The following is a 120,522-nucleotide window of genomic DNA, read 5'->3' as shown; positions in this document are numbered from 1 at the left end:
TGTTCTCTTTTCAAACCTACTGCCTTATTCCTAAGGCTTTAAAATGAGAGATTAAATGGGGAATAAGAGCAGTTAAAAAGGGAAAAATTATGGTGTGGAGAGAATAGAAACTGGGGGGAAATCTGAAAAAAGTAAAAGTGTGTGTGTGTGTGTGTATAGTCTCAACTTTTGGTCTAAGATCAAAATAGTTCAGAATACTGTTTGAATCTTTAAAAGAAAGTGGAAAATTGAGCAATGGTTCTCAGCTTGTTGTTCTAGAGGTTTGGGACTGCAATTCCAAGAATTCCTAATTGTTGGCCATATTAGTAGAAATTCCTCAGACTTAAAGTCTAAAAATCAGTAGGACCAAATACTCAGAAGCATTGGGAAAGATCAATAAAAACCATTTACCTTCCAAAATATCTGCATTGTCTGAAAGAGCCCAGCGGAAGCTAAGGTATATGGCCTGTTTTTAGCAGAAACTCATTTTTTATTTTATGTATATATTACAAATTTATGACTGTTCTTCAATAGATATCCTTGATACCCCTTCCCTATTAATAAAATAGGAAAGTAACAAATACATGCTTATTAGGATAATATGCCAAACCAGATGTCTTTAACTCTGAGGGAAAAAACAAGAGGAAACAACCTTCATTCATTTATTTTTATTTTGCAGGGTTGTGAATGATAAAAGATACATATTTGAGTCTGGACTTTCCTATTGTTCCAACACAAGGTAAGGTTTTTTTAAGCTTTCTTTGTAGGACAAAGCGTAAAGAACACCGTGGCACACATGTAGCTAAACCTACACACGAACACTCTTCAATGAACAGCTTTCATCCTCAGCCTTAACTAGACAGAATTCAATTTCTTCTCAATAGAGAGAAGGGAATGTAGCTGTTGGTGAGAAAGAAAGAAAGAAAAAAATGACTACGATAAGTCGGTATCATTTTTAGAGAGTGCAAGACTTTATAGCATTGTTTACACAAAACATATGAAACTGACTTATAAAGCTGGAATGTACAAAACAAAAACAAAATCCAAAGACTGGAAGAGTACGACATATGAAACAATTCAGTTTCTAGCACAGAGATATTACAATACACGATGCACATTATGGAACATTCTCATGTCATAAAGCAGGGACCGGGGGGAAGCAAACCATTGGGGTTAAGGCTGTGTTGCGCACGGACATCCATGTAAAGTGTTGTACATTCATCAGAAACTATCACCACTCTGGCATCATCCTACACTACACCACAAACATCTTCCATACATTCTTCAAAACACAGACCCTTAGATTCACTGCTCACAGTTGATCATCAACACCGTTTTCAGCAGACATTAACACTTTTGTTCCATGCTGTCAGCCATATTATTATTATTTTTAAAAAAGAATTATTTCCTCACACAACAAGCATAACTTAATGGGCACTTGTTTTTCATTATGGCAACACTAGATCCTTAGTCATCAAAGAAAAACTAGCTGTAAAGTTGAAAGCCCTGTAATGTTTACAAAGGTCAACAACAATAGACAATATTTTCTCATTACATTGCTGAAACTTTAAATTAGTGTAAAAACTCCATTAGTATTTAACATTTTTTTCTTTTTTTACAGTTAAAAAAACCTTTCAATATACAGTTTGAGTTTATCCAAAAATGAATTGACAGTATTTTTTACTTTCCTTCAAATAAACACAGGTGTACTCGCACTGCTCAGAACATGTTACGGCTCATTACTGTTCATTTAAGCACCACTTGACATCGAAGGAGAGCTATACCACAACCCTAGACCAGAATTGCCAAGGAAGTTTGGGCCAAGCTAGGAGTCTTGATCCAGTTTATAACTGCAGTGTAGATAAATCCCAAATTGCAATTGTTGAGCTAGTACAACAACAAGCTTGGGGGTCTAACCTCCATATGCCTTTAGATCAGAGGTGAGCAAAGTATGTCTTTCCAGATGTTGCTGCACTACAACTTCCAGTTGTCGTTGGGCTCAGCTTTAGCCAGCATAACCAATCATGATGTATGAGAGCTACAGCCCAACATTTAAAGATTCATACTTTGCTTATTCCTACCTCAGACATTAATTCTGGTAAATATTTATCCGATTTAAAAATTATATTTTCTTTTGAACATCACACTTCTGCAATTGTGGTTGTTTCTGAGAGCTTCAAACATTAACTGCGTGTGCGGCAAAACTAGCTGTCTTTAGGAGAGAAGATCTGAAAACCTGGAAGCAAAATTATTGCTAGCTGATTTTCAAATGATTACTACTGCAGCAAACTATTTTTGCTCGGTGTCTAGCTGATGAATAATAGTGTGCATTGCCAATGTATTCTACAAAATCCTAACAATTCATCAAGGGAGAACCAGGATCTAAGAAGGTACAGAGGCCACCCTTAATATGTGTTCGCTTTGTTGGAAAGGAAAGAAGCAGAAATTCAAATCTTCGGGAAAGGTAGCATTACATACAGCAATTCTTAGGTATTATTTACTAGAAGAATTAAGAAATGATTACATTGTAAGAAATGCATGGACATGTCTGCATGCATGAAATGATCTCCACGTTTAACTTTTGGTGCTACCCTTATAAAATTCCATAATTCCTTCTTCTGCAAAAGATCCATTAAAAGGAGCAGGGGCACAACAGAGCACCATTTTTCACTAAAAGTGAGAAACGTTTGTAGTGCCACTGTTTAAGATAATTTGGCTCAGTATCCCCAGCCCCTCTTTTAAATCAAGTTAACATTTCTTTTTGTTACCAGAACTTCTTTACAAAAGTGTCAAACCTTTAAGCCAAATTGGTGTGACAGTGAGCCTTGAATCAAGTCTATCGTAATAACACACTTAACAAGTTTGTGAGTTCCTTTACAGTAGAAGCTCAATAAAAATGACAAGACAGCTTAAGGTTTCTTTTTTGTTTTTGTTTTGTTTACATGGTTAATAAATACACATTAAATCATAAATAGGATATCCCTTTTCCCAGATAATTTAAATAGCTTTCAAAAAGGCTCAGTACCCAAGACTAATAGTATCTGGTATCTTTTGCCAAAAGACACTTCTTTGTTTATCCAAGAACCATAAAACTTGATTCTTGGCATTACCGATTGTAAAAGGATTATTTTATAGCAACAAGTGGAATTATTCTATTATCCTTAAAGAGAAGGGAGTAAAGCCTTAAACACTGATCATCTATATGTCTCGGCTGAATGTGACATCCCAGTTTTCTAGCTAGTGTTGTTAAGGACTAGCTAGGTAAATGGTATGTATGTGTTTTTGTACATATTTTCACCGGACTCATTACTGAAACATTTTAAGCAAGATAATGGTCTCTACCAACCCTAAAAGTGTAGGATGGCAGCTATTAAAATATCAGTCAGAAAAAAAGATTAGTTTGGATACAGAAGCCACACTATTCACTGACAACTTGTATAAGGCTGGAGATAATAGTACGTGGCCTCCAACTGCTTGCTATCAGAAGTCACTTAATCTAAAAAGAAATTTAAAAATATGATAAATGTTGCAAATAAGTTAAAACAAAAAAGTAAACATGTTGGGTGAGCACAGATGTGACTCTAATAATTTACAAGGCTTGTATATGGGAAGGTGGTGGGGGAAAGATACTTTTTCAAAATGCCCTTCAATACAAATGGGTTATGAATGTTCTTGGTTGTTCCAATCACCTACATTTTCATTCCTTATTCATTGTACTCAAACACATACATGTGTTAAGACAAATTATAATTTTTTGTTGCAAATGATGATTTTTAAGACTTGTTCTCCAATGTATTAATTTTGTTATGCTCAATAGATTTTTTTAAAAGACCTGCTTTGCTAACCCTCAGATTACTATTTTCCATCCCAGATTAGATATGTCAACTGCGAAATTTCCTTTGGTTATGTAAAGTAGATCCTCTACCTGGCTTACATATTGTATGAAAATGTATAACTGAAGTAAAGGGGGTTGTTTTCAGAATCACAGCAAGAGCAGATGTGAAGCATGAATGTTAGCTGTGAAGTTTGCTAAGCTGATGTAAGACACGTAATTCTCTAACCAGTGATGTCAATAGGGATTTGGTTCTATAAGGTATCAACAGTAACCCATCTATATAGAGAGTGTACTTCCATATTTTTACAAGTTTGGGGCTCTGGAAAATCCTAACACAATGTGAGCAACAGGGAGGTTGATAACCATGTACATCAAATCTCACATAGGACAGGGAGTTTGCATTGATTCTTGTAGTGTTCGAAATCGAGCTGTGTTAGATCTAACAGCTAGTACAAGAAGAGTTAACCATATCTCCTTATTATTAAAAGAAACTATTTATTACATTAACTAAGACTGAAGAATCTTACAAGTGTAATACTTAGCTATAACAATGTGATCTAAAAGGTTCCCAGACTTCCTGCTGGGCAAATAGTCCTTAACACGAGCGACTTCCAAACATGGATGCTTTAAACCAGCACTTCCATTCACATATTGTATACACCTTTTAATAACAAGTAACTTTTTATGTTCTTCCCCTCCTTCACAAAAATTAGTCAATTTTAGAAATGCCTGATCTACAAGCCACAGTTCATATGTCTAGTGTCTTTGTGAATTTGGGGAAGGGGAGGGAGAAAAAACAGGGTCTTATGTATTAATCCCCTAGGACACGTTCAGTGCAGAACATATGAGGTGCAAATCCTATGTAAACAATGTAGGTTTAGGGGAACATTTGAAGCCTCCTTCAGCATTAAAATTGAAGTATTTAAGGACATCCGACACAAAGGGATCTATCTTGGATTTCTGAAGCTATAAACATCTTGAGTGAGATCCTGTTCCAGTTGTTACTGTAAATATCGATAGACTTTGAAGCAGTGATTGCCGGAGTCTGCAACTACCACATGACCATCTGATGTCAAGGCCAAACCTTGAGGACCATAAAGTGGATCAGCAGATGTATTTATATAGGATAAAAAGGATCCACTTCCATCAAAAACCTGGGGAAAAAAGAGTGAAGAAAACTTTCATCAATTAAAGAAAGCAGACTATAACACTGGCCAACACACATTTTGGTCCCTCAAATGTTAGAACTGTTTCTGGGTATATTTGACATGCTGATTCCAAAAATGGCATTAGTTTTCCCCTACCTGCTCTAGATTTTGAGATACAGAACATATGCAACATACCAGTCGCCATCTGCTTGTGCAAAGAAGACCACGATAACCATATTTAAGAAACTAGGGATGATGTGGTCCATCCAATGCAATTCTCTGAATCAGCACCCCAAATAAACCCCCCAAACAGGCCTAAAACCCAAAACAACAAGTTTTTTTTTGGTTGGGCTGTGTAGTAACACCAAAATATATGCACATTCTTGTCTGAATTGAAATGCACCATAAAAAAAATCCATGCTGCTACATCAAACCAAATCTCAAGCAATCCTCTGTACTTTAACAACTGTATACTAGAAACATCTGTTAAATTGTCTGAGGTTTTCACGGCTGAAATCACTGGGTTCTGTGAGTTTTTCAGGCTGCACGGCTATGTTCCAGTAGCATTCTCTCCTAACATTTTGCCTGCATCTGTGGCTGGCATCTTCAGAGGTTCAGTTGAATCTCTGAAGATGCCAGCCACAGATGCAGGCAAAATGTTAGGAGAGAATGCTACTGGAACATGGCCATATATCTTTTAAGATTTAATGATTAGCTCCTAAATGTTTTGTGTTTCTTATTGTTGAGCTAAGAAGCATGTATCTTTTTAAAAATATTGAGCTAGAAGTCACAATGGGCAGTTCTGAAGTGGCATCTTCCACCTTGTTTTGAGTTACATACATTTAGTAACAATGTACATTAAAGCAATTACAGATGAAAGTATATAACACAATTTTTGTTCCTGTGTTATAATTGCCATTTCCCAATTGGTTCTATCATAAAAACATGGGAAAAGTTGATTGAACTGCAAAAACTTTGGTTTTGCGGAACATTGTGCAGCACATTTTACTATAATTCTTCTAAGAATTTTGAGCCTTGGAAGTTTTCCTTCCCCAAAGATCCTGGAATATTTTGTTCTTGCCAAATTCTTCCTCTCCATTACCCTTAATATTTTAAGCATTTCCCAACCTGGATTGAGAACAACTATGAACAATGCAATTTTAAGTTTTGCTTTGCTTAATTTGCCGTTGTGATGGTTTCACAAATATAATAATGTTTTTGTGTAATTGTTGACAGTTCAAAAAGGGTACAGAATGATAAAAAGCAATTAGGAAGGCTCTACAAAGCAACCCATTATTTATTAAAAATAATGGTTGGCACCATATATTGTAATTATGGATATGTAACCCAGAATTGCAAATTCGAGGATGAGGGGTTGCTTTCTTGTTCTGTCTCAAGTAACAAAATGTACTTCATTAGCCCTAGGAGGAATCCCTATCTAAACAGCATACCTATGCCATTGACCTGAAAAAGAAAGCTTTGCCTACCTGTATTCTGCTGTTTCCCCAGTCTGCTACAATAATATTTCCATTAGAATCCACAGCTACTCCTGTTGGAGCATTGAACTGCCCATTTCCTTCTCCATTAGATCCAAACTTCAACATGAATTCACCTTCCTGGTTAAACACCTGCACAAAATATTTCAAAAATATATATGCTGTAAATTATATAACACCAAGTGATGGGAGCCAAAAGACAAGACAATTATTATCCTCAGACATATAAATCAAATATTGAGAAAAGACAAATGTTTGTATTCTCAAAGTAAAAGAGGCTATGTAGGTGAGGCTCAACTGTTTGTGGATGTAAATTATAACAAACTGTACAAGAACAAACTGGCAAAATATATTTTTAAAGAAATGATAAAAAATCATAGCCATGTGTCATAGTTCCTAACACACACATACTATAGACTTTTACATTCCCTCCTTCAATGTTTGGCGAGAAAGATGTCTATTTTTCCAGTTTGAACTGTTTGGTGCTTTTACCAGTGGGTTTCAAACTATAGATCCTGGGCTTCCATGGGAACTTATCATGTTTCTTTTTGTTTTGTAGTGAGATCAGTGTTGATGGACAAGATCATATCATTTGCATGGCACAACACAAAAAGTGGCTAGATGTGTTGTCTGTTCAAGCAGGAAAACAGGAAGGCTCTCAAGTTCTAGGCATTTTTTTTCAGATCTCTCTATCCCAAATAATTCCTCAGCAACAAGAATTTAGCAGAAAGGCAAATTAACCTTCAAATTATTCTCAAAAATTAAAATATAGATTTTTGAGGTTTTGTAGTGGAAGCTGGAACTATGACATTAGTCCTAGGCCCTTATACACTGCCATATAATCCAGTTCAAAGTAGATAATCTGGATTTTATATGGCAGTGTAGAAGGGGCCCTAGAAAAGTAGCAGACCCATTACTTGTGACAAAACCGTCCCATTAATTGGGAGATGGGCAATGGGGAAATGGGCTTTTCTGTTGTTATGTGCCTTCTAGTCATTTCTGACTTATGGCAACCCTTAGGCCAGTGGTTCTCAACCTGGGGTACCCAGATGTTTTTGGCTGACAACTCCCAGCTAGTTTACCAGCTGTTTGAATTTCTAGGAGTTGAAGGCCAAAACATCTTGAGAACCACTGTCTTAGGTGAACCTATCATGGGGTTTTCTTGTTAAGATTAAGAAGGGATTCACCACTGGCTTCCTCTGAGGTTAAGAGAGTGTGATATGTCCAAGGTCACCCAGAGGATTTCCATCGCTGAATGGCGATTCAAACCATATCCCAGCCTTCAAATCATGATATCATGCTTGTCCCAGGCTTTTCTACTTGCACATTTATCCTGCTGAAAATTATTATTTTTTCCTCCATTGTGTTTTAACTAATGTTTCATATTGGTTATTGTTAACTTATCTATTTTGCTTTATTTGTTGTCTTTTTTATACTGACTTGCCATGTTATTATCTGCCTTATTTATTTTGCACATAGTATTCATTGGAGCCCCAAGTGGCGCAGCAGATTAAACTACTGAACTGCTGAACTTGCTGACCGAAAGGCTGGCAGTTCAAATCCGGGCAGCAAAGTGAGCTCCTGCTGTAAGGTCCAGCTTCTGCCAACCTAGCAGTTCGAAAACATGCAAATGTGAGTAGCTCAATAGGTACCGCTCCAGTGAGAAGGTAACGGCGCTCCATGCAGTCATGCCAGTCACATAACCTTGGAAGTGTCTACGAACAATGCCAGCTCTTCAGCTTAGAAATGGAGATGAGCACCACCCCCAGAGTCAGACACGACTAGACTTAATGTCAGGGGAAAACCTTTACCTATTCATTGTATTTATGTATGTTATAAGCTGCCCTGAGTCCTTCCAAGGAGATGAGGTGGGATATAAATAAAGATGATGATTATTATTATTATTCAACTGCTTTTATTTCTGATACTATTACTCAACTCAGTTGGTATTATTTCTGTGTAAATATGCAGTCCATGTGTGGCTTTAATCAGGGTTTTGGTATGCTCGTTTTTGATTAGTTTTATTTATAACTTTTATTCTTGCAAGCTGCTCCAAGAATGTTAGGGGACTATTGTTAAATATAAGTTTTTAGATTAAAAATAAACTTAAAACATTCATTTAATATATAGCCACTGGGTAAGGCCCTCAGCCCAGTTCATTGGTACATCTTCCCACATGGGAGCGTCTTGCTCCGTTACTATAAGCAGCTCTGATTGGGAGGCAAGGGAATTGCCCTAGAAAATCTTAAATTAAATTGGTTTCTTCAAACATTTAAGTTTGGCTTCATGACAACTTTATAATTTATGCTTTTCATTAAAATTATAATTGAAATGTAGTGGGGTGTTTTATTTAATGCATGCCTCTACTATCCAATGTACTGGATATGATATATAGCAGACGTGTCTTCTGTTAGTGAAATGTGCTGACATATTTGTCAGCTTTAGTTCATGCTTAAGGCTATTTTAATTTATACCACGAGTCAATGCAGAAAATATTCCCTTGATCTAATAAGTCTGGGTCACTGATGTCACAGAAGAAAATGTATGCCATAAACATAACAAGGAAGATTAATGTTTAGTTGCCCTCTTTTGTTCTAATTCTGGAGAGGAAAGAGGGACGAAAGGACAATATTCACAACTGCAGCCTGGAAAAGTTACTGTTTTGAATTGGCGGGGCTCACAATCCATGTCAAAGCAAAAATGGCAGTGCATTCTTTTCAAATGTTTAATCAGGTTCTGAACATCTTTATTTCTTGTTTGTTGGAGCTCGGCCATAGCCCTAGCAATTGATGTCATTATTAGGAAATCCTGCATTGCTGTACAATTGTTACACTGATCAAAACAGCAGCCCCCTGCTGATAAACTATGCCAACAATCTGTTTTATGGACTCTCCAGTGGTCTTGCTTTTTCATTGCACATCAAACCACAGAAGCAATCATTTCCTGTCTATGGTATTTGAGAGTTTGAGAGTTACACCACTCAATTGCAATGTAGCTTTATGGTGGCATGAAGATCATGTGGGATTGCCTTTGCCTGATGCTCAACTCTGGATGCCATGTTGGGCACCACCTGAAAAGCCTTCCGTTTGGCTTGTGTAGTGAAGTCCTGCTTATCTGGTAGGATCTCCAGATGCATACTTGGCATTGAATGGAGTCACACTTATATATACACAAGTAAATATCCAACTCATCTTACTCACACATCTACTAGCACACTGCTTAAAATGTGAGTCCCAACCTCAAATGGGATCCCCATAATTCAGTGATCGGGTTCACAAAAAGTTTTCTGAACATAACCTAGTGGATGTTTTAGACATTTACATGAATCTGTGGTGCAGTGTTTGGAGTGGATTTTGAAGAAGAGGAAGAAGAGGAAGAGGAAGAGGAAGAGGAAGAAGAAGAAGAAGAAGAAGAAGAAGAAGAAGAAGATTTGATACACAACAAGTTTAGTACACAGCAAACAACATCACTATGCTGGCTGTTGTATTGGATCGCATGTCAAACACTTCCCAATTGTCTAGGACTGTGTGATGTATCAGCGAATAATGTGTGCAAATCCGAGTAGGGTGGCCTTTTGCAGTTAACAGATGGTAATTTTGTCAATGCCAATTGTGTTTAAGTGCAGGCCAAGGTCTTTAGGCACTGCACCTAGTGTGCCAATCACCTCTGGGACCATCTTCACTGGCTTGTGCCAGAGTCTTTGCAATTCGATCTTTAGATCCTCATATTGTGTCAGCTTTTTCCAGTTGCTTGTCTTCAATTCTGCTGTCATCTGGGATTATTATTATTATTATTATTATTATTATTATTATTATTATTATTATTATTATTATGTCTATATAATATCCTGCTTTATTATTATTATTATTATTATTTAATATTATGTTTATATTCCGCTTTTTCTCTCCATACAGACTCAAACCAACTACAGTAGAGTCTCACTTATCCAACATTCTCTTATCCAATGTTCTGGATTATCCAACGCATTTTTGTAGTCAATGTTTTCAATACATCATGATATTTTGGTGCTAAATTCGTAAATACAGTAATTACTACATAGCATTACTCCGTATTGAACTACTTTTTCTGTCAAATGTGTTGTATAACATGATGTTTTGGTGCTTAATTTGTGAAATCATTACCTAATTTGATGTTTAATAGGCTTTTCCTTAATCCCTCCTTATTATCCAACATATTCACTTATCCAACGTTCTGCCGGCCCGTTTATGTTGGATAAGTGAGACTCTACTGTAAAAGCATGACAATACAACTTAAAATATACAAATATACAAATATTAAAACAATTTTAAATATCACTAATATTAAAAACAATTCAAGTTAAAACTACAAAAGCATATAAAACTACAGCACCCCCTGACGAGATCTTAAGTACCTTCATATGCTTCAGCTATACTTCATAAGAAGGAAAATCAGCCTGTTTAGGAAGCCTTGAAAATGATGATATGTCATCAGTAAATGTTTGATGTTTATACCTATTTAATATACCTATATACCTGGGGTCGCGTAAAAATTTATCGGGCCTAAAGGGATCCCGAGTGGAAAAGTTTAAGCAGCCCTGCACTAGCACACCAAGCATGTTAATTCTGTTTGCTATGGTTACAATGTTTTCGATTTCCACATTTGTGAACATGGTAAAGAGATAAGGACATTTATTTCCTATAGTGATGGTTTGGCATTTAAAGAAGATGGGAAGCATTTATATTTCATTATCACTATTTACTGTAAGTGAGCCCAACTGGTAACTGGTAAATTTGACACATGAAATCACTAGCATATAGTTTGGGTTCTTTCTTTTGATCACAAGCAAGTGTGCAATCCTTTAACTGCAACAGGAGTACAATTAGTGGGACAAAAAAAAACCCTCAGTACTTTTCCCTCCTGATACAACATCTCCTCTGACATATCAGCCTCATAGTTAACAATAATTAAGCCTCTCCCATTGGCACCAACAAGTCAATTAAAAAACTTTAGATAACATACAAGGGAGCACTTTGGTGGTAGAGGTGAAGAGGAAAGTATTCAATTTCATCACACAGCATCTCCTACTCCTGATCCAGTTTGGGGAATCTACTCTTTTGAGTAATTAGAGCTACATCTGATGTATTTAATGTAAAACCCTTTGTTTAAAACCTACTTGGCAAAACAGATATATTTGTTCAGTGGATTAACCCAGTAACAGTTTACAGCTATCATGTCAATGGGATAATGAATCCACACTATGTTTTAATCCAAGATTTAAAGGAGCTATCCAAGGTGCTTGGTCTATTTGGGGAGTGTAGTCAAGCACTCTGAATAGAACCCTTAAAGCCTGGAATAAAACTTGATCACTACAGTAGTGGATTCACTGGATTAACAACGTTTGACACATTGTCTACAAGGACATTATAGAATAAAATCTTTGTTTAAGGCTTAGAGAATCACACATTATATATATAAATCCAAATTAAAGAAAGGCATTTCATTGGAGATAAAAGGCATCTGACCATAGGTTATAGATATATACTTGAATCTACTTGTCAGATTTCTTTAAGGTTGCTGATGTTTTGTTACTGGCCTCTTAACTACTGGAGTGGAAGTTAAAAATCAAATCAATTTATTACATATTTTATTTTGTGAAAGAACCACTTAGAAATACTACTGATATTGTAGTAATTCTCCAGCCTACCTTCGCAAAGAAGAACATAAGAACAAAGAAAACCTATTATAAAATGAACTACTCAGGCAATAATGTAATTTAAGGCATTGCCTGGTGATAGCAAACACTTGTCAACCAGTACCACTCAACAAGTCACAGAGTTCCTGTATATGATACTTGAACATTGCACATGAAAATATTTTCATGAATTACTGGTTGAATACATGATTTGCAGGCCACAAGTTTGATCTCTGGCTTTACCAGCCAGGGTTGCAATAACCCCAAGGAATGTTTTATAGAGAACAACGTTGGGCTTGGAGCAGCTAAAAGACAATGTACAACTTTATTTAAACAGGCAAAGAAAAAGTATTCAATATAATTCCTCCCCCTTTATAATTAAACAATCATCTCTTGTTGGCCAAGGCAACGAGGTCAGTTAGCCCATTCTCTTAATGGAACCGGTAAATTTTCTTAAACACTGTGAAGCTTTCTGTGCATTGGCAGGATTTTATGTTCCTTGAAAAACAGTACCGTACCTTGACAGAATGATTGTGGAAATCAGTAATAATAATTTCATTATTGTGGTTGACAGCTGCAAAATGGGGACCTGTAACAAATAGGAAAAAATACATAAAGGACAGTTCAAAGGAGAAAAAATAGTTACATTATTACATTTGTTCACATTTAACATGAATGTTTGATAACAGTTACTTCAGAAAAAAGGTACTATTCCATTATCTGGGTGGGGGCCACTAGGGGGCACTAGAGAGAGAAGGATAGTTGAAGGAGGAAAACCATTTTCCCTGTTTTTGCTGGTTATTCCACCTCCCCACTTCCCATTTCATAAACAAGGGTTGTTTCCATGATGGAGACTCAGGTGGGGGGAACAACAGGAATACAGGGGAAAATGGTTTTTCTCCTTCAACCCACCCTCCACCCCCGTATAATGGACTTTCCTTCTCTCTCTAACACCCCCTAGTGGCCTCTGCCTGGATAATGGAACAGGGCCAAAAAAATCTTATATAAAGTAAGAATTTATTTTTATTCAATGAAATTAAGTATTTGGTTTTTGCCATATATCACTTAATTTGATTGAGAGGGAGAGTTATCTATTTTTTTCATATGCTTACTATGGTATTTTATTACAAGATAAAGCCCTTGATCCAAAGAAATGAATTTTTAGAATTTCTGGAATCAAACTTCTTTTCTAGGAGCCCCACAAGTGCATGGGCAACCATTTCTGAAACAAAGAGAAGTTTACAAAAATATAAACTATAATTTGCCACAGGGGTTTTTGTTTAAATGACAAGGATACAAAAAAAATCATATATAATGCATATACTTGAGTATAAGCCAACCCGAATATAAGCCAAGGCACCTAATTTTACCACAAAAAACTGGAAAAACTTATTGATTTGAGTATAAGGATGGGAAATGCAGCAGCTACTGGTAAATTTCAAAAATAAAAACAGATACCAATAAAATTACATTAATTAATGCATCAGTAGGTTAAATGTTTTTGAATATTTACATAAAACTGTAATTTAAAATAAGACTGTCCAACTCTGATTACCTATATACTTGAGTATAAGCCAAACCAAATATAAACCAGCCAGGACCCTCAGTCAAGTATAAGATGGGGGGGGGAGGGTCAGCCCTTAAAAAGGGCTGAAAAACTTGGCTTATACTCGAGTATATACAGTATATGAGTTACTGAAAGCAGGAAGATTAGCTACTTATTTTTTAAATTTTTATCAGAGTTCTGATCAAAACCGGTAATATAATTCACGATGTTTCAATGTCTTAATACAAATAAATTTAGCCAACTGCCCCATAATTCACAACTTCTCTATGAAAACATTTTAGATCTTCATATATGTTTATAGACAGATATCCATGTGCCACATCAAAGTATGAAAAACAACAATGAATAACAGAAATCAAATCTGTAAATGAAGACATAGGGTACTATAGACTTGTAAATACTATGGATTCAAACTATGTGTACGTGCCTTCAAGTCACCTGTTGAATTATGCCATACATTACATAGAGTTTTCTTAATTAGATCTGTGTTCCCCTCAACTCTGTACCAATTTAAAGGCAGCATTATTCAGCTGAGACCATTTGACCTTTCTATCACATTATTTTGTGGGAATTTTGGGAAATGTGGCATTTATTTACAAATTTTATTATAAGTAGTCTTTTTTTTTTTAAATGAATTGTGAATTGGAATGAGCCATCAGCAACTTGGTAATTGGGAAGGAATGTGTTTCTAAAACAAACAGGATTCGAGCTATGATCCTGCACTATCATCTATAATAGAGAATGTAGAGGTTCACCTCAAAGACAATATACAAGCCATGTGATTGAAAAATCAGCACCCTCAAAGAGTGGCTGGCAACTGAAACCTGACACCAACTTTCTTGCTCTTTCCTTTTCTTTCCAAGCCTCAATCCTGCCTCCCAACACAAACAATATGGGTGCCATAGGGAAAATGACCCCATCCCAGTAAAAGAAACAACTGTCACAAAAATCACCCGAAACTACAATGAAGTACAAAACCCAAATATTTGCACACAGTGAACTGCAATCTGAGGCTCAAAGGGCATGTACTGTATTATGCAGTTCTATAATAATAAATAATAACACACTTTATTTATATCCCGCCATCATTTCCCCGAAGGGACTCAGGGCGGCTTACAAGGCACTGCAGGGTACACATATACAACAGGTAAAAACTGTACAAAAGTATAAAACAAGTCACATAAAATTATAACAGCCCCTGTCAATACATATAGCATAGCATAAAAATAATACAATTTTAAAATGGTAGATTAAACTAACTGCCATCAGTTCATAAAGTGCCAAGTGTCAGCTTCATATGGGCCCATTCAGTCTACTCAAGGCCTGTTTGAACGTTCATGTTTTCAGGTTGGAACAGAAGGATGGAAGGGTGAGGGCTAATCTAATCTCTTTTAGGGGGGTATTCTAGAGTCAAGGGGCCACCACAGAGAAGGCCCCCTCTCTCATCCCCACCAACCGCACTTGAGATGGTGGTGGGACCAAGAGAAGGGCCTCCCCTGTCGATCTCAGTGCCTGGACTAGTTCATAGAAAGAGATGCAGTCATGAAGATAGGCTGGACTCAAAGCATATAGGGCTTTATAGGTAATAACCTGCACCTTGAATTGAGCCCGGAAACTTGTTGGAAACCAGTGGAGCTGTTTCAGCAGGGGTGTAGTAGGTTCCCTGTAGGTATGTCCTTCCATCACTGGATTCTGGTTGATTTTAGCCCAGGATCTCTTTTTGCAGTTCCTTACATTTTGTTTTAATATTTTTTAAAATTTTTGCTAAGCTCTCCTCCCACTAAAACATCTCAAAATGGTATACAACAAAGACACGTAACTGCCTAAAATATGTAAAACTGAAAGAAAGGGCTTAAAATGAAAAGAAAATGCAACCATGATCTATGGAAAATTAAATATCAACTATTATAATTAGATATCTGCAAAGAGCTGCTTCTATAAATTCTATAAATTCATTTTCAAGAGGAAAGAAAACATAGATGATGTCAGTGCCTGTCCTGAGTTCAGGGGTGAAACCTTTCAATTAGAAGGTACTCCGCAACAAAGTCTCATTTTCTATATACCACTAGCTGTGCCCGGCCACGCGTTGCTGTGGAGAAGTCTGGTGGTATGGGAAATAAAGTATTGAGGAATTGGTGGTAGTTAAGGTCAAGGGTAAAGGTTTTCCCCAGAGATTAAGTCCAGTCGTGTCTTACTCTGGAGGTTGGTGCTCATCTCCATTTCTAAGCCGAAGAGCCGGCGTTGTCCGTAGACTCCTCCAAGGTCATGTGGGATGACTACATGGAGTGGCGTTACCTTCTCGCCGGAACAGTAACTATTGATGCACTCACACAGGGCCGGCCCAAGGTAATTTTCAAGTGTAAGCGAACAGAATTTTGGCGCCCCCCCAAAACAATCGGATATCGAATTGTTGGCAGTTGTGAGGCTACCCTGAGTCCTCTTCAGGGTGAGAAGGGCGGGACACAAGTATGGGAAATAAATAAATAAATAAATAAATAAATAAAACCAGGACAGTAAAAAAAGAACACTCAAAAACAGGGGAATTCCAGACATGAAACAATCAGGGCCAGCTAACACCACCCAACAAAGATTCCCTCAGGCAGGAAGCAGCCAGCTATGAATATGTGAGGGACATTCAATGCTAATCAAGGTGGCCAACTGCAACATTCACACTTGCCTCAACCTCACAACCTCTGAGGATGCCTGCCATAGATGTGGGTGAAATGTCAGGAGAGAATGCTTCTGGAGCATGGCCAGACAGCCCAGAAAATGCACAGCAACTCAATAATGATAATGATAATTTTATTTCTTACCCGCTCAAGACGGTTGACAACATTGCTAGAACACATAATAATTTAAAAACACTCCGTAAAATATACATATGGAAACATATTTCCATAAAATACACAAAATAAAAAGGAGCCCCGGTAGCGAAGTGTGTTAAAGCACTGAGCTGCTGAACTTGCAGACCGAAAGGTCCCAGGTTCAAATCCCGGGAGCGAAATGAGCGCCCGCTGTTAGCTCCAGCTTTTGCCAACCTAGTAGTTCGAAAAAATGCCAATGTGAGTAGATCAATAGGTACCACTTCCGGCGGGAAGGTAACGGTGCTCCATGCAGTCATGCTGGCCACATGACCTTGGAGGTGTCTACGGACAACACTGGCTCTTTGGCTTAGAAATGGAGATGAGCACCAACCCCCAGAGTCAGACATGACTGGACTTAACGTCAGGGGAAACCTTTACCTTTACCTTACACAAAACAAAAATTAGACATAGAGTGGAAGTTTAAACAATATCATGAAAAGGGCGAGAAATCTGCCCCTCTCCATATGGTATGAATCAGGGGTCCCCAAACTAAGGCCCGGGGGCCGGATGCGGCCCATCGAAGCCATTTATCCAGCCCCACGGCACAAGGGCAGAAGGGGGTTGGGCTAAGTAACCCAAGGGGTCTCTTCTTCTCTTACAACCATTATTATTATTATTATTATTATTATTATTATTATTATTATTATTATTATTAATATTGAGGCTGGGTGGCCATCTATCAGGGATGCTTTGCTTGTGCTTTTGGTGCACAGAGACAGAAGGTAGTTGGACTAAATGGCCCAAGGGGTCTCTTCCAATCCTATTATTATTATTATTATTATTATTATTATTATTATTATTATTATTATTAAGGCTGGGTGGCCATCTATCAGGGATGCTTTGCTTGTGCTTTTGGTGCACACAGGCAGAAGGGGGTTGAACTAAATGGCCCAAGGGGTCTCTTCCAATCCTATTATTATTATTATTATTATTATTATTATTATTATTATTATTAAGGCTGGGTGGCCATCTATCAGGGATGCTTTGCTTGTGCTTTTGGTGCACACAGGCAGAAGGGGGTTGGACTAAATGGCCCAAGGGGTCTCTTCCAAACCTCTTTCTTCTTCTTCTTCTTCTTCTTCACATTGACGCTGGGTGGTCATCTGTCAGGGGTGCTTTGTTTGTGCTTTCGATGCACAAAGCAGAAGGGGATTGGACTCAATGGCCCAAAGGGTGTCTTCCAACCCTCTTTTTTATTGTTATTGTTATTATTTATTTATTTAGATATTTATTTATTATTGCTCGGTGGCCAACTATAGTCTGGCCCTCCAACGGTCCGAAGGATCGTGAACTGGCCCCCTGTTTAAAAAGTTTGGGGACCCCTGGTATGAATAAAGAAATCCACTGGACTTAACTGGCACTTGTATCTTTATTTCTCCATTGGAAGAAGTGAGGCACCGTGGAATTAACATAGTTTGACTCCACTTTCACTGCCACGGCTCAATGCTATGGAATCCTGGGAGTTATAGTTCGGTGAGGCATCTAAACTATTTGGCAGAGAAGGTTTAAAGACCTTATAAAACTACAATTCCCAGGGTTTCATAGCATTGAGCCATGGCAATGAAATTGGAGTCAAACTGCATTAATTCCAAAGTGCAGCTGCCCTTTGGTGAGATATATGCATCCCTCTGAAGTACACCACTACAATATACACTACAATATACCCTTAGGCCCTTTCTGTATTGCCATATAAAATGCAGGTTATCTGCTTTGAACTGGATTATATGGGAGTGTAGACTCAGATAACCCAGTTCAAGGCAGATAATGTGGATTATCTGCGTTGATAATCTGAATTATATGGTTATGTAGAAGAACCCATACCCTGCCATATAAGATCCAGACTATCTGCTCTGAACTGGATTATATGGCTGTGTAGATGCATATAATCCGGTTCAGTACATATGACCTGGATTATCTGCCTTCATAATCTCAATTATATGGTTATGTAGAAGAACCCATACCCTGCCATATAAAATCCAGACTATCTGCTCTGAACTGGATTATATGGCTGTATGGATGCATGTAATCCGGTTCAGTGCATATGACCTGGATTATCTGCCTTCATAATCTCAATTATATGGTTATGTAGAAGAACCCATATCCTGCCATATAAAATCCAGACTATCTGCTCTGAACTGGATTATATGGCTGTGTGGATGCATATAATCTGGTTCAAAGCAGAAAATGTGGATTATCTGCCTTGATAATCTGTCTTCTATGGCTGTGAAGAAGGGGCCTTAGGAAACTATAAATCCTAGGAGTAGGCCCACATGTTCCAGCTTCTGGAACATGGCCAGGCAGCTGAAAAACCTGCAGCAACCCAGCCTCAGGCCCCTCCATTTCCCCCCTCAGTTGCCAAGTTGGCCCAGGCCTGCCCTGGAGACATGCCTGGCGAAATGCTGGGAACAGGGACGGGTTCCTACCTGCCCCGTCTTCATGGCTGAGAGGGTCCCCAAGGAGGTGCATGGCCAGGGGCACAGGCCTGCTCGACCTGCCAGAGCTCCTTCCAGCCACGGAGGGCTGCCGGGCGTTGCGGGAGGAATCCAGGAAGGGTGCAGGTGGAGCAGCAGGCCCAGAGGCCTGGCCTCAGGTCTTGTTCAGGGGCAAGAGGGCTGCAAGGGCGAGAGGGCCGAGTGCGAGAGAGGCGTGAGTGGGCCGAGTGCGAGAGGGGCGTGAGTGGGCCGAGTGCGAGAGAGGCGTGAGTGGGCCGAGTGCGAGAGGGGCGTGAGTGGGCAGAGTGAGAGAGATGCGTGAGTGGGCCGAGTGCGAGAGGGGCGTGAGTGGGCCGAGTGAGAGAGGGGCATGAGTGGGACGAGTGAGAGAGAGGCGTGAGTGGGCCGAGTAAGAGAGAGGCGCGAGTGGGCCGAGTGAGAGAGAGGTGCGAGTGGGCCGAGTGCGAGAGAGGCGTGAGTGGGCCGAGTGCGAGAGGGGCGTAAGTGGGCCGAGTGAGAGAGAGGCGCGAGTGGGCCGAGTGAGAGAGAGGCGCGAGTGGGCCGAGTGCGAGAGGGGCGTGAGTGGGCCGAGTGAGAGAGATGCGTGAGTGGGCCGAGTGCGAGAGGGGCGTGAGTGGGCCGAGTGCGAGAGAGGCGTGAGTGGGCCGAGTGCGAGAGGGGCATGAGTGGGCCGAGTGAGAGAGATGCGTGAGTGGGCCGAGTGCGAGAGGGGAGTGAGTGGGCCGAGTGAGAGAGAGGCGCGAGTGGGCCGAGTGCGAGAGAGGCGTGAGTGGGCCGAGTGCGAGAGGGGCATGAGTGGGACGAGTGAGAGAGAGGCGTGAGTGGGCCGAGTGCAAGAGGGGTGTGAGTGGGCCGAGTGAGAGAGAAGCGCGAGTGGGCTGAGTGAGAGAGAGGTGCAAGTGGGCCGAGTGCGAGAGAGGCGTGAGTGGGCCAAGTGCGAGAGGGGCGTGAGTGGGCCAAGTGAGAGAGATGCGTGAGTGGGCCGAGTGCGAGAGGGGCGCGAGTGGGCCGAGTGAGAGAGATGCGTGAGTGGGCCGAGTGTGAGAGGGGCGCGATTGAGCAGAGTGCGAGAGGGCCGCAAGTGGGACGAGTGCGAGAGATGCGCGAGTGGGCCGAGGAGTGCGAGAGGGAGCCTCAACAGCGCCCCCCTTGACGTGCGCCCGAAGCGGCCGCTTAAACGGCCTCCATTGTTCGACCGGCCCTGCACTCACATTTGCATGTTTTCGAACTTCTGGGTTGGCAGAAGCTGGGGCTAACAGTGGGGGCTCTCTCCGCTCCCCCAATTCAAACCTGTGGCCTTTCGGTCCAGAAGTTCAGCAGCTCAGCGCTTTAACACGCTGCGCCATCAGGGGATATTATTTCCTAAAGGTTGTGAATATACAATATTTCTGATTGGTTTTGTTTGTTTGTTGGAGGCAAGTATGAATGCTGCAATTAGGAAAAATGATTAGGATGTAATGGCCTTGCAGCTTTAAAGTCTATCTGTTTCCTCCCTGAGTGAATTTTTTGTTGGGAGGTGTTAGCTGGCCCTGATTGTTTCCTGTCTGGAATTCCCTTGTTTTCAGAGTGGTGTTGTTTGCGATATTTTATGTGCTTCTGCTGTCTGTGGCCCTGAGGAAACAGAGGATTTTCCAGACTTTGATGATGGGAATACTTTGTTGGGAGGTGTTAGCTGGCCCTGATTCTTTCCTGTTTGGAATTCCCTTGTTTTCAGAGTGGTGTTGTTTGTGATATTTTATGTGCTTCTACTGTCTGTGGCCCTGAGAAAACAGGATTTGCCAGACTTTGATGATGGGAATACTTTGTTGGGAGGTGTTAGCTGGCCCTGATTGTTTCCTGTGTGGAATTCCCCTGTTTATTTACTGTCCTGGTTTTAGAGATTATATTGTTCTGCATTATTCTATCCCAGTAATTATTTCATATTAAAGAAGAATCTCACTTATCCAACATTCGCTTATACAATGTTCTGGATTATCCAACGCAGTCTGCCTTTTCATAATCAATGTTTTTGTAGTCAGTGTTTTAAATTCATTGTGATATTTTAGTGGTAAATTTGTAAATACAGTACAGTAGAGTCTCACTTATCCAACATAAACGGGCCGGCAGAACGTTGGATAAGCGAATATGTTGGATAATAAGGAGGGATTAAGGATAACCCTATTAAACATCAAAGTAAGTTATGATTTTACAAATGAAGCACCAAAACATCATGTTAGACAACAAATTTGTCAGAAAAAGTAGTTCAGTACACAGTAATGCTATATAGTAATTACTGTATTTATGAATTTAGCACCAAAATATCACGATATATTGAAAGCATTGACTACAAAAATGCGTTGGATAATCCAGAACGTTGGATAAGCGAGTGTTGGATAAGTGAGACTCTACTGTAAATACTACATAGCATTACTGCGCATGGAACTACTTTTTCTGTCAAATTTGTTGTATAATATGTTTTGGTGCTTAATTTGTATAACGATTACCTAATTTGATGTTTACTTGGCTTTTCCTGAATCCCTTCTTATTATCCAACATATTCACTTATCCTGCCAGCCTGTTTACGTTGGATAAGTGAGACTACTGTATATTTCTAATCTTATATTATCTGCTCAGAACTGGATTATATGAGGCTCCTTCTTCACAGCTGTATAAAATGCACACTGAAGTGGATTATATGGCAGTGTGGAGTCAAGATAACCCAGTGCAAAGCAGATAATATAAGATTATAAATGGGTTATATAGCTGTGCGGAAGGGCCTTGAGTCTATACTGCCATATAATCCAGTGCAAATTAGATAATCTGTGGAAGAAGCCTAAGTGAGGCCTAAATCTGCCTGTCCCCTAACTGAAACCTGGCTGTCCCTTGGTTGCTAGGCAACCAAGTGTGGCAGAGATTAGCCCTCTAAACTGGCAGCAATTGGATAAAAAAAATTATTGCTCTCCCTCTAATTAAGACTTTATTTTTCTTTTCTTTTTGTTGTATCAACCTTGAGGCGTGGATGATGGGTTGTGTTGTCAAATTTTGAGGTTGGGGGGCCTGTAGTTTTGTTGTTTTGTGAATTGCCGTGATGCCATCACTCTTTTATATATATAGATTGGTTGCACCTTTCCAGACTGTATCACAAGCAGGAAAGCCTGGCTTGCCAATTGGACTGTACTCCAGACAGAAATCTGGCCTTCATTACAATTGGTGGTCCAACAGAACAGACCCACTGGATCAATGAAATTTTCCTAAATATTAAATTATCAAGTTTCCAGTAATTTGGTGTGTTTAATTCTGGTTGGGGCTAGCAGCTGGATGTAAGCAATAGACCCTTGTGCTTTTCTAGTGTCTTTTCATTTTCAAATGAATAGGCATTGTGAGTATGGTAATTCTAAAATAAAAATGTGGCAGATGCATTAAGACAAATGGTGCATGATATTTTTTTTTCTTGCTAACTATCCGTTTTTCGTAACAATTACTTATGCAACTATATACCCAATTTTGCAAAGCAATTACATTATATTGTCTGTAGACTACCTCTCTTATGCGCACAAAGAAACCTTCTCACCTTCAGAAGTCTATTAAGTGCCGATTAGCATCTCTGCTGTCTCCAAGGATAAAATTAAGTCTGGGACATTAATGGGCAGTTACCTAAAGCATTTTAAAGCACACTTTGGTATCTAAACAAAGACCTGTGCAAGTTCTGGCACAGAACCTAAGCTGTAATTTTTCCTGTTGAGTAAATACTAACTGCAATATGAGCATGAAGGCTGTGATTATTACACAGTAAAAGACTGTTTAGGAACATTACATCATATTAATTTCCATCTTGAAAAATACTTTATGAAAAGTAATATCCACTAAGTATATACAATCTAACATTATCAAAGATATTCCTTATTTCCTGAACTGACTTTGATATTTATATGTATCCAATTTCAACACATAACCAGCAATTCAACACATCAAAGAGATTGTGGCTGTAATGAACAGTGGTTGTTCCCAGTTTTAAACCTACAGAGATGAGAAGTTTCAGATATGATTTTTTTTTTTCAAATTGCTAAAAATGTGACTGAAATGCATGTTAAAAACAAAAGGAATTGGCATATTATTCAATGACAAATACCTGCAAACTGTTTGTCTCCGTTGCCTCGGCTTCCAAACCTGGTTACTATTTTTCCATTAGGCTGGAAGATGAACACACAACATGCTTTGTTGTCCACAACAATGATGTGCCCATTTCGATCCACAGAAACACCTTTTGGTCCCATAAGTTTTCCGGACCCAATTTTTGTCTACAGGAAGAAGAAGGAAAGGATATAAAGCAAAATGCATAAGGTTGTGGGTGTACTACAACTCATATCATGCCAGATTAACTATTGCCAGTGACTGGAAAGGTGAAAAAACATTAAGTATTAATAATTGGAAGGATAAATTGAGGGATTATGCACAGATGGCCAAGATTTCTAGCAATCTGAAACATGAAAGTCATGAAGTGTTTGACAGAAATTGGAAGCTGGCCTTAGCATACCCAACGGGGGAAATCTAAGTAATAAAAACAAGGGGAATTTATGGATCCAGAAGCACAGAGGGTTAAACAAAATTATGCATAAACTCTATGTTGTTCAGTGTTGGGAGTCAAGGCGGTGGGTCGCGCTGGGAGTGGGTTGAGGGGTAATTGTATGGTGCGTGGTGGGTTGTCTATGTATGTGTATATGTTTGTATTGCGTATTGTGAGTGTTTTACAATTTTAAAAATAAAAATAAAATATTATTTTTTTTAAAAAAAAAGAGTAGGAAAGGGTTAAGGGAGAGGCAGTGGGCGGGATCATGCAAATTTCACACCAATGACGAGAGTAAGAAACACCGGTGGAGGAAACACATAACATCTAGGATGAAATTGTCCCCAAATGAAAGCATTCCTTCAGTGGTGGGATGTAGTGTTTGGAGAGGACATCAGCAGGGTTTGGACTACATGTTCATGGTGTTTGCTACAACCTGAAATGTCATTGGAGGGAGTGCTTTTAGTAGTTCCTCAGCACTGTGGGTTATAGCTGTTTGTGGAAGCAGGAGCCTGTCTGTGGAAGTGGGCATCCCAGCCACGTACACACAAACATATTTTCACTTTTATTATGTGTATAGATATTGAATTTAATGGTTATCCATATTATAAAATAATGACTTATTTGTACTTAATATTTGTATTTTAAACTTACCTTAAATTTTCCATCAGAGGAGAATATGCTAACCCATTTATTATCATAGTCGGCAATAATGATGTCCCCACAAGGATGCACAGCCACTCCTGTAGGCCGCTGCAACTGACCGGGAGACCTTCCCCGAATACCAAAACGGCTCTTGAACTGGCCATCAGTGGAAAACACCTATGATGGTATTTTAAAAAGTATCACTTTCACAAAATGTGGTCATGGTCATAATTTAGACAGGAAAAAATGAACACAATGTCAATAGCTCAATATGCCAAAAAGGATATGAAAGACATGATTTAGCCTCATGCATTTCAGATATAAATAAACACCTCCAAACCAAACCACATTTGATAGCACATCCATTAAAAGTACTTTCAGCTCTTAACTTGATTTAGAAGGTAGAACCCAGATGTTAAATAAATTCATTACTAAACAGGAAAGCATGAAATAGTATTTGAGACAATCTTGCATAATAACAAAGATGTTTCATTTGCTATGATTTCTCGAGTTTCTTCTATGCATGCTCTTCCATACATTTGGTCAATCCCACATCCTTCCATAAAGATCAACACATTCATAAGTAGCAACAAAAAGGTAATTGTACCTGTACACACTGATTATTGCTATCTGCTATTAATATTTTTCCATTTGTAGATGCAGCTACTCCCTGAAGATTTGTAAACTCTCCTTTGTTTCTCCCTTTGGTACCTAAAAAAGGTGGAAGCAACCAAATTAGGGGAGAGCTTAGAAACATCATCCCAAACCTTTAGGCCACAAAAGTTCTGAAAGAACTTATTTTTCTTAGCAACCTAATTTTATATGTACATAAATATTTGTTCTGTTAAACCGGCTGAAGGCAGAGAGATGAACTCCTTGGTGTGTCCTTTGTTTAGTCACTTAGGTAACCAAACTAGTCATCCACCTCTGATTTTCCAGTCTGCTCACTCTGATGAATTTCATACATTTACCTGCACGGAATTCCTTGTCAGCTATAATGACAATTGTTAAATACGTGCATATACCTTCAAGATACGTTTCGACTTAGGTCAATCCCATTAATTTCATAGGATTTTCTTAGGCAAGGAATACTCAAGAGTTGGCTTGCCAGTTCCTTCCTCTGAAATATGTACAAGGCAATAAATCTAAGGCAGTGGTTCTCAACCTATAGGGTCCCCAGGTGTTTTGGCCTACAACTCCCAGGAATCCCAGCCAGTTTACCAGCTGTTAGGATTTCTGGGAGTTGAAGGCCAAAACATCTGGGGACCCACGGGTTGAGAACCACTGATCTAAGAGAAGGAGCTCTCTTACTTGATGAGAAAGAGAAACAGCATCAGCAATGGAAATAAGAACCAGGAATTTATCTTAGAAAGATTTGACTTCAAAGAGTGAGCATAAAACCGAAAAGAATTCCTAGGAGACATGAAAACTATTTAAGATCACCCACTTTAGTTCAGTGTCTTTGTAGAAGGGCCTATGACATTTACTGGCAGCTACTACCTCATTATTCACTAAGCTTGTAGTTCAGGAGGGATATTGGTTCTTTCTCCCTTTGTTTGCACTATAGGCCTCAATGTTATGCAAGTGAACTCACCAAGCTCAGTGGAGCATACTCTCAAGTAAGCAGTGGGTTACATAAGCACAAACTTGCAGTCTCGGTTCAGTGCAAAAAAACAGATGAATCCCATGGCCATTAACTACAATCTATAAACCATGCTTTACTCGATCTAGCTCACCAAAGGAGCTACATGTCCATACATATCTACGCACCAAAAGGTAAAACGAAAATAGCTATTTTGGAGAGATTTTTTTAAATATATAACATTACAATCCATTTTGTTTTTCCCTTCCTGTTGGAAATGGAAAAAGGATTCAGCTTGACTACAGGATGCAAGTGTAGAATAATTTTGTGAAAACAATAACTGAACTTTAATGCTGATATTTCAACGTTCAGGGCAGATATGATAGTGCCTTTTGTTATATATATTCTGAAAATTAAAAAAAAGTTTTGAAAATTGGAAGTTGGATGATCAAACTAGAATTTGTCCTTGGCAAGTATACTTCCATTGCAATGCCTTGGTGTGAGCATTGCAGCACACCAAAATACCTGGGAGTTACCCTGGACTGTGCTGACTTATAAGAAGCACTGCTTCAATATCAAGCAAAAACTGAGTGCTAGAAATAACATCATATGAAAGCTGACTGTCACAATCTGGGGATCACAACCATACACAGTGAAGACACCTGCCCTTGTGTTTTGCTACTCTGCTGAATACGCATGTTCAGTGTGGAATACAGCTCACCACATTAAAACAGTGGATGTGGCCCTTATGAGACATGCCGCATTCTCATAGGATCACGCTCAACACCACTGGAGAAATTATACTGTTTAGCTGGTAATACACCACCTGACATCTGTTGGGAAGTAGCAACTTCTAATGAAAGGATCAAGGCATTGATATCTTCAGCCCATCCTCTGTTCGGATATCAGCCAGCCAGCATGTCAACGGCTTAAGATCTTCAGAGATATTTGTAGGAACACCTCAGCAAGCGAGAGTCCAAAAGTGGCAGGCTAAAACCCGGAATCTCAATCCATGGCTGAGATCGAATGAGCAACTCTGTGCTGGGCACACAGAGGACTGGGTGACTTGGAAGGCACTGAACATGCTGCGCTCTGGCACCACGAGATGCAGAGCCAATCTTAGGAAATGGGGCTACAAAGTGGAGTCCACGACATGCGGGGGCAGAGAAGAGCAAACCACAGACTACTTACTACAATGCTGTCTGAACCCTGCCACATGCACAATGGAGGACCTTCTCACATTGACACCAGAGGCACTCAAAGTAGCCAGCTTCTGGTCAAAGGAAATCTAGTATAATGCCAAGTGTTTTAAACTTTCTTTGTGTTTTTAAATAAATTATAACTGTATTCTCAATTCGCTTCTGACATGATAGATAAATAAGTATGTGCCTTGGTGTTCTAGGAAAAAAGTGGTAGCTTGCATTTTCTTCCTCGTTTTGGAAATAAGATTACTTACTGAATTATTTACTGAAATGTGGACAAAGGTAAATTTTCTTCTTTTTACAGTCAGCCACTGACTCAACAGGACTCCAATTACTTCTGGGCAATCCTATTATACACCCCTCATGAGTATGAATTTTTATCTATATATCTAGACAAGCTTATTCAATCAGCATATTTTATTAACACATTAAAATGACCCATTCTCAAAACAAACTGTTTCTTCCAAATGTAAGAATACATTATTAACTCTTGTTTGGTGTAATTGTTGCCAAGAGGACTAATGCATTCTGGCACAATATTATGTCTTCACGTGAGCCTCTGATGCCAACTATTATACCTTTTCCCACTAAATGGCCCCACACTATCTCTACATTAGTCTGAGAAACAGATAAAAGTTTGATAGGTGATCGAATAAATGAATCTTCATTCTTCCTCCAAGTCCTAAATCAAACTGAAATTATGTCTCCTACTGCTTGGTAATAAACAGCCCTGAGGCTTCAAAGGGCTTTTTAAAAAGCGCTTTAAGTTCTACATAAAGCCTAGAGACATTTCTTTGAATAAGATCATACCTTTGTCTTTGGTAGCTGGAAACTGCCACTCCATAAGTCTATGCAGTCAAAAGCGATAACTAGCCACCCTCTTCTCCCTTACCCCCTTAGACCTAGCATGGCTTTTTATATTTAACCTGCCACATTGCCTATAAATCTTCATTTCTAAAAAATATCAGGTCTGATATCCTTACTTACAAATTGTGCACACTGTGCTCCTTTGCATCTGAAAAATATGGATTTCAGGGCAATGTCTTCAGGACAGGTAGCAATGCATGTTCTGAATAATATAGCCAGAATCATAGTGGAAAATTGTTCCCTGGGCAGAGCTGAACTCTATTCTCCAGTCAGTTTGTTCTAGATGGGTTTAGTCACTGAACATGGAGAAATTATCAGGAAATATCTACACAAATCCCACGCATACATTATGACATTTTATTTGCCCTTTACTGATTTATCTTTACAGCTTGATGAAAATAATGTTCTCTTTTCTTTCTCAGCCAGAAATCTTTGATTTTTACAACCACGGATGGCATAAAAAGTGCTTGGATATAGAACTTCCTTTTAGAGATGTAATGATTCCAGATCACTGCTTTGAAAACTATTGCATCTGTTAAAGGTATTGCCAAAGGCTTTTTATTACATCTGTTGTTTGCTTTATAGCACACAGAAACATTTGCACTGAATACATACAGAGCGATTTAATACTCAAAACTTTGCCCTCCAGTGCAGTTCTCAGAAATGTTGTCTCATATACTCCATAAATGTAGAATTAAAGGTTCATAGTCACCTATCCCAATAACTTGGCATATGAGAACAATATAATTAAAGTGTGCCTGAGATCCATTAATATGGCTCATTTACAATACATTAATGTATTTAAAAAAATCTATACACTATACACTAACAGAAGGAGCCTCTGGTGGGACAACGGGTTAAACTGCTGAGCTGCTGAACTTGCTGACCAAAAGGTCAGTGGTTCGAATGTGAGGAGTGGGGTGAGCTCTCGCTGATAGCCCCAGCTTCTGCCAACCTAGCAGTTCGAAAACATGCAAATGTGAGTAGATCAATTTTGCTGGCCACATGACCTAGGAGGTGTCTACACTCACTGTGCTTGGCTATTGGTCAGTTGTATCTTTTTATTGTATTTTATATGTGTTTTGATTTTTTATGTTTTTATGCTTTAAATGCATTTTGCTGTTGTATTTTATGTTATTTTCTGGGCTTGATCCCCATGTAAGCTGCCCCAAGTCCTTCGGGGAGATGGGCAGGATATAAGAATGAAGTTGTTGTTGTTGTTGTTGTTGTTGTTGTTGTTGACAATGCCGGCTCTTCGGCTTAGAAATGGAGATAAGAACCAACCCCACAGAGTCAGACATGACTAGACTTAATGCCAGGGGAAAACCTTTACCTTTATCTTGCACTAACAGATGTCTCTGGCATTGTAACTTGAACAACTTCATGTTTATTCTAAAATATGACAGTTGGACACTGCAGTCCTGAACAAGGGAACACATTCCTTACCTACTCTGAAGATCAAATCATCTTCAATGGGGTTCTCTTTCCTTTTGCCAGTGCTGTACATACTAGCCGGTCTTTTTACCGCCTTCTGCTTTACATGGCCACTACCAGGAGACTTCACACGCCTTTTAACTCCTTCAGTGGTCGGGGACACATCCGCTGATCTGATTAACTTGAGTTTGAATGGGCTGCCCCTAATATGCTGATCATAGAGTCTCAGTGAAAGAGTAAAATCCCCTTCTTTCTGGACAGTATACAGAAATTCGTAAGTGCCATTTTTGTTGTCAAGTATTTCTCCATCGGCTACACTCCCATCAGGGGTACTCAGCTCAGCAGTCAGGTAAGCGTTCCCAGATTTGCAGAGCTCACCATCCTTGTCCTTAGTAGTGATGGTGACTGACATAGGCTGTCCTATCACCGTCTGCTTCAGCCCTTCGCCTGTGGCCACTGTTTCAGAAGCAACAGCATTTGTGGTTAAAATAGTGCCAAGGTTATGAATGGACTTCTTCAGCCCATCTGTTTCCACTATGAAGTCCAGCTGATCATTTTCGCGGGGCTGCAGTGGGAAATCTCTGTCAGCCAGATCGTTCAGCTTGTCGCTCATTTGCTTCTTGACAAGCAAGACTTCTGTTTCTGTTCCATGATTGAGTGCTTGGGCTGTAAAGTTGCTACAACTCTTAATGTTTTCCTGTCCTTCCAAGAGGGTATCAAGTTGATTCTGCAAAACCTGACAGAAGATAACATCACAATCAAACTATTCTATATTCTACCAAACTCAGATATTCCTCATCATAAGTGAGGAATAGGTACTGTCTCATGCATGATTCCACCTAAGCATTTGGAAGAACTTCCTGATGGTAGGAGCTGTTTGACAGTGGAATACTTTCTCTCAGAGTTTGATAGAGTCTCCTTTTAAACAGAGGCTATTTAGCCATCTATCAGAAATCAACGCCCAACAAAATATTCTTTGTGTCTTAGTTTTTATGCCTGATAATAATAATAATAATAATAATAATAATAATAATAATAATAATAATACTTTATTTTTGTATCCCACCACCATCTCCCCGGAGGGACTCGGGGCGGCTAACATTGGGCCAAGCCCAAAGCCAAAATGTAGACAAGATTAAAAGCATATATAAACAATCTCAACAACAAATAAAATAAAGCAGATTAAAACACAATAAAACAATATAACTCAGTCATAGTAAAAATAATATGGTAAAATGAAGTACTACAACACCACCGCTAATTGCTAAAATGGGGATGGAGCGGTCAAGACAAAGTGCCACTATGTATAGTTATGGGACCCTTATAAAAAGTGCATAGACGAAGTGCTAAAGTGTTCTCTGCGAGAGTTTGGGGTGGGGTATGAGGTCAGGTTTTTCTCCAATACAGGAGCAGAATAAAGTGCAGAATTAGATCAGTATTCCTTATTTCTGTTCCTGGGGTTATTTGGGGCAATGATTCAGAAAATTGCATCAGCTCTAGTTTATCAAAAACTAGAGTCGATAGGGGGAAACTGTTGCCATTTTTGGAATCATCATGTCAAATATACCCAGAAACAGATCTAACATTTGAGGCACCAAAATTTGTGTTAGCCAGTGTCATCTATTCCTGCATGGCAGATGTTTGGACTGGAGAACTGGATTCTGTGATTCAATGTTTATGTAGGGCTTATAAGCAATTTAATTAATTTTATATTATATTATTGTATTTTGTAATGTTATTGATTTTATTGAGTTATGTTATAATCTATAGTTGGTTTTAATCATTGTTGGATTGGGCTTGCTCCCCATGTAAGCCGCCCCGAGTCCCTTTGGGGAGGTGGAGATAGGATATAAAAATAAAGTTGTTGTTGTTGTTGTTGTTGTTATTATTATTATTATTATTATTATTATTATTATTATTTATACATAGGGTGGAAATGAAATGAAACTAAATAATAACTGGTAAGTGAAGCAAAATAAGACAACAAGCAACATTTAAAATGTGTTATTGAAGGTTTTCATGGCCAGAATCACTGGGTTGCTGTGAGTATTCCGGGCTGTATAGCCATGTTCCAGAACCATTCTCTCCTGATGTTTCGCCCACATTTATGGCAAGCATTCTCAGAGGTTGCAAGGGTGGGAGAAAGGTCATTCAATGCTAATCAAGGTGGCCAGTTGCTACATTCACATTTGCCTTGGGCAGACAAGAGCTCTTTCTCCCACCCTGAACATTCCACAGATATATAAACCCCACTTGCCTAGTTTCCAGCAGACCCCACAACCTCAGAGGATGTCTGCCATAGATGTGGGCAAAACGTCAGGAGAGAATGCTTCTGGAACATGGCCATACAGCCTGGAAAATTCACAGCAACCCAACATTTAAAATGTATGCCTGATAATGTTTTGTGACATTTGCATTTTTGCAAGGCCAATCTGTTGGATACAATACATAAAGGAAATCATTTTTTTTCTACTGGGTGTCAGTTTAGGGACAAGCTGAATTAAGCAGATACATATCTAACTAAAATCTAAATCTGAACATAAGCACTGTATGTGGGTGAAATGACCTACATTCCAAGGGGGAGTTGGAATATATCAGTAAGAAAGAATTATTTTTCAGTGGTACAGATACATTTGCATATTTCCAAACAAGTTATTTCTTTCTTTACAGAAAGGGGAACTGCTCTCCAAGATGCTCTACTATGCTTATAATATGTCTGTTTACACAAGTGCTTGTATTTTAAATTCATAGTATCACAGAATAATAGAGTTGGAAGAGACCACATGAGCCATCTAGACCAACCCCCCTGCCATGCAGGAAAGCACAATTAAAGTATCTCTGATAGATGGTCATACAGATTCGGTTTAAAAGTTTCCAAGGAAGGAGCTTCCATCACACTCTGAAGCAGAGAGTTCCACTGTTGAACAGCTCATTTTAATACCACACATCACTTGCTTAATATATTGACAGCAACTCTATATACATATATTTGCAATTGGTTTATTGTCATCAACTTCATCTAGTAGCATGAGAGCATTATGAACAGCCACGTTTACTTTGGATTTCCATGTCTAATAAAAGTAGACCATAAAAAATTACCAAGAGCTGTGGCAATAATTTAATTTCCAGTATGCAAAACTGTCAGTGACATGAATGTTACAAGGAATCCAAACAGGAGTTCTTTTAATGTCATTCCCAATCAATGTTCCTTTCAAAGAAATTTTATGGTAATGCTTCTAAAGCCAAAACTGTACAAGATGCCAGTTTCCAAATAATTAAAGTTAATTAGAAAATGCACAGCTATATTAGGATTTGAAATTAACCTCATAGGGAACACGGACCACTTTCCAACCTTTCTTTGCTAAAAAAACAAAAAACTCGCCAATCTTTTAGACATTATTACTCCCTGTGGCATCAGACACCAATTACTTAACACCCCGAACAATTTTACTGAGAAGATCAAAAACTCTTACTTTATGTTTAAGGCCATAATTGACTTCCAGTTCCATAAGTAGTACACTCTTGCGAACATTTAAAGTTTTCTGGAGTTCATCAAAAGTGGAATGAATTTCATCAACGATGTTGGTCTTTTGGTTGGTCAGCTGATGTATAATTTCAGATATGAAATGAAGTGCAGTATCTATCTCTGGAAGTCTGTTGGAAAACACAGTACAGTGGATGATGTTCCAAATATGATTCCCTATAAATCATGTGACAAAGAAACGTTACTTTAGAATTCACTTCCAGCTTATTTTTGGCCGAATGTAATGTGGCACAACTTACCACAAGGCCAAAACTTGGACTCTACGTCCACCATAGTTTCCCATATGTGATTTACAGAATCGGTGACTATTTCATCAAAGGAACAAAAAGAGAGGTGCTAAAACTTATAATTTTTCTTCATTCATACCATGTGGAGACACACAGAGCCAGAAAGCCAGGAGCACTGATAGTTTCCATGCCTTCACCTTACACTGCCACCAGACACCGATAAATTTCAATATTACCTCTTTCAAAAGATAATAAATTACTGACATTTGTCTTGGTTCTCAACCTGATAACCTAGAATACATTTTTATAATGTGCAATACAGATAGTACGTTTCCATACCTTTTATTGACAGCATCTAATTGTGCTTGAAGAGAACCCTTGTGTTGTTCAACAACATCCTTGAGAGGCACTGTGGGATGCTCCGCATGCTCTCCTTCTGTACATTCCCGGCACATGGCTGTCTCACAAGACTGACAGTAAAATTCCATCAACTAATTACGCACACAGAGAAAAAGAAAGATAATGAATGTTGTTAAAATTCAGTCTTTGGCTATCCCTTGTCTAGCATCTCAAAAACCTATGCAAAACAACGTGCTTCTAACTTTGAAGTGTGATCCATGAAATGCCTATGCTCTCTCAAGCCTCTTTGTTTTGCTGATGCTGCACATCCCAGAGGTTTTTTAAAAACTAGAATATGGTTTGCTGCCAAAAATTCAACAGCAAACTGCTGAAGTGCAAAAAATTCATTTGGCGGCCAATATCATAGCCAATTTTGTTCCTTTCAGTTCAGTGTTCACAGCCAATTTCATATTAAATTCAAATGAAGTATTTTAAGGTTCATTTAAACATAAATATACATAATGAATGCAGAGATTTCAATGAATTTAATAATACCAAATATTACTTGATGAACGGAACCCCTGGGTTAAACCCTTGTGCCAGTAGGACTGTTGACCGAAAGGTTGGTGGTTTGAATCCCGGGCGTGGGGTGAGCTCCTGTCTGTCAGCTCCAGCTCTCCATGCAGGGACATGAGAGAAGCCTCCCACAGGATGGTAAAACAGCAAACATTTGGGTGTCCCCGGGCAACATCCTTGTACATGGCCAATTCTCTCACACCAAAAGCGACTTGCAATTTCTCAAGTTGCTTCTGACACGAAAAAAAACGATGATTTTTTAAAAATAATAATAATAATAATTTTATGTCATTTAAAATTTATTTTATAGATCTGTAGTTAATTTTTATATATGCCATGTAAAATATTTATTTATTTCCATCATTTCTATCCCGCCCTTCTCACCCGAAGGGACTCAGGGCGGCTTACAAAACTGGTAGAATTCAATGCCAATGCACAATACAAAAGAATAAAAACATAAGCAGTTAAATACAGATGTTCAAGTATTACTTATAGTATAATCCTATGTGTGTCTGCTCAGATATAAAGTCCCTTTGAGTTCAGTTGGGCTTACATTCAATTGAGTAAATGTTGAAATGCAGTTTTTGGCTAAAACCTTGTGTAAATCTACATGGAGCTTACTTCTGAGTAGATATGCAAGAATTGCTCTATTTATTTACAACATTTGCTTTTATTTAATGAAAAACACATTCAGTTCTAGTACTCATAATTAATACCAGGGCTCAGATTTTTTGTTAATGCCAGATTGATAGATTTGGGGATTTTAATTTTTTTTTTTTTAAAAAAAACACGAACAAAACAAAACACCGAAGTATATCCTGGCAGCTTGAATTTTACCCACCACTCTCCTACACAACTTAGGCTACTGGAAATGCCACAAATGCACTTCCCACTATTCAGCTTTACATAAAACTAACATTTCTTGTGTTTGACTATTTTGTGCCGCTTCACAAATGCCTAAACTAAAGCATTAGTGACTCATTCTGGAATAACAGCAGAATGGCACTGGGTTTTACATATAATAAGGCCCATGTTTTTAGCACTTACAAGTTTTAAGGAGCGGTAATGTGTGCTGCTTAAACTGACATTTACAAGTTTACTTGAGGGAGAACACTGGTTATTTTTAAAATCTGGACAGCATACATTAAAAGAGATTGCATAGAAAGAGTCAGCGGGCTCCAAAAACTGATTCATTAGAAGCTTTTCATCTGACAGAGGATGCAATATTTTTTCTGGAATAACACTGTGCATATGACAAGGCTATAACCTTAACTAAACATTAACTAAAGAGGCTTTAAAGACCTCACTAAAGACAAGTCTAACATGATGTCTCTCTGTTGAGGATTTTCTTTAACATCCACATTATCTGTAGCTGCCAGATAATGTGCCACAGACTCTTTGTTCAAGGCCCCTCTCTCATTTTTACACACATTCTTGTACACAGGTGCTAAAATGAGAACATCTACTTAGATTGGTTTTAGTGGACCTATAATATTTCAGAGAGAAAGGTGTTCATTTTTAAGGTCCTGAGAGACAATTTGGACAACCCTTCAAAATAAAAGACAGTTCTTTAAAAAGGAAAAAAAAACCCCAATTCCATTGAAAGGAGATTGCAAATGTCAGCAAACTGCCTAGATCATGTTTCCAAAATGAAGATGGTGTGGCCAAAATCAACAAAAACAGACTTTAAGAATAGATGTAGATGAAGGTTAAATCTTCAGATCATATGAAGAAGACAAACTTCTATTTAATGTGTTTACAATAAATGCTGGGGCAGAAATGTTGGCTCACAATTCTGAATTATTTTCAAGACGTGTTAAGTGTTGCATAAACGGAAGCAATCCGTTCCAATGGATGAAAAAGCATAAGGAACTTGTTACAGGGCGCAGTGTACAGCACTGTGCACTACATCTTGGAGGCAAAATACTAATATGAAATAGGACCTTTTGGAAGACACTCAGGCAATTCAAACAGCAAAAAGAAATTAGAAAATGTGTTGTTAAAGGCTTTCATGGCCAGAATCACTGGGTTGCTGTGAGTTGTCTGGGCTGTATGGCCATGTTCCAGAAGCATTATCTCCTGACGTTTTGCCCACATCTATGGCATGCATCCTCAGAGGTTGTGAGGTACATTAGAAACTGTTGTTGTGTGCCTTTAAGTAATTTCCAACCTATGGTGAACCTAAGAGAAACCTATTATCAGTTGTGATCTCACAACCTCTGAGGATGCTTGCCATAGATGTGGGTGAAACGTCAGGGGAGAATGCTTCTGGAACATGGCCATATAACCTGGAAAACTCACAGCAACCCAATCAGAAAATGTTCTTTCAAGATGGGTCTACCCCCGATACTACAAAACTTCTCAGTTTCATGTTGCCCACAAGCTGCATTACTTTCTTGTGCCTGAGAATCTTTGTATGCCGAATACTTGATTTTATAAAAAGCTTCCTAATCATGTCAGGGAATCGTTCTAATCTTCATCTTACTCTGGTGCTTCCTGAATCCAAGAGAGTCTTCATTGATGTATTAAACAACAAAGCCAACGTGCCAGCTCAAGTGAATAATGCAATAATTCAGCCCATATGCTCCATTTATTCCCAAGGCCCTTTGTTAGCATATGTGTTTTATCCGGTTTTTTCACTCCCAGTTGTCATAACTGGAGAACAATGTATTTGAGACCCATTTCACCCAAACGTGGTTTATACCATAATATCTAATCTGTTGTCTGAAAGGAACATTGTAATAGATCAGACAAGCTTCACTCAACCTGCTGTGAAAATAGGTGTTTTCATTTGCAGATTTTTTTGGAAATCTGATTCCTCAATCTGGAGATATTTTGCTTTGCAGGCACCTTCTGCACTACACCTGCTCCCTCTCTCAAACACATTATATAACAATCTGCATTGCTAAGACTGATGATATAAATGGACTCCCAACTGTGGCAGTGGAAAAGAAAGTAATGTTTTCCCCTTTTCACGGAACTTAATCATGCATATCCAGTATATGGCAGAAAAAAGCAAAAGAGACATTATTCTTTCAGATCATGATCATTTGTTTTCTCTTAAGCAAAATGATTTCATTTACCATATTAAACTGTAGAACATTAATATTTTAGCTTAGTAACAGTGAAGACACATTACTAATCATCTCGATTAATTCTGCATTCTTAGGTAAAAAATGAAAATACAACCAAACGATTCAATACTATGCTCACAAAGAGTGAATCTGATAATTCACACAAATTTGACTTGTTTACACAGTCAAGCATTAAAACAAAACCATATAATCTACCAGGCTGATGATATGATGTTTACAGGAGTACAAATCTTTATCCCAGTGGTCCCTAATTTTAATCCTAGAATCTACTTGAACCCATGTAACCTGCTGTTTTCAATAATCCATTTCATAAGAGGTTACTCCACTTACATTTCCTTCATGATTGGGGCAGGAAAGTGGTTTCCCTGCAGCAACAGCTGTGACAGTCTCCAAGATGGAAGACTCCTCAATGCTATTTTCTGGAGTTCGCTGCAGGACATCCATCAGGTTGGTAATGAAGAAATTGTTCTGAAGTGCAGAAACCCCTTTCTCTGGTAGAATGGATGTCTGGCGGCACACTGGGCAAGAAAGGGTTAAGCTGTGGGCTGGAATGTAATTCTGTAGGCACCTAATGAGAACGGTAAAAAGATAAGCAGATATCAGAACAGAACAGAAATCTCCTACAACATTATTTATTCATAGGAGAAAAAGGGAGGAATCCATTAGCACTCTTGGCCATATTCACATTTTGCAAACTCACAGCAGAGCGGAGAATACCGTATTGCCAAACCATTCAAACATTTACGTTCTGCAAGAAACATCCTCCAGCAGTCATGCAAAATATAATAGTAACAGAACAATGAGACAGATAAGGTTCCCCCTCACCCCATTCCTTGCTTTAATTCCTTTCAGTGTATGAAATGCCTTTCAAAAACCTTGCAATCACGAGAAACAAATACCGTAGTGTACATTATGGACCACAATGACATTGCTGAACATTTGAAACCCACTGCCTCATACTAAGCCAGACTACTGGTTCATCTAGCCTAGCTTTGTCTATTTTACAATCAAGGGTTTGGGGTAGTGGCAGCTCATGGTTTCCACCTCAATGGGGTGACAAAAGCTTTAAGGCAGTGGTTCTCAATGTGTGGGTCCCCAGGTGTTTTGGCCTTCAACTCCCAGAAATCCTAACACCTGGTAAAACTGGCTGGGATTTCTGGGAGTTGTAGGCCAAAACACCTGGGGACCCACAGGTTGAGAACCACTGCTTTAAGGTAATAGCATAAAGGAACTCTCCAAGGTGCTGAACCCAGTACAGGCCCAGCAACCAAGATAGGTGCAGTTTGATCAATAGTTTCCTTAATGCTAGCAAAAACGTGGAATTGATTCCTTGTACAAATACTATGAGAAGCACCAACTATTTTAACCCATTTTCTTTTAATTATCAAGAACACAGATTAAACCCATATGTCAAATCATGTGCTCTACCACACCATTCATAAAGTCAGAATGGAGAATGGGAAAGGTTCTGGTGCTTATTCAAATGCAACCCTTTGGTTCTGGCTTATATCTGTAGCAGTTGTATCATCATCAGGTAAATTAACAGTAAATTAACATTTCTTGATAGGTCTCTCAAACTCCATGTGCATTAAAATTAAAACCAACATACTGAAGACACACACACTAACAACATTTGAGCACCTGCAAAGCTTGAAAAATTAGGATAATCTCTAACAGAGCACAAAGCATTATTATTCATGAATTTAACATGGCTCATGAGTAGCTGACAATACATAAGGGTCCAACTTTTGTTTCCAATTTCCAACTATTTCTGCCTGTAATAAAGCAACTGGGTGTATTTGTTTAGCCTTGATCTGGATGTTGGCCACTGGTACATATGTTGAGCATTTTCATCAACATGCCAAAAGTTGAAGCCAGACTAAACTCAGCTAATTGCTTCAGATGCATATGACTCCTTCAGGCTGAGATGGCTTCTAAAATTATATAGGGATGATGAGGGGAAGGCACTGAATTTATAGGCAAAAATACAGTGAGTTGTACTTTGGTATCCAATTTAAAATTCAGAGAAAAGGGTAGTAATGGTAAAGGTTTCCCCTTGACAATAAGTCTAGCTGTGTCTGACTCTTGGGGTTGGTGCTTATCTCTATTTCCCGGGCTGTTCCTTCTATTAGGCATAATGAGGCAACTAGCTTATTCCTTTCACAAGTGCTGGAGGACCCTATATCATTCCCGGTAAGATTCAACAAAGCCTCTCTATGTACAATTGAAAGTATTGCAATCCTGTCAATTGCCTCATAAAGCTAAATGTCTTGGGCTGAACCCGATATGTCATCTAACAGTAGAAAATATGGTCTGACTCCCCCTTGTATCAACAAACTAACCAATAGCAAGTGATGAAGTGCAGGAAAGGTAAAGGCTTTCCCCTGAAATTAAGTTTAGTCGTGTCCGACTCTGGGGGTTGGTGCTCATCTCCATTTCTAAGCTGAAGAGCCGGCGTTGTCCGTAGATGCCTCCAAGGTCATGTGGCAAGCATGACTGCATGAACCATCATTACCTTACCGCTGGAGCGGTACCTATTGATCTACTCACATTTGCATGTTTTCGATCCACTAGATTGGCAGAAGCTGGGGCTAACAGCGGGAACTCACCCCACTCCTCGGATTTGAACCGCCGACCTTTCGGTCAGCAAGTTCAGCAGCTCAGTGGTTTAACCCACTGTGCCACTGGGAGCTGAGAAAAAGGATAGCAAGAGATAAAAAGAAGGTGCATTAAAAGGAAAATTGAAAACCAACAAGCTCTTTTGCAAGCAATGTAAAAAAAAAAAACAAGAGCCTATAGCAACAGAGACACAGAAGGTGAAATACTCCTCAATTTTTTTTTAAAAAGAAGAAAACACCAGAAGAAGGCAACAGGATATAAACAGTGGAAAGATCATTTGCACTTTAGTGTAGCAATGCAGTTCTCTTTTTATGGGATGACTTTTATGCAATGTTCCTGGCCTGGAAATGCACAGAAATGCAGTACAAGAAAAAGGAACCGGCTCAATGCCTGCATACTTTATACCCGTTCAAGGTAAAAACTGCCCCAAAAAAGTATTATTTGCAGACAACTATAGTACAACAACATTGAACAGATTAACCATTTCTCTGACATCTAATCTTGTATTTACTATTGTGCAGATTTACTCAGATTCTTTATGCCGGCATAGGGTGCAGCACTGTGTATACAAATCACTGGACTCATCTTCTATATCCTTGGATGCTCTGATTCTGGCATCTGTTCCTTCACTTTTGCAAGCTCAACAGGAAAAACTTTTAAGTGGGCTTTAATGAAAGTGGCAACTTTGCATGATCAGGAAGGCACCCCAATAGAGCAGGTTTTTTTGTCATGTTCTAAATACTATGTTTGGACTACAATTCTCAGAATCCCCCTCCCCAACCATCATCTTGATCCATGTAGATCCAAAATGTAGCTTTTGTAGTCCAAGGAAGGTCATTTCAATAATCTCAGGTTGTATGGATGCTTCTACTTTAAACAAATATAACCAACTCCCCTGGAACCCTCCCTGCTCAGTGTAGGAAGATGAGGCATTGAAAAGTTGAAGCTTAAGAGTGCAAGGGATGATGGTTGGTCTCATGTCTAAGTTAGTTGGGAACCAAATCCTACTCATTTTCATAAAATTTGTTTCCAAGCTAAAATGTGCTTAGATGTGTAACTTAAAGTCAGTTCAATGGGTCTGCCAAAAATTATTGTGCCTTAAAGTAAAGGTAAAGATTTCCCCTTGACATTAAGCCTAGTCATGTCCACTCTGGGGGTTGGTGCTCATCTCCATTTCTAAGCCGAAGAGCCGGTGTTGTCCGTAGACGCCTCCAAGGTCATGTGGCCGCCACAACAGCATAGAGCGCTGTTACCTTCCCAACGGAGCAGTACCTATTGATCTACTAAAACTTGCATGTTTTCAAACTGCTGGTTGGCAGAAGCTGAGGCTAACAGTGGGAGCTCACCCCATTGCCTGTATTTGAAACTCTGAACTTTTGGTCAGCAGGTTCAGCAGCTCACTGTGCCACCAGGGACTCCATACTGTGTCTTATCTCATGTGAATGTACTGATAAGCACAAAGGTCACATTTTTTTAGGGAGTTGGTCACAATAAAAAGAAAGCTTACTGAAACAGAACTGCCAAATCCTTGATCACTTTTGAAGTTTTCTCAACAAATCTCAATTTTTCATCTTTTGCATTAATGAAACACAAAGGTATTTTATCCATTGATCCATGAAACAGTCCCATTTGTTGTCCCTTAATTCATATTTTCATGGTTCCATTGGACTGAAGGCTCATTGTTAACCAAACATAAGCACAGATATCTGAAAACTGATAATTATGAATTCCGAACAAACTTATCCAATGTAAGGGTCAGGGGAATTGAAACACTTCTTACCTCTCACAGAAAGTGTGCAGACAGGGGAGTACTTTGGGGTTCTTGTAGCGGTCCAGGCATATGCTGCAGATCAGAAACTGTTTGTCAATCTGACGCACCACAGGACTTGGGATGTTGGAGCCTTCACTGGCCATCCTAGACCACTGACATGTGGGTCCTGTTCCTTTTTACCCTGCACGCTGCTGCAATGTTTTAAAGAAATAACAACAAAGCTTCAGGAATTGATAAAATATGTTCCTATTAACAATAAATCTCAAAGCTAGATGCCTCAAGGCCATCTGGGCTGGGGCTGATGAAGCTGGAGCCCAACATCATTGGGAATACCAGAGAAACCTCACAATTTCTATAAATCTTGGTTTATCAAAATCTAGTAGGATGAGAAATACTGTCTTATTTTATATTCATTCATTATACATATTAATATTGCATCAAAAAACACTGTCACCAAGCTTCTAGACAAATTTCCATCAGGAAGTCATTGGGTTGAAAGCTGCTTAGCTAGGAGTAAAAAAAAGCCTATCAAAATACTCTGCTTACATAACAAGCAGACAGATGTTCATTTATGGTGCTCAAAAATGCTATCCGGCTCTTGACATGCAGGCTCTTCCTCCCTGGGCAGGTTCTTCGATTGGGAAAAGACAGGAAATGGCAAACTATACATCAAAGTCTATTAACTGTCTACCAAGAGACTTGTAGCCCCTTGTGACATCCTGAAGAATAGGCCTAGTAGTATCACTGATTCCCATGTGGATCAAAACGAAATGGTAAGATCAGTGGGCTTGACAGGTGTTGTCAATCTCTATTATATCACATTTATTCACCCCAGAGAGACAGTACACTTCATGAGACATCTTGTCAGGTCTGCAAACCACAGCTTCTATTCCCCTTGGTTCGAAGTCCCCTACCACCCCATGCGACTCCTCTGGGGATCAAGGTCCAAAGCCGTTCAGAGCTTTGCATATCATCACCTACTGGAAGTTCAGCTTCTTTAAAAGTGATCCTATCTGTTGCCTATGAAACTTCAAACAATGGTCTAATAATAATAATTTTGGTTTTCAGGTTCCCAGACCATACAATATGCAGCATCCTAAATCACTCCCAGATTGTATTCAGAGAGGAAGACAGGCAGCTGATCTTAAGCTCTTTCTAGTTTGCTAACCATGGAACTCATAGGTTTCCATATTGCTTAGTTCTGCCGCTCCATCTTATATAGTATATACTAGAACATGTGCTACTGCACATATAACAAAGAAAAACAAGTCAGAGAGAATTTTGAACTCTGGGAAGTTGACTTTTGATAAGTAGATTTATTGTTTTCGCATATCAGTACTAACTGACCACTGTACAGACCTGTAGGGCCTATATGGCATTATATATTTCCTTGAAAATTTAGGACAGGGTTCACAATTTGCATCTTTCTGGATTCCATTCCATTTCATCTCACTCCCACAACTGTGTAAATATATTTTGTCAAAGGCTTTCATGGCCGAAATCACCGGGTTGCTGTGAGTCTTCCAGGCTGTATGGCCATGTTCCAGAAGCATTCTTTCCTGATGTTTTGCCCACATCTGTGGCAGGTATCCTAAGAGGTTGTGAAGTATATCGGAAACTAGAAACTATATAAACCTCACTAGCCTAGTTTCCAATATACCTCACAACCTCTGAGGATGCATACCACAGATGTGGGTGAAACATCAGGAGAGAATGCTTCTGGAAAATGGCCATACAGCCCTGAAGACTCAGAGCAACCCTGTGTAAATATACTTTATACCTTAGCATTTATCATCACTCTACATCATACAAAGAAGTGGGTTTATATTTATGAAAACTCATGCAAAAATAAAAACCAGTTAGTCTTAAAGATGCTGTCATGTTTCTTTTTATTTTCTTTGTTTCTTCTTCCTTTTTACGCTCTAAGAAACTAGAACACCTACTTCTTTGAAAACAATCCAAATAAATGTGAGGAATATTGCAACTGAGTTCTTGAGGCCACACTCATACAATTCCCTCAATCACGTTTTGGAGGAGCATGCCATGATCTATGTATTATGCACTTCCCTTATATGTTTAGCTTTTTAGGTTGCTTTCTGGACTAATCAAACCACTATTTGCTTTTTACTCCAGCTGTACAATTTATGGAAGCCCCAGCCTGGAGGTTTGTTCAAATCCATATAGGTTGCTACCATGAGAATTCATTTCTCCCAAGATATTCTATTGTTTATACTACTATATTGGGTCCTCATTGAAAGTTCTATTTCATAGAATCACTTGAAATGTACATATATAATTTAATGAGCCATCAAGACATAGTAAATCCAAAAAAGGACAATGGACTAAGGAAAGGTTAAACCAAGCAGGTAACATTTTCAATTCAAACCTATATGGAAGCTATTATCCCACAGCAGGAAAGCAAGCTCCTTTCACTCATTTTTAAGAATGGTCAGGAAGGGTGACACATTTACAATTAGAATGAACAGATATGTATATACAGTTGCCTCCAGGCAAATCCTCTTAGTAAAACTAAGGGCTTTTTAATATCTAGGAGCCTTTGATAAGAGATCAATACTTGCATTAGAAAGCCCTCCAGAAAATGACATCATCTTTATTCCTTCTAGTGTGCTTTCTATATAAAGCTACAGAAAACATTTACAGATTTTTAAAATAATCAATATGGACGTTATGATGAGGAAAATAACTGCATTGTGGGTTTATGCATGTAACACCAAAAAACCCTCAAACCATGAGTAGATGTCTATCCATAAAGAAAGAAATCTCTAGTGTGTGCAGCCACACCCATCTGAACTGAACTCATAAAGGAGGACATCAAGAGGTCTTCTACACAATGGTAGTAGTCAATTTTATCAATGCTTCTACAGAGTGGACCAAAAAAATATAAATATGATTGATGGTGACTTGTTCAAATGTATAGGGTTTTGAAATAAAGGCTGTGTGCTCCACCAAAGCCAAGCTGTGACTAGACTCCAAAAAGCCAGGCTGAGCAGCCTTCCACTTATCAATGATTCACAGAACCTTGAGGGTCTAACACATACATTATGAATGAATTTGTTTCCAGTAGCAACGTTTGCAGTGCCTCACATCTATAGACAAGAATGGAGACCCCTACTATATAAATGTTGCTCCAAAATGGGAATTTTGAAGCCGTAAAACCAGTAGAATTCCACAAGCACAGCACTCTGGAGAACAGCCCTTGCTGTTGAAAAGAGGCTAGGACCACAGTCCCCTTTTTTTGCCAGAATCAGCACTAAACCATTTCTAAAAACACACAAGCAAATTATTTCTTTAAAAATCAATTAGGAAAAGCTCTCCACCTCCCTCCTTGCTCATACACACAGAGAGCACAAAAAAAACCCATCTGCACTTTCCCATATTATTTTAGCCAGCTTGGTTCCCTTATTGTTCAAAGCACTTACCTAACCCCCAATGCATACAGCATTATTAATCAAATAAGAAAACACAGCGGGGGAGCTACGACAGGAGCAAAAAGACATTCCCCCCTACCAGCTACCAGACAGACGCAACACTGAACAAACACAAATGTTCAAGACGTACCCATCTTCCCGGAAAAGAGCTTTAATCAACACAGCGGCAAGTAAAAAAAATCCTTTCCGGGACAGAACCGTGTCCCGCAGGAGCCAACCATAATGACAGGATATTACAGCAAGACTGAAAAAGCCTCATATGTGAAATTGCAAGAGGAGAGTCACTGCTGCATAGTTGCTATGATAGATCCAGCATATCCCTGGCTTTAGGTAACAATGCTCTTACTCCATGCAGAGAATCATGGAAGAAATGGAAGGAGGCCCAGGCAAGCTGTCATTCATTCCTACACACGCACACCCTCCAGGTCACTGGCAAGTGGGAGACCACCGAAAGGATTCCAGCCAATCAATGGGTATTGAGTACATCTTTTTCACTCAAGCCTGTGCTGAAAAGACTGCAGCAAAGCGTGCAAGGGATTGTGGGATAGGGATGCAGCAGAGAGCTGCAATGAGATTTGCTGGGTGGATTTCTTTCCCTTCCCCTTTCCTAGCCAGCAATCAGCTGTTTCAAGGCAGAGTGATGGCCCGCTGCATTTCATCACTGGAATGTTTTTATAGGATTAGCAAGCAGCCTGCTCTGATGCCAGAAGACACACGTAAGTATGGATTCAATATTAGCAGTCTGATTCTACATGCATTTACCTGAAAGGAGGCAGAGTTTGGAAAAGTCACATTTCTTTTTGGACTATCATCATTTCCAAAGCACCACAGGCTCTGGCTATAAAGATTCTCAGACCTGCAGTCCAAAAAAGAAACTTTCCAGCTCAGGAATCAACTCTGATTGCTAAGAGAACTGGTTAAATGAAAACGAGAGGAGAAAAAAATCTACCTGTCATCTCCAAAGGAACATCTACACTGTGAAATTAATGCATTTTGACACCACTTTAACTGCCATGGCTCAATGCTGTGGATTCATGGAAATGAGACCAGATGAGATACTCCCTCTGGCACCACGATATACAAAGGCAATCTTAGGAAATGGGGCTACAAAGCGGAGTCCACAGCATGCAAGTGCGAAGAAGAACAAACCACAGACCACTTACGACAATGCAACCTGAGCCCTGCCACATGCACAATGGAGGACCTTATTACATCGACACCAGAGGCACTCCAAGTGGCCAGCTACTGGTCAAAGGAAATCTAGTATAATGCTACGTTTTTAACTTTGTGTGTTTATAAAAAAATATACATTATAACTGTATTTATATCAATTCGCTTCTGACACGATATATAAATACCAGGTCCTTATCCTTCTCTGCCAAAGAGTGCTGATGCCTCACCAAACTACGACTTCCAGGATTGCATAGCATTGAAACATGGCAGTTAAAGTGGCATTGAACTGCATTAATTCTATAGTGCAGAATTAATTCCTCATCTGGAAAAGAATTAATTCCTTCATTCCTCAAATTTCTAGCATTGTAGACATTGAAAAATAACGTACACATTGAATTCTTTACATTTGCTGTGTTTGCATTCTCCTAAGAATTTTGCCTGCCTCATTTTCTTTGAAGCCTTAACACTTAACTTACATTTTAAGTTACTATAATGCTAAAAGTTTGGGGACTGAAGGAAATTTTCATGGGGGGACGACTCAATTTTTTTATTTGGGAGTTAATATTCTCACCCTGCCCTCCCCATGAACTCCACATCATCCTGCCCTGAAATCAACGAATGTTTCATAATTTGTGGAGTCTATGTAGAAGAATGGAAGACTTAAAGCTGTTCAGTTTTATGAGAGATGTTAAGCCATGGCCTTTGATACATTCCATGACCTCAAATTTAAGTAGACTAATTTGAATATTATACAGTATATGGATTTTGTAATTAACTATGCCTTGACTCTACATTTACCTTTGCTCCTCTTATCTCCGCAGTCATCCCATAAGAGACATGCTTACTCTTATTCTGAGATAAATTTTATATGGACACGTTTGGCTTGGTCAGATGGTAAGAACTGAAAGAGTACAAGAACTTCAATAGCTGCCACAGAATAAGATGATGCAGTGAAAAGGTATCTGGCCCTTGTTGTATTGAAGACTTGTTAAGATCTATGGTCATCAATTTTATTTTGGTTAAATATTTCAAGTGGACCTTCACATCATATTGCTAGCCAATGGATTGAACTATTTTATAGTGATGCAATGGGTTAAACCTTTGTGCCAGCAGGACTGTTGACTGAAAGGTTGGCGGTTCGAATCCGGGGAGTGGGGTAAGCTTCCGTCTGTCAGCTCTAACTTCCCATGGGAGGGAAGCCTCCCACAGGATGGTAAAACAACAAAAATCGGGGTGTCCCCTGGGCAATATTCTTGCAGACGTCCAGTTCTCTCACACCAGAAGCGACTTGCAATTTCTCAAGTTGCTCCTGACACGAAAAATATATATATAAGGATTATTGATTGTATTATCATTGTTTCCTAAGACTTATATTATATACATACTGTACATACATTTCCAGGCTCCGCTTGTTTCCTTTTGATTGGTTCAGTGACTCCCAAGGCCCATTTCTTGCAAACACTTCAATTGGAATGCACAAATAGGGCTTTCACTGAATGTGGTTTGCATTCGAAACAACTCTGATGGAGACACTAGAAACATATGCTTCTAGTGAAGGCTAATCCCCACTAAGGTTACACATCATTACTTTTACTGATGAGCTGAGTACTGAGATAAGAAAAGAAAGTTGTTGTGTCTGGGTTTAACTGACCTTTCACAAGCAATATTTCTGCTTCCAAGGAAGGAAAGAATATTAGCGGAAAAATAAGACAAGTATGCCTTATGGGCAAATGTGTTTCCTGTCTTATCTCTCCCATGCACACATGCATGCACACACCAAATTTCATGTCCTCCTGACTTTTACAGGCATTTTAAAATTGGAACAAATTTGCTCAGCAGAAAATTCATAATTATAATGTACATTTTACTTTGAGACTAATGTTTGAACAATTTCCAAAACTTCGTATCTCAGCTTTGTGGCAGGAGCCATGTGGCTTTTGGAAACTTGCTATTTTATTTCATCTAATAATATATGCTGTCTCCCAAAATACCCAAGATGTTGCATCATGCAGACATTTGATAATCTCAAAATATAAAGCACATGTTGCTTACATAGCATATTAGGAAGCAGAAATGAGGATTATAAAGTAAGATTATTCAAATTTGGACCTATGAGTAGGACTCATGAATGCTGAGTACATGATACACCTACAACAAACTCTTCCGTTTAGACTGCCAGAGTGAAAACTAGAGACACCTCCTGTATTTTCAGTGGTTGTATAGGAGATGAAATTTCAACAGGTTTTGCTTGCTTTCAAAGTACTCAAAGGTGCAAACACACAAAATACAAAAACTGCAGAAACAATAACAGTTGATATCCCTTTACCCCAAGGATTTGAACCAAAGACTCCCCAACACTCTACTCACTACATCGTCAGTAATATCTAACATGAGCTAATCTTGGTAATTTTAGGGAGAAAGAAGATTCTGTTATAACAATTGAAAGACTAAACAAGACTGTTTGACTGCCAATGATGTGATGCAATGCAACAACTGTGTCTTTTTATCGGTTTCTTTAGATTTTTCAAAGCATGGGAAAAGAAAGAGAGAAAACATAGATGTGCAGTAATTGGTTCAAAATGATCTCTTTGTTCTAACCTGGAGAAAAAGGAGTCTCAGATGCTTGCAAACATTTATGGTTACTAAGCATTAGAGCGGCCTTTATATCAGAGTGACCTCTGATAGTCTTCATATGTTTTCCTAGTTTGACCGGGTCATACAATGAAACTTTGCTATCAGCTGCTCTTTCTGTGACAGTGAATGATCAAAGCAAGATTTCAAGCTTGTTTATATGTAAACCAATCCTGACACAGAGCCAGCTAGGACAGGAAGTTCCAGAATACTCTCTGTATGTTTTATATGTCCGAGATTAGCCCTTGTCTTAATTTATCTGTCCTGGATTTAATAGCTTGTGTATTGTGAGACAGAGATGTGGAAAACTCATGTGTGGAGTGGTGAGTCAATCTCTGCCACACTTCAGGAAGCTGTAGGCTATTGTTTTCCTAACTCTAGAAGAGGGAAGGGGGATCATGCCTCCTCATTTGTTGGACCTCAACTCTTATCTGCTCCAGAAAATATAACCAGTAGTGAAGAATGCTTGGACTTGCAATCCAACAGCATCTGGAGGCTTTTATGACTACTCCCACTTGTAGCCTCCAGTGGCACAATAGGTTAAACCCTTGTGCTGGCAGACTGCTAACTTGAAGTTTGGGTTGCTGATCTGAAGGTTGCCATGGAGAGCGCGGATGAGCTCCCTCTGTTATCTCCAGCTCCATGCGGGGACATGAGAGAAGCCTCCCACAAGGATGGCAAAACATTTGGGCGTCCCCTGGGCAACGTCCCTGCAGATAGCCAATTCTCTCACACCAGAAGCAACTTGCAGTTTCTCAAGTCGCTCCTAATGTGAAAAAAAAAACTTGCAGAATTGCCGTTAGTCCGATTGAACACAGTCAATTGTGAAGGATGATTCGAGTTTTACGCCAATGATATTTATAAAGCTACAGGCCACAACATCCTGTCTTAATTATTTGGATTATGATATTTGTGTTGCTGTCTTTACTTGCCTTCGTTGATTACTCATTGCAACTACCTTAGAATTCCCATCACTGTTAATTTAGTTTACCTTCTCTGTATGGATGAGACAGAATTGAGAACCAATTGTTCCCAAGGTGTTGCCAACAGAGATCTAGAGAACACTGTATGCAAAAGAAGGACAAATTCACTGACACTGGCAGATGTCTACTACATTTTACGCAACTTGCTGACAGATCCAAAAACTCTAGCATCAAATCCTTCCCACAAAATTGAAGACAACCCCCCTCCCCCCCCCCAAAAAAAACTTCCCAATCGAAATGGACAGAGAAACAGCAATTTCTATGCCACTGTCTGAAGTATTCAAATGTCTTCAGGTTGCAGCATTCAAACCCTTCCTCTGCTCTCCTTTTCTGAGTAAAGGAACATGTTGGCTTGGGAGTTTTTGCTTGAAGGTGGCCTTAAATACGTCCGGCCAGTGGTGTTCCCACCACCAAATTTCCTGCTACGCTAAGAGATACCTGGGGTAGTTGAGTGATCGATATGATCAAAAAAAGTTAAGATGTCACCCTGTCTTGGCCATAAAGTTGACAAACAAACTCAGATATTCTCTCAATATTAAATAATGGGAATTGTCCCACCACTGTTAGCACACTCTTACATCTTCTCTTGTTCTGGTTATGCATCTGACTCAACCCAGAATAATGCCAGATCCAGTACACTGATGAGAAGTATTTGGATTTTAGACTCAAACAAGACAGCAATTTTGTACTAGTGACTGGTAACCTTGCAATATTGCCAGTGGGAACAGAGGAGTGACTTATGTCAGCTGTAAACAACACATAGGTGGAGCTTCAAAAGTTATAAAGTGTGCATAGTCCTGCAAACCTCCTACAACCTTTTACCTAAAACAAGAAGTGTTCTCCTACAGGAAGTACAAGCAAATCAGGCTTGTTATATCTTTACTGCATTTAATACGCTCTCAGTAATAGGCAGTGATTTGACATAATGAGAGCCCTTCCACACAGCCATCTAACCCAGAATTTAAAGGCAAAAAATCCCATAATATCTGCTTTGAACTGGGTTATCTGAGTTCACACTGTCATATATCCCAGTTCAAAGTAGATAATGTGGGATTTTCTTCAGCTGTGTGGAAGGGGCCTAGGAGACAACAATCCTGCAATAAGTAGCTGTAAATTAGCAATGCACTATTAATGGTGTTTTTCACAGGTGCCATACATCACGTAGGGTTCAGAATTTGTCAAAGCTACAACTAAACCTTTAAGTCTTCCTCAAGATACAGAGTTCCCACATATATTGCATTGCTGAAGAACTTTTATTTTCAGAAGTGTCCTTTAAATTGCTTTATGAACATATATTACAAGATCACATGTTGCTGTTTCTATATGGATGGGTCTCATACTTCAGTACGCAAAGGATTGCAGACTTGTAAACAGACACACCCACTCTATGGGATATCAAACTCTCAACTCTTAAGTCCATTGCTATTACTATAAATGCTGGGAGCACACCAAATTTTTCAGGTTGAAATGCTGACATCACCAGTAGGTTAGGTAGGTAAAGATTTTCCTCTGACATTAAGTCTAGTCGTGTCCAACTCTGGGGGTTGGTGCTCATCTCCATTTCTAAACCAAAGAGCCAGCGTTGTCCATAGGCACCTCCAAGGTCATGTGTCTGGCATGACTGCATGGAGTGCTGTTACCTTCCTGCTGGCACGGTACCTATTGATCTACTCACATTTGCATGTTTTCAAACTGCTAGGTTGGCAGAAGCTGGGGCTAACAGTGGGAGCTCACCCCACGCCCAAATTCAAACTGGCAACCTTTCAGTCTGCAAGTTCAGCAGCTCAGCAGTTTAACCCGCTGCGCTATTGGGGGCTCCTAACCAGTAGGTTAGCTACCAATATTTAATCAAAAACAATTTTATTTTTCTCCTATCAGCCACCGATACAATAAACTGCAGAATATAATTACATAACACAATGTTTTTGCAGTTAATGTTTACATTGTTTTACAGAATTCTGACTCAAGCTGACAATACCAAAGCCTTCCTTATCTATCAATGTACCTGTAATTTATATAAAATGTATCATGTATCATTTTAAATTAAAACACTTACCAGGTGAAGCTACTGAAGATGTATGCGAAGACAAAACACCTATAAAAAGCCACCAATTGTCTCAGACCATTCAAAAGTAAAAAAAAATAAATCCTTTTCCGACATCTAAATATGAAAAACACTAGAGTTTAGTCTTCCACATGCCTGCTCTCCACTGAAACAACTTTACCTTAAAACTGAATACCAGTCCTCCACAAGTCAGCCTGGCTTAAAAATAACAACAGGAAATGGAAAAAGGGTTAAAATAATAGGTTTTTTTTTCAACTAAAAGAGTTTTGTGATATTGTTGTTATAAAGAGACATTCTCCCATTTCATGTAAAAGAAATCTGGAATGGGCCCAGATTTTTCAAAATCATTTTACAAGAGCAGGAAATAGCCCCTTTCTCCCTTTGTTTTGGCTTGGAATGCTTCTGCAGAATTCCCCAGCTTCAGGCAGGAACTCTTTCTCTTTCTTTCTGTTTCTGGTTGATGTTCAGCACTCTCTAACAGCAGTGAGCAAAATTCTAAAATAGATGTTACTCATCAGCGGCAGAATAGTTTTAAAGTGCCAGCGCCTGACCTCACACAGGGCCTCCACCCCTCTCCTGAAAACAGACTTGGAGGAAGGGCAGTTGCCTCTCTGTTTTCATTCTCTCTCTGTTTCATTCTCTCTCTCTGCTTTCATTCGCGCGCTCTCTCTCTCTGTCCTGTCTCTCTTGCTCTGCTTTCATTTCCTATCTCTTTCTCTCCATGCTTTCTTACATCAACACTGCAGAACTGTTAGAGATCTGTGTTTTCCTAACACTAAAATAATGCTTCTCAGTTAAGATCAATGCAAGGAAGTATAGAATACCTCCATACTGTTCAGAAAGGCAATTGGATGCCACTTTTACCACGCAAGCAGCAGGGTTAGTGTAAACTGGAAATCTATCTATACACATAATTAAAGTGAAAATGTGTATGTGTGTAGGTGGCTGGGGTGTCCGCTTACGCAGACAGACTCCCACTTCCACAAACAGCTATAGCTCCCACTACTCAGGAGCCACCAATGACCCTCCAATGACATTGCAGGCTATAGCGAGTGCTGTGAACATGTCAAGAGCCCTGCTAATCTCCTCCACAAACACCATACTGCCCCCCACACAAGTAAAGGCTTTCGTACAGGGGCTATTTCCTCCTAATTTTTCTGTTTTCCCTCCACCATAGACATCCCAGTGTCCCTTTCTCTCTCTCCATTGGTGTGGAATTTGCATGACTCCGCCCACTGCCTCTCCCATAACCCTTTCCTATTCTTTTCTATGGCACACAGGAATTGATCAGCAACTGAATATACTAGAGAGGTTAGTGGAGAATTCACCATGATTTATAGGAGTTGTAGGTACTGTGATATATAGTTCATCTGCAATCTAAGAGCACTCTGAACTCCACCAATGATGGACCTGGAACTAACGTGGCACACAGAACTCCCATGACCAACTAAAAATACAGGAGGTCTTTGGAGGGATTTATAGGAGTTGTAGTTCACCCACATCCAGAGCGCACTATGAAGCCAAACAATGATGGATCTAGACCAAACCTGGCATGCATACCCGATATGCCCTAATTTGAATACTAGTGGGTTTTGAGGGGAATTGGCCTGGATAATTTGGAGTTGTAGGTACTGGGATTTATAGTTCACCTGCAATCAAGGAGCACTCTGAACTCCACCAAAGATGAAATTGGACCAAACTTGGCGCACAGAGCTCCCATGATCAGCAAAAAATACTGGAAGTCTTTGGGGGAAATTCACCTTGATTTGGGGGAGTTGTAGTTCACCTACATCCAGAGAGATGTAGGTGAACCCAAACACCAATGGATCTGGACCAAACTTGGCACACAGACCTGATATGCTGAGATTTGATTACTGGAAGGGTTTGGGGTCAACTGATCTTCCTTACTGGGAGTTGTAGTTCACCCACAACCAGGGAAACTGTGACCTCCACCGATGATGGACCTGTACCAAACTTGGGACACAGAACCCCCATGACTAACTCAACCTACTGGAGGGGTTTGAGGGGACTGACTCACCATAGTGGGAGTTGTAGTTTACCCTACAGCCAGAAAGCACACTGAACCCCACTGATGATGTATCCAGAGCAAACTTGCCCAACATCACAAACTTTAAGTAGTGATGGAGTTTCTGGGGGTTAACCTGGAATGATGTCAGTTGTTGCTAATCCACAATCTTATGCATTTTATGCAATTAAAAGATTGACTTTTTCAAATAACCCAGGCAGCGCCGAGTATGCAAGCTAGCTTGATATAAGAAAGAGCAAATCCATAAACTGAAAGGATCCAGCAGAGTTTATAAATAATGTTAAAATGATCTTCGAGTTACAGTAAACAATAGCCTGTTTCTGCTGGTGTAAGGTGGAGCAAATAAATAAACTTGAAGGGATTCGGTTAAAGAAACAAAATCAAGAGGAAGAGCTAGAAGGGATTATTTGGCAAGGTTGGTTTCAATAGACTTATACATTGCTGTGTTGCAGTAACTTTTTGATTCAATTTTGGAGGGGTTTTTTTTTTTTGTTTGTTTATAAAATGCAGCCAGCAAAACAATCAGAGCTTCCTTTAAATTCCGCTTTCCTAACAGCATTTCTCCACTACTTGATAATGTAAGAAGTTCTGGAACATTAAGACATTGTCCCCTCAACATTTATAGATGAGTATTCTGTCTCTACTTGGTCATGCAGAAATGATGTAGTTAGTGAAAAGAGACCAGAAAGAGCAAGCAAACAATATAGCCAAATCTTTTTAATCTTCTTTTTCTGGCATCAGATTCTACTGTGGGTTAACTTCCAGAGCAGTCACACATCTGCTCTTTACAAGTGAAGGGAGGAACTCAAAGACGGGATTCTGTCCAGTTGTCAGAAGAATTTCTCAAATGCTAGTAATTTGAATCTCAAAGACACTAAAAATATCCAACAGCTGGCAATTCTGAGTTGCATTAATTAAAGCTGCCCCCACCTAAAAAAAACCCCAATCAATTGTATATATATAATTACATATCATTGGTAGTAAGATCGGATTCAAATTTTTGGGCACTTCGGACAAGTACCTTTACAGCAACTTTGGATCAGTGTCAATTAATAGTTCCACAGCTAATATAAAAAATAGAACCACATCCTGTTTTCAAAGGCTCTTGGTCTATTTCCAATGCAGTATCAGTTTACACATTTTATTTTTATTTATTATTTATTTACTGTATTTATATACTGCTTTTCTCACCCCAGGAGGGACTCAAAGTAATTTACAACATAATATTGGAAAATTTCAATGCCTTATATTGTATCTAATAATAATAATAATAATAATAATAATAATAATAATAATAATAAATAAAACTTTTATTTATTTCCTGCCACCATCTCCCAGATGGACTTGGGGTGGTTCACAAAATACTCAAGGTATGACACAAAATACAAAATACAACAAGAGGAAAACAAAACATAGATAATAAACAGTCAACACAACATCATAAATTCATAGTATCCCCTGGTAAAAACAATAAAATACAGCAATTGCTGTAGATAAAACAGCAGTATTTGATCTCAGAATTGTAAAGTGCTAAAAAAATCTAAACAAAAACATACAACTATACATTAAAATCAATAAGGCACTTAAACATAAGATATAAACATCATGTGCCGTCCGCCGGACAGTAAAAAGCTATAAAACTGAAACGTGCTGTCCTTTATCCGGGCGAACTGCAAATCCCTATAAGCTGTCCTATAGATATTGAACGACTGAGTCTGGATAACTTCAAAAAAGGATGTTTATTCATACAAGGTTGTAAACCTGGCACAGATCTTAAAGTTGCAGAAAATGAAACAAATTTCTATAGGTTTTAGTCACAGAATTATCCCTGGTTCCAGAAGGCAAAGGTGATTATAAAACCACTATACCCTAATCACGCTGCCTATATTAGAAGGAGAAACTCTTTCCTTCCCTATCTTTACAGCAAAGATTAGTTCTAGAAGCGATGGAATAACTCTGCTCCTCTAACTAGATTTCCTATTCCAGATCAATATAATTCAATACTTATCTAATTTGGATAGGCTTAGATTGGCCTGGTTTTGAGGATGATTTGTCCCAGTTAGCTTTGCACAGCTCCAGCACGTTGGAAGACTATAGCCAGAATGAAGCTCTAAAATGGAGACTAGACCCTGGTAAAAAGGGCGGTCCTAAGATGTTGCACTCTTTGACCAATCACTGCAAAGAAAACTGCAGCCAGCTCTTGCAGATTCCAAGCCACTTTTCCTAGGCTTTTGCAGCCAGAGGCTCAAACAAAATGTAAAGGAGGGAAAACAAACAAACGACCAATAGGTAAGGCAAACCATCGTCCTGGGGGACGGAACACTCCCCGCTAAATTCCCAGGATGTGGGAATTTACCAATCAAAAACATACAAACACCTTTGTATACACAACAATGCAAACACTAGAACTTTAAACATCTCCAATAAGCAACACGAGGTCACTAATTGGTCTGTCCAAAATGGACACTTTGCCTCTGTTGCAAGTCTTTAATTGAACTTTCCTGACCTTACCGTCCGGGCAAGGAAAGGTCTTTAATACAATGCCCATGGGCCATGCATGGCGGGGCAAGTCTTTGTCCTTTGGCAACACAAGGTTTCCCACCTTGGCATTGTCCTTTGGGTTTGCCAGAGTCTTCTGGTTGGAAGCTGGCTTAAGTATTCGGCCTTCCACCTCTTCCAGAAGTGGTTGACTAAGGTCTGCACATGCAAAATTGGTGCCACAGTCCGACCAAATTAACTTAATTGGCCCTCTGAGGGCTATGAACCTTTTCAATGCATTTATGAATGATGAAGTGTCCATTCCCTCTGCAACCTCTATATGGACAGCTCGTACTGACAAACAAGTAAACAAAACCGCACATCTTTTGTTATTTACAACATCACCCCTGGTTTTCCTAGTGACAACCTCCCAAGGACCAAACACATCGATTCCCACATGGGAAAAGGGGGGGTCTGTCAAAGTCCTGTCCTGAGGTAACTCAGCCATCAGCTGACTCTGAGTCGCCGACATTTGACACACTTAAAAATAACACTGCTGACCAAACTTTTAGCATTTACCACCCACAGACCTTCATTTCTAAGGGCTGCCTCAGTTAGAGTTCTACCTTGATGATGGATTTTCTCATGGTAGTGACGAACCAACAGCAAAGCAATATGGCTATTGGGGGGTACAATGATGGGGTTCTTTATACACACTTTGAGTTTAGCCTTAGCTAACCTCACACCCACTCTTAAAATGCCCTCTTTATCCAGAAATGGGTTCAGCTCACGCAAGAAACTCCGGCTGGGGGTGTTAAGCCCTTGTTCTAACCTGGCTATTTCTAGACTAAACTCATGCCTCTGAACTGGCCTGAGTATTACTCCCTTAGCCTTCAGCATGTCCTGAACTTGCAAAGGCTGACTATCTTTGCAGACTAAGCGATGTATAAGCCTAGCAACTGCTCTAAGAAGACTGTGCCATTCCGAAAAACGTTCAAAATGGTGTCGTTCCAGACAAGATCTTTGGCCCATCTTGATTTCTGTGGTTGATTTGCAGGCTTTCACCTCTGCACTTCGTGAGACTTGAGCATTCATAATGTCCGAAAACCTTTGCTCATCTTTCGAGAGCGCTGTGGCTTCGTCTCTCTCAGAGACTTTGAAGATGGAGGAATACTCTGGAGTTATTGCTTGGCAGTAGACCGAGATATGACTTAGGCAACTGCGCACAAGTGTAGGACGTCCACCTTTAAGCACCTGTGCTTGATTGGAGTCCAACGACGATGGTGGGTGCATCTTGTTTATGCACACTGGGCCTATGACTGTCCAGCCTAATGGCAATTGTTGTGCGATAGGTGCACCTGGAGGTCCTTTAACTTGGTCGTTCACACAGAACAAGCTCGGGCAGTCCGAGCCAAGCAAAAGGGCAATGTCCACATCTGGCTGAAAGGCTGGTATGGCATTCTTTAACCGTCGCAAATGTGGATGAGCCTCCACAACTTCTCTAGTTACAATTTGTTTTTTGTTCCGAGGGATGGAGGAACACTCAATCAGGTCTGGCAACTTGAACTGTCTCTTCTGGTCACAAGAGGAAACAACAAAGCCGGATGCTATGCGACCCTGCAACTTCTTCTTCCCTACACAGGTGGACATGGTGTAGTCGACCGTCTGGGTTTTTATGTCAAACAGTTGGAAAAACTCTGGAGTCGCCAGGGAGGCGTCGCTTTGTGAATCCAAAGCCACGTAAAGTCTCTTTTTAAGCCAAGGTCTTCTGGCTGGATATACATCTGCTAGGCAGATGGGATGGCAGACTCTGAACTGGTGCACGTCAGAGCATAGTTCAGTACAGGCGACCGATGGAGCATCCTCCTGCATCCGTGACGCGGCCTGCATGTTGGTGGCTTCAGTAGATGACCCTTCTTTGGAAGACGTGTCCCCTTTGGCGCGGGAGACAGCGTCAGAGTTGTGCATCGCGGTGCAATGCTTAAGGCTGTTACACCTTGCGCATTTGACGTCCTCTTTGCAGTTGGATGCAAAGTGAAGAGTTGCTCCACAGCACCTAAAACATATGCCCAGCTTCTGTACAATCTGTTGTCTTTCTTTATAAGGCTTCTTGCCAAATTCCCGGCAGTTGGCCAAACTGTGAGGCTTTTGGTGAATGGGGCAGAGCACCTCCTTCACCTCTGACTTGGATTCGTTGGCCCTGTGCTGAGTTTCAACAGCCTTAACACTAACCGGTCTTTTGGCCTCTCTGGATGGTTTTTTCTCCACTTTAGGTGCCTTCTCTGGCTGGGTCCCTTGGTATAAGGTGGGGAGGCCCGTCTGCGGATCATTCCTTTCTCTGGCCGCCCTGGTGATGAACTGGACCAAATGAGAAAATGGAGGGTATGCCTGGGAGTGGGCCTCCTTGTAGTTGAAGACCTCCTGTCCCCAGCGTTCTTGCAAAGTGAAGGGCAGCTTGGTCAAGATCTGCCTCTGGGACAGGTGCTGATCGAGGCACTTCAAACCGGGCAGTTCTGGATTCTCCTTGGCCGACTCTAATTCCGTAAGGAGATCGCTGAGGTCCCACAAGAGTTTGAAGTCTTTGAGTTTTAAAGCTGGGAACCTTTGGAGCTTGTCCATAAGAGATGCTTCAATCTCTGTGCTGGCCCCATACCTCTGCTGCAACCTGGCCCAGGCCTTTTCCAGGGCTTTGTCGGGATCGGCTACGTGGGCTGCGTAGATCTTCTTAACTTGTGAGGATGAGGCTGGGCCCAACCATGCAGCCAGAAGAGTCAGTTCTTCCTCAGGCAATAACTTTAAGTCTCTGATTGCTCTCTGGAAGGTGGCCTTCCAGAGAAGAAATTCCTCAGGCTTGTCCGAAAACTTTTCGACACCCTTGTCCTTAAGATCTCTTCTGGGGCTTCTGATGATGGAGACAAGCTGGGACTCTGGCGTCGAAGGGAACAATTGAGGAGTTTGCTGTTGTGGAGTGGACTCCCACCGTGTACCTTGCGTCAACCTTTGGCCTCTTGGAGGGATGACATCGACCACTGACGAATCGATGGTTCCCTGTGCAGCTGTCTGTAGGGGCCAACTAGCGCTCGGCCTTGAGGCCCTGATTGACTGACCTAGGGTTTTAGCAGGAGGCACAGGTAGCTCGAGCAAGGGTGAGCTCCCCGCTATGACGCTCTGCTCTGCAGGAAACTCAAAAGTGACTTTGGGGCCCTGCTCTGGGTAAGGAGAGAAGTCTCCCTGTTCCTCATCCGAAAACTGGCTGTACATGCTGCCAAGGTGCGCAAACACTTTGGCAGAAGGGTCCTGTATTGGTAACTGGCTTACATTTTCTTCTGTGAGTGGCTCAATTAGGGCCTTGGCCAAAGTCTCAGCCCTTACCCTTTTGGCTGCGGCATCCATCTTTATTCTAAGCATCTCTATACGAGCCTGTTCTATTTGCATTTCGCTTTGTCTACAGGCCTGTTCTATTTGCATTTCGCTTTGTCTTTGGGCCTGTTCCATTTGCATTTCGCTTTGTCTACGGGCCTGTTCCATTTGCATTTCGCTTTGTCTACGGGCCTGTTCTATTTGCAGTCGTTGCTCTTCTTCTTTAAAGGGAAGGGTGAGATCAGCTGCCTTAGCATCAGCCTCCGCCCCCGCTACCTTGCTCTTTAGCTCCAGACGTGCAGCCTCCTTAATGTGCAAGGCAGCTAGGGAAGAGATGGCACTCCCAGCAGCAGAAGACTTGCTAGAGTGGCTGTGTTTAGACGATGCACGCTCCCTTAGTTTAGATACCTGGCTAGAGCGGTTGGACTTAAGACTAAGTGCCACAGCAGGTGATTTTAAAAGATTGGTCTCATGGCTGCATAAGGAAGCTAGGATTGCCCTCACCCTATTTTCTTTCTCATTAGTGTCAGCTAAAACACTCCCTATTTCTAACTCTGAATCCTTGGCGTTAATGCGCTCGAGGACCTGGACTATCTTAGACACTAAACCCCTCCAAAGACCGAAGGCTTCTTCGAGGTCTGTCTGTAATATGGCTGGCACCCTTGTGATACCCAAGCTCTCTATTCTGTCCATTAATGTTGTGATGCGCTCCCATGCCGAACCTAACCTCACATGGAGGAGCTCCTTTTCGTCTATTAGATGGGCTAGCATTTTGGCTGAAGGGTGCTTTATCCTTTGGGGCCTTTCATTCCTACTTTCAGCCTCAGAAGGAGGTATACCATCTGTATCATCTTGAAATTGCATAGACATTATGTATTCTTAATAGCAAGTAAATTTACAACAAAGGCAAATGCAATATACCTGCAAGTAAATTTACAATAAAAGCAAATTCAATATATAATACAATGCACAACACTTAACCATAGCAATATATATCACTAAGTAACTATACTTTACAAAGATTGTGACCTTTGGCGCCAGACTTTGGTGGGCAAGCTGCAAAATGTCAACTGACAGCAACTTGCCACTTGATACCTCCCTTGCCCGAGTGACGTAAACTGCCAAAATGGCGACTTCGCCAAATTTTCAAGCACCTCGTGCTCTGCGGCTCGAGGCCTGCCGCCGAAGGAGCACCGAGGCTGGCTTTGGAAAGGAGGAGAGAAGAGACGCCTCCTCCCCGCTGTGAAGGGAGGTCACCACCGCAGGTTGATGAAGCAGGTCACCACCGCAGGACGATGAGGCAGGTCACCACCGCAGGACGATGAGGCAGGTCACCACCGCAGGACGATGAGGCAGGTCACCACCGCCGGACCATGAGGCAGGTCAAAGCCGGCCGAGTGCTCCGGCTGAACTCCTGATGAAGAGGCTGTCAAAGCCGGTTGAGTGCTCCGGCCGAACTCGCAGCAGCGTTGCCAGGCCTGTCCAGGTTCTAGCCTGGTTCTGGTGGGCTCCACGCCTCAGAGCCAGCCAAAGAACTGTCGCTGGTGCTCCGCGGCTCGAGGTCTACCGCCGAGGGAGCCCTGGACGTTGCTGGGAACTGCACAGCCTGTGCAAACCCAGAAAGCCACTGGGCCACGTGCGCACACGCGAGCCAAATAGCAAGGAAATAGAGCCCCACTATTTGACTCCTTCGGGTCTGAGAGCGGGCTGCACTGCCTCAGACGCTGGTAGAGTCTTTAGGTATGCAGACTGAGCTCAGGCGGAAAAGCCGCAGCCTATACTAAAACTTCCTAAACTATAAAAAACTATAAAGCCGTGCAAGCTAGCTCAAGCGGAAAAACCGCTGATCTACCTCAAAACTGTGCCGTCCGCCGGACAGTAAAAAGCTATAAAACTGAAACGTGCTGTCCTTTATCCGGGCGAACTGCAAATCCCTATAAGCTGTCCTATAGATATTGAACGACTGAGTCTGGATAACTTCAAAAAAGGATGTTTATTCATACAAGGTTGTAAACCTGGCACAGATCTTAAAGTTGCAGAAAATGAAACAAATTTCTATAGGTTTTAGTCACAGAATTATCCCTGGTTCCAGAAGGCAAAGGTGATTATAAAACCACTATACCCTAATCACGCTGCCTATATTAGAAGGAGAAACTCTTTCCTTCCCTATCTTTACAGCAAAGATTAGTTCTAGAAGCGATGGAATAACTCTGCTCCTCTAACTAGATTTCCTATTCCAGATCAATATAATTCAATACTTATCTAATTTGGATAGGCTTAGATTGGCCTGGTTTTGAGGATGATTTGTCCCAGTTAGCTTTGCACAGCTCCAGCACGTTGGAAGACTATAGCCAGAATGAAGCTCTAAAATGGAGACTAGACCCTGGTAAAAAGGGCGGTCCTAAGATGTTGCACTCTTTGACCAATCACTGCAAAGAAAACTGCAGCCAGCTCTTGCAGATTCCAAGCCACTTTTCCTAGGCTTTTGCAGCCAGAGGCTCAAACAAAATGTAAAGGAGGGAAAACAAACAAACGACCAATAGGTAAGGCAAACCATCGTCCTGGGGGACGGAACACATCATTTAGATATGAAGACATAGAATTAAAAACACCTAATATAAACATTAAAATCACATGATCCAAATTTGTAGACCGGGGCCATTCTTCAATTGCACATATTCTATATTTATTTCTTGCACTGCATTATTTACTGGCCAAAAGCCAGTAAATAACATGCATACTATGTCACACTACAGGTTCATTTATACTGTACAATTAATGCAGTTTGACACCACTTTAACTGCCATGGCTCAAAAGCTATTGGAATTGTGTGATTTGTAGTTCAGCAGGGCATGAGCGCTATTGTCAGAAAAGTTGGCATATTTTATGTGCTTTATGGCACTATTGGAGCCCCAGGTGGCGCAGTGTGTTAAAGCGCTGAGTTGCTGAACTTGCAGACCGAAAGTTCGCAGGTTCAAATCTGGATAGCAGAGTGAACGCCTGCTGTTAGCTCCAGTTTCTGCCAACCTAGCAGTTCGAAAACATGCCAATGTGAGTAGATCAATAGGTACTGCTCCAGCGGGAAGGTAATGGTGCTCCATGCAGTCATGCCAGCCACATGACTTTGGAGGTGTCTATGGACAATGCCGGCTCTTTGGCTTAGAAATGGAGATGAGCACCAACCCCCAGAGTCGGACACGACTGGACTTAACGTCAGGGGAAACCTTTACCTTTACTATGGCACTATTAGGTGCTGTTCTGTAAGTCACCTGGAGTCCCTTTTGGGAGATGGTGGCAGAATATAAATAAAGTTATTATTATTATTATTATTATTATTATTATTCAATAAAGAAAGTTAAAGACCTTGTAAAACTACAACTCCCATGATTCCATAACACTGAGCCATGACTGGTGTCAAACTGCATTAATTCTACATTGTTGCTGTACCCTTAGAGCAGGGGTCCCCAAACTAAGGCCCGTGGGTCGGATGTGGCTCTCCATGGTCATTTATCTAGCCACCGCCCTCAGTTTTAGTCTTGGGCTCGTCCAAAGCCTGAAATGACTTGAAGGCATGCAACAACAATCCTAATTAACTTGACTATCTCATTGGCCAGAAGTCATTGAAATCCTGATAGGTTTTTGGTGGTTAAAATTGTTTTTATTTTTAAATATTGTATTGCTCTTTCATTGTTGTTATTATTTTTGCACTACAAATAAGACATGTGCAGTGTGCATAGGAATTTGTTCGTAATTTTCTTTTCAAATGATAAGTCTGAAGGATTGTGAACCGGCCCCTCTGCTTAAAAGGTTTGAGGACCCCTGCCTTAGAGAGATATGGAGTATTAAATACCCAATGAAATCAACACTGGGCATTATTGCATGTGTAACACATGCCACTTTCTTTTGCTCAGACTGCTGGGACAATTGGAGCTTAGCGAGAAAGCTAAATCCTACACACCCACCATCCCCATCTGACCTGATTCATAGTCTGATGCAATCACAGAGGAGAGAGTGAAGCATGCAAACACTACATTCCCGGAGAAGATCACACAATTCACTGAAATGACACCAGCTGGCCCAGGTGGTGTGTTAGGACTGCCAGAGGCAACACTGTCATAATATTATTTCTTCCAGCTGGCCAAGGAGAAGAACAGACCCCACACCATTGTATAGAATTCTAACGCCATGCAGCCAGTTTCTAGTTTCTAACATGATTTGCACACAGATGTGTAAGAGTAATGAGAATAAAGCCCACAACACAACAGCACTTTCTTTTAAAAACAGATCAAGGTCCCTATCATATTATTCAGATATAACACTATGATTTTACTTTCATTGACTTGATTGCATTCTATGAAATCCTCAAATTTAGAATTTAGGAAAGAGTTTTTGGAATTGTTAGCCAGAGAGCTATTCTGCCTCACCAAACTACAAATCCCAGCCTTCCGTAAGAGGAAATAAATTCTGCAGTAATTGTGGAGCAGCTCCAGGACTGTGTTTAACCCCAATTTAATACGCACTAATCTAAATGTTAGATCAGGGACTTGCAGAGGAAACAGTCCTGGTACAGACCGAGATGAAGACACAATCAAGATAGAAGATGCATTCACAGGGGAAGTATGGATATATTCCTCCCAGGGGTATTCACAGATCAGATGGCAAAGCGATAAATTAGAAGCCGAACTGCAAATTTTCCTACATGTTGTTTTTGCATCTTCCAGGATTAAATCATGGATAATTGGAAGCTGTTAACAGCTGGAAACAGGATGATGGAATAGATCAAGCCGGTGTATGGGGCAGGACAAAATAAGAATTCTGCCCCTAATTGAAATTTAACTTTAGATCCCAAAACTATAGCACTGAAGAATGAAAGGCTGAAAATCATAACACCCATATTAGCTATACTGTATTTGCATCCCCTTGGTAAATTTGCCCGCCTCCTTTTCTTCCAATTTTTAAATGCTCAACTGAAATTTTAAATTACTGCAATGCCTTTTGCAGCCAGAGCTTCACTCAGGGAGTCAGAACTCCTATCATAAAGCATAAAGGGCTATCCAAATTAGCTCTCAGACCCACATCTCAAGGGACTCAAATTTGGGACCAGAAATTTCAGGTCTGGGATAAGACCGACCTGGCAACTCGAGATGCAGATAGTAGTTTCTGGGTGCAAAAATGTTCCAGAAATGACTAGCTGAGGATCCTTCCAGACAGGCCCTACATCCCAGGATCAGATCCCAGGTTTTCTGCTTTAAATAATTATGTGAGTCCCCACTGCCAGATAATCTGGGATAAACAGAACACCTGGGATCAGAGCCTGGGATATAGGGCCTGTCTGGAAGGGCCCTGAATCTCATAAACCTGCTCCACATTTCTGCCCTCTATTGGGAGAAAATGGGGCGCTGATATCGCTGAATTGAAGTGAACACGGAATATTGCTCGAGTGAAGATGAAGGGTCAAGATTGCGGGAGGGAGACTGATAAGGACAAGTAACTCCAGTGACAAAGTGGATTGGGACTGTTTGTGAGCAGAACTTCAGGCTTGTGTTCAGAGCCCTCCCATGTTTTGACAGTACAGTACACTTTTCATCAATCTCCTCTTTGACCCTTTTCAATTATAACCAGAAGGCATGCAAACAAGGGAATTAAATTACAGCTATAATTTAAATAAAATTGAATTAGAACAAAAAATGCAATGGAGCAAATCACATGCCAGGCAAGTAATCCCTGCCCCCCGCTATGCTCTACACAGCAGCCAAAAGAGAGTGCCACATTTCAATAATTTCTGGTTTTTAACAGTGCTCTGGTCCCTAATCTGTCAACTAACTAGGGATGCCTATAATGGTGATTCCAAATCCCTAAATCAGGGGTTCCTCTGCCTGATCTACACTTGCCTTCTAGATCTTCAACAGCAATGCTACTTCTCACAGTGACCAACCAGATGTCTCCTGAAAGCCTGCAATGGTCGGACTGGCTGAACTTCCCGTTAGTACTTAGAATGCTGCTACTATTATTTGTGCGTGCCATTCCTATTAACCATATTTTTTGGAACTGTTGGAAGCCACCTTGAGTCTTGATATGGGAAAAAGGTAGGATGATGTTGATAATGATGATGACAGAAAGGCAAGATAATTGTCATTGTCACCACCACCATGCCATTTCTGCCACCCTGCCACAGGTGGTCCTACCACTAGCAGCAATGAGACATACGTTTCAGGTAGTACCACATAAAAACTATTAACGATATAATTTTTATGGTGGTACTTTTGCTACCAGGTAAGGAAAAGACACTTCAGATATTTTCTTCCTTGCATGACAAAGCCTAGCTTACTATGAGCCTTTTTCCGGAGGATTGGGGGGAGGGGGGTATTTGGTGCTCTGCTTTAGACAGCAAAATTTCTTGAGGCACCCCCACAAACTACTGGCAGAGGTAGATCCTACCCATGTATGGGGTAGCTCAGTATGATTCTTTAGCCCAGTGGTTCTCAACCTGTGGGTCCCCAAATATTTTGGTCTTCAACTCCCAGAAATCCTAACAGCTGGTAAACTGGCTGGCATTTCTGGAAGTTGTAGGCCAAAACACCTGGGGACCCACAGGTTGAGAACCACTGTTTTAGGCCATGTTTTGGAAGTGATCCTATATGTAGCCAATGACTACCAGCCACTGGCACACCTACATCCTTGATTTTTCGTATGTTCTATGACATTATAGTCATTCTCTTATCAAAATAATGCAATAAGAACAGGCTGCATTGTTTCCTCTTTGATAGAGCCAGTGTCGTGTGCAACAACCATTGATTAGCAACCGGTGAACAAAGAGGCTGCTTGTAGAGAATGTGGAAGCAACTGCTTCTGCCAAAAGAATCATAATTAAAACAAGAACATGAAGGTTCAGGGCAGCGTTAAAAGGAAATCTATTTGGCTGATGCCTTCACTCTAGGCAGAAACGGCAGAACAAAGGCAAAAAGCACAAGGAGCGCCCTTAGAAAGAAAGTAAAGACCAGAAGAAACACCCCCCCCCCCCCACACACACACCTGCCCAGCCATAATGCCTTTGCAAAGGTGAGCTCCATACAATACAAAAGAAAGAAACGTTGTCCTGTTCTCCCAACACTTCTTGCAGCCAGGGCATTGTTTCAGCTGCAAAGTTTGGCAGGGAGATGATTATGACATAAGCAACTTTTTCCAGATGATACATAAACCAATTATTACATTTCTCATACTGCTTTGTCTTAGAACAGAAAGCTCATATTTGCTTTGAACATGAATGACTTCAATTTAAAATGTGACAAAATGTTTTATACAGTTCATTTCTTTAAGAATATAACTTAGTTCAGGTTTATTTTCTTTCAATGAGAAAAATAAGCTCGGCAAGCTTAGAAGCAGGATTGCTGCCAGAGAATTTTGAAACTATCCTTATCAGATTCCTTTCCCCAAGCTCATATTCCATTCTGCTCAACATAAATCTTTAAAGTATATGTAGCAACAACAGCAAACATTATAGATGACAAAGAAAATGGCTTAGTTCCAGTGGTGAAGATAGCAGACAGAGAAAATCTTTTAGAACAGACGGGGGCAACTTTAATTTTTCCAGATGTTGGACTGTAATACCCATAATCCCTCACTACTGGCTATGATGCCTAAGGCAGATGGGAGTGAACAGTTTAACAATATCTAGAAGGCTACAAGTTGACCAACCCCTGTCTTGGATTTTAGTATTCAACATACTAATAGCAAAACTTGATATTAGACTCTCTCTCTCTCTCTCTCTCTCTGTGTGTAATATATTGATGAAATAGTACTTTTATGAATATGGCTGGAAGACATACAAGAGCTTATTTATTTATTTTGAGAGAAGGAGCAGCCAGTGTTGTAGAGTAGTTTGAGTGCTGGACTACAACTCTGAAAGATAAGAGTTCGCATCACTGCTGAGAGATGGAAAACCCTTGGGTGACTTTGGCAAGTCACATTATCTCAGTCTAAGCGGAAAGTAATGACAAATCTTTGCCAAAAATACGATGAGAAACATCTCTGGTGGCACAAGGGGTTAAACCCTTATGCTGGCAGGACTGCTGACCAACAAGTCGTCAGTCCGGATCCAGGAAGAGAGGGTTGAGCTCCCTCTGTCAGCTCCAGCTCCCTATGCAGCGACATGAGAGAAGCCTCCCACAGGATGGTAAACATGAAACATCCAGGCGTCCCCTGGGCAACGTTCTTGCAGACGGCCAATCAGGGCCGGTCGGAGATAAATTTAAATATTAAGCGGGGGCGCTGAAAAGCGCCCCCCGCCGGCCCCGCCTCCTGCGCCCTGGCCCCGCCTCCCAACCAGCGTGCCCTGGCCCCGCCTCCCGCGCTGCGTGGGAGGCGGGGCCAGGGCACGCTGGGTGGAAGGCGGGGCCAGGGTTGGCCCCGCCTCCCATGCTATTCGCCCTGGCCCCGCCTCCCACGCAGCGTGGGAGGCGCGGCCAGGGTTGGAAAGAGGGAGGCTTCGCCGCCCAGGGAGGGGAGGAGGGATCGCCTCCTCCCCTCCCCGGGCGGCGAAAGAAGCAGGCTTCGCCGCCCGGGGAGGGAAGGAGGGATCGCCTCCTCCCCTCCCCGGGCGGCGAAAGAAGCAGGCTTCGCCGCCCGGGGAGGGAAGGAGGGATCGCCTCCTCCCCTCCCCGGGCGGCGAAAGAAGCAGGCTTCGCCGCCCGGGGAGGGAAGGAGGGATCGCCTCCTCCCCTCCCCGGGCGGCGAAAGAAGCAGGCTTCGCCGCCCGGGGAGGGAAGGAGGCGATCCCTCCTCCCCTCCCCGGGCGGCGAAAGAAGCAGGCTTCGCCGCCCGGGGAGGGAAGGAGGGATCGCCTCCTCCCCTCCCCGGGCGGCGAAAGAAGCAGGCTTCGCCGCCCGGGGAGGGAAGGAGGGATCGCCTCCTCCCCTCCCCGGGCGGCGAAAGAAGCAGGCTTCGCCGCCCGGGGAGGGAAGGAGGCGATCCCTCCTCCCCTCCCCGGGCGGCGAAAGAAGCAGGCTTCGCCGCCCGGGGAGGGAAGGAGGCGATCCCTCCTCCCCTCCCCGGGCGGCGAAAGAGGGAGCCACAAGGCCAGGGCGCACTGGTCGGGCGGCGGGGCACCGTCAGAGCGGTGCCCCGCCTCCCTCCCAGCCTGACAGCGCCCCCCGGGACCTGCGCCCGAGGCGGCGGCGTCACTGGCCTTTATGGTGGGGCCGGCCCTGCGGCCAATTCTCTCACACCAGAAGTGACTTGAATTTCTCTAGTCACTCCTGACATGAAAAAAAGGTCACCAGAGACCAAAGTCCAATTAAAAGTCACAGAACAACAACAACAACAACAACAACAACAACAACAACAAAGTGGCCAACATCAAAGATGCCCAGAAATTATCAATGTGTTTTCACATTTGTGAAGAATATTAGCTTGATCATTTTTCTATAATTTTCCACACCACCCTTATCCACCCTAGAGGGTTTGGGCTACAAGTCCCAGTTAACTCTACACGCAGTCCTCGAGATGCAACATCCAACTTACAAACGACTCATAGTTAAGAATGGTGGTGGGACAACAGGAAATGCGCGAAATCTACTTCCCAGAAGGGAAATTCACTCCTGGAAGAGTTATCATGGGGAAAAGGTGTCTCTGCTGAAGTTTTATTACCAATCCTTGTTTCCACAACAAGCCAACTTTTTCAAAATCCAATTATCACAGGGACAGAAAGTGAGGTGAAATCTTCTGAACACTGACAGCAAAACAAACACTACAGGAGCATTAACTGTTCCTTATGCTATTCAAAGGTTTTATGTGTGTGTGTGTATGGCTGGAGTTATGTTTTTCAAATGTACTTGTTCCAATTTACATACAAAACCAATTTAAGAACAGACCTACAGAACCTATCTGATTCATAACTTGGGGACTGCCTAGTCCAACTCTTCTGGAAGATATTAAATTGAGATTTTTCCATTTTTAGATAATTCCTAAATAAACGGTTAGGGTAGAAGATTTATCTGTGGAACTATTAATCCCCTTTGCCCATCTTCTTCTGTTAAGAACTTGCATGGCTAGTGGAAATTCAACAAGTAAATCTTCTCACATCAGCTGGATTGGATTTCAGCCATAAAAGCCTGGGAATCCTGCCAGGAGGGGGAAAGTCTACTTTCTTGGTGGATTCCCTTACTATTTGGCAGGTCTGATCCCTATACAAAATTACGCAATTTCTTTGACCAAAACAAATTTCCCTAGGTATTCCTTATTGCAAATAACTGTTTTTGCAACAAAATGAAAGAGAAGTCAACGTACTAGTTGCTAAAGTTCTAAAAGTCATTAATTACTTACCGTGCAATCTAAGAGAAGCAATTTAAACACTGTATCCTGATTTTCCCAATTTAGAAAATGGGACTTTCATGGCCTATAAAAATCTAGCTAGATTCAGGTGTTAGAGGAGAGTGTGCCAAAAAGCGGCTCCAAACTGATCGGTGCTATACCATTCTGACAAAGGATTTATCCCTCCCCCTTCATTTAAAGCCTTGCTTAACCCAGTCAACTAACTTCACTGTTTTATCTAGAGGTCAATATTTGCTTAGTAAACTTACAGAAACTGGAGTGGAGGTGGGAACAATGACAAGTCCCTTTGAAGCCAGAGAATTGGGGTTGTTTTAAACTGATCCAAATGTTCCTACTTGATAAAAGTGAAAATTCTCCCTAATCTTTAGCATGTCTGGTATTTTAACACTGAAGAGAGAACACAACCATTTATTAGTTCTAAAACATCTTAGTTAGAACACTGAAGTATCTTCCCGGTACATTAACTTTCACAGCCTGTATCAAATAAACCTAGTTTTCCAGAAGAATGTGTTTATTCCTTTTCCAAGTGACTCTCAGCCCACTCATAACATTCTCATCTAACCTGTATGTTTTGAAATCCTTTAAAACACAATTAGTGACAATTAACTTGCAACTCAACTTTTGTTAAAGTTTAGAAAAAGCCTCTTCCAACAATTTTGTCCTATTGACTTTGTTCAGCTAGTTTCTCCCCCCCCCCTTCCCATCTGCTTCTATAACCTCACAAGATGATCTCATGCTCATTTGAGGTATGAATAGAGAAATCTTCGGAAGCATGTTACTGCATACCAAGTAGTTTTTCTTTCAAAGGGTAAGAGTTCCTTCCAAGCAGAGAAACTCACACAGACACATACTCAAAAGCCAATTGTTCCATCCATATCTAAACTTTATGGTGAACCACAAACATCCCCAGCTCTGCTAAAGGAGGATGTTCCTGTGATCCTAGGAAATGGAAGAAGAGGACCTGATGGCACCATTCGAAGCTTACTTACAAGCATTCCATTCTGTCCTTCCAGTGACTCTGAAACACAGCCTCTCTGAGCAAAGGAGTCCGCTCCCTGTGGCATTCAGACAATTGCTCCCATTATAACCATGAGAAGGCTGTGTTAAAGGGTGGCCTTGCAAAAACATAAACAGCTTGTCAGCACAACCAAAGAGGCGGGACTGTCGTATCAGGGGACAGCGCCGGACAAGGCTGGCCAATGATCAGCCTCTCCTCCGGCCTGTTTGGAGAAGATATTGTGTTTCATTCTTAAGAGGAAAGTGGGGGAGTGAGAAGAGCCGGCTCACACAGCTGAATTGTGTGCATGCTTGCTTAGAACAAGACACAAATGGCAACAGCTAAGCCACCCCGGCACACATTTGCTCTGTCTGGTAAGTGGAAAATCACAGAACATAGTGAAACAGTTCACTCATGTTGATTCTGCTTTTTTTTTTTTTTAATGACCATGCAGCATTTTATTTTATATTCTGGCAACCAACATTCAACCCTTCGATTGTGAAGATTTTTTTTTATTGTGTCAGAAGTGACTTGAGAACATACCGCAAGTCGCTTCTGGTGTGAGAGAATTGGCTGTCTACAGAGACGTTGCCCAGGGGACACCCGGATGTGTTACCATCCTGATGGGAGGCTTCTCTCATGTCCCACAAGGTAGAGCTGATAGGCGGGAGCTCACCTCGTCTTGTGGATTTGAACCGGCAACCTTCAGGTCAGCAGTCCAACTGACACAGGGGTTTAACTCCATCAAATGTGATCCTTCTCAATCATTTTTTTTTAGCAAGATACAATTTCTCTACCTAAGCACCAAATTCCAGCTGTTCTTGGAAGTTAAGCAGGGTCAGTCCCGATTATTTGTACACTTACACTGTCAAATTAATGTAGTTTCACACCACTGTAACTTCCATGGCTCAATGCTATGGAAGCCTGTGAGTTGTAGTTTGGTGAGGTACAAGTACTCCTGGATAGGGAGGGCTAAACATCTTGTAAAATTACGACACCTATGATTCCAAATCATTGGGCCATGACAGTTAAAGTAGTGTAAAACAACATTAATTTGACAGTGTTAATGCACCCAAGAACTTGGTTGGGAAACTGGAAATGAATATATAGTCCTGTGGGCTGTATTTCAGAAGAAGGAATTGTCCAAACCATGTGAAGTTTCCCTGCCTGAGAAAATCTTATGACATTCATGGGATTGCCAGATGTTAGGAGGCAACCTGAAGGCATGCACATACATATAACCCAACAACAACAGAGTTGGGAAAATTAAAGGGTACAGCAGGCAAGAAGTGAGAAGCGTGTACACCAGAGATGAACAAATATATTAAGTCTAGGGGTCAAATTTCTTATCCCCACAGACTTTTCCAGGGCTCACACAAACTGAAATTAAACTAAAATCCAGGGATAGCTGAATTCCACTTTGAAAAGCAGTATTGGTATATTAATAGGGCAGCAGAGGGCTATCACCTATTTAAAGGGTGAATTACTACTCTTTCTAAAAAGCTTCCAAGAAAGTCAGTTCACTCCTTTTCTTTCTTCTCTTCTTTCTGTTTCACCAGAAACAGCTCTGGAATCTGGCAGAGTCAAGGGCTACAAAATCAGCACTGAGAGGCTATGCCTTGCCTCCGATGTACTTCGTAATGAGATCATTGGAAAACAAGCTGAAAACAAGAGGCACGTGGACATTATTTTTCAGCAAAGTGAAGGAAATATTTTCTTGAAGTATTTGTAAGAATATTTTCTCACAATCCTGTGTGGTTTGGTTTCTCCCTTCAGCAGAATAGAGATGGAAAGTATTAGCTAAGAGAATGAACTGCAAGCAAAGAAATGGCATAGTGTTGCCACCCCAATTTCTGTAGAGTCTTTTTCATAATACTTAATACTTAAACTGCCATGGCTTCATCCTATGGAGTTGTGGGTCTTGTAGTTTCATAAATTGTTTGGATGTTTCAACCAGAGAGCCCTAGTACACTACCAAACTTCAAATCTCAGGATTGCATTGGAGGTAGTCATGCTAGTTAAAATGATAATTAAATATTATAATTTGGTTGTGTGAAAAAAACTAGGTTATCTTAAGGAATCACAAGTCAAAATAATGGGATAACCATTTTTAAAATTGCGTCAGAAGTGACTTGAGGACATACTGCAAGTCACTTCTGGTGTGAGAGAATTGGCCGTCTACAGAGAAGTTGCCCAGGGGACGCCCAGATGTGTCACCATCCATCTGCCCTTAAACAGGCCATAGTGAGGCCCATTCTGAAGAAGGCCTCCCTTGATTCGACCATGTTGAGCAATTACAGACTATCTCAAACCTACCTTTTTTGGGCAAGGTCCTGGAGCGGGTGGTTGCTTCGCAGCTCCAGGGTTTCCTGGATGACACCGATTTTCTGGACCCATCTCAGTCCGGCTTTAGACCTGGTCATAGTACTGAGACGACTTTGGTCGCCTGGACAGGAGGAGTGTGACCCTGCTGGTTCTCTTGGACATCTCAGCGGCTTTCGATACCATCAACCATGGTATCCTCCTGGGTCGGCTCTCTGGGATGGGCCTTGGGGGTACTGCTCTGCAGTGGCTTCAGTCCTTCCTGGAGGGCCATTCCGATTTTCTGGTGTGAAGCTGGGGGACACCTGCTCGGACCCCTGGCCATTGACCTGTGGGGTCCCGCAAGGTTCCATTCTGTCCCCAATGCTTTTTAACATCGACATGAAACCGCTGGGAGAGGTCATCCAGAGTTTTGGAGTGAGGTGCCATCCCTATGCAGATGACACCCAACTCTACTACTCTTTTCCACCAAACTCCAAGGAAGCCCCTCAGATACTGGACCAGTGCTTGGCGGCTGTGATGGGCTGGATGCGGGTGAATAAGCTGAAACTTAATCCTGAGAAGACAGAGGTCCTCCAGGTCAGTCATATGTCTGATCGGGGTATTGGGTGGCAACCTGTGCTTGACGGGGTCGCACTCCCCCTGAAGGTGCAGGTCTGCAGCTTGGGAGTCCTCCTGGACTCATCACTGACACTTGATGCTCAGGTGTCGGCGGTGGCCAGGAGAGCCTTTGCACAATTAACACTTGTGTGCCAGCTGCGACCGTACCTCGTGAAGTCTGACTTGGCCACAGTGGTCCACGCCTTAGTTACCTCTAGATTGGATTATTGCAATGCACTCTACATGGGGCTGCCTTTGAAGACGGCCTGGAAACTTCAATTAGTCCAACGTTCGGCAGCCTTGTTTCTAACTGGAGCCCAATATAGGGAGCGGTCAACCCTCCTGTTTAAGGAACTCCACTGGCTGCTGTTCATTTTCCGGACCCAATTCAAAGTGCAGGTGATTACCTACAAAGCCCTGAACGGTTTGGGACCCACCTACCTTTGTGGTCGTCTCTCCCCCTATGAACCTGCACAATCTCTTCGTTTGTCAGGGGAGGCCCTCCTCTTGCTTCCGCCGCTGTCACAAGCGCGGTTGGTGGGGACGAGAGAGAGGGCCTTCTCTGTAGTGGCCCCCCGGCTCTGGAACCCGCTCCCTATGGCGATCAGGCAAGCCCCCACCCTGCTGGCGTTTCGGAAGAGCCTGATAACCTGGCTTTTCACCCAGGCCTTTGGTTAAGATCACCCATCCCCATCACAATCATAACTACATTCCTCGACCTTTCCTGCATTGGTCACACTTCTCCTGGTTACTTGACATTACCTCAGGGCTCCTCTCATCCCAAATTGACCTCAAACGAATCTGTAGCACTTTATCTATGTTTTGAGTTTACAATCTATGATGTGCACTTTGCTAATCTACTATTACAACCTCACTGATTTTAAATTCTATGTTTTTAATAAGTGTGTTTTTATTATTTTTGGTTAATGTGCAAATATTACAATTGGTGGATGTTATTGTTTATTGATGTATTGTATATTGTTATTGTTCTGTATTTGATATTTCTGTGAGCCGCCCCGAGTCCCCTCCAGGGGAGATGGTGGCAGGATACAAATAAACTTATTATTATTATTATTATTATTATTATTATTATTATTATTATTATTACCATCCAGCTGGGAGGCTTCTTTCATGTCCCTGCAAGCTAAAGCTGACAGATGGGAGCTCACCCCATCTTGCGGATTTCAACTGCCAACCTTCAGGTCAGCAGTTCAACATTCAGATCAGCAGTTCAGCCAGCACAAGGGTTTAATCCATGATTGCTTCATAACACTGTTCTAACAATTACTTGATATAATAAGCAGACTATCTCTGTCAAACAAGCCATGAGAAAAGACATCTCCCCCCCCCCCCCCGCCGCCCCTAGTGCAATCCCAAACATAGGAAATATAAAGTTGTGTTTTGGGTGGCACAAAGACAGAGAGACGCATCCACCAGCACAGTGTCAGATTTTATCCAATATATGTGGAGATCTATGTTTTAAATAAGACAGTTTTTAGAACAGGTGTCCCTAAAGCCGTTTTCGTTGAAATGTAACTAACATCAATCACAATTGGCTACCTGAATTTGCAATCCAAGCAAATCTTGGATTTGGGAAAATGATGCATGTGTAGATTGACTTTGTGCTTTTACATCCCAACTAGCAACAGAGCAGCAGGGGGGAGGATAAAGGAATAAAGATTCCTTGCCAAGAGTAGTAAATACCTGGACAATTGCCCAGTTGCTATTACCAAAGGCCCTTTCACTCTACACACAAAGCTTTGATTCCACTTGTGCTAACATGGCTGCACCTTAAGGAAGACAGGGATTTGTAGTTTTGGGTGTGCTAGTGGTCTCTAATAGAGATTTCTAAATACATGCTCCTCAACTGCAAATCCCAGTATTCCTCAGGATGAAATCATGGCAATCAAAGGTAATGTCAACTGGCTCCAAGTCTGTCAGTACATTTATGGTACTTCCATGAATAACTTGCAATGTGAATGGGCACTCTATTACCTTTATCTTATAGAAGATTATAGTATTTTTGTAAGCAAAAGGGCATGGTTATAGATGCATGTGGAAGTTACAATCCACATTGTGCTGCATATTAGTAGTCACGTTAGATACATAAGGCTGTAGTCTTGCTTGTGAATGCTTCCAAGAAATCATGCAGTTTCTCTATGCATGAAAGGCAACATCATTTCACATACAATTATATTATAAGCCAGGACTGAAAATATATATGGCAGTAGTATCATGCTATTAACACTATTGATTAGGAAAATATAACCTTTCAGATCTTTCAATCAATAAATGTGTCAACCCCCTGTGGCAGAATTTGTTCGGAATATCAGCTTGTTCCAACAATGGAGTATTGCTTTCACTCTGGTTCTATTCTGCGATTGATACAAACTCAGTAGGGAAATAACCTTTGGGGAATCAACAGAACACGGTTCTTCGTGCACACAGTCTAATCAATATCAGTGGCAGACTTCTGCTTATGTTAACTTTCTCTTCCTATATCACATCTCATAAAGCTAAGTATGCTTTTTATGACTTACAATAAAATATATATCAAAGAGCCTCATGGCCAGCTGGAATCCCCAAATGATTTAAGACACGATCTTACATATGCTTAATTTAATGGTATGTTTCTTTGAAGAATGCAGGATAAAAGCAGTCTCTGCCAGTGTGAATATTCCATTCAAACAGAGGTGATGTATGGAAGCCTGCAGCTCACTGTTGCATTATTATGTACTTTGTACAACTTGTGCTTAAAATATAGCATTCTGAATTATACAGAACTCTTCCAGAAACTGAATGTTTGGTTTTTTTAAAAAAAATAATTAATACAATAAAACAATTAAATTTAAATTAATTCTGTAATTATTTTATGTACAATGAGGGTATTTGACACACTGACCTTCAGGCCTGCCTCTCATATATTTACTAGGAATGCAACTGCAGGCTGCTTTTCCATTTATTTTTGTGTGTGTGTGTCAGGAGCGACTTGAGAAACCGCTTCTGGTGTGAGAGAATTGGCCATCTGCAAGGACGTTGCCCAGGGGATGCCCAGATTTTTGATGTTTTACCATCCTTGTGGGAGGTTTCTCTCATGTCCCCTCATGGAGCTGGAGCTGATAGAGGGAGCTCATCCACGCTCTCTCCGGATTGGATTCGAACCGGCAACCTTCAGGTCAGCAGCCCAACCTTCAAGTTATCAGTCCTGCCGGCACAAGGGTTTAACCCACTGCACCACCAGGGGCTCCTTTGCTTTTCCATGACAACATATTGATTGCCCATGGTCCTCGATGGCCAAGCATTTGGTGTTAGTCCTATATTCGTATAACTGCATACCAGTAAGCAGGGCCGGCCGGAGATATTTTTTAATGGGAAGCGGGGGTGCTGAAAAGCGCCCCCGCCACCCGCGCCCTGGCCCCGCCCAGCGTGCCCTGGCCCCGCCTCCCACGCTGCGTGGGAGGCGGGGCCAGGGCGATTAGTGAGGGGGGGCGGGGCCACAGTTGGCCCCGCCCCCGCCCAGCGTGGCCATTTTGCCCTTAGTAACAAACTAAGGGCAAAAATGGCTTATCTGGCTGTGCGCATGCGCACAGCCAGATAAGCCATTTTTGCCCTTAGTTTGTTACTAAGGGCAAAATGGCCTAGGTGTGCTGTGCGCACACGCACAGCACACCTAGGCCATTCGGGCCTGACTTCCTGGTCGCGGCCGGCGACCGCCCGGGCGATCGCCGGCCGCGACCAGGAAGTCAGGCCCGAATGGGCTATCTGCGCTGTGCGCACGGGCACAGCGCAGATAGCCCATTCGGGCCTGACTTCCTGGTCGCGGCCGGCGATCGCCCGGGCGGTCGCCGGCCGCGACCAGGAAGTCAGGCCCGAATGGCCTAGGTGTGCTGTGCGCGTGCGCACAGCACACCTAGGCCATTTTGCCCTTAGTAACAAACTAAGGGCAAAAATGGCTTCTCTGGCTGTGCGCATGCGCACAGCCAGAGAAGCCATTTTTGCCCTTAGTTTGTTACTAAGGGCAAAATGGCCTAGCTGTGCTGTGCGCACGCGCACAGCACACCTAGGCCATTCGGGCCTGACTTCCTGGTCGCGGCCGGCGACCGCCCGGGCGATCGCCGGCCGCGACCAGGAAGTTCCTGGTCGCGGCCGGCGACCGCCCGGGCGATCGCCGGCCGCGACCAGGAAGTCAGGCCCGAATGGCGCCCCTAGCAGCCAGCGCCCGAGGCGGCCGCGTCCGCGGCCGCCTAGTAACAACCGGCCCTGCCAGTAAGCAACTCAAATCAATTGAGGAATGCGTTTACACTACACAAGTATAACACTCTGAAGCTATAAGTGCCATGCTGCGTTCTACAGAACCTTGGAATTTGTAGTTTGGTGGTGCACTATAGCTCTCTTTACTGCCCTCCCCGCAAAAAAGAGTAACAGGTGTATGTGGAAGCAACAATAACCAGAAAATCCCATGGAGCTATATCATGAAAATTCATTCTTCTCTTGACTTATCTGTAAGAGCTCTTGTGGAATAATGTGACAGCGCATAAGTAATCCGCAGGTGTTGTGTGCTGGTTATGCTGATAACATATGTTGAGTACCCACAAATATTCTCTTGCGATACTAGTTTGATACTCTAGGCAAGTTTACATTATGAGCAATTAGACAAACTAGAATTAATCAACAGTACATATAATCACTTAAGAGCTTCTTTGTATTCTTCAATAGAATGTTCTATGTGCCATCTTTCCATCACCCCAGTTTTTGTGAGAAATTGTTATCTCACTTACTAAAGGCCATTGTTTCAAATGCAGTGACAGAACTGAAATTCTGGATTTCATTGTGTCTGCTGATGACTGTTCTATTTGATCACAGTAGTTACAACTCTGACGGCAAGCTAGCAGTGTCCACAGAGAAAACTGGGCATATTGAAGTGCAGTTGGGAAATGACCACACTATGTCTGTATCTTACTGAAAGAGCCCGGTTCTTGTCTAGTCTAGTCTGAGGAATGGCAATTGTTACCCACAACAATTAGATCTTTGAGCAATTATTTTGCAAAATGTCATCCGGAGTTTCTGGTACCATCCACGTGCCATTTGTGTCTTTTATCAATTCTTCTCCAGTTTACATTTGCTTACTGCTGTATTCACTGGATTTGTGATGGTCAACATTAGCAGAATATGTGTTTGCATATATATTTTGCATACATGGCAACATAAGTGTTTCACCGCCTTCGCAAAATGGTTTAAAGAAAAACAAATGGAACCATTGTCGATAGTATGTTTAATATCCATTATCCATCTTTTCCTCCTCTAAAAGCAGAAAATTATTTCAACTAAATATGTGGGGGTAGGGGCCGCGCTATCACTTTTTCATTTATTGTTGCCCAGTGCCGATTCCTTCCTCACTTCAAATTTCTATTAGATGTTGAAAGAAAAACATGTAACTAATCATCCTAATATCTTGATCTTCGTACTCGTGTATAATTCAGAAGGGAGGGGTTTGAGAAGTTACATCCAAAGACATGATAAAACTCTTCTCATGCCCAAGAAGAGGCATAGAAGTAATTTGAAGAACCCAAAAAATAGCCAAATTTTGTGGAAAATGTGTTGTCGAAGGCTTTCATGGCCGGGATCACAGGGTTGTTGTATGTCTTTCGGGCTGTGTGGCCATGTTCCAGAAGCATTCTCTCCTGACGTTTCGCCCACATCTATGGCAGGCATCCTCAGAGGTTGTGAGGTATGGAGAAAACTAAGCAAAGAGGTTAATATATATCTGTGGAAAGTCTAGGGTGAGAGAGGTCAGTGTGAATGTGTAGTTAATCACTTAAATTAGCATTGAAAAGCTTATCTGCTGTCTTCTTCCTGCCTCTGGGGCATCCTTTGTTTAGAGTCGTTAACTGCCCTTGGTTGATTCATGTCTGGAAACCCTCTGTTTTCAGAGTATTGCTTTTTATTTACTGTTCTGATTTTTGAGTTTTGTAATACTGGTAGCCAGATTTTGTTCATTTTCATGGTTTCTTCCTTTCTGTTGAAGTTGTCCACATGCTTGTGGATTTCAATGGCTTCTCTGTGTAGTCTGACATGATAGTTGTTAGAATGGTCCAGCATTTTTGTGTTCTCAAATAGTATTCTGTGTCCAGGCTGGTTCATCAAATGCTCTGCTATGGCTGATTTCTCTGGTTGAATTAGTCTGCAGTGCCTTTCATGTTCTTTGACTCTTGTTTGGGCGCTGCGTTTGGTGGTCCCTATGTAGACTTGTCCACAGCTGCATGGTATCCGGTAGACTCCTGCAGAAGAGAGAGGATCCCTCTTGTCCTTCGCTGACCGTAGCATTTGTTGGATTTTCTTCGTGGGTTTGTAGATAGTTTGTAGGTTGTGCTTCTTCATCAGCTTCCCTATGCGGTCAGTAGTTCCCTTGATGTATGGTAAGTACACCTTTCCTCTGGGTGGATCTTTGTCTTGACTCTCATGGCTTGTTCTTGGCCTTGCAGCTCTTCTGATGTCTGTGGTGGAGTATCCATTGGCCTGTAGAGCCCAGTTTAGGTGGTTGAGTTCACCTTGGAGGAGGTGAGGTTCGCAGATTCTTTGTGCACGGTCTGTCAGGGCTTTGATTGTGCTCCTTTTTTGACTTGGGTGATGGTTGGAGTTTTTATGAAGGTATCTATCTGTGTGTGTAGGTTTTCTGATACGTAGATGACACCTTCACGATTTGGAGCCATGGAGAGGAAGAACTCAGCAAGTTCCTGGACCATCTTAACAGCATCCACCCAAACATCCAATTCACCATGGAAAAAGAAAAGGAAGGAAAACTGCCATTTCTAGATGTCCTGGTCATCCGCAAACCCAATCAACAATTGGGCCACACAGTTTACAGAAAACCTACACACACAGATAGATACCTTCATAAAAACTCCAACCATCACCCAAGTCAAAAAAGGAGCACAATCAAAGCCCTGACAGACCGTGCACAAAGAATCTGCGAACCTCACCTCCTCCAAGGTGAACTCAACCACCTAAACTGGGCTCTACAGGCCAATGGATACTCCACCACAGACATCAGAAGAGCTGCAAGGCCAAGAACAAGCCATGAGAGTCAAGACAAAGATCCACCCAGAGGAAAGGTGTACTTACCATACATCAAGGGAACTACTGACCGCATAGGGAAGCTGATGAAGAAGCACAACCTACAAACTATCTACAAACCCACGAAGAAAATCCAACAAATGCTACGGTCAGCGAAGGACAAGAGGGATCCTCTCTCTTCTGCAGGAGTCTACCGGATACCATGCAGCTGTGGACAAGTCTACATAGGGACCACCAAACGCAGCGCCCAAACAAGAGTCAAAGAACATGAAAGGCACTGCAGACTAATTCAACCAGAGAAATCAGCCATAGCAGAGCATTTGATGAACCAGCCTGGACACAGAATACTATTTGAGAACACAAAAATGCTGGACCATTCTAACAACTATCATGTCAGACTACACAGAGAAGCCATTGAAATCCACAAGCATGTGGACAACTTCAACAGAAAGGAAGAAACCATGAAAATGAACAAAATCTGGCTACCAGTATTACAAAACTCAAAAATCAGAACAGTAAATAAAAAGCAATACTCTGAAAACAGAGGGTTTCCAGACATGAATCAACCAAGGGCAGTTAACGACTCTAAACAAAGGATGCCCCAGAGGCAGGAAGAAGACAGCAGATAAGCTTTTCAATGCTAATTTAAGTGATTAACTACACATTCACACTGACCTCTCTCACCCTAGACTTTCCACAGATATATATTAACCTCTTTGCTTAGTTTTCTCCATACCTCACAACCTCTGAGGATGCCTGCCATAGATGTGGGCGAAACGTCAGGAGAGAATGCTTCTGGAACATGGCCACACAGCCCGAAAGACATACAACAACCCTTTGTGGAAAATATTTGGGATCCTGCTGGGAACCACATGTGGCTCATGGGCTGCACTTTCTCCACTTCTGGATATGGCAAAAATGTACAGAAGAACCAAATACCATAACATTCCTATGACAATCTAAGAAAACGAAGTGTGGCCCAAGAACCACAGGTGACCCCAATCTCATTTCTGTGGGTCCCAAGCCTGTCAAGATACTCCCAAAACTGGAGACAATTGAGCAAAAAAACCCAGCCTGAAAAGCACTTACACTGCCACAGGAGAACTCCAAGATATGATTAATCCACTGATGTTACTTCTGGTTCTCCAAAAACACAACTGGAGAGAGGGATGTGTGAAGGAAATAAATGGCCTTTGTCCCAGCATAGTTGTTCACGCCCAGTATCATCAACTTAGTACAGTAGTTCTCCACCTGTGGGTCCCCAGGTTTACCAAGTGTTAGGATTTTTGCAAGTTGAAGGCCAAAACATCTGGGGACCCACAGGTTGAGAGAACCACTGACTTAGTAGGATATCTGAACAGGTAATTTATAGGTTTTCCAGCATGGTTCTATAGTCAAAATTTGTTGAAGCTGACTACAGAATCACATTGGAGTACCTAGGACCTCATCAGATGCAAGCGCCCCCCCCAAAAAAAATTGTGCACATTTTTAATAAAATTTACCGATGGAGTTCCATAGAGAGTGTCATACTACTTCTATGCCCCATGGCACTCCATCTGTAAATTATTTCAGAAGTGTTTGGAAATGGAGGATTCTTGAGTAGGTGAGCAATCGTCTTCAGCGCTCCTGATGTGCATGGAAACTACTAAAGGCACTTATTTACACATGAGATGGGAACTGTCACCCGTGTAAGGTTGTCTTAGTGACATTTAGAGTAGGGATTCTCATGTTTAGCCTCGAAATGAGCCTCAATGCTTCTTTTCTCACCAGTATTCCTCTTTCATGAAACACTTATGCTAATTTTAAAAAATAATTTATTCTTCAGGAATTGCGCAATTTCAATATATCACCCCTTTGCTGTAGCTAAATTTCCCCCCTTTTAAGACTTAGTTTTTGGACTTCTGCAATTGTGACATCTCCCTTTTTAAGAGAAGAAGAAGAATGTGGAATGAGTGGGGACTACATTTACCCATGTGATGGCTCAGAATGTGGAGGACTACAGCACGTTGAATATGATGGGGTTGAAAATACTATCCATTTTTCTTAAACAAAAAGCAACTAAATGCAACGGTAAGATGACAATTCCCTCCGCTTTCCTCCCACCTTCGTGGGATGAGGTCCCTATAGTGTCCTAGAGATGTGTTCTCTCTAGAAATGTTCAGGAAAAATGACTGGAAGAAGTTGACCATGAGTCACACTGGAGAACCTAAGAATTCCTAGAGAAAACCTTTTTAAAACAAACCTATGAATTGGGTTGCTGTGAGTTTTCCAGGCTGTATGGCCATGTTCCAGAAGCATTCTCTCCTGACATTTCATCCGCATCTATGGCAGGCAACCTCAGAGGTTGTGAGGTCTGTTGGAAACTAGGCAAGTGGGGTTTATATATCTGTGGAAGGTCCAGAGTGGGCACATTAATGACCACATTAGTCAAAAGTCAACCCCGTAAATGTGGATGGATGACTGTACTCTATTCAAAACCGATGTAGAAATTAAAGTGCAATTTTGTTTACAACAAATATTGTTTGGTATGATCTTTTTTCTTTTCTTTTCACATTTTCTGAGAATAAAGCTGCCATGTCAAACTGGAAGCAATTATTATGATTCTGCCCCCAAAGTGTCAAGGTCAGCACTAAATTGGACTACCACCAGCATCTCAGTAATTACACTGTAAATAATTGCTTCTTTTTCATCAATAATTATTGATTCTTAAGTACTGTGTTTCATGGCTGATAAGACCAACGCGGGAGTGGTAATAATTAGTTCCACACAAAGGAGCCACATTATGTGCATCATTCTTCTGCTTTAAAGCTCCTTGACCTTTTGGGGTTTTTTAAAAATGCATTTTTTGCACATTTTCAGATTGCAACACCACCTTACTGTGAATTAATAGCATTAGCCGTTTAGGTAAAGAAACAAGAGATATTGAAAACTATAAAGTGTCAAGATATGCTTTAAACACAAATGGGTGTGATCAAAAACAGAAACTTGCTTACAGTTCAAGAATACATTATACCATGGGTGTGTTCTCATTAATCTATATTGAGCAGTGTTTAATTTAAGTCCTTAACCAGTTTTAAGCCTCACTGGTTAGCTTTTGCTTTCTAATTACCTACTGCCTGAACAATAACTGATTTCTAATTTAAATTTTATCTGTAGGCTAGAGAACTGCCACAAATCCATGGCCACCTAGTGTTTAGCCATTTTCACAGTTCATTTTTACATAGCAACTTCCATGTCCAACCCTCTATGTTATTCCATGAAATATAAATTCTATATTTGAACTCACTAAGACATTTTTGTGACATATGTAGAATATATAAGCCATATTTAAACCAAACCCTGTTTTATGAATTGTTTGTATCAGGACCATAGTTCAATTTCTCTGTGTGGTCTATCTGTAGTTTAAGCTATTAGTTCAATCAAGGTGATAAATTGCAACATTCACATTTGCTCCAACAGACAAGCGTTCTTTCCCACACCCTAGACCTTACACAGATATATAAACCTCCCTTGCCTAGTTTCCAATATACCTCACAACCTCTGAGGATGCCCGCCATAGATGAGGGTGAAACGTCAGGAGAGAATGCTGCTGGAATGCTGCTGGAATATGGCCATACAGCCCGAAAACTCACAGCAACCCAGTGATTCCAGCCATGAAAGCCTTTGATATCATTTCCATATTCCCAGTATTTATTTATTAGTTTACATTTATATCTTTCATTTTCTCTAATGTGCTCAAAACAGCAGGTGGGCATTTCCCTCCCTCTCACTTTATCCCAGAGGTTCCCAACCTTTTTGTGACCAGGCCCACTTGACCAGGGCCAACTTTGACCAGGGACCACTTTGAAAAGGGACCAATTTGACCAGGGACCACTTTGAAAAGGGACCAATTTGACCAGGGACCACTTTGACCAGGGAACACTTGACTGGGGACCCGTTGACCAGGGACCACTCTCCAACATTAGTACCAAAAGGGTTACGAATCAGTTTTTGGTCAACTTTAAATGCGGTTTGGTTATTTGGGGTGCTGATTCAGAAAATTGCATTAGATAGACCACATCAGCTCTACTTTCTGATACCGAACATATGCCATCCAGTAGTCACCATCTGCTCACCCACAAAAAAACATATTCTGACTCATAGTGGCACTCTGATGGACCTATCACTGGATTTTCTCAGCAAATTCTCAGCAAATTTATTAAGAGTGTTGGGCATTGTCTTTCCATGAGGCTGAGGTAGAGTGATGTGCCCAAGCACTTAGGTTTCCATGGGCAAGCAGGGATCTGAATATCAGTTATCTGGAGTCTTAACTCAGCTCTACAACACAGTGGTTCCCAATCATTGAAATTTGCAAATAATTATACAGGAAAGTTTATTAATTTGTCCACGTATCACACTCATTGTTGTACACCATAGCTGTGTTCAATTTGGACAACTGTAACAAGCTCTATGTGGATCTGCCTTTGAAAAAATGTTGAGAAATGTCAGCCAGCCATACAAATGATGATGGCCATTTATAGGGAGCAATAGAGAGCCAACATGGTGTAGTGGATTGAGTGTTGGACTATAGCTTTGGAAACCAGAGTTTGAATCTCTGCTGATCATGGAACTCTACTGGGTGGTCTTGGGCATGTCACATTCTCTCAGCCTGAGAGGAAGGCAAAGGGAAACCCTGCCTGACCAAATTTTGCCAATAAAATCCTATGAAAGGTTCTCCTTTGGGCTGCTGTAATCAGATATGACTTGAAGACACACAATAGAGGGATTATCTGCCATGGATGAAGGGAGTTATGTTAGTTCCATCTGAAAACATCCAAAAGCATACAATGAAATATTGCTCCTTGAACTGGCTTGCCATTTACTGAAATTGATTGTGCTTGTGGGTGTGGTTTGCTTCTTCACTGTATTTCAACAGATTTCTAAGCTTCAGTTACAATCTTATATTTACCATTGAGTATCCTTTGTTCTTAAAAAGAAGAATAGATATGTAGTAGATAAATAAATGTTTATTCCCAAAATACAGCTATTTTGCCAAATTGCAGAAAAATATTTGTGTATGTAATTTTTCAAACCTCTAGGAAATTTAGTATCTGTCTTTTCAGGCTCTTGATATACATATGTATACAAAATCAAATGCACAGAATCCCAAACTACTGCAGAAAAACCCAAAATGCTTTGATGAAGACAGCAGCATTTACAGTCTTGATAGCCAAAGGATCAGTATGCCACACCCATCTATGTGAATTCACTCCTCTATTTCTGGATTACAGCAACCAGATTTTGGCATCTTTTTCTGAAGCAAACTATTGTAACTGCTACCTCCAAACTATCATTTAGAACCACATTTAATTATCCACTAAAATAAACTAGACTTAGATTACTAATGGCTATGTTAAATTCCACCGATTTCAATCTGGATATAGCTTCATGATTCGAAATGTGTTTGAAAGTTCTAACTATAGTGTCCAATTCAAATAGTATAGCAAACTATTATTATTACAATTATGAAAACATACAGGAGAATTTGCACCACACATGGAAGGGAAGAAGGGAGCATGCAAAACCATTGCAAATTCCCAAACTATAAAACCATAGCTTACTGGACCATCAAAACTGAGATATAATATGCACATCTTTCTATTTATTTCATGTGCCCTTTCTTTAACAAGCATGCAAAAGAATTGTAGTAACAACATTGGTACAGAGAACAATGCTGTGACTGGATATCCAGTAAATAACCCATCCTGAAAATAAGCAAAACAGGACTTGACAAGTCATACAAATTGGAAATGGCAAGCATTTCTTGTGCAATTATCTCATATCAGCACATGGTACTAGTTGCACCATTTCTAGCATGCACATGTTGTTTGCAGTGTAGTAAGATATTATGAGATGTATGCTACAATCCCATCTTCTTGTTCCTTTATGTTGTAAAAGCAGACGACTTTAAGCAAAAAATAGAGCCATTGAGTATAAAATATTGACCAAAAAAGGATTCTGTGACATTATGAATCACTAAGAAATTACTATGTCTGCTGCATCACTGCGACTCTACTGTTTCCCATGCACCATTATTAAACATGTGTACCTCAAATAAAGAGATTGTCCTTTAATTAATTAAAAAAGCTTCATTTTAAAAGGCATTGTATACATTATTCTGTATACATTGTTCTTTTTCATTCTGATGTGATCTAACACTCCCTTTTAATGGCTGTTCGTGGCAGCTTTTGCTATCAGATCCTATAGAATATCTCAGCCACAGTTCTGGAATTCCCTCCGCCACACCCCTTAATATGTAGTTAAGATGTCCTGGTTGCTTTTTAAAAAAACCCTGTTGTTTTAAGTAATATGGTAAGTGGTTTATGACAAGTTTCTAGACCCTAAAGATTGCTTGACATTTCTGATTTTACCTTACAGCAAACTAGTAGTCTCTAATCACTGCGACATAGAATTACTTATTCTATGGAGCCACTCAGCTCTTTTCTTTCTTTCCCCCCTTCTCTTATTCCTACACTTACATTGAAAAAGTTCAATCCTGCCTGACTTGGTCTTTTGGCTTTTCTCTTATTGCTCTTTCAACGATAACATGAAATTATGAAGAACAGAACAGAACACCACCCTTCGAGTGCCAACCCGGAAACAGCAAAAAGAAAGCCAGGAATACTTACGTGTTTGCAACGATTCGTAAGACCTGTGCACTGATCCAGACATTAGCAACTTACAATGGAGAGAAAGAGCCCTTTGAACCTCCTTTCAAGCCAAGGACCTGCAGAAAGGAGGCTGTTATCTGAAAGCCTCTCGTTTTCTACATGCCCTTCTCTACATGCACCACACAGCTGCCAGATTTAATAACCATGTCAGGGCTGTTTTCCTCAGAAAGAGGAAAAGAGGTGACAAGAGAAGATGAAATAGCCAGCTTGTTAATCGTTAGTTATGCCAGCTTTAAGCCTTCAGTGAATGCCACAGAATTCCTCCCCACCCCACCCTTGAACTAGAGAAATCATAGTGGTATGCTCCTTCTTTTTAAAATGAAAATATTATGCTAATGCATCTTGCAAAAGCCTTCGACAACACATTATGCTCATATATCTTGCAAAAGTTATTAAACACCACGGTGACATAAATCAAACGCCGGATTAATCAGTGCTGCAGGGCGGAATCACACAATTTGTGCCGCAATTTACTGAACGCATTCATATCTCGACTTCATTCCTGCATAAAAAAATGAAAGAAATCATGGCTGCTTATTTCAAATAATCCTTTTTTCTTTCTTTGTACAGCATCCAGATGCCTCTTTGCTGACTCTCAGATCAAGGGGAAAAAAGAGTATGCATTTACCAGTAAAATGTTCCCATGCAAATTGGTGCTGGATCTGAAAAGCCGAAGTGCCCTGTTCCGGTTCTTCCTTCATGAGTGACATTTCCAAACCACAAGCAACACTGCCACCGCCATATAGGTCAGAGGTGGTATGATGGAGGGATTTGTATTATATGAGACAGGACTCCGATTTTCCCTCCCTCTAGGTTATGAAGAAGAAGAAGAGGAAGAAGAAGAAGATTGCATTTGCTCTGATGCTGCAGAGATCACGGGACCATCCTCATTTCTATTCCCTGCCCTTCCCTCTCCAAGGCACCTGTCTCAGCGGGGAGCAGTTTCTGTGGAAACTGCAGACAGCTCCTTTCCCCCTCAGAGAAACGATTGCCATGGAAACCTTACATAATGTATATGGCCCAGATTAGGAGGCTGCTCTCAAACTGATGTGACATTTACATCCTAATTTTGGTTTAAACAAACAAACAGAAAATGACCATGCTGGGAATCTGATGCAATCTAATTCAGCTTTAAAAATGCTGTCTGAAAGCCATATATTTTGATGCATCAATGCAAGGTTCAGTCAGAGAGGCAGAGAATTTGAAAATGGGATTTCTCTCAATGTACATAAGAATGGTGAATATTTTGCCCAGAATACCAGTTTAAGTGCAATGCTCATCATTACAGTTTGACATCGGATGGAGGGGGAAATTAGCACCTCTTTCATATGCTTCCATAGCAGAAATGAATGAGGAAGTCAAATTTGCTAGCTAAATATTCACTTGCAAAGGCTGCATTTTGGCACCACTCTAACTGCCTAGGCTCAATGTTATGGAATCATTGGGAAGTGGATTCTGGTGAAGTGCCTGCACTCTGGCATAAAAGGCAAAAGATCTTGTAAAAACTGCAGATCTCGTGATTCCATAGCATTGAGTCATGGCAGTTAAAGTGGTACTATGTTGCGTTAATTCTATAATATAGATACACCCAATGCCACTCTGTAAGCTATTGGTCAATCAATCAATCAATCAATTTATTAATTCTCCAACCAATGGTCATATGCATTTTAAGCTATTGGTGAGAAGCCTATTTTTACATAAGAACCTCATCACATTTGTCACCGGAATCATCACAGATTTTGGCAAACCCAGCGGTGCCTGGCATGGGGAACCCATTCAGATTTACCCCTAACCCCATCCCATTGTGGGAAGCGTCCTCTGCCCGGCTCCCTCCCATTGTTACTAATGCAACATGGGAAGCCTCTCATGTTGCTGCTTCCATGGCCAGTTCCTCTCTTTTTGCACCATGGAGCCCCACCAGAAGCAGCTCTACATCATGGAATGAGAGCTGGTGGCTCCATGGAGAAAATGAAGAGGAACTGGCGTGTTTGGTCAATATGATGAGGTAGGAAGATGAGGGGCAGCTCCATGCCAGGAGTAAGCAGGGGGCACAGACCTTCCCCATCTACAAAATGCCACTGCAGTGTTTCAGACACTGGCAAAGTTTTCCTAACCCTACTTGGAGATCCTTGCTATCTCTGGAGGTATTCCCTTGAAGTACTATTTAGACCTGAAGCTGCTTAGTTCCAAAAGTAAATAAGACCAGGGGACCTGTAACATTATACAGTTAAATTGCCATAATCCCACTTTAACTGCATGATAGCATCCTATGGAATCTCAGAATTTGTAGTTTGCAGAGACATTAAAGCTATCTGGCTGAGAAGGCTAAATGCCCCTCCATAAACTCCAAATCCAGAAATTACATTGGATGGAGTCATGGTTGTTAAAAGGGAATTATAGCACTACAAATATATACAGTTGCCCTTCATATCCATAGATTCTACTTCCATGGATTCAACCATCCACGGCTTGAAAACACAGATCCCAGAATTTTATTGGTTGGAGCCATGGCAGTTCAAGTGAAATCAAAGTGTTGTAACTGACTATGCTGTGTGAAAGGACTCAAGAACCTTGCAGGACAGAGGCCCTGATGAGATTGAATTAGAATTCCTGTATATGTTATTTTGTGTCTTAAAGTTATCTGTGTGTACACAATCAGCCCTATGCACCCAAAGGTTCTGCTTCCAGATATTCAACCGATCATGGCTTGAAAATATTTGGGGGGGGGGGGGAACCCCAAAGCAAGCCTGGATTTTACTGAGCACTATGGTGATGTATAGAAATGCCCTGCTGTAACCTCCTACAATATTACAGATCCTCTCTGAAACACATTTTTGTTGTTTGCCTTTTTATATAAGGGCCACCATTTTACCACATCATGGTATATAATGGGTCTTGACCATCCATGTATTTTGGTATCCATGAGAGGTCCTGGGACCAAACCTCAGTTGACAACAAGGGCCCTTGTGGTGTGAAAAAGTATATGGTGTGTTCAGATTTGTGTAGCTGTTCAGCATTGTACATTCCTTGTAAACACAAATGCAGAGGCAGATGTTCCAGGAAGCGGCACTCCATAGTACTACACAATATTCAAAGGGAGCTGACAACATTGAAACAATCCAAACACTTCAATGTGGCAGCTTTGTGTGCTCTTCATTTTGCCATGAAGCTCTGCTCCGGAAATCCAAAACAATTGACTACCACAAGATAATGGTCTACCAGACTACTACAGGACAATGGAACACAAATCTGTTCCTTGGAAGGCACAGCTACAGCATCTGGTGCCTCAAGGTAACCAACTCTGAGCATCTCTCACTCTTCTTGATATGGAAAGGGATTCAATAAACCACTTCCAAGGGAGAGTTTAAGGGACCATGAGAGGGATGTTTTACAACTTTATCTGTCCCGTAGACTGGAGATACCCAAATAATTTAACACTTGACCTTTGCATCTGATGAAGTAGGATGGAGTCCATCCAAGCTTATACTGGAAATTTATTTTTCTCAATCGGCACAATACTATAAGATTCAATATCTTAATGCCATTGAATACTACTACTATGGAAGGGAAAACATGGCAGAGATGTAACAAGTATGCTTGAAACAAAGAGAATAGGAAGAGAGACAACCTTTCTTTCCTTATCTCATAATACTAGAACCTTAGGCTGTCCAATGCAACCAAATGATGGGAGATAAAGGAAATATTTCTTAATACAATGCATAGTTAAACTGTGGAATTTGGTGCCATATCATATAGTGATGATGCATAAAAATATTATTAGCTCAAACATGGAAATGGGCCAAAACACAGAGAGCAGAGGAATTAGTTGCCGAAGGCATACACTTTCAGCAACTCATTCCTCTGTTGTAAAATGTGCCCCAAGTTATTAAACTGACATGGATTTTAAAAGATAAATCACCCAAAGACTTTTTGAAAGACTGGGAACTGTTTCTATAGCAATAAAATAACTAACAATGTAACAACACATGGCTATGACTATTAGTAACGCTAGCAATTTGACTTAGTAAGTTCTGTTATGTCTCATTAGTTATTAGAGGTATATGAAACGCCAAAAATCTGCTTTGTTTGTATTTACAAAATCTGGGTAACCCCATTTTGTTTTTAAAGTGTTTTGAAAAATTCGTAATGAGTCCGGATCGTATCTAATACAAAGTTTCAAAAAATTCATTAGTTTTTCGTTTTGTCATTCACTCATTCATGCCAATGGGAACATTTCCGGGGCTCCTTCCTCCCTCATTTTTAGGGCTATTGGGATGAAACTTGCTATAACTGTAGCACACACTTACCACTGTAAATTCACCAAGTTTCAGAACATTTCGCTCATCCACTGATTTTTAGGAAATTTTTGAAGGTTTTACAAGCAATGCCAGCAGCGCCTCCTCCCTTCCCCTCTCCCTCAGCCCTGATAGGATGAGGAGAGTATGTGACAGACCAAGTTTTCCCAGAATCTCAAATTTTCTAACTAGATAAATCATGTGGGGATATGAGAGAAGCCTCCCACAAGGAAGGTAAAACATCAAAACATCCGAGTGTCCCCTGGGCAACATCCTTGCAGACAGCCAATTCTCTCACACCAGAAGCAACTTGTAGTTTCTCAAGTCGCTCCTGACACGAAAAAAATCATACCAACCATTCAGCCTGTGCCATGTCCTTTTTCACTTATTCTGGGATTTAGATAATAGAATGTATAATTTTTCCAGATCAATTTAATTGAGGTGTAGACAAGAGAACATGGCGAAGGGGCAATCAGTTCCTTAACCCAGTAGGACTACGCTAGCCAAGGACAGAAAATGAAAGAGTAGCTATTTCCCTCTCCTTTTCATCAAATAAACTGGTACAACACCTTATGTCTTAGGACATAACCCTAAGACAAGCATAAAACTGAATGACATCTCAAAGAAACATAGATATATCTGAGTAAAAAGGAGATTCCTATGTAATGGCTTCTAAGCCTTCATTGAACTACTTCTGACAGATCATTGGAATGTGCAATTGTTCAAGCATTATGCCATTCTCTGATCAATCACAAGATATTTTCTTTTCAGCAAATGTAAAGGAAAATATTGTTAATACAGTAGAGTCTCACTTATCCAATGTAAACTGCCAGCAGAACGTTGGATAAGCGAATATGTTGGATAATAAGGAGAGATTAAGCAAAAGCCTATTAAACATTAAATTAGGTCATGATTAAATTAGGGCTGTGGCGCAGGCTGGTAAACAGCTGCTGCAATAAATCATTCTGACCATGAGGTCATGAGTTTGAGGCCAGCCCGTGGCGGGGTGAGCACCTGTCAATTAAAAATAAAATATAGCCCCTGCTCGTTGCTGACCTAGCAACCCGAAAGATAGTTGCATCTATCAAGTAGGAAATAAGGTACCACTTATAAAAGTGAGGAGGCAAGTTTAACTAATTTACAACGTTGGAATGAGGAAGTGAGGAAGTGCCATCAGAGTGGATGATGAAGCAGCTGCTCTCCCCTGTGGCCAGAATCGAACATCCCCTCAGGAAAAGGTTAAATTGCCTCTGCGTCTGTCTGTCTGTCATCTCTGTCTCGGTTTGATGTGTTTATGGGCATTGAATATTTGCCCTATATGTACATAATATGATCCGCCCTGAGTCCCCTTCGGGGTGAGAAGGGCGGAATATAAATACTGTAAATAAAATAAATTTTACAAATTAAGCACCAAAACATCATGTTATACAACAAATTTGACAGAAAAAGTAGTTCAGTACACAGTAATGCTATGTAGTAATTACTGTATTTATGAATTTAGCATCAAAATATCATGGTATATTGAAAACATTGACTACAAAAATGTGTTGGATAATCCAGACTGTTGGATAAGCAAGTGTTGGATAAGTGAGACTCTACTGTACTGAGTAAAATGAGTAAAATAAATTTCAATCAACCCTCCTTATCCACGAGTTTTGCATCCTACCAACCTTGGCTCAAAAGCATTTAGGAAAAAATATCAAAAAGAAAACTTTCATTTTGCCATTTTATAAAAGAGATGCTGTTTTACTAAGCCATTGTATATAGTGAGACTTGACCATCCACTGGTTTTGTTATTCACAGTGGGTCCTGGAACCAAATCCCAGCAGATACCAAGGGTCCCTACAATTAAACAAAGAACCAGAATGAATTAAAAAGGAGAGGTGTGGTTTGTTTTCAAAATGACTTTCCAACATTGGCTTCCCCATAATATAGGTTTGGATACTTCATGTTTTATGTTGCAATTAATAATTTATTTATGCTGTATAACGCTTTGCCATTCAAAAAGGAGCAACACATTTTAAAGCAAATTGTGCTATTCATACTGTTATGTCCATGCTTGAGACTCTACTAGTGTAAATGTCAACAACATAATTTTCCCGGCTTCCACAAAACAAGCTTTAAAATAAGACAACCTTGAAAATGTGCTGAAAAGCCTGAAATTCCTTCTGCAAGCAAGCGAGCCATGCAATGCAGTGGAGCATAAACAATCAAGACATATTACTGTTTTCTCCCATTCCAGTCTGTGAACAAATCAAGAACATTTGATCTTGCCTTAATTCAGAAAAGGAGGAAGGAGTCAAATGAGAACCTGAAAGACTGTTTAAGCTAGGTAACAGTGTCTTCCATATATTTATTTATTTATTTATTTATATATGTGTGTGTGTGTATGTGTGTGTTGGATTGATAAACCATTTGGATCATGGAGCGAGATAATTCACTTTTCAAGTAACACAAGTAGGTCAAATTGTAGCCCAAGGTGAATGAAGCATAAAGTAGCAACCATATGACAGATGTTCAATGACCTGTGTATGTATATATGCTTTGATGGGTTCTGCTTTCTTCCTTATGCACAAAAATGATCCACATAAAAACTAACCACAATTTGTGTCTTTTAAAAAGGTTATGCCAAGGAGACTAGAACTGCTGACAGCATGACTTGACGTGCAAGTGATAGTTAGGACAAAAAGAACTCCATCTTCAATGGGAATAATTTTGTGGAAAATATTGGTGCTGAAAATATGATGCAATGTTTGTGGGTTATTATAACAAGCTCATAAATCTTGTTAAGTGCATCAGTAACAGCTCATATACAAGAATTAATAGGAGTAGCTATCTGTACACCATCAAAAAAGGTCGATGATTTACATTAAAACCACATTTGCTACATACAGAAATAATTTTGTTTTACTGTCATTTCCAACTCATTACTATAATTTCAAATCGTTTCCAATTTGTTACTACATTTCAAACTAGAATATATCGCCATATGATTTCTCAGTAGGTAGTCTATGTGCTTATTGTCGATGGGATGTCCAAGGCTGATGTTCTTCCTTCCAAAGAATTGATTATCTTTAAACCAGACTTGGACTGGATAACCTTCCAGATAATGTCTTCAAACAAAGGGCTTTCTTTGACAGTCCTTAAAATAGGAATTTTTCTCTGTAATGTAGCGCACAAGGAATGAATATATGAAGCACTGATCCAAATATAAACTGAATTGAAAGATCACAGGGTAGGGATTCCAAATGTCTGGACTATTTTTCTCCAGTATTTTACCCATCTTGATTATGAATTAATTATGTTAGGAGATAAATAATCCATGCTGATAAAAATCCTACGGAGGACATGCCCTAGGAGATGTAGCATAGTGCATTCTCATTCTGCTAATGTTATTTCTTCCCTACCTTTCCTAAATATGGGAAACTTGCATCTAATTAACCCATAAAACTATCATTTGGTTTTGGTTCTAAAAGTAGAGATATTTTTCAAAAGCAGAGAGAGAAAGAGAAATCCATTGAGAGGGTTAGAAAGAGTTGAACTGCCATTTCAGTGTTGAAGCTTTGACAGATTTTTAGTGTAATATCTTGAACTTCAAAGGCACAATGCTCAAAGGCAGCAATGAGAACAAATTGAAAAATGAATATTGTATAATATGAGACACTCTTTAAAAAGCAGAGACATCATTGTCTACTGTGTGATATTTTAAGCGCTTAAGCAGACACCAGAGGTATTCTTTAAAAAACAACAAAAACAAAATATTTCAATGAAACTTGGTCTCCACCACTCAGTTAAGATAAAGTTGACCTAGTGAGCTATTTTTGAAGATCAAGTCCTTATAATGCCATGCAGATTAAGCTAACAGGCTTAAGTAGTGAGAAATTAACTGAGCTAGGTGCGCAGTAACTGGCTTCTGGTCTGTTCGAGGCTCTATTGTGTTGGCCATTTAATAATTTACAAACAATTTCTCTCAAAGACTGCCTGTGCTGAGTTAGTGGGATGAGAGAAGGAAAGAAGATAACTGAATCAAGATAACAGAAGGGGAAAATAAGCTAGCCAGCTGCATCTACTTCCCTTTCAATATCACTTCCAAACAAGGCCCTCCAGCTTTCCCAATTATCACAATTCAGAGTTATGTGTAGTCAAAGCCTAGCAACCACTCACATTTTGAGTATCATATGAAGGCAACTGCTAATGTATATGCAAGCCAAAGGCTGTGCCATGATATCTTAGTCTGTGTGCTTCATTTGCCAGCGTGCAAAATTATGAAAATCACATACTGAGCATGTCTGAATGTTTCCTAAAGATCAGACAGCAAAATGTTATCTTTATGTCTCCTGTAGGATTCTTTTCTTTAAATAAAAATCAGCCAGGGGAGGTGGAAGTCAAGTAGGCAGGGCCCGAACAAGACATTTTGGTTCTGATGTCAAAGTCATAATGAAACATCTCCCTTCTGCATTTAGAAGCTGAGCAGACTGGATGAGTTTTTCTTTAGCACTCTTCATGGGACAATATTTTCCAGGATTGTTGGCAGAGCAATTCTTGAGGCAAATAGAACTTTCTTTGTAGTGTTTTCTGTTAGGATCGTGGTTAAGAGGATTTGTGCCTGGTGGGCGTAAGCTAAACCAGATGGACCAGGACAGGGAAACAAGCTCACCAGGTTGAGGACAAGCTACAGGGGTTTATTACAATTCGGTCAAAAGGGATGCAAGTTCAATCAATTTGCTTCAAAATGTATGAGCATAACCATACGGAGAAATGTGAGACAACTTATACGGTTCTGACAGCCATTCAAACCTCCCACTCCCACCCCTGATTGGCTGGAAAGGAGACTGGTCAGGATCCACGCCAGGATTGGCTGAGAGCTTTGCTGATGTTGCTGCTTCCAGGTGGGGATTCACTTAACAGAGAGAATGGCAACTGTGGATTGATCAGAGTGAAAGGTCAATCAGCTGCAGAAATGCCCCCCCCCCCCCCGGAGGGCACAGTCCAAGAGGAAACAATGGCACAAATATGCTGAAGAGCTTTTGATTAGTTCAAATGTCCAATTCCATGCCAGACAAAGATCTGCAGTCCAGGAAACCAAAGTGTTGATCTTGGGTGATCAAGGACCTGATTGTCAATAAAAGTTTTAATGAATGCACATACTCTAAGCCCCCCTTTCTGTGAGGGAGTGGCAAATTCTCAGTCCCAGGTGAATTGCACAAATGTACAGCTGGCAAAGAAGATCATACAATAAGTCCTCTGATTACCTGGCTTGGGAAATAGCCAGAGGGATTTGCTCTATTTTCTATTCCCATGAGATTATCTGAACAGGGCTATGGAGGGCTGACTGCCTCTGAGTTACATTTTGATACATTTTAAGAAGCAGTTTATACACACTTCATATGAGAAACAGATACAGTAAAGTTTAAAAGATACAAATTACACAAAAATAATCAAATTGATACAATATATTAAAAGGTTAGGTACGATATAGTTCATGGGGTACAGCTGCTGCTGGCTTTATTCCCAATTTTCTAAATCTTCAAACTTGCACAACTCTGGACCCCCGGGAAAGGTCTTTTAAAATAAATGATAAAATCATGTATTTATTTGTGGTTTCATGAGGGGGGGGGGTCGGTGTTACTGTGTCTCGATAACATTTACTTTAATAATAATAATAATAATAATAATAATAATAATAATAATAATAATAACTTTATTTTTATACCCCGCCTTTATCTCCCCAAAGGGGACTCAGGGCAGCTTACCTGGGGCCAAGCCCGAATAAAAACAATAGCAATATAAAACACAACAATAGACAAAAGACATGCACAATTATAAAAATTTAATCATTAGCCAATAAAAACAAATGACAAGAACTAATAAAAACATGGATTAAAATGGAGAGGTTGTAAAAGCAGACTGGTTAAGGTGCACCATATAAATATTGTAAACACGAGGTGACTGATAAAGTGCTGCATTTCTTACTTTGACTATGGGCAGGCCAGCCCATTTTCTTATCTCTGATTATTATTATTATTATTATTATTATTATTATTATTATTATTATTATTTTGCTGCATATCATTATGATATTATAGCATGTTATACTGTGATACCTTGTGCTATTGTAGTGCTATTAAGGATGCATTTTCTAAAAAAGTAGATGAACCAATCAGGAAAAAAATGACAGGGTATAGGAGTCAGCAATGATGCCACAACTGCAGACAAAATCATGCACATGATGCTCTTTAAGTGTTCCGTCTCCCAGAGGTTTGGTTTGCATTTTTCCATAGCTGTAGAAAATAGCACCTGTTTGCATTTGCTCCAGGGTTGCTGCAGATTCTGCAGCAGTTTGATAGTTAGGATATTAGCAGAGTTTGTAGCCAGCTCAGCAAAGTCTTTGCTGCTTGCAGCCTGTAAATGTATCAGTTTGTTCTGGAGACCGCCCCTTTTTCTGGGGAAAAAAGGCTCCATTTTGAGAAGCCTTTTCTGCCTTCTAGACTGAAGAAGAAACAATTTAGATGTGCTTGTGTGGCCAAGCCAGGCCAACTCTGTAAAGGCTGTCGTAAGTAGTGACCTGTCTTTAAAACCAGTGCCGAGCATAGATAGGGGAAAGACCTGTTCTAATAGCTTTGGAACTGGGGCAGAGAACATCTCCGGATTTCTTTGCCACTGGAGGAAGCCCTACCAACGTTGCCTCAAAAACTAGCTTTGAGCTTAGATAGTTATAGGCCTTTTTAATAGCAGCTCAGGGCTAGGGTAAAGAGGATCTCAGGATCTCTTTGCCTTTGGTGGAAGTTAACCCAGCAACTAAAGGGGAAAAGCCACGAAAGGAACATCTGCAAGGTTTTATAAGTTGACTGTTTTTATTTGCAACCTTAATTACATGTGCCAAGTCTGCCAAGGACTTTGTGAAAATAAAATTTTGTTTGATTGTTCTACTTGAAGTGCCTTTGGTTACTGGGATTTCCAGAGCTTCTAAGTAAGGCACCTGCAGTTCACCTGGGCAAAGGAAGAAGCACATCCTAAAGATTTAAAGGGTGCCTGGGTGTGACGGCATATTAAGTGTAAGTGCAGCAAGGATGTGATAGACATGGCAACAATTGCCTACTTTAACAAAACTGATGGGAGCAGATGTGAAACTGAGTAATGCGGCATAACACAAGTGGTGCGATAAGGTGTTAACTGTGCAAATGTACTCCTGGACACTGATGAAACCTGGGCAACCAGGCTTTTGTGTTGAGTTCAGGAGAACACCTGGGCTATAAACCTGAGATCCCAGGGGGACGTTATCCCCTTCAAGAACAGTCAGAGTCTCTATTCTCTGATGTGCCTTTCAGCTACCAAGAAACTGGTTAGTCTTGTCTGGATTGTTTGCCCGCATCCAGTCTATTATTGACAGCAGACAATAGTTGAGTTCTAAAACAGCTTAACAAAGCTGTATTATTGCTTTGTTTTAATTTTATACTAAATAGGACATGTGGATAGGGTAGTAAATTAGCTCAGAAAACCGTCTTCAGAAAAAAAGATAATAAAAGTATTGCTGCTGCTACACTTTCATTTACTCAAGTCAGTCTTCTGATGTGGTTTTTCATTCACAAGGAAAACAAACATTGTGTAAATCTTGGGCAGCATCAAAATATAACATCTTGTTTGGCCCTGTCAGTCTCAATAGTTACAGACTGGGCTTGTATCATGTTATCCCTTGAATCAAATAAGGAAGTTGTTGGAATGGATTCGCTTAATGTCGTCCTTCACTTGGGTAGCAGCATGTGGCACAGATGGGGATCAGTTCCATCACCAAATGGGAGCAAAGACTGAATACATAACTCACTCAGTCCAAGGCTAACTATACTTCACTCCTAAGTTTCCCTTAAAGGACTGTCTTTTATACCTTGCAATAGAAAATCCAGTAAGGAAACAGTTCATTTGTATTACCAGTGCAAGAAACTTCCTTTGGGCATCCATCCACTTCAGCCATTACCTGTGCTTGTTTTCAGGCTCTGCTTGAGTGCTGAAAGAGATCTCATTCCTGAAACTCCAGAATGATTTTAAATGAAGCCACACTGTTGGTGCCTTGGGTTTCAAAACAGCATACAATTTGTGTGAGTCACTGTTTGAGCACTTTTCATATAAATAGTTATATTGTTTATTGTTTTTGTATGTGATAGCAGAAATGCTACAGAGTAATCATGGGCCTAGTTACTGTCTCATCCATTTATTTCGTGTTTTTGTACCATTTCATTTATTCAGAATGCACAAATCGGTACACCCCTCTCCGGAACGGAAATATCAGTGAAACGGAAAAAAGTGGAAACAGTGGCCATTTGGTTGGCTGATTTTTAGCACTTGTAGGTCCGGGCTCGGTACGCTCAGTTGTAGGCTCTGGCAGGGCCTAGTACAGGCTCTGGCAGGGCCGACAGCTGAGCACCAAGCGATCGATGTACATAGGCCCGGCTGGCAGGCCCTGGCTTGAAGGGCCTACAGCTGAGTATTGGGCACTGGGCACCAGGCTTGCAGCGCGCTCAGATATAGGCCCTGGCTGGCAGGGCCTACTGCTTCATCTTCGCTTTTTCGGACCTTGGTGGCAAAGCTCATTTGGATAGGCACCCATTTTCAGAAGCGGTAGACAGAAATGGAAATGGAGCCATACGAATGGGACAAACAGAAATGGATAGCGATTCCATACAAATGCACAATACTACTACAGGGCTGTTTTCCAACTTCATTGTAATTTCCTTAGACCCAAAATGCAATGAATAAAATGAACTAGTGAAGTCAAGAAGATCAGCACATTTTGCTTAGACTTCATTATGATTTAACCTTCTCTTTAGAATGAATAAACCACTGTGTTTGAAAGGCCAAGTATGATGGAAAAGATGAAGACTCACATTTTAAATGCCCACTATCACTGCTGTTTTCCACTGCAAACTAGTAATTTTTGTTAACATCAACTTGTGCTGTTTCAAAAGAAAGACATTAAAGTGGCACAAATTTTCTGCAAAGTAATGGAATCCCTCTCAGGCCTCAATTATCAATTCATTTGTCATTTTTGCAGTTCACATTATCCATAGAACTGTTCTCCAGGATCATTTTTCAAATGAGTTGATTTTCTTGTCATCTTATTTCACTATTCACCTTTCATAACCATACATTGAAAATGGAAATATTTTGGCATGAAAACTTCTAACTTTAGTATTCAATGATATATCTTAACACTTCAAGATCTCGTTCCTTCATAGCTGCCTTTCTAAGTTTTGGTCTATTGATGATCCCTTGCTATGGCCTCCACTTTGATTAGTGACTGAGCCAAAGTTCTGTATAGAAACTCTTTAACTATTTTGATACCATCATTGCCCACTTAAAAGTTATGTAAATAATCAATGATCGTTATTTCTTCTTCTTAGTTCTGGCTTTGCACTTTCCTCCTGAACTTGTATCAATATACCGTATGACAAATATACATGATAAGCCGAAACAGAGGCAGTTTTCCTTTTTAAGGGATTCTGAAGAATACATTAGAATTAAAATCACTTACCATCTATCTGAAATATTAGAATTACCAATCTGATATGATGTTGCAAAATGTACTCAACATCAATTCATTTTTAGGCTGATTGCTCTACAAATCCTACCATGATTCAGATATTTGTTGGCATTTTATTAGAGCTTCCAAATGAACAATACACATGGTTTTGTGAAAATGCGGTTTAAAATACTATAGCTCTGTGCCAGGATTTTACAGAATCATGGATGTAATTGTGCAGAGAAGATTATTTCAATGTGATTTCTCTGGGAATCTTGCCATTGCTATTAAAATATGAGATGGCGGAAGAGTAAGTGAAATATTTTATGATTAAATGGACTCAAAATATAGGTAACATATATCCAGTTGGAACAATGCCAGCAGGTGTGGGTAAGGGTCTGAAATTTGCTTTGAGTAATGAAATAACATTTTTATAAGACAATGCACAGATTACATTTGACATCAAAGTAACTTTTAAGATATACGATAGCTAAGATATAAAGATAGCTCTAGTAAACTGTGAGCACAATATTAGGACATTTAATCATATGTGGTGATCTTGGGGTCAGAAATACTGCACTCAAATATATTTGATGCCAGAAGATACTGCTAAGGACAAATTCACACTGTGAACAGCTTTATTTGTTTGGAATGCTGGACAAGCATTTAACAAGGAAATTAGTAAGCTTATTAAAATATATGATAAATGCAGCAGAAATTGTTTAAGCTTAAAGATGGGACCAGTTATCCCAAATCAAGCTGATTTATTTTTCCGTGTGGGTAGTGACTTGAGAAACTGCAAGCCGCTTCTGGTGTGAGAGAATTGGCCGTCTACAAAGGATATTGCCCAGGGGATGCCCAGATGTTTTCATGTTTTACCATCCTTGTGCGAGCCTTCTCTCACGTTGATTATGGGGAGCGGGAGCTGACAGAGGGACCTCACCCGCTCTCCCTAGATTTAAACCGCTGACCTGTCGGTTAGCAATCCTGCCAGCACAAGGGTTTAACTGCTTGTGTCACTGGGGGCTTCGGTGAATGTCTGATAAAGATCTGTGAATTAGTTGAGATGGACAAATTGACTGTGCTGAATAAGGAGAAATCTGTGAACAACTTTAAGAAAGATGAGAACTTGTTCATTACCTTTTCACAAAAAGGAGGATTTATGAATTAGTAGAGTATTACCAAAAGTAGAAGTGTGATTATGTAATATAATTCAAAGACCAGCGGTTCCCAACCTGTACTCCATGGAATCCTAAGGGCTCTGTGGCCTCTCCAAGAAAATAAAATAAATATACATTGAATGAAATTAAAGAATAAGAATCAAAAAGTACTATCAAAATAACAGAACTAGAATTACCAATCTGATATGAATGGAAATTTGCCAAGTTGAATTTCATGTTGCAGTCTTTGTAGTAGTAGATGAAATATAGTTGCATAGTTTTTATTGTTTTATATCCCCCAAAACTACTTGTTATATCTTGGGGGGTTTTCTTGAGTAAAAATTACATTTAAAATTATTTCTTATCTAGGACTTTAATCCTTTTGAAATGCTGCCAGAGACATCTTCTGATAGACAGCTGTTTAGAGGATTGCATTCTCTGCCAAAATTCAAGCCAGCTGTTGGAAAAGAATAATACCATTTGCCTTACAGAACCATCTTCAGACTAGCAGACGTCTCACTAATTTGAGTCTGCATTTTCTGCACACAATTTGAAAATAACCTTATTAAATTTAAAAAAAAAAAGAATCTCCCTTGCATAGCTAGGATAATTAACAAGGATCAAATGTCTTATTAGAACAAATGAGGGGAAATTATATTGCAATCTTCTTGTAGGACAAATTTTGAAAGGGTAAAAAAGTAAGAAATTATTATTTCTATTTTTTAAATCTATATAGATATATATGTAATGTATATAACTGCCAAGGACGAACAAAAATTATCTGTGTGTAGCTGAAAGTCTGTCAGTCTTGATAAGCTTCATCTCTAACCAAAACCAATTGGCTATACTGTCATTTTCCAAGGAGTATGCTGCCAAACAATATTTAAAGAAATACTACAATTGATTTGAGAGGCATTCAGCAATATGAATAAGAAGCCACGGTGGCGCAATGGGTTAAATCCTTGTGCTGGCTGATCTGCTGGCCAGAAGGTTGGGTTGCTGACCTGAAGGTTGCTGGTTCAAATCTGCGAGAAGGGGTGAGCTCGCTCTGTCAGCTCTAGCTTGTAGGGATGCGAAAGAAGCCTCCCAGGAGGATTGTAACACATCTGTGTGTCACCTGGGCAACATCTCTGTAGATGGCCAATTCTCTCACACCAGAAGCAACTTCCAGTATGTTCTCAAGCCGTTTCTGACGTGATAAAAAAGCAATATGAAGCTGGACAAGCCAGTATGGGCAGAAGAGAGAAATTGGACCAGAAATCTTTTCCACTTGGCAACGCAAGTGTATGATTTCTGCCAACTCTCTTTAGAAAGAGATGGAGAGCACTGACCCTTGCAATGTATCACACAATATTTCCAAATAATGTGGCATATCTGCTCTTGGAGCAGATTTTCAGAGGATGCAAAGGGAAAGAGGACATCAAAAGACCTAATCTTTTAAATATAAGTTGAGTGTTTAAAAAAAGGAAAAGACAGTTTCTCTCTCCCTCTCCCATGTTTTCCTTCTCCTTGTTGTTAGCCATCAAGTTAACTTTGATTTATAGTGTCCCTGTGAATGAGAGACCTTCCAGAGACCCACTGCCTTGCTCAGATCTTGTAAAGTCAGTGCTGTGGCTTCCTTGATTGAATCAACCCACTCATGTAGCACGGTCTTTCACTTTTCCTATTGCTTTCCACTTTATCAAGCATTAACTTCTTTTCTAATGAGCTGCATCAGGTCGAAGTGAAACGGCATCACTTTTAGTGATATTAGCTTCTAGGAAGAAATTAGGCCTGATTTACTCTTTGTTGTTGGAGCAGCCCATGGTATCTGTAGAAATCTTCTCCAGCACTACTTTTCAAATGAAATCAGCTTTCTTCACTGTCCAGATTTCAACCATATGTGGAAACTGGAAACACTCTGCCATTGATTACTCTGACTCTGGTAAAGATTTCCCCTTGACATTAAGTCTAGTCGTGTCTGACTCTGGGGGTTGGTGCTCGTCTCCATTTCTAGGAGCTGCCATTGTCCGTAGACGCCTCTAAGGTTATGTGGCCAGCATGACTGAATGGAGCACCATTACCTTCCCATCGGAGCAGTACCTATTGATCTACTCACATTTGCATGTTTTCAAACTGCTAGGTTGGCAGAAGCTGGGGCTAACACCAGGAGTTCACTTCGCTCCTTGGATTCGAACCGCCAGCCTTTCGGTCAGCAAGTTCAGCAGCTCAGTTTAACCTGCTGTGCCATCATGGGGTTCCTGACTCTGGTATTTAATGTTATATCTCTGTACTTGAAAATAGTTTCAACTATAGCCTCCATTTTGATTAGTCACTGAGCCGCAGTATAAAAAGTTTTTGCTATTTATACATTTTTCTTCATCATCCACTTTAAAAATGATGGAAATCATCAACAGTAATTAAATTTTCCTCTTAATATCCAACTGTAACCTTGAGTTTGTACCCTGTACCTTAACTTTCATCAATATTTGTTCCTAGTCTTTGTTACTTTGTCTTATATGGTGTCATCTGAATGTCTGAAATTGGTGGATTTCCTTCTACACCACAACCCCCTTTTCATGCCTTCTTTCTCTTAGTCAGTGTTGCGGCTTCCTTGATCCCGCTTTCTGTATGTTATATTCTGCATATAAACTAAAGAGATGGGGGGACAAGCTGCAGCCTTGTTTGTTTCCCTTAACATTTGGAAGTCATTATTATTCTCCATTCAAAGGACAGTTTCTATATATTTCCAGTTCAACACAAATATTGCAAAGCTCAAATAAACGTGTCCTAAAGCCCAGACAGTTCTGCCCTCTCACGGTTCAGAAGAGTGAGGTACAAATATGCCTTTGAGGGTCTTATGAGTGAGTTTAAAGCTTCTTTCATGCTGCAAATCCTCACCTGAGGACATTCAGCTCTGCCCTTGAAACAACAAAAATATAGGTCAGCTTTCAAACCATCTGGGGCTACTAGTACATAACAGAGATGTTACTAAAGAAGAGATTGGAAAGTGTGGCTCTTGAGATGTTGAAATGCAGCTGCCATCATCTCTCATCATGGGTTATGCTGTCTCTTGCTGACAGGAGTTCTAAAAGAACAAGTTCAGTTCCTACAGGGCCAAAGTCACATCCCTATATATTAAAATAATACAAATGGTTAATTCAGGAGTGTTCAAGTGCAGCTCTCCAGATGTTAATGGTCTGCATCACCCATCATTTTTTTTTGTCATGGATTGGCATCACTGCTTGAAATCAATTGGGAATTACAACCCATCAGCATCTGGAGAGCAGCAGTTAAAAGCCAAAGTTAAAGCAACACTCTTGATCAATCATTTTCAAATCAGCACTACTTTCTATACTTTTGCTTAATCTAATTCTAAATTGAAATAAGAAAATGCACAAAAAAGTATAGACTTACTACAAAAGAGACAAAACTTCAATTCCTAAGTATACTAAAGCTATCAAATATTAGAAGAATTAGGGATGCTTAATCAGATGCTTTGTCAATTTTCTCAACTGTAAAAAAAAGAGGGAAACACACGAATTAAGGAACATGAAAGGCACAGCAGACTAATTCAACCAGAGAAGTCAGCCATAGCAAAGCACATGATGAACCAACCTGGACACAGCATATTATTTGAGAACACAGAAATGCTGGACCACTCCCACAACCACCATGTTGGACTTAACAGAAAAACCATTGAAATTCACAAGCTTTTGGACAATTTCAACAAAAGGTGTAAACCATGAAAATGAACAAAATCTGGCTACTAGTATTTAAAAAAAAACTTTAAAATCAGGATGATAAATAAAGAACACCACTCAGAAAACAGATGAATTCCAGGCATGACACAATCAGGGCCAGCTAACAACTCCCAACAAAGGATTCTCCCAGGCAGGAAGCAGCCAGGCTTTGAAACTGCAAGGCCATTCAATGCTAATCAAGCTGGCCAATTGCAACATTCACACTTGCCTCATGCAGACAAGTTATTTTTCCCACCCTGAACATGCCAGATATATAAACCCCACTTGCCTAGTTTTCAACAGACCTCACAACCTCTGAGCATGCCTGCCATAGATGTGGGTGAAACATCAGGAGATAATGCTTCTGGAACATGGCCATACAGTCCGGAAAACTCACAGCATAGCCATACAGCCCAGAAAATTCCACTGTATTGGAATTCTTTCTATTCCACCCCACACCCAGGGAATCCAAAAACTGTCATGACCTTAAATTTCCTCACATCCCTTGGATCAAACAAAAATAATATTCTATTGTTTTTCATATTTGTCGTCAGGCTGACAATATTAGTTTCTCTTAAGATCTGTGCTTTACTGAATTCAAAACTATAAATTTGAGTTCTGTTTAACCTAAAGTGCTTTATGTTTTCAAGGCCTTTTAGAATAGATCTTGTTATCTCTGTCGGTGTGCTAAGAGGATATGAAATCCCTAAACCATCCTTTAAGACTCTAACAATAGATTAAAAAAGCGTTTTGAACCAACAAAATGTTTACCAAACAAATAGCACATATAAAAAGCAAAATGTAGCTACAGTAGAGTCTCACTTATCCAACATAAACGGGCCGGCAGAATGTTGGATAAGTGAATATGTTGGATAATAAGGAGAGATTAAGAAAAAGCCTATTAAACATCAAAATAGGTTATGATTTTACAAATTAAGCACCAGAACATCATGTTATACAACAAATTTGACAGAAAAAGTAGTTCATTACACATTAATGCTATGTAGTAATTTCTGTATTTACGAATTTAGCACCAAAATATCATGATATATTGAAAACATTGACTACAAAAATGCATTGGATAATCCAGAATGTTGGATAAGTGAGACTCTACTGTATTTATTTTATTTGTATCCAGCCTTTCTCTCAAAATAATAATAACCTTATTAGAGATAAGGCAGCTCACAGTAATTAAAACATGAATTGCAAAAGTTAAGAAGAAATTAAATAATTAATATTGTTAAAACATAATCATTAATGTTAAAACATTTAAAATATAATTAAAATATAATTTAAAAACATAATAAATGCAGAACACAAGATGAACACATTAAAACAGCACATCAGTTGCGCGCGCGCACACACACACATACACAAAATAAAGAGTAATGTCCATTACTATATTTTGTTGAGATTTGTGGCGACTTTCATTTCTTGCATCCTTATATCTTTATCTTATTTCTCTTTACATTGAACACATTGACTAAATAGCATGAACAAACGATTGTGCATATATGCAGTGGCCAGGCATCAAAGTTGATCAATCAAATTTAGGCATTTCAAATGATTCAGAATCTGAGATATAGGCCTCAGTCATGTATGCAGTGCAAAATGAAAGGACTTTTGGTTTAGGACTTTATCACAAGCACACAAAAGGAAACGCCTTTTAAGTAGGCAACCCGAACTTTAAGAAGGCTTGGTGTGGACTTGATACATACCCACCCCATCACATCTGGATCTCTTATTCCTGTATCTCATAAAATAATGTGCCTTTGACTTATTACATGGCAGACAGAGGACTCCTCTCAATCCGTGTGATGTTTCCCCATGTCACTGTCTTCCCCTTTTTTCCTTTTTGGTAGATCTTGCGCAACCACATATGTTTGTGACCTCCCTCCAAATGTAAAAACATCTTTTTGGACCTGCAGAGGTATGCAGTTCCATTTTATTTAATTAAAAAAAACCCAGGGAAACACAGTAAAAGTAGCAAAATAGAACATGGATGGTTTTTATACCACTTCTTTCAATGGGAAACTGAAGATCTGTCAAACCACTTATTTCAATGGAAAACCCACTACTTTGGTAAACCACTGATTTCAGTGGGAAACCCACATGTTCAGAGAACCTGCAGACGGGCATACCATCCCATGTCAAAAAACTCACCCCTGCATGCATGGAGAAACGAAAGATGAGGGGAGTGAATTGTTTTCTATCTGACAAAATATACTGTTGCCTGCAGGTGTCTATGCGTTACCTATGAAAAGGACCGTGTGTCATGTAATAGCAGCCGTAGGCACCAGTATGCAAAGGATGTCAGAAACAGTGCATATGGCTGTGTGATAAGGTCCTTAAATACCCTGGCTTAAATAAGAACTAGACATAGAAAAATATATTTACTGTCATCTCTACATGGGACTGCCTTTGAAGATAGTTTGGAAGCTACAGCTAGTTCAAAGGCCGGCAGCCGGGTTACTAACTGGAGCTCTGTACAGGGAGAGAACCACTCCCATGTTGCTCCATTGGCTGCTGGTCTGTTTCCAAACTAAATACAAACTGCTAGTCATTATCTATAAAGCCCTAAATGGTTCAGGTCCAGACTATATGTCTAACTGCATCTCCCTATAGCCCATCTCATGCACTTCGGTGAGCGGAGGAGGCTCTGCTCTCAGTCCCATCCCCATCACAAGCACAGTTGGTGGGAAGGAGAGAGGGGGCCTTCTCTGTAATCACCCACTGCCTCTGGAACTCCCTTCCTAAAGAAATCAAGATGTTCCCCACCCTCCTCTCTTTCAAAAACCTGTTGGAAACATATCTATGTACCTTAATGTACGGAGAGGAGTAGGAGTAGTAACACAACCTGCACTTTGAAGCTACTGTGGTCTACGCTGAACTACAACTAATGCCTGACACCTGCTGCAGTTTGGTCATTTTAATTGGTCCAGGATATGCTTTGTGCAATCATGTTTTATTGGTTTAATTGTTATCCTTTAAATTTATTTCTACATTTTAATTTGAATGTTTTTGTTGTTATAATTCTTTTAATATGATTTTTCATTTTTTGATATTGTATAATGTATGGCATTTAATGGGCCCCTGGTGGTGGCGGCGCAGTGTGTTAAAGTGCTGAGCTGCTGAACTTGCAGACCAAAAGGTCCCAGGTTCAAATCCCGGGAGTGGAATGAGTGCCCGCTGTTAGCCCCAGCTCCTGCCAACCTAGCAGTTCGAAAACATGGAAATGTGAGTAGATCAGTAAGTACTGCTCTAGTGGGAAGGTAACAGCACTCCATGCAGTCATGCCAGCCACATGACCTTGGAGGTGTCTATGGACAATGCCAGCTCTTCGGGCTAGAAATTGAGAACACCAATCCCCAGAATCTGACATGACTAGAAACCCTTACCTTTATCTAAACCGCCGTGAGTCCCTCTGGGGAGAGAAGGAGGTATAGAAATAAAGTTTATTATTATCCTAAGGGGAAGATGTTTCAGCTGTCCTCTCATGAAATCATGCAGAAAAGAGTGGACAATACTGATCATTTTAACTTCAAAACAAGTGTATAAATAGCATGCACTGACTTGATGTTTTTACACATAGAATGGCACACCACTGAAATATTACTGCCCATGTTTCTGCCATACTACTACTGCCACCAAAGCCAACAACAAACCCTAGATAGATGAATAATTTAGCTATATTATTATTATTTATTTACTTTATTTACTTTATACCCCACCTTCCTCCCTGAGGAGACAACTGACTGGACCACAGTCAGGATTCTTTCTCCTCTACTAAAATTTTATTCTATTCACATATTTCCATAATATTCCATCAAATACATATTTATAGAAAAATATCTACTTACATCTTCAGTTTTTACCAATGGCATCCCATTTTGGCTACATTTCAGACTGAATATATCCTACCTTGTTCTCATTTTCTTTAGGGCTGTGTTCTTCTACATTTCAGCTCAGCAGTATCTCCATACTGCTGGGAGCCATGCAGCACAAACTTGATGGATTATACATAGTGACAAGGTCTCCTATCACCACCGTCTGTTCAACTTAGATTTATTTCTGAAGATTTCTCAAACAAGTTTGTTTTCTATAGACAAAAGCAAAGAAGTAAAAGCCATTTGAGAAAGCCAGGCTGTGGGTGAAGGCACTCTGTACTCTTCCTCAAGCACTGCCTTTCAGCAAGCAGCAGGACACAAAGGTGTTGAGGTCAAGTAAGGCCAAGGGATCTTGCTCATTGATAGGATTTAGATGTAATCCTTAGAAGAAGCAATGAGAAGCAGTGCTAATTTGGGAGGTTGAAGAGATAGCAACAATTCTTTTACAACAGTGGTTCTCAACCTGTGGATCCCCTTCCTTTCCAAAACCGACTTTATATGTTGCTGATTTGATAATCACTTTCAGACTGGTTAGTGAAAGCATAGAAATATTTGTTTGGAGACTGGCACAAGCTCAGCTGATAAGATACACATTGTCTTCCTAGCAAAGCTTTGTCAAATGAACCTGCATGCACTATCATTATAAAATGGAGTGCTTGGATGTTTTACTCCTGTTGACAACAAGCCAACAATCTGCTATTGCTGATGTCATGGATGTTCTAAATAAGGGAGCAGGCTTCCTGTGGGCTTAATCTTTGAAAATCTCTGTTGTATTGTAAACTGGGTCTCTGAATTCCAGGATGAATGTTTTAAATGACAATTGGAAAACACTTTTATTCTTTACTAGAACTCATACAGATTCCAGTTAACCAAAACATGACTAATCTATTTATTAATTTATTTTTAATGATACATTCCACATCATCGCAGGATGTTAGTGCTCTACATCATCAGAGAAATTATGCTCCTTAGTTGGTATTGCACCACCTGACACCCACCAGGAAGTAGCAGCCAATAATGAAAGGACCAAGGCAGTGACATCTCAGGCCCATCCTCTGTTCGGATATCAGCCAGCATGACAATGCCCTAAATCAAAAAATAGATTTCTAAGATCTACAGAGATACTTGCAAGAACACCTCAGCAAGCAAGAGTCCAAAAGTGGCAGGCTAAAACCCAGAACCTCAACCCATGGCTGATACAAATATTCATGGGCTTGCCTGAAGCAACTCAACAACTTTGAGACAATGTGGACGACAGGATCAGGTCCCATTTTGGACAGGTCACTGTCCACATGGGGCATGTCAGTATGCCCTTTTCCCTATGCTCATTGGTGCATGGGAAAGGGAATGTGTTGTGCCCATGTTGGCACCATTGTGGGCATCAGCAGCAGTGCCAACCCAAAGCAGGAGAAGATGAGAAGATCAGCTCCATCCTTAGGCAACACTGCTAATTCCTGCACAGGGTGCCCAGGAAGGCAAGAATTCGAATGGAGCTCTGCAGCTGTCTGGGAGCAGTGATATTGACATAATAACTTTATTTTATTTTATTTTATTTATACCATTACATAGCCATTAAGATAGCAGTTCAGAGAGACTAATGCAATCTTGACCTATCTAGACCATCTCCTTTCCAGCCCACCATAAAAATAGGTTTGGGATATTGCATATGGCCACCTCTGGGGCCAGTCCAGAGCATTTCTGACCCATACTTTCCCCAGATTAACTGACCAGTACAAACAAGGTCTGAGTATCCCCGAAAGGACAAGAATACACTCATCCTCAGCCCCACCTACAGAATTCTTTTGTAATTTAAACTTGGTTTGCAGCAATAGAAAACAGGTAAGGACAAAGGAGGAAAGTGGGAGGAGGAAAAAGAAACCAGGATAGTTTAAAAGCAGCTGAGAAAGTGAGACAACAAAGAATAAATCATGGCTGGTAGGGCATCTCCCGATACTATAACAAGAAAGTGTAGTTACTAATATTTTTCTTATATTACACTAATTGTTAATAATAAGTCTAGCTACCACGAGAATACTGGACTTTAAGACTTACTCAGGAAAAATGTTAAAGTCAATTAATGAAAAACTATTCATGAGTTGTTTGTAGCAGATAAGTTAGAACTAGTATTGTCTTGAATTGTAGAAGCTTTCAGTGCCATCTACTGGAAACACCATGCATATCTGCAGAAGGTTTTTTTTATAACCCATGCATACCAGAACACACCTTGGTCCAACTTTCCTGGCTTGCGTCCTTGAAGGGTGCTTGCAGGTTTTCTAAGAAAGAAACTGGTACTTTTGCCTCTTTTCTGATTACCTTTGCAAAAATGGACATAAGTAGAAAAACCTGATCACGCACAAAGAGTCTTCTGCAGCAGCAAAATATGCTTGAATTTGCTGTTGGTGCCATCTATAGAAGAAGCAGATAAATAGCAAGTGAGATGTGGTTATATAGCATGTGGTTTACTGAGTGTCATGGTTGCTGGGGTAATATCTTCTCTGCAAGCACACAGAACAGTGAATAACTTCCAGGTTGGTGAGTAAAAAAAACGAATCCTAACTTCTGGAACTAGAAGGCCACCTGGCTCAAGAAGGAAGAGACCACAAAGGACATCCAATTCAACCCCCTGCCATGCAGGAACACACAATCAAAGCACCCGTGGAAGATGGCCATCCAGTCTGATTAAAATCCTCCACAGAAGGAGACTCCATCACACCCCAAGGCAGCAACATATTCTACTGTCAAACAGCTCTTACCATCAGGAAGTTCTTCCTAATGTTTAGATCAGTGGTTCTCACCTTGAGGGTCCCCAGGTATTTTGGCCTACAACTCCCAGAAATCCCAGCCAGTTTACCAGCTGTTAGGATTTCTGGGAGTTGAAGGCCAAACCTTGTGGGGACCCACAGGTTGAGAACCACTGGGTTAGATGGAATCTCTTTTCCTGCAGTTTGAATTCATTGCTCTGTGTCCTAGTCTCCAGAGCAGCAGAAAATGATGGAAACTCCTTAGGGCTAATGTAATTTAATGGCCATTTCTCTGAGCTGGAAAGAATATTAGTCTATTGCAACATGGAACCTCCTTTGCTCCATGAACACTCTATTTTGGTTTTTCAGTCAACTTTCAGATACCAGAGCAAATGTGCCAGGAGGTCTGCTGGCACAATTGCTCTGCTGTCCGAGATTAGTTGGCTGAAAAGCCAAAACATTGGTAGAGCAAAGGAGCAGCAGAGTTATCTCTGACATCAGCCCATAGAAGGGGATTATCTTTTTGATAAAGTATGGTGCTAAAATGGCTACATAGACTAGAGCAGTGGTTCCCAACCTTTTTTTGACTAGTGCCCACATCGACCAGGGTCTACTTGGTTTTGACCAGGAACCACTCTCCACCATTTGTACCAAAAGGAGCCGGTCAGTTCTGCAGAAAGGAGTGAAAATAAAATAAAATAAAATAAAGGAGGAGGTTTGTGGACCGGATTTAGGTTCTTACAGCCCACTGCTCGGCCCACAGGTTGGGAGCCACTGGACTAATGTGTTAAACCCTTTCCCCAGAATAGGTTTAAAGTGAGATGACAAAAGATTGATTGGAGCTGTCCCTGCCAAATTAGGACAGTTGGTGACTGCAATGTTGCAGAGAAAAGGAAGTAATTTTGTTGAAAGAGAAGTTGCATACATAGCCCACATTTCCTGTTCAAGCAATCTGAAACTTGAAACTGCACCTTGGTCTCTCAGAGGGCTTAGCAAATATTGTTCCTTGATGGAGTGGTGGACTCGAAATCCATTAGAACAAAATGGGTTAGTGACTTGTCGAGGGCAAAATCACGTTCTCAGTGAATTCACATTTTAACTACTTATACAGCATGTAATGTAGGAGATAATATCCCACAATTATAAAACTACAAGAAAGGCATGTCAACCTGTAACATGGGAACAAGATTCAGGGACAGACCAGGGAAGATTCCACTCATCACCTGGAAAGATGTCCCCAACAGCCCTTGGCTTTGTTTAGCTCAATTGTCCCATAATGACCTGAAGATCTATAGCAGATCCTCAAGGCATGTAGAGGAGAGCTGACTTGGTTGGCAGTAGAATTGTGTTGCTGTGAGAACTCTTTTCCTGCCTGTAACATTTAAGATGGGTTTGCTGTGGTTAGTATGACCAGCCCTCCATCAAAGTTAATAAGAACTGACAGAGACGGTTATAACACAAAGAAGGAAGGGGAGATTTATTAAAATATATGCAGTAAATATACAAATCCTTGAATCCACAATCAATCATAGATCCCTAACTATAGTTAACTCTTTAGTTTTTCTGGCTGACTACCCTTGTCTTTCTCCCAGCTCTTCTCTGCCTCTGTCAAATGCAAACACTTTACTGAATGAACTTTCATGCTGGCACTGAGATATTAATGTGTTTTCCTCTGGCAAGGATTTGCTGAAATCAGAGTCTTTCTAGGTTTTTCTTCAGACTTAATTTGCAGTCTCAATTTTGTTGAGCAACTGCCATTACCTCAGATCACTTTGGCCTCTGCTCCTGGAGTCTTCCATTCCTCACTTTCTTTTGTTCATGCCATTAATGACTGCCCCTCCATGCTGAATCTTCTTGTCTTCTGCATCTAATCTTCCAGGCTTCTTGGACCTCTTCACACGAGCTGCAGGAATCAGCATGCATCGTGCCAAATCTAGTGATGCTTGGCGTAGGATGTGGGGAACCCATTACTCCACACTCCACATTCCCCGACTCAACAGTTGCTGCATCCCTTGGGCTTCCTGGTTCCCCCCCCCCCCCAATTGTCTCAAAGGTAACACGGGATCTCCTGTATTGCCGCAGCGGCAAGATGCACCGGATTGTCTACAGTTTTATGACGGAGCCCTGCTGGAAGTAGATCGCGTTGTCTGATGGGAGCCGGCAGGCTCCGTCGTAAAACTATAGAAGATCTGGCACATGCCACTGAAACTAAGCCCATCTGATGAGGTCAACAGTTCACTTAGGACTCCATTTGACTGCCACCTGCATGTTGATTGACTCTAGCTTCAATTCCTTCTCATTTCCCCCCCCCCTGATATTATGGACCTGTCCTCATGCTCACTTTATACATGGGCCTCTGGTGAACCAGCTAATTCTAGGATAGAATTATTCCTTCTTGCTCTGTGATAATATACTAGGTTTGAATCTATGATCCATATTGTATCTCATTCTAAATAACCACATTTTGATTCTATCCCACCAGTTTAAAATGAGAGAAATCCCAGCTTAACCTTTTAACTAGAGAGCCAATTTTTCTTTCTTTAAGCAGGAGTAAGAAATAGTCCTCCCCCTCCCCCCCCCCCCCCCCGGGCAAAGAATATCGGCCGTCCGATTTACTGCTGCTGGGAATCGATTTGGAGGGGGAAAAATTAAATACACTTATTCCATGGACATGAAAGAAAACTGGCTGAAAGTAATGCATAGATGGTACCTAACCCCCAAAAAAGATAGGATTTATGTATAAAAATACTAATAATAAATGCTGGAAATGTAAATCTCAAGTGGGTTCGTACCACCATATGTGGTGGAGTTGCAGAAAGATGGCAAAATTTTGGACAGTGATGTTAGATGAAAGTAATAAAATTCTAAACACAAATTTTGCGAAGACGCCTGAGTTCCTCCTGCTAGGGTTATATGATGAATTAGATAATATAGATTTAAATACAGACAAACTATTTACATTTTTTATTACTGCAGCGAGGATAGTAATCGCAAAACAGTGGAAAGGTGAGAAAGCCCCAACGAAAGATGCCTGGCTGACCAAATTGACTGAAATAAAGGATATGGACAAACTTATCTTCTTAATGAGAAAGAGCAACGGAAGAGCTATAAGAGCCACGGACTGGTCAAATTTTGAAGACTACCTTAAGAAAAGATGATAAGAACTATCTAATTGGAACATAAATGATTAGTAACAAAGATCGGAAGTCAAACCCCACCCCCCATTCCTAGGGTATATCCCCTCTCACAATTCCTAATCCAGACACACTTTCCCTCCCCCTGCCCTTCCTTCCCTGTTCCCCTGCCGTATGTCGTGTTATGTTTTATGTTTGATGTTTTATGTTTTAAAAGAAACTTCTCAATAAAAATGATACAACAAGAAATAGTCCCCCCCCCCCCAATTCACAGTAAATTTTTTACAGACCAGTCTCATCTTTATTAATTTTTTTACTTCACATATATAGCTTTTTCATGGTGACTTTGCATTGACTTCAGTGAAGGAGACATTGGGACCCTTTGCAACAAATTCAAAATACATCTACACATGGGTCACATGGAAAGGCTTATCTAAGGGTGTGGAATTAATGGTATTTGACACTACTTTAACAGCCTTGGCTCAATGCTATGGAATCCTGGGAAATGCAATTTAGTGAGGCATTAGCACTCTCTGCCACAGAAGACTCAAGACCCTTAAAAATACAACTTCCATTATTCCATATCATTGAGCAATGAAAGTTAAAGTGAAGTAAAATGCATTAATTTTTCAGTTAGATAGTTAGATGCACCCTATGAATCTCTTTAAAGGAGCAACATATGTTTCCCTCTTCCAATGATAAAATTAAATACCACACACATATACATATGCAAGAGACAACCCCTTTTGATCATGAGGTCTAGTTGCCAAAGACATAACTGTTGTGTAAATATTGCAAAAATTACCTGCTCCATAGCTAAAATAGGAAGTGTCAGATATGACTAGGCCACAGGCAGTTCCTGTGTCTCATAAAACCATGCAAATTGAGAGTCAGGCAGTGATAGGTGGGGTGAAAAATGTAATATTTGTTTCCTTTGAAATGCCTGCTTCGTTTTCCATTATGAAGATTGATTGCATCTTATGTGTTGCATTCCCCAACATCTGCTGCTTCAGGCAAGGTGTAGCCAAACTGAAATTCCACCAGTATTTTTGAATGAAGAGACAGAGTGAAAATTAATTTACTCTCTCTGTGCTGAGTACAGCCCTTCCCTTCAGTAAACTGACAGCAGATATTCCTCCCTTGCCTCAGGCAGCAGGGTCTAGACCTGATGTTGTGCCATATCCTTTTTTTAATAAAAAAAAAGTTTATTCTGGGAGCAGCTAGCAAAGCCAAACTGAAAGACCACACTAGACATAGGTGCAAACTGAAGTCATAGGAAGAATTCATATTTCACTCAAAAATAAATTCAAGAACTTACTGTGTGCAGGTGATTGGAATAGTCATCGGAACACAATGCAATTGGGATGAGAACTAAATGAGAAAATACATTTTTATTAATATCTTGGTATTTTCTGCCCTTCCTGAAAGTATGCCTCTGGCACTAAATTCTTGCTTAGTAACTTTTGACCAGGCACTAATATATTCCAAACCTTTGTCTTGAGTGACAAATTTTGATTCAAAAGGGGAAATCAGAGTTATTTGGGGGGCAGACTATATGGCCATATCGACTCAAGATTGAGACTTGAAATCACACATACACATTTTCTTTCCTCCCCTTGCTCAAAGCTCAGGGCCATAGCCGGGGGGGGGGGGGGGGGGGGGGGGGTAGGGTTCACCCCCCCCCCTGAAATTTTTCAGGTTTTTTTAAAAAAACTTGGTTTACTCATGAATTTTAACTGGTTAACCAAATCCCCATGAGTGTCCACTGAAGTTTATATTTCTTGAGTGTCCACTGAAGTTTATCGATGGAGCCTAATTTCTAAATTATTTGGCATTATGGAACTACCCTTCATGATTTACTAAAAAAAAGTTTCAACCCCCCCCCCCCCCCCCCCATTTTTTCTGGCTATGGCCCTGTCAAAAGCCACCAATAAATATTCCTAGAATGAAGAAACACAAATGAGAGACAATAAACTTCCTTACACTGCTTCTCATCATTTCAGTGGGTGCTACTCAAGAAAGCTTTCTGGTGAGTTCTGCCCTTTTCTTCCTAGAAAAGGGGGAAATTCCTCAGCCAAGAAGGCAAAGCCATAATCCACAACTATAATTTTAGAACAAGTTATTGCTCTCATTATTCTGCTATTTTGAAACATGTCTGACCTGATCTCAGAAGCTCCTGTATGAACAAGACTTATTAAGCAAACAGGCTAAATGGAGCTGCAAGGCTAGCCCAACCCTGCCACCCAAACACCTAAAGAAAACCCATTGATGTGTGTGAGGAAATGCCCTGGGTCTGAGCTTGAAAATATGCTTTTCTACACAACAATTTCCAGAATTCACAGCTATGGTATTTGGGGAATCGTAGTTTTTGGAAAAAGATCCCCGAGCTTGCTTTCTAAGCTGTAGAAGTGTATGCACTAACAAATGTGAGCACAATGTTGGGATATTTGACCATAAGTGAGGTCTTGCATAATAGTCCAGAAATATTGGCCATTTGATGCTGGAAGATAATGATAAGGTTAAATTTAAGATGAGGCCGGAGTTCTATTTGTTGGGAATGCTGGATGATTATTTAGATAGAAAATTTGGGAAAATCCTACAATATGGCACAAACTGCATATGCTCAGAAATGGAAGAAACCAGTTGTCCCAATGCAAAAAGAATGGCCAATGAATATCTGCGAATTAACCAAGATGGACAATCAGCACAGTCAATATTACTTCTTGACTACACTGATCAAGTAGAAATCTTTGATTAACTTTAAGAAAAGTAGTACCTTCACAACACCAGTAAGGGCATTTATCAACGGAGGGATCCATGAATTAGTAGAATATTGCGTAAAGTAGAAGTGTGATTACATTATAATTTAAAGGGAGTAGACTAACAAGGGAAAATAACCATCAGACAGTGAGTGGAAAGTTTGAAGTTTTGGAGGAAGGGTTGTTTTTGTTTTTCTATTTTGTTAGTGTTTGTAGTTGTATATATCTAAAAAAAAGTCATTTGTGTGCTTTATTTTGCCTTTTTCTAGAATAAAAATTACTTTTCTGAGCTTTTGTGCATATCAAAATGTTACTATGGAGCTGACACTCACCTGGCCCAAGGGTTGTTCTGAAATGCAGCTATCAACTTTGGACCTTATCACATTGGGATATAATCCATTTATATCAGTATGGATCCCATATATTTTTAGGACTGGATGCATACTGTATTGAGTATTATTACAATCCTTATTATTTGAAAATACTGTGCTTTAATCCATCACAACACGGAAGACTGGCTCCTCCCAATACACTCAAAACACCCTCTTCATCACTCTATGACCTTTTAAATAGTATTATTGCTGATGGGATGCATACAGATTTTCCTATTACACACAAAAACAACGCTTCAGCAATGGAAGAATCCATAGTATTTTTAAAAACAATTAGAATTCGGTCTGCAAATGATCAGTTTCTGTGACGCTTTGCAGACGGATTCTGATGGAATACTGATGGAATGTGATGGGACCCATTTGAAATCATTCTCAAACAGTCTTAGAAACATAGTATTTCCTAATGTGATAAGGTCCTTTACCACCATTTTCTAAATCGCTTAGAGCTACTACAACTTCCAATCCAACATCTGGAGCGCTAAACCTCGCAATCTCCTTCCTCATGTTTAACACATTTGCCCCTCCAGATATATTGGATTTCAATCTCTAGGTTCAAGGGCAAAGGTCTTCTGTGCCACTCCACCAGAGTCCTTATAGGATGGTGATGACACAGAGAGGGCTTTCCTGGTGTTCCACGTGGCCAATCATTGGTCGCTTTTGCTGGTAACAGAGCTATGCCCAGCATCTATCCAGTTGCTACTGCACAGCTAAAAAGAAATAATTGTGCAAGAAGTTACTGTACGCCTCTTTGCACACTGTTGTATTCCCTGTTTACAGAACCATATTTCTCCAAAGAAATACTAAACATGATTTTTCATGGAGGAACATGTTCATATAGTAGTCATCTATTACAAAACAAAAGCGTGGTAGAATCCCTTTCAGCTATACCAAACTGAATTTTTATCAGATATTTACAGAGCTGTGTGTACGTGCAAATGTGGTTATCTAATATGTGGTTTAATTTAATTTAAGCATGTTCACAACCATGGGTTCAGATATTTTACTTCCTGGCTCCTGTTTAAATATTTTGGTTATTCAAGGTCATGGAATCTCCTTCCAATTCCACATGCACTACAGAAGATTAGCATTTATCATACTTGAGCATTAGTTATTATTACAGCCTGATGTGCTTCAGTAAGGAAGCATGAAAATGCACGGGTGTCCAGGAAAAAACATATTTTCCCAAATGCCTTTCAAAATCCCATGACAGGAACTGGTGAGCACAATATCATCAACCTGG

At 40.6% G+C, this 120,522-nt stretch overlaps 1 protein-coding gene and 1 long non-coding RNA gene across 7 annotated transcripts; one reads left to right on the top strand and one right to left on the bottom strand.

Annotated features, from left to right (window-relative positions):
* Positions 1 to 632: 632 nt before the first annotated feature.
* On the bottom strand, positions 633 to 88,585 carry trim2 (tripartite motif containing 2). Of its 6 annotated transcripts, none has more exons than XM_008111962.3 (12): positions 88,307 to 88,585; positions 41,470 to 41,651; positions 37,401 to 37,638; positions 33,400 to 33,551; positions 32,763 to 32,943; positions 29,302 to 30,025; positions 24,812 to 24,915; positions 24,214 to 24,381; positions 23,125 to 23,293; positions 12,651 to 12,721; positions 6,450 to 6,590; positions 633 to 4,968 (listed from the first exon to the last, which is right to left on the bottom strand). In XM_008111962.3, exons 2-12 carry the CDS (start codon positions 41,601 to 41,603, stop codon positions 4,816 to 4,818), a joined length of 2,235 nt encoding a protein of 744 aa, XP_008110169.1. In that variant the 5' UTR covers positions 41,604 to 41,651; positions 88,307 to 88,585; the 3' UTR covers positions 633 to 4,815. The 6 variants fall into 6 exon arrangements, with proteins under 6 accessions (XP_008110169.1, XP_008110170.1, XP_008110167.1 ...); XM_008111963.3 differs by lacking the exon at positions 88,307 to 88,585 and adding an exon at positions 87,637 to 88,246; XM_008111960.3 differs by lacking the exon at positions 88,307 to 88,585 and adding an exon at positions 70,965 to 71,089.
* A 9,829-nt stretch (positions 88,586 to 98,414) lies between these two features.
* On the top strand, positions 98,415 to 117,662 carry LOC134299161 (uncharacterized). The gene is made up of 3 exons (XR_010006316.1): positions 98,415 to 98,526; positions 99,962 to 100,066; positions 115,974 to 117,662. It is a non-coding gene; the product is annotated as an uncharacterized LOC134299161 (long non-coding RNA).
* The last annotated feature ends 2,860 nt before the right edge of the window (positions 117,663 to 120,522 follow it).

Source organism: Anolis carolinensis, chromosome 5 (assembly GCF_035594765.1).
Source record: "Anolis carolinensis isolate JA03-04 chromosome 5, rAnoCar3.1.pri, whole genome shotgun sequence".
NCBI lineage: Eukaryota > Metazoa > Chordata > Lepidosauria > Squamata > Dactyloidae > Anolis > Anolis carolinensis.
This window is presented reverse-complemented; position numbering and strand designations above follow the sequence as displayed.

Coding starts and splice junctions, on each gene's coding strand:
- trim2 (XM_008111962.3), bottom strand. CDS start 41,603: ATGGCCAGTGAAGGCTCCAACATCCCAAGTCCTGTGGTGCGTCAGATT. Junction 37,639..41,469: donor CTGCACACTTTCTGTGAGAG/GTAAGAAGTGTT, acceptor CGTTCTCATTAG/GTGCCTACAGAATTACATTC. Junction 33,552..37,400: donor GCCCCAATCATGAAGGAAAT/GTAAGTGGAGTA, acceptor GTGCGTAATTAG/TTGATGGAATTTTACTGTCA.